This window comes from Lynx rufus, unplaced genomic scaffold, assembly GCF_022079265.1.
Source record: "Lynx rufus isolate CCGP_SWC_20201006 ecotype Redwood Valley unplaced genomic scaffold, mLynRuf1.p SCAF_9, whole genome shotgun sequence".
Classification (NCBI taxonomy): Eukaryota; Metazoa; Chordata; class Mammalia; order Carnivora; family Felidae; genus Lynx; species Lynx rufus.
In genome coordinates this window covers 16,484,202-16,619,205 of record NW_025814897.1, presented here as the reverse complement: position 1 = coordinate 16,619,205, position 135,004 = coordinate 16,484,202, and the positions used below count along the sequence as shown (strand labels likewise).

At 52.3% G+C, this 135,004-nt stretch overlaps 9 protein-coding genes, 2 long non-coding RNA genes and 1 other non-coding gene across 30 annotated transcripts in view; 7 read left to right on the top strand and 5 right to left on the bottom strand.

The window, feature by feature from the left end:
• Positions 1–1,982, top strand: part of HYOU1 (hypoxia up-regulated 1) — an 11,936-nt gene extending 9,954 nt beyond the window's left edge. For 2 of the 7 annotated variants that reach the window (XM_047071344.1, XM_047071343.1), the window contains exons 24-26: positions 1–36; positions 290–367; positions 491–1,982. The exon at positions 1–36 is cut by the window's left edge and continues 12 nt beyond it. In XM_047071344.1, the coding sequence (XP_046927300.1) occupies positions 1–36; positions 290–367; positions 491–555 (179 nt within the window). In that variant the 3' untranslated portion in view covers positions 556–1,982. The remainder of the gene's footprint in view (positions 37–289; positions 368–490) is intronic. The other 5 variants (XM_047071346.1, XM_047071349.1, XM_047071348.1 and 2 more) reach the window with 5 other exon arrangements.
• A 14,813-nt stretch (positions 1,983–16,795) lies between these two features.
• Positions 16,796–25,391, top strand: SLC37A4 (solute carrier family 37 member 4). 2 transcript variants are annotated; one of them, XM_047070682.1, is made up of 8 exons: positions 16,796–18,234; positions 19,102–19,334; positions 19,647–19,890; positions 20,404–20,562; positions 20,806–20,891; positions 21,416–21,529; positions 22,151–22,289; positions 25,306–25,391. In XM_047070682.1, exons 1-8 carry the CDS (start codon positions 18,087–18,089, stop codon positions 25,389–25,391), a joined length of 1,209 nt encoding a protein of 402 aa, XP_046926638.1. In that variant the 5' UTR covers positions 16,796–18,086. The 2 variants fall into 2 exon arrangements, with proteins under 2 accessions (XP_046926638.1, XP_046926637.1); XM_047070681.1 differs by lacking the exon at positions 25,306–25,391 and adding an exon at positions 22,412–23,139 and having other exon boundaries at positions 16,797–18,234.
• Positions 23,999–27,012, bottom strand: TRAPPC4 (trafficking protein particle complex subunit 4). The gene is made up of 5 exons (XM_047070687.1): positions 26,804–27,012; positions 26,466–26,640; positions 25,362–25,465; positions 24,624–24,750; positions 23,999–24,342 (listed from the first exon to the last, which is right to left on the bottom strand). The coding sequence occupies exons 1-5, from the start codon at positions 26,976–26,978 to the stop codon at positions 24,264–24,266; spliced, it is 660 nt and encodes a 219-aa protein (XP_046926643.1). The 5' UTR covers positions 26,979–27,012; the 3' UTR covers positions 23,999–24,263.
• A 368-nt stretch (positions 27,013–27,380) lies between these two features.
• Positions 27,381–29,590, top strand: RPS25 (ribosomal protein S25). The gene is made up of 5 exons (XM_047070689.1): positions 27,381–27,472; positions 27,706–27,801; positions 28,345–28,528; positions 29,358–29,456; positions 29,550–29,590. Exons 1-4 carry the CDS (start codon positions 27,470–27,472, stop codon positions 29,450–29,452), a joined length of 378 nt encoding a protein of 125 aa, XP_046926645.1. The 5' UTR covers positions 27,381–27,469; the 3' UTR covers positions 29,453–29,456; positions 29,550–29,590.
• On the bottom strand, positions 29,570–36,857 carry CENATAC (centrosomal AT-AC splicing factor). 4 transcript variants are annotated; one of them, XM_047070683.1, is made up of 12 exons: positions 36,692–36,857; positions 36,435–36,598; positions 35,927–36,025; positions 33,180–33,311; positions 32,987–33,053; positions 32,849–32,911; positions 32,445–32,509; positions 32,190–32,295; positions 31,214–31,244; positions 30,075–30,164; positions 29,868–30,000; positions 29,570–29,781 (listed from the first exon to the last, which is right to left on the bottom strand). In XM_047070683.1, exons 1-12 carry the CDS (start codon positions 36,809–36,811, stop codon positions 29,709–29,711), a joined length of 1,143 nt encoding a protein of 380 aa, XP_046926639.1. In that variant the 5' UTR covers positions 36,812–36,857; the 3' UTR covers positions 29,570–29,708. The 4 variants fall into 4 exon arrangements, with proteins under 4 accessions (XP_046926639.1, XP_046926640.1, XP_046926642.1 ...); XM_047070684.1 differs by lacking the exon at positions 33,180–33,311; XM_047070686.1 differs by lacking the exons at positions 29,570–29,781; positions 31,214–31,244 and having other exon boundaries at positions 29,906–30,000.
• A 5,423-nt stretch (positions 36,858–42,280) lies between these two features.
• On the bottom strand, positions 42,281–53,711 carry FOXR1 (forkhead box R1). Its single transcript, XM_047070350.1, has 6 exons — positions 53,582–53,711; positions 44,931–45,005; positions 44,574–44,830; positions 44,097–44,323; positions 42,756–42,994; positions 42,281–42,309 (listed from the first exon to the last, which is right to left on the bottom strand). Exons 1-6 carry the CDS (start codon positions 53,640–53,642, stop codon positions 42,281–42,283), a joined length of 888 nt encoding a protein of 295 aa, XP_046926306.1. The 5' UTR covers positions 53,643–53,711.
• A 6,624-nt stretch (positions 53,712–60,335) lies between these two features.
• UPK2 (uroplakin 2) lies at positions 60,336–72,589 on the bottom strand. Its single transcript, XM_047072370.1, has 7 exons — positions 72,539–72,589; positions 65,788–65,845; positions 62,454–63,268; positions 61,876–62,007; positions 61,549–61,687; positions 61,217–61,287; positions 60,336–60,847 (listed from the first exon to the last, which is right to left on the bottom strand). Exons 3-7 carry the CDS (start codon positions 62,527–62,529, stop codon positions 60,711–60,713), a joined length of 555 nt encoding a protein of 184 aa, XP_046928326.1. The 5' UTR covers positions 62,530–63,268; positions 65,788–65,845; positions 72,539–72,589; the 3' UTR covers positions 60,336–60,710.
• Positions 72,590–72,716: 127 nt separating this feature from the next.
• LOC124506385 (uncharacterized) lies at positions 72,717–75,109 on the top strand. 2 transcript variants are annotated; one of them, XR_006960744.1, is made up of 3 exons: positions 72,717–72,861; positions 74,773–74,902; positions 75,004–75,109. It is a non-coding gene; the product is annotated as an uncharacterized LOC124506385 (long non-coding RNA). The 2 variants fall into 2 exon arrangements; XR_006960745.1 differs by lacking the exon at positions 72,717–72,861 and adding an exon at positions 73,547–73,836.
• A 9,839-nt stretch (positions 75,110–84,948) lies between these two features.
• Positions 84,949–113,515, top strand: BCL9L (BCL9 like). Of its 5 annotated transcripts, XM_047072152.1 has the most exons (10): positions 84,949–85,771; positions 92,164–92,221; positions 100,776–100,877; positions 102,139–102,524; positions 103,231–103,350; positions 106,150–106,360; positions 106,523–106,607; positions 106,691–108,977; positions 109,435–109,716; positions 110,153–113,515. In XM_047072152.1, the coding sequence occupies exons 3-10, from the start codon at positions 100,852–100,854 to the stop codon at positions 111,244–111,246; spliced, it is 4,491 nt and encodes a 1,496-aa protein (XP_046928108.1). In that variant the 5' UTR covers positions 84,949–85,771; positions 92,164–92,221; positions 100,776–100,851; the 3' UTR covers positions 111,247–113,515. The 5 variants fall into 5 exon arrangements, with proteins under 5 accessions (XP_046928108.1, XP_046928109.1, XP_046928111.1 ...); XM_047072153.1 differs by lacking the exon at positions 92,164–92,221; XM_047072155.1 differs by lacking the exon at positions 100,776–100,877.
• Positions 113,388–124,897, bottom strand: CXCR5 (C-X-C motif chemokine receptor 5). Its single transcript, XM_047072158.1, has 2 exons — positions 124,487–124,897; positions 113,388–116,143 (listed from the first exon to the last, which is right to left on the bottom strand). The coding sequence occupies exons 1-2, from the start codon at positions 124,541–124,543 to the stop codon at positions 115,076–115,078; spliced, it is 1,125 nt and encodes a 374-aa protein (XP_046928114.1). The 5' UTR covers positions 124,544–124,897; the 3' UTR covers positions 113,388–115,075.
• Positions 115,995–130,632, top strand: LOC124506141 (uncharacterized). 4 transcript variants are annotated; one of them, XR_006960723.1, is made up of 5 exons: positions 115,995–116,086; positions 116,343–116,747; positions 126,484–126,886; positions 128,157–130,424; positions 130,595–130,632. It is a non-coding gene; the product is annotated as an uncharacterized LOC124506141 (long non-coding RNA). The 4 variants fall into 4 exon arrangements; XR_006960724.1 differs by having other exon boundaries at positions 130,591–130,616; XR_006960722.1 differs by lacking the exons at positions 128,157–130,424; positions 130,595–130,632 and having other exon boundaries at positions 126,484–127,714.
• Positions 130,633–131,072: 440 nt separating this feature from the next.
• Positions 131,073–131,157, top strand: TRNAR-UCG (transfer RNA arginine (anticodon UCG)). The gene has a single exon. It is a non-coding gene; the product is annotated as a tRNA-Arg (tRNA).
• The last annotated feature ends 3,847 nt before the right edge of the window (positions 131,158–135,004 follow it).

Below are 135,004 nucleotides of genomic sequence, written 5' to 3'. Positions count from 1 at the left end.
ATGCAAAGCCCATTTCAGAACCTGAGAAAGAGACTGGTGAGTTGAAGAAAGTGATTGGGAATATGGATATTGCTAAGCCTAGGGGTCGGCAGACTTGCAGGCACAGCCTGTTTCTAGAAGGTCCACAAGCTGTGAACAGCCCTTACGTTTTTAGGTTCTTACATATCCACACAAGCATGTTTGTGCAAAGAAGCCGGGTGTAGCCCACAACCCCCAAAACATTCACCATCTGTCTTTTTATAGAAAAAGTTTGCCAACCCTTTCATTAGTCCCTTCCTCCCTTCTGCAGAGGCTAACCTCTTCCTCCCAAAAGCAGGATCTGAACAGGCAGACACCGAACCTCTGGAGTTAGAAGGTCCTGGAGCAGGTGAGCATGGGGCTGGGGGCACCCGGGAAGCCTAGTAGGGCCCAGCGGGGAGGATCTGCCCAGAACGGGGCCAGTTACCTTCGTCTCACCTGCTGGCATTCCTTCGCTCTTCCCCACTCCCAGCAGAACCGGAACAGAAGGAGCAGCCGACAGGACAGAAGCGGACTTTGAAGAATGATGAATTATAACCAACCCCCCAGCTCCCCCTTTCACCCCTCCCCCTTCTCCTACCTCCTCTATTTATTAAACATCGAGGGTCGGGGGAGGGGTTGCTCCTGCCTTCAGAGGCTTCGGTTCCTTTTCTCTCACCTTGATTGGAGGTGTGGAGAAGGGGGAAGAAGGGACAGCTCACCAGTTCCTTCGGCAGTGGTTCTGTGGTAAAAACTGAAATTGTTCTATTTCCCAGTCCCACCCCTGGTTCCTTACCCATCCAGGCCCTCATTTGGGGAAAATCACTATTATGTCTTAATTCTTTGCCTGTGGGTAGGTGAGAGATTGGCTGTTGATGGGGTCGATGGACCTGGCAGGTGGGAGAGGGATGCCCTGGGCTATTAGAGAGTCTCCAGTCTTCTCTGTCCTCCTCCCTGCTTCCCTCTTCCACTACCAAGTCCGCCCCTACAGGGGCCAGTGTCTACAGAGCCTTGGTTACCAGGTCTGGTTTCTGAGTGCCTATCTATGCTCTTTCCTCCTCCAAGGTCTTGTCTTTCCCTAAAAGGCCCCATCCCCGGTGACAACTCTTCCCCTGGTTTCCTTGGCTTCCGGTTGTGAGTAAGGCAGCTGTCTGCCTCTTGCCCCAGCCTTTCCATCTGGACTGGCTGCAGTAAAGCTAGATCCATCCCCACCCGCGGTGGCCAGAGTAGGCAGCAAGAACGTGAAGAAGGGAAGCCAGCCGCCTCTGTGGGAGAGACGTCTGAAAACCCGGGAGCTCCCACTTACGGCCTCTCAGACACAGAAAAGCGTGTGGAGTGGCCAGCGTGGGATGCCAGCATCCTGCGAGCACTGTCAGAGTCTGCATCTTCCCTGTTCCTGTCCCTCCGTGTCCCTGTGACTCCTGGCCCTCTCTGCTCTCCTGTCTTCTGCCCTCCTAGATATGGCCTTTCCCTGGTCCCTTGGCCCCCTGGGCTGACCAAAATGTGCTTTCTACTGTGAGCCCCTATCCCAAGACCCTGGGAGAAGGAGAGACCATGGCGTGAATGTAAAAATGCCACCTCGCCCTCTTTGAGGCAGGCCGTGTGGGTGAAGGAAGAGGGTGTGGGCTGGCCTGCCTTTCTTGCATTGCTCTGCCAAGATGGAGGCTCTTTACCCATCAAGCCGATGTTGGGGAGCCTGTCCTCCAGTATTCGTCTGGAGCAGGAGCCACAGCGCCACCCAGCTCCCAGGGCAAGGGGGAACCTGGTTGTGTCTGTCCTTTGTCTTTTTTCCTTTTTTTTTTTTTTTTTTTTTTTTTTTTTTTTTTTTGCCACATTGGCAGATATGAGACTTAAGGGTCCCACCCCATACTGTATGTTTGAGTTCTTTCACTAGCGGTTGAGGCTGGTTGGACAGGTTTGAGTCAAATTGTACTTTGGTCCATTGTTAATTGAGAAACTGTTTCAATAAAATATTCTTTTCTACAGTTTTTGTGCTATGGTTTTTAAAATGTTTGTTCCCTGGGGCAGCGTGGTGGCTCAGTTGGTTAAGCATCCGACTCGATTTTGGCTCAAGTCATGATCCCAGGGTCAGGAGTTCGAGCCCCAGGTCGGGCTCCTTGCTGAGCATGGAGCCTGGTGCACTTGCTTGCTCTCTCTAAAAACAAACGTCTCCTGTGTATGAACAATACATGTTTATTATAGAAAACTTGGACGCTAGAAGTTTGAATCTTAAAATTACGTATCCTACTACCGCCAAAATACATTTTGGACTTAGTTGAGATTCGTGTATGTAAGTTGTTTTATCATGAGAACACAATTGTGGTTTTATTTTTCCCTTGACATTTGGACCCCTATGTCCCAGGCATTTTTAGGTGACTACCATTTTTTAAGATAACAACCCCATTTTGCAAGTAAGAAATTGACAGTTCACGGGAGACGCCCCAGCTGGCTCAGTCAGTGGAGCATGCGACTCTTAATCTCAGGGTTGTGAGTTCAAGCCCCACATTGGGTGTGGAGCCTACTTAGAAAATGAAATTGAGGGGCGCCTGGGTGGCGCAGTCGGTTAAGCGTCCGACTTCAGCCAGGTCACGATCTCGCGGTCCGTGAGTTCGAACCCCGCGTCGGGCTCTGGGCTGATGGCTCAGAGCCTGGAGCCTGTTTCCGATTCTGTGTCTCCCTCTCTCTCTGCCCCTCGCCCGTTCATGCTCTGTCTCTGTCCCAAAAATAAATAAAAACGTTGAAAAAAAAATTAAAAAAAAGAAAATGAAATTGACAGTTCAGAGGTCTCAGTAATGCATCCAGGGAATCAGAGGTGTTAAGTGCCTCGGCTAGGTTTGAATTTAAGGCTGACCCATTAGCACTCGCTGTTAACCGCTCTGATACGAGAATGTGTTACTAAAGTCACCACTCAGCACCGTTAATTTGGGTTATCAGTGGTGATGGAACCATATTTTGCCAAAGGAAGATCATTCTAGTCCTTAATCGCATGTCTAAGAAGCTGAATAAATAATGGGAAGATTCTGTTTTTCTCTAAAGTTTGAACAGGTCAGACATGTTTTAAAGCCTGAAGGTTTTTATTTTTTAAAATAGACTTTCTTAGAGCAGTTGTGGGTTCACAGCAAAAGTGAGCAAGAAGTACAGAGACTTCCCATATACTCTGGCTCCACGCATGCACAGCCTCCCCCACTATCAACAACCCCCCGCCAAAGTAATATAGTCACACTAACGTATGACCCGATGTTGATTATTGTCATCACCCGAAGTATAGTTTACATTAGGGTTCACTAATGTACTAATGTTGACATTGTACATTCTTTGTAATTTGGACAAATCTATAATGACATGTGCCCACCACTACATGTCATACAGAGTAGATTCACTGTCCAAAAAAATCTATGCTCTATTGGTCCATCCCTCCTGCCACTTGTAACTCCTGGCAACCACAGATCTTTTTGCTGTCTCCCTAGTTTTGCCTTTCCCAGAATGTCGTGTAGTTGGAGTCCTACAGTATGTAGCCTTTCAGCCTGGCCACTTTTGCTTAGCAACATGCGTTAACATTTCCTCCATGTCTAAGTTTATTTATTTATTTAGAGAGAGAGAGAGCAAGAGTGTGTGCAGGAGGGTCACAGAGAGAGAGGGAGAGAGAGAATCCCAAGCAGGTTCCACACTGTCAGTGCGTGGAGCCTGATGTGGGGCTCAAACTCACAAACCCCTGAGATCACGACCTGAGCTGAAATCAAGAGTCGGACGCTTAACAGACGGAGCCACCCAGGCGCCCCTGTAGCCATTATTTTTAAAGGATCAATTTTTGATTCTCTAGTTTCCATCATCATACGGGCATTGTGAACAACTCTGTAATACACTGGCTAGATATGCCATAGTTTTTTTAAATCTTTCATCCATATTGCACCCCTGGATGTTTCTGCTTCTCAGTATTACAACAGTGACTGCCTTTGGGCATAATATTGTTTTCTTGATCTCTTAGGTTACATTAGAAGGTAGGAATATTTAAGGCAGCGGTTCTCAACCGGGGAAATTTTACCAGGGGTCATTTGGCAATGTGTGGAGACATTTGGGGCTGTCAAAATTGGCAGGTAAGGGGCTGTGGAGGATAGGTGTTATTGGTATTTAGTGGATAGATGTCAAGGATGCCACTGAACATTCTCCCATGCACAGGACAGCCCTCCCCACTGCAACAAATTACCTTGCCCAAAACGTCCATGGCAGTGATACTGAGAAACCCTAATCTAAATTCTCAAGTGTTACCTTCTTTTAATTCTATTTAATTCTTAATGTGTATGGGAAGCAGCGCTGTTCATTGATTAAGGACATGAGTTTTGGAGTCCAACAAATTAGGAACTAGTCAGTAACCTACACCTGAGACAAATCATTTGGCTTTGATTTTTCTTATCTTTTTAAAGCAAGACGAGACCCAACCCTACATAGTTGCTGAAGCCAACACAGTATTTTTTTAACCAATACAGTATTAATACTGTAATTTTGCCAGACTGATAAATTAAAAAGTGGCTTCGATTTTATTTTATGATTGAGGTTGAACATCTTATTTAAGAGCCGCTTGTATTTTCTTTTGCCGTAAGCTATTGTTCCCTATCCGTTGCCCCTTTTCCTTATTAGGTGGTTGGTCTTAATGATCTTTAAGAATTCTCTCTTGGGGCGCCTGGGTGGCGCAGTCGGTTAAGCGTCCGACTTCAGCCAGGTCACGATCTCGCGGTCCGTGAGTTCGAGCCCCGCGTCGGGCTCTGGGCTGATGGCTCAGAGCCTGGAGCCTGTTTCCGATTCTGTGTCTCCCTCTCTCTCTGCCCCTCCCCCGTTCATGCTCTGTCTCTCTCTGTCCCAAAAATAAATAAACGTTGAAAAAAAAAATTAAAAAAAAAAAAAAAAAGAATTCTCTCTGCATTGGGGCGCCTGGGTGGTGCAGTCGGTTAAGCGTCCGACTTCAGCCGGGTCACGATCTCGCGGTCCGTGAGTTTGAGCCCCACGTCAGGCTCTGAGCTGATGGCTCGGAGCCTGGAGCCTGTTTCTGATTTTGTGTCTCCCTCTCTCTGCTCCTCCCCCGTTCATGCTCTGTCTCTCTCTGTCCCAAAAAAAACAAAAAACAAAAAAAAAAAACGTTGAAGAATTCTCTCTGCATTAAGGAAATCAGTCCTTAGTCCGTGACTTAAATCTGTCTTATCCAGTTTAGGCTTTGACTGAGTATGTGGTCTTCAGCATGAATTTATTTTAGGTAGAATTTATTATTTTGTATTATTTTGTATGGCATAAGTTTATTTTAGGTAGAACTTACTATTTTTGTACGGCTTTTAGGGATTTGTTGTACTGAGGCCTTCCCCAATCCAAGATTACGTTGCCATGCTTTTGTCTGGTATTTTTGGTTCTGCTTTTTTGTGTTTAGATCTTTTGATCCACCTACAGTTTATTTTATGGTAAGGTATGAAGCAGGATCCAATTAGCCAGTATTCCAATACCATTTATTGAAATCTGCTTTTTCTAGGCTGTTACAGAAAGCCACCTTTATTATATAACAAGTTTTCAGGTGGGTTTGAGCTTCTACTGGGATTTTTAATCCTGTCTCAATGATAGTTTATTTTATTTTAATTTTTTAAAGCTTTTCCCTTCTTGTTTACACGTTTTTTAATGTTTATGTTTGAGAGAGAGAGAGACAGAGCGTGAGTGGGGGAGGGGCAGAGAGACAGGGAGACACAGAATCTGAAACAGGCTGTCAGCACAGAGCCCTATGCGGGGCTCAAACTCAGGAACGGCAAGACCACGATCTAGGCTGAAGTTGGACTAAGTGCTTAACCAACTGAGCCACTCAGGAACCCCTCAATGATATATATATATTTTTAATAAGGCAGAGGTTTGGGGCACCTGGCTGGCTCAGTCAATAGAGCATGCAACTTTTGATAAATAAACTTAAAAAAAAAAAAAAAGCACAAGTTTAATTATTGTAGTTTTAAATTTTTTTCTTGGGTAATCTTGCTTATTTTTTTCCTAACAGCTTTAGAATTGGCTTATCTGAGAGGTAGCAGGGATGAGTGGGTTTAAATCCTGACTGCCACTTAATGGCCCTATGATTTGGGCAAATTTCTTAGCCCCTTGCCTCAGTTTTCCCATAAAAATCGTGCCACCCTCATACGGTTGTTGTGAGAATTAATGGAAATAACATAGGAAAGCTCTCAGGGCAGTGCCACGCACATAATGCGTACTGTCTAAATGTTTGCTGTTTTATTAACCAGAATCCTGAAACAGGGCACCTGGGTGGCTCAGTCGGTTAAGTGTTCAACTTTGGCTGAGGTCGTGATCTCACAGTTTGTGAGTTTGAGTCCTGCGTCAGGCTTTGTGCGGACAGCTCAGAGCCTGGAACCTACTTCAGATTCTGTGTCTCCCTCTGTCTCTGGCCCTCCCCAGCTCATGCTCTGTCTCTCTCTCTCTCTCTCTCTCTCTCTCTCAAAAATAAACAAACATTAAAAAATAATTTAAAAAAAAGAATCCTGAAACAAAATGATAAATGATGGCAACTGGAGATGGTAAGTAAAGGAATTTAGACTAAGGAATTTATCTTATTAAGGGGATGATATCAATTTTGGAAAGCTTAAGGAATAGAGAAAAAAATAAAGTCAAGTATGGATCTCAATAATTAAGGATACACTGCCTCCAAAACGCTCACTTTATTTTTTAACATATTTATTTATTTAAGTAATCTCTACACCCAATGTGGGGCTCGAACTCGTGACCCTGAGATCAAGAGTCACGTGCTCCTCCAACGGAGGCAGCCAGGTACCCCCCCCAGAAGACTCACTTTATTTTTTTTATTTCTTTTGCTTTTTATTATTCTTTATTTATTGGTCCTACCACGTGACCCATGTTCCTATGTGCACTGGCTACCAAAAGACTAACTTTAGGTCAAAAACAGTAATATGTTGAAAGTGAAAAAATGGGAAAATTATATTCCATGCAAATAGTAACTAAAAAAGTAGCTGGAGTAGTTCTACTAGTTTCAGACAAAATGGACCAGAAGTCAAAAGAGGCTTAAGAAAGACATTCTAGGGGTGCCTGGATGGCTCAGTCAGTTAAGCCTCTGACTCTTGCTTTCAGCTCAGGTCATAATCTCACACTCTGGTGAGTCTGAGCCCCGCATCGGGCTCCATGCTGAGAGTGCAGAGCCTGCTTGGGATTCTCTGTCTCCCTCTCTCTCTGCCCCTCCTACACTCACACTGTCTCTGTCTCTCTCAGGATAAATATATATATAATATATATATATATATATTATATATATATATAAAGACATTCTCTCTATATTTTTGTTACATACACATTTTTTCTTCATTATAAGAGACAAAGACATGATGTATTAATAAAAGAATCAATTAAGAGGCTATAACAATTATAAACATATGTACCAAACCAAAGAGGCCCCAAATATGTAAAGCATGCAATGACACTCAATGAAAAATTGAAGGAAGAAATAGAACTTCCACAGTAATAGTTGAGATTTCACTACCCTACTTTCAATGATGGATAGATCTTCTGGATGAAAGATCAGTAAGGAAACAGCGGGCTTAAAACTCACTATAAATCAACTAAACCTAACAGACTTCATCCAATAATAGGACACTCTGCTGAGCAACAGCAGAATACTCATTCTTCTCTATTGTACATAGAATATTCTTCAGCATGGACTATATTTTAGGTTCCCAAACAAGTCTCAATAAACTCCATAAGACTGAAATCATACAAAGTATCTTCACTGACACAATGAAATGAAACTAGACATCAGTCACAAAGAGAAAACTGGAAAATTCATAGATATGTGGAAAGTAAGTGATACCATATTTTTTTATTATTATTAAAAAAAATTTTTAACATTTATTTATTATTGAGAGACAGAGACAGACAGAGCATGAGCATGGGAGGGGCAGAGAGAGGGAAAGACACAGAATCTGAAGCAGAATCCAGGCTCCGAGCAATCAGCCCAGGGCCCGACCTGGGGCTCGAACTCACAAACCGTGAAATCATGACCCGAGCGGAAGTCAGACGTTTTACAGACTGAGCCACCCAGGCGCCCCGTGATGCAATCTTAAACAGCCAATGGATTAAAGAAGAAATCATGAGGGAAATCAGATACTACCACAAGATGAATGAAAATAACACTGGAGAAAGTAAAAAAGATAAGTGGTTTCTAGGGGTCAGTGGGAAGGGAGAGAGGAATAGGTGGAGGACAGAGGATTCTCAGGGCAGCGAAATTGTTCTGTACACTTTCATGGTGGCTACATGTCATTCCCAACCCAAAAAATGTACAACACCAAAAGTGAACCCTAATGTAAACTGTAGACTTTGGGTGATAATGATGTGTCAGTGCAGGTTTATGGATTGTACAAACCATACCACCTTGATGTGGGACGTTGATAGGGGAGAAGACTGTGGGGGTGGGGGTGGTGGCAGGGGGTATATGGGGCTTCTCTGTACTTTTCCACTCAATTTTGCTGTGAAGCTAAAAGTGTTGTAACAAATAAAGTCTATTGAAACACACACGCGCTTGTGTGTATACATATATATACACAACATATCAAAACCTGTGGGGATCACTGAAAGCAATGCACAGAGAGAAATTATAGCAGTAAATGCCTACACATAAAAAGAATAAACATCTTTAATGAACAATCTCACTCCACTGCCTAAGGAACTAGAAAAATAAAAGTCAACTAAACTCAGCGTATCTCGGTGGCTCATTCGGTTAAGCGTGGACTCTTGGTTTCAGCTCAGGTCATGGTCTCGCAGTTCATGGGTTTGAGCCCCGCGTCCAGTTCCACGATGATGGTGAGGAGCCGGCTTGGGATTCTTTCTTCTCCCTCTCTCTCTGCCCCTCCCCTCCTCGAAATAAATAAGTAAACTAAAAAAAAAAAAGTAAACTCAAATGTAACAGAAAATAATAAAAGTGAAGGCAGAGAAGAACAAAATAGAAAAAATAAAATAGGGAATCACCGAAACCAAAAGTTAATGCTTTGGAAAGATCAACAAAATGCATAAATCTATAGGTAAATTAACTAAAATAGAAGACAGAGAGGAATCAAATTACTAAAATCAGAAGTGAAAGAAGGGATATTACTCCTAACTGTACAAAACTAAAAAGGATTGTAAGAGAATGGTACGAATAACTATGTGTCAACAAAGTGGATAATCTAGATAAAATGGACAAATTCATAGACACACACAAACTACCAAAACTAAAAAAAACCCAGAAAGTCAGATTAGACCTATAACAAGTAAGGAGATTGAATCAATAATCCAAAATCTCTGGGGGTGCCTGGTTGGCTCAGTCGGTTAAGTGTCTGACCTCGGCTCAGGTCATGATCTCACAGCTGGTGAGTTCAAGCCCCACATCAGGCTCTGTGCTGACAGCTCGGAGCCTGGAGCCTGTTTCCGATTCTGTGTCTCCCTCTCTCTCTGCCCTCCCCCACTCACATTCTGTCTCTCTCTGTCTCTTAAAAATAAACACTAAACAAAGAAAGAATATTCATAAAATAGAAGAATAAAAAAAAAAGAATGGAGTTCTTGGTGGCTCAGTTGGTTAACCTTCCGACTCTTGATTTCGGTGCAGGTCATGATGACACGGTTGTGGGATAGAGCTCTGCATTGTGCTCCACGCTGAATGAGGACCCTGCTTGGGAGTCTCTCTCTCTCTGCCCCTCCCCCAGTTGTGCATGTGTGTACGCTCTCTCTCTCTCAACATAAATAAACATTAAAACAAATTTTTTTTAAGTTTTTAAAAAGTTTTAATATGTATTTATTTCTGAGACAGAGAGACAGAGCATGAGTGGGGGAGGGGCAGAGAGAGAGAGGGAGACACAGAATCCGAAGCAGGCTCCAGGCTCCCAGCTGTCAGCACAGAGCCCGATGCGGGGCTCGAGCTCACGAACCGCGAGATTATGACCTGAGCTGAAGTCAGACACTTAACTGACTGAGCCACCCAGGCACCCCTCATAAATTCTTAAAATATAATTATTTGTCATTTAAAAAGCTATTTACATTGATGTCCTATTTGGTTTATTAGCATTACTTTAAAATGTATTCATAAGTACTTTTTAAATCTCTCAATTTTTTCCGTTTATTTTTATTTTGAGAGAGGGATAGAGAGTGAGTGGGGGAGGGGCGGAGAGAGAGGGAGAGAGGGAGAATCCCAAGCAGCCTCCACACTGTTAATGCAGAGCCCAATGTGAGGCTCGAACTCAACAACTGTGAAATCATGACCTGAGTGGAAATCAAGAGTCAAAACCTTAACCGAGCCACCCAAGCACCCCCTAAATCTCTCAGTTTTAATGATGTGAAAAATATCCACAGAGATAACCCACATGGCTCTTTAGAGTCTTCAATAATACTTAAGAAGGTAAAATTATCCTGAGAATACCGGATTCAGATGATCTTCCTCTACCCTTAAAACTGTTTTCAGATAACATGACTTTATATATAGAAAACCCTAAAGACCACCAAAAAACTGTTAGAACTGATAAAGGCATTCAGTAGCCTTGCCAGATACAAAATGAAGGACCCCCAAATCACTTGTGGGTGTGGTTTTTCTAAAGCCATATTGTTTTCCTTTTTTTTTTTTTTTAATTTTTTTTTTCTTCAACATTTTTATTTTTGGGACAGAGAGAGACAGAGCATGAACGGGGGAGGGGCAGAGAGAGAGGGAGACACAGAATCAGAAACAGGCTCCAGGCTCGGAGCCATCAGCCCAGAGCCTGACGCGGGGCTCGAACTCACGGACCGCGAGATCGTGACCTGGCTGAAGTCGGACGCTTAACCGACTGCGCCACCCAGGCGCCCCTGTTTTCCTTTTTTTTAATGTTTGTTTGTTTGTTTGTTTAGAGGGAGGAGGAGCACAAGTGGGAGAGGGGCAGAGAGAGGGAGAGAGAGAATCCAAGCTGAGAGCGCAGAGTCCGATTCGGGGACGGATCTCATAAACCATGAGATCACGACCTGAGCGGAAATTAAAGACTCCAACGCTTAACTCACTGAGCCACCCAGGCGCCCCTCACTTGTGTTTTTTTATACACTAACCAGGAACTGTCCAATAAAGATTTTTTTTTTTTTCCGGCAAAAAGCATTATTGCTTCTATCTGGCCTAGGGCTTGGAGAGGGCTGCAGGGTGGTTAAAAAGCTGCCTAGGGGCTGCTGGTAGAGGCTCTGGCAAATCCCCCACTCCAGGAGGTGCAGAAGGGCCCCTCAAAAGCCGTGGGCTCCAGAGGCTGCTAGGGGGCAGGAGGGTGAGTCTCTGGAAGAGACGCTGCGCAGCCCGGCCCCCGGAGCTCAGGCAGGTGCACCCCATCTTCCTGACGAGGTTCACCTGCTCCTCTAGGATCCGGTTTTCCGGCAAGACCCAGAGTGTGTGTGGGCGGGGCTTGCAGATCCAGAAGGGCCTGCTTCGGGGTTTTCTCCTGGGCTGGGCGGCTTCCACTGAGTTCAGGGTCTTGCCCTGTCAGTCTTGGGAGGCTTCTGCTCGTCCTGGAAGAGGGCACAGCCGCGGTGCGGGGTTGGCATCGAGGGGCTCCCAGTGCCTTGGCGCTGGTCCTCTGCCCACTGGCGGAGGAAATGCCCCAGCCGTCCAGAACCACACCGTCGCGGCGGAAACAGAAGCTGGGAGGGAGGTAGGGTAGGAGGCCCCCAGATGCAGGTTGATTAGGCGGCAGGCCGCGTGGGTGGAATAATTCTGGCAAATCTGGGAGCTCAGTAGCTGGTCGACCACAAGGGGCTAATCTCAAAAGCAGGTGTTGGCTGGTCCCGGAGGCAGGGTGTGGTGTGAAGATGGTTCTGAAGGTTGCCTATGGACGTTGATCAGATGTTGGAAGAAATTGAAGCCTGGAGAGAGGTCAGGTAGGCCCACAGATGAAGGTTGATGAGGCAGTACCAAAGTATGGACCCACAGATTACTAATTACAAAGAGATACACTTGACAATAAAGAAATCAGGCGGACACCATTTTAACTAAATGATCAAACTTATCCGAAGCCTCCCGATGTGGTACACACATCATCATCTATACAGTACTTCTTCCAAAATTAATATAATCATCGCAAAAATAGTTGGACAAATATCGAGGGACATCCTGTAAAACAACTGACCTAGACTCCTGAAAAATATTAGCCATGAAAGATTTTTTTTCTCTTCTTTTTTAAAAATGGGAAACTGCTTTCTCTTTTTCTAGGCCTTAGGAAGAAAATTAACTTTGGTCACATATTCCCTTTTTAAAAAATCCAGTTTTACATATAGAAGACCAATTGATCAGAGAAGTAATTTTTTTTATGTCCAATCGGGCCAAGTTTCATGAAAAATATAATACACTATGTAGTTCATATTATGTAAAGATTGCTTGGGATCGTAACATTCCAAATGTATGACAGTTGCCATCCCATCCTAACAGATGTGAAAGTATTTCCTTTCGTGTTGCTTTGGTTCAAAGGCCAGTACCTAATCTTATGCCAACAATAATTTAGATTGCTATTGGCGGTAGAAATATCCATGATGAATAGTACTACTATTACAAAGAATAATACAAGAATATTTTTCATGAACATATCACAGTATCAGATAAGATTTTATAAGAGAAAAATATACAGGAACAAAAAAGGCGAAACAGTTACCACGAACTATAAAATGTCCTCCCTGTAACTGTAATTGAAAGGTTGTAAAAGGATGGGATTAGAAATTTGACGGTGCTGGGGTACCTGGGTGGCTCAGTGGGTTAAGCAGCAGGCTCTTGGTCTCATCTCAGGTCATGACCTCACGGTTTCGTGGGTTCGAGCCCCACATCAGGCTCTGCACTGATAGTCCGGAGCCAGCTTGGGATTCTCTCTGCTCCCCCTCCCTCCCCACCAACTCATGCTGTCTCTGTCTCTCTCAAAATAAATAAACTTAGACATTTTTTAATAACAAAGAAGTTTGATGGTGCCAATAAGAAAGAAAATTGAGTACTGTATTTATTTATTGTCTTCTACAACCCTTACTCTTTGTCAAAATGGTTATAGTCATACCCATACAAGTGTAACCCATAGTATCTGCAGGCACTCTTTTAAATAATTATAATGTCAAAGTCTGTGCTGTATAGTCCCCCACTGTCCATTATAATAAGGCTTTTATTTATATTCGTTTTGATTCCAGTATAGTTAACATACAGCGTTATATTAGTTTCAGGTGTACAATAGAGTGATTCAACCGTTCTGTATCTATACATTATTCAGTGCTCATCACGATAGGTATACCTTTTTTTGTAAGTTTATTTGAGAGAGAGAGAGGGAGAGCGCACATGCACGGGGGAGGGGCAGAGAGAGAGAGTGAGAGAGAGAGAATCCCAAGCAGGCTCTTCCCTGCCAGCACAGAGCCCAACACAGGGCTTGATCCCTCGAACCATGAGATCATGACCTGAGCCGAATTCAAGAGCTGGACACTTAACCCACTGAGCCACCCAGGCACCCCATCATAAGAACCTTCTTAATCCCTTTCATTTATTTTACTCATCCTTCACCCACCTCCCCTCTGGCAGCTGCCAATTTGTTCTCTATGGTTAACAGCCTGTTTTTGGGTTTGTCTCCTTTTTCTTTGTTCCTTTGTTTTGTTTCTTAAATTCCACATATGAATGAAATCATGTGGTATGTGTCTTTCTCTGATTTATATCACGTAGCATTATACTCTCTAGATCGATCCATGGTGTTGCAAATGGCAAGACTTTATTCTTTTTTATGGCTGAGTTACACACACACACACACACACACACACACACACACACCACATCTCTCTCTCTTTTTTTTAATGTTTATTATTTATTTTGAGAGAGACAGAGAGAAAGAGAATCCCAAGCAGCTCCAGCCATCAGTGTGGAGCCCGACACAGGGCTTGATCCCATGACCATGAGACTGTGACCTGAACAGAGATCAAGAGCCAGACGCTCAACCAACTGAGCCACCCAGATGACTCTATCACATCTTCTTTATCCATTCACGTATTGATGGACAATCGGGCTATTTCCATGATTTGACTGTTGTAAATAATGCTGCAATAAACATAGAGGTACATATTTCTTTTTGAATGTTTCCATGTTCTTTGGGTAAATATCCAATAGTGTAGATCATATGGTAATTCCATTTTTAATTTTTTGAAGAACCTCCATACTGTTTTCCACAGTGGCTGTACCAGTTTGCACTCCCACCAACAGTGCGTAAGTGTTTCTTTTTCTCCACATCCTCTCCAACACTTGTTTCTTGTCCTTTTGATTTTAGCCATTCTGCAGGTGTGATGTGATATCTCATTTTTTTAAGTTTATTTATTTAGAGAGAGAGAGAGAGTGCACGTGGGGGAGGGGCAGAGTGAGAGAGAGAGAATCCCAAGAAGGGACAATCTCTACACTGTCAGAGCAGAGCCCGACACGGGGCTGGAACTCTGTGAGGTCAAGACCTGAGCCGAGACCAAGAGTCAGATGCTTAACCGACTGAGCCACCCAGGCAGCCCATCTCATTGTGGTTTTGATTTGCATTTCCCTGATAATGAGTGATGTTGAGCATCTTTTCATGTGTCTGTGGGCCATCTGTATGTCTTTGGAAAAATGTCTATTCATGTCTTCTGCCTATTTTAAAAATTAATTATTTCTGAGTAATCTCTGTACCCAATGTGGGGCTTGAACTCACAACCTTGAGATCAAGAGTTGCATGCTCTACTGACTGAGCCAGCCAGGCATCCCTCTTCCAACCATTTTTAATTGGATTATTTGCTTTGTGGTGTTGAGTTTATATAAAGTATCTTTATATATTTTGGATACTAACACTTTATTGCATATGTCATTTGCAAATATCTTCTCCCATTGAGTAGGTTATCTTCTAGTTTTGTTGGGGATCCTTCACTTCATCCGGGTGCTCAGTTAGCTTGGAGTTCTTCAGCAGATTCTTCTTTCTCTGTGAACCACTTTCAGAGTCATTTGGACCTTCAGAATCAGGTGAATCATTATCATCATCGTCATCATCATCATCATCATCATCATCATCTCCAGCCATATTACCTTCTGCGCCATGATCCTCCTACCTCACTGAAGCCAAGTCTACAATGTCCTCAATATCTTTCTGATAGTTTACTATCCGTACTTTGCTGATATTAAGACTCCCAGTTCTTCATTACTTTTATCTTCTCCTAAATCGGCTGCCTCCCAATTGCTAGATCCAAGATTGTCATCTGGGAGGCTGAATGCTTCATCTTTCTGCTCATGGGAATCCCTGGCTGCATTCATTGTTCTGGGTACCCAGACCGGAAATGAGGGGAAATACCGAACCCACCCACGATTCTCATCAGAATCCAATCAAGGGGCACCTGGGCGGCTCAGTCGGTTGCGCATCTGACTTTGGCTCAGGTCATGATCTCACAGTTTGTGAGTTTGAGCCCTGTGTTGGGCTCTGTGCTGACAGCTCAGAGCCTGGAGCCTGCTTCAGATTCTGTGTCTCCCTCTATCTCTGCCCCTCCCTCACTTGTGCTCTCTCTGTCTCTCAAAAAATGAATACACGTTAACACAATAAAAATAAAATAAGGGGCGCCTGGGTGGCGCAGTCGGTTAAGCGTCCGACTTCAGCCAGGTCACGATCTCGCGGTCCGTGAGTTCGAGCCCCGCGTCAGGCTCTGGGCTGACGGCTCGGAGCCTGGAGCCTGTTTCCGATTCTGTGTCTCCCTCTCTCTCTGCCCCTCCCCCGTTCATGCTCTGTCTCTCTCTGTCCCAAAAATAAATAAACGTTGAAAAAAAAAATTTAAAAAAAAATAAAATAAAATAAGAGCTTTCATGAGGCATTCTGGAGTGGCACTGGTGGTGGCTGATTGCAGCCTTCTCCTCCCTTCCCTGATCACCTTCCTAATCTAAAAGATCTTTGCTGTCAACTTTGGAACACTTAGAATTCTTTCAGCAATTCTCCAGTAGTCTGTGAAAGCGATTACCTAAATTTTCTAAATTCTAATCTAAATCTTCTGTTGAGGGGCTCCTGGCTGGCTCAGCTGGTGGAGTATGTGACTCTTGATCTTGGAGTTGTGAGTTCGGGCCCCACTTAGAGAATATTTAGAAAAATAAAATCTTTAAAAAATAATAATAAATCTTCTAGTGAGTCCTCACATGAACCTATGAGGTTGGTAAGAAACTGGGGTTCATAGAAATTATTACCCAAGGTCGCATTGTTAAAATGTAGTGGGTCCAGGATTAGAATTTAAGGTTTATTCCTGGCCAGGCACTTTAAACACCCCGTGTATTTTGTCTTAACTTTGTCCCCAACAGTCTGATTACAAATCAAATGTTCATACTGTATTTATTGAAGACCGCTTTAATTTCTTACAGAAAAGACTGTGCTCTCTACAAGGCCTTTTCCAGACTGTTAACGCGGAACAGTGATTGGTAGTGGGAGGCGCTCACTAAAAACTGGTATGTTGAATGCCATCGGTTAAAGAAGGGACCTACGAGTCCAGCCCCTAAGGGGCGCTGTTCTCACCCAAGGACCAGTACTACGGGCAGCTTTGGACTACACCCTTGGAGGTGGACTTGGCTCTCAGCCAGCTAGGCGCAGGCGGAGGCCCCGCCCCCTAGCGGGCGCATGCGCATGCGCATGCGGTCCCGCCTCCGGGCTCTGTCCTATTCCGGCTCCCGCCTGCGTGCAGGTAGCGGGACAAATGCTGGGGAGGGGTGCCGCCTGAAGGCGGGGCTGGAGGGGGAGTCTCGGGTCTTGGGGCTCCTTTGTTAGAGCCCCAGTAAAGGTTGCCGTAACTTCCGATCCAAAGCGGAGGTGTTCTTGCAGCTGCCCCTTCTGGGATGAGGGGCAGTTCTTGAGTCTGGGGGCCTCTGAGGCGCTGCTCCGGACCAGCATGCACCTGCTTCTTTTTGTCGCACCAGTCCGGTGTCTCCGTACCTCTCCGGCTGCCGGGTCTGTGGCCTCGCAGTCCGAGTCAGGTGTCCTGGGTAGCTTGAGGACACGGGGCTGGGCAGGTGCCGAGAGCCTGCGCCTGGCCCCGTCCTGCTGGGCTGAGCCACTAGGCGCCTGGAGCGAGGAGCCTCCGGGAGACTATGAGCGGTCGCCTGCTCGGCTCTCGCCTACGCCTTCTGCTCCAATTGCTTTCCTAATCGAGCGGAAAAGCCGGGGGCGTGTTGCCGGGGCCCCAGAACGCTAGCGGGCTCGGCAGTGCAGCCTGAAGTCCGCGGGTGGACCTTCCCGCCCACGGGTCGTGCTGTCACTCGCCCTGCAGCCCCCAGCCAGCCAGAGGGCACCCCACACTGGCGTCATAGGGTAAAGGGACCAGAGGCAGCTGAGTGACCATGACCGCAGGCTTTACAGGGGCTTTCAGTGCAACAGGGGCTTGCGCTGGGAAGTTCCCCTCGCTTACAATTCTGCAACTATCCATAAACAGCTACATCCCGATGTGTGCTAGGCATTGGGAGTTACAGGGCTTGAGTCAGCAGCCCTAAGAAGGCTTGGAAGTGGGGGTATGTGTCTGAGTGTGTGTGTGTGTGTGTGTGTGTGTGTGTGTGTGTGTGTGTGTAGAAACTAACCGAGCACCTAGTGCAGTGTCTGGCAACCAGTAAACCTTGGCTGAATGAATGAGAAGGTAGGTGGCTGAGGGAGCAGGGCTAGAGAGGGCAGCTCTGTTTTATCCCACCCCTGCCTCCCCTGGGCTCAGGCAGACAAAAGTAATTAGGTTGAGCCTTTAATCACAGCTGGTTTCACAGGCAGGCGGACAAGGAAGAGCGGAGAAAGGCAGAAATTCTAGGGACACAGCGTGCTGGCTTATGGGCAGTGCCTCCCTCTGGGACCCCCTCCAGCCCCCACAGATTCTCCGACAGTAATCTCCTGTTTTCTTGTCTCCCTCAGGACACTGGGTTCCCTACGAGCTGCCCCAGGCTTAATGATTGTCCAGAAGGTGGCTATAAAGGGAGCCTGGGAGGCTGGGTGGAGGAGGGAACAGAGAAAGCCTAACTCAGCAGATCTGGTCACTGAGAGAGTCACAGGCAGGAGCTGTGGTCGGAGGCTTCGTGTCTTGGCCAGTGGGGCCTGCTCCCTTCCACCATGGCCGCCCAAGGCTACGGCTATTACCGCGCTGTGATCTTCTCAGCCATGTTTGGAGGCTACAGCCTGTACTACTTCAACCGCAAGACCTTCTCCTTTGTCATGCCGTCGTTGGTGGAGGAGATCCCTCTGGACAAGGACGACTTGGGTGAGCCACGGAAGGGCAGGGTGGTGGGCCCTGGGACCCAGGACCCGTAGGACAAGTTGGTGTTGGTGGCAGTGTCGTGCATAAAGGCACGTAGCGTGTGTGGAGCGTCTGCACAGTGGAGGGTAGGGAGAGTCGGCACACGCCGACCGGACTCTGAAAACCATACGCCTGGCTGTGGGCTAAGCACCAGGAGTGTCGTCGATACGCGTCTGAGGAGGGCTGCCTATGTGATGTGTCTTTGTGTGCCTGTGACCCACACGCGCCCCCACAGGTCTGGCTTATTCCGAGTATGTTTAGGGGGCTTCTGGGCATGGTTTCCACACCTCATGGGTGCGTGCTAAGACCACAGGGTGCACGCTGGCCACTGACGTCGTAAGCAATGGGAACTGGAGACTTGGCACAGAAACTTCACGTGGCCCCGCACGCTACATTTCAGGGGGAATAACGTCCTTGATTCCAATTCTAAGCTCTTTGCCCCATGCCCAGAGGTGGGGGTGACGGAACTGCTAGAAGCCCTGGGTCGGCATCCAGGGTGAGGAGGAAATGTAATCAGGCATGGGTAAATCCCAGGGTGGGGCTGCCCTGTTCTCCCCTTCTTGCCCCCTGACAGCTGCACCTGGAACTCTCCAGGTTGAAAAGTCAAGGGTCAGCCTGGGGCTAGCGCCGGCGGTGAGGAGGGGTAGCGGCGCCCCTGAAACGGTGCTGGGATTCCAACACAGGCTGCTTCTGGTCCCCTTGGAAGGAACCTATCTCACCCTGCCAGGCACCTCTACACACGTGACCCCATGCCTTCCTCCATCCCTCCTGTGCCCTTGCCCTGGCCCCTAACCCCCTAGGTGTGCTGCTTCCTGCTCCCCTCCCCTGCAGGGCTCATCACCAGCAGCCAGTCGGCAGCCTACGCCATCAGCAAGTTTGTGAGCGGGGTGCTGTCTGACCAGATGAGTGCCCGCTGGCTCTTCTCTTCTGGGCTGCTTCTGGTCGGCCTGGTCAACGTAGTCTTTTCCTGGAGCTCCATGGTACCTGTCTTTGCTGCTCTCTGGTTCCTCAATGGCCTGGCACAGGGGCTGGGCTGGCCTCCCTGTGGGAAGATCCTGCGGAAGGTGAGTGTCTGCTCCCCAGAAGCCAGCTGAGACTGGCCGAGGGGATACCTACAGGGCATGTGGGAGTACCAGCACTCCCATCCCCGAGCGGGTTCCTCGGGAGTTCCAGTCCAACTCCTGTTGCTCGTCGAGATATTTTAGGAGCTAAACATGGTGGGATCAGGTGGCAGATGAGGGAATTGGCCCTGCCAAGTAGAGGCGCCCTCTTCCTCGTCCCTGTAATGTGAGCTTCTAGGTCTGCCCCTGCCCCACCTGACCCTCACCTTCAACGTGTTTAACGTGGGCACCTACTCTGAACCCTCTGCCCCACAGTGGTTTGAGCCATCTCAGTTTGGCACCTGGTGGGCCATTCTGTCAACCAGCATGAACCTGGCTGGAGGGCTGGGCCCTATCCTGGCAACCATCCTCGCCCAGAGCTATAGCTGGCGCAGCACGCTGGCCCTGTCTGGGGCGCTCTGTGTAGTTGTCTCCTTCCTCTGTCTCCTGCTCATCCACAATGAACCCGCTGACGTTGGGCTCCGGAACCTGGACCCCGCCCCCTCCAAGGACAAGAAGGGTGAGCACGCACCCAAGCCGAATCACTGGGGCACCTTCATCCACCATTCATTTGGCAGACTTTCATTGAGGTCTGGCTGTATGCCTGGCCCTGTGCTAGCCGATGGAGGCAGGGGGAGGGATGGTGGTGGCAAGTTGGTGGGGAGTAAATAAAACTCCGTTCCAAGAGACACTTAAGTACCAGACAAGCGGCAGAGCCAACAAATGCTGTGTGACTCATGTTATATCCCGGTCCTTCCTCACAGCAGAGCCAGACTTCCCTGTCCTGTCCTGGACAGCATCCTAAGCTTAAGTGGCTTGGGTGCCTTCCTCCATGTGCCCTGGTCCCGGTTTCGTTTGCTGAGGCCTGTAGTGGAGGGGACAGGGTAGAACAGTGGGTGAAGGGGTGCCTTCCTGCTGGTCCCTGGCTGTGTGGATGGACTGTGGCCCTGTGGCTGGTTAATGAGTGGTGGGGGCTCAGTCGGGGCAGAGCAGCAAGAGTGGAGCCTCAGGCCTGGCCTCCTCCTGCCCCCAGGCTCCTCGAAGGAGGAGAGTACTCTACAGGAGCTGCTGCTGTCCCCCTACCTGTGGGTACTCTCCACAGGCTACCTCGTGGTATTTGGAGTAAAGACCTGCTGTACTGACTGGGGCCAGTTCTTCCTCATCCAGGAGAAAGGACAATCCGTCCTCGTGGGTAAGATGAGTTTGGAACGGGGATGGGCCTACGGAGCAGGAGTCAATGAAGGGGATGGGAAGTTCAGGCCCAGCTTCTCTTTATCCCTTCCTTCTTTCCCTGAGGCCAGGCACTACTCAGACAGCTGTGGTCGGTCACCCTTGGGGACCCTGTACCTCTCTGGGTTTAAGCCAGTCTGGGACAACCCCAGTGTGTAACACCCACCCTTCCTTTCCCTCTTCCCACCACAACTCCCTACTCCAGGTAGCTCCTACATGAGTGCCCTGGAGGTTGGGGGCCTTGTAGGCAGCATCGCAGCTGGCTACCTGTCAGACCGGGCCATGGCAAAGGTGAGTGGGCAGACGGGACAGGAAGGAGGAGGGTCCCTTTAAATCTTCCCAGCGTGACTGGGACAGGCACCAGAGAGGCGGGAGCCCTGGGGCACGGGCAGGCTGGCATAAGCCAGTTTAGGTTGGGGGAGGTTGGAATGATTCCAGGCTGCCGTTATTCGCTGGGGGTGTGAAGGTTAAGACTCCTGGGGAAAAGGCTTTAAATGATGTCAAGGAGAGCTGGAATGTCTCTCAGCCTGGCAGTGGGCTTCTCCACAGCCCTAGGAAAACTGGGGTTGAGGAGGAAGCAGGTGCAGCTTGCCAGCACATGTCCCGACCCTGCCCCGTGGTGGAGGAAGGGATGTTGTGGAGTTTGGCCTCTGAACACAACGAGCAGGTCCCGGGGCCTCCCAGAGCTGCCCGGGGCCAAGAGCTGTGGTGGGATTGCCAAAGACCTGTCAGCAGAGGCCCTGCTGTATCAGAGTCCAGGGGTGGAGGTTCTCTGCTGCTTTTAGGCCCTGACATTGCTGGGACTGTATCCACAGGCAGGCCTATCCATCTACGGGAACCCTCGCCATGGCCTGTTGCTGCTCATGATGGCTGGCATGACCGTGTCCATGTACCTCTTCCGGGTCACTGTGACCAGTGACTCCTCCAAGGTAAATAAGGAGGGCCTGGCCCACAGCAGGCACAAGGATGAGAAAGCAAGGGCCGCCGACTCTCAGGCCTCCTCTCCCTGGCTCCACCCTGGCCCAGGCCTTTCTTTGCCTCTCAGATCTCCCTTTCCAGGTCTGTCTTACCTTGTGTCCTCTTTGTACTTCGGTGCCCCTCCTGGACTCGGGACTTGGTTTCCTTTTCTTTCCTGTGCTCCTCTAGGATGTTGCTTTCTGGACTCCAGCTCTTCACCCTCTCGCTGAGCTCACAGGCTTTACGGAGCACGAGGTGCCTTATCTCTGGTTTTCTTCCTGGTTTGTCTTACCCTTGTCCTACTGTCTTCCTCGCCCCTAGCCAATCCAGCTAGCATGAGTTCTGAGAAGAGATAGCATCTAACTTGGAGGGACGGCTTCTGTACCTCCTTCACCTACCCACACAGGCCCTCGGGTTGGCTCGGTGTGGCACTCACTCCTCTAGCTCTGCCCTGTCCGTTATATCAGAAAGTGGGGTGAGGGAGGTCATTTCCTGTGTCCTTCACTACAGTTATTTGTTCTGTCCTCTGGCAGAGGCAGATAGGTAGGTAGGCTCTCTCAAACTCTGAATGCCACTCTGTGCTGCCCTTGCAGCTCTGGATCCTGGTGTTGGGAGCCCTGTTCGGTTTCTCCTCCTACGGTCCCATTGCCTTGTTCGGAGTTATAGCCAATGAGAGTGCTCCTCCCAACTTGTGCGGCACCTCCCATGCCATTGTGGGACTCATGGCCAACGGTAAGCGGAGTCTCCACCTCACCCCTACTTGTGCCTCGCACTTAAGCCAGCTATAGTCTGGGGCAGGCCCCGCCGGCCCTAGCCTCACAAATGACCCAGACTCTTCCCCTCCTCCTTGGCAGTGGGCGGCTTTCTGGCTGGGCTGCCCTTCAGCACCATTGCCAAGCACTATAGCTGGAGCACAGCCTTCTGGGTGGCCGAAGTGATCTGTGCAGTCAGCACAGTCGCCTTCTTTCTGCTACGAAACATCCGCACCAAGATGGGCCGGGTGCCCAAGAAGGCCGAGTGAAGACAGTACAGGCACCTGTGCAACCTCTCCCACCTGTGGACCTTCCCCTGCACAGGGCTGGGGAGGTGCGGGGGCGGGGAGAAAGAAAGTGGGGCTGCTCCGGCTACCGATGAACCTGGGATCGCCTTTTTTGCTCCTTTTCCCTTGCCCAGGTGGCGCTGGAAGTTATCAGTGGCTAATGAGGTCCCAGCTCCCCATCCTGTGCTCTATTTAAAAGACAACTTTTGTTCTTGGACTTCATTAGCTCCAATTTCCTGCCTTCAAACAGGAAACCCCTACAGTGAGGGAGTCTCCAATACCCTCTTCCTCTCCTGGACACTGCCCTACCCCCACCCCACCCCATCCCCACAAGAGGTGAGGCTCCTCCTGTAGCTGCAGGGCACCAATGGGCCATGATTTCTGCCCTAAGGCCTCTTAGCACACGGTGACTGTTCTTGCCAATACCTCAAGATTCCAGGCAGAGAGGAGGCCATCACTCTCACCAATACCCTGGGAACACCGGGGCCTGGGTGGGAGGGAGGAAGACTTGATAAAGAGATTAAAACTAGATTTGATACTAAACACAGTGAGCCATTCTTTCAAAAGGGGTATTACAGACCAGAGACAGTTTTCCTTGGAAAATATTCTCTTGCTACCTGCTCTTTCCACCCCAAACAGGACAGACTTCATTTCCTTGGAATGGGAGATCTGACGTATACTCCTTTTAGCTTATGTCTCCTTTGCCTTCAACTTTACACTGTATAATTCAATGATCATTTTAGAGATGAAGCTACTGGGTTTCAGACAAATTAAATACTTTGATGGAGGGAATCAGTAAACAGTGGCTTATAATTTTTTTTTTAATGTTTATTTATTTTTGAGAGAAGGAGATAGAGGGTGAGTAGGAGAGGGCCAGAAAGAGGGGGAAACAAGAATCGGAAGCAGGCTCCAGGCTGTCAGCACAGAGCCCGACACGGAGCTCGAACTCACAAACTGTGAGATCATGACCTGAATTGAAGTCGGCCACTCAACTGACTGAGCCACCTAGGCGCTCCGAACAGTGGCTTATGATAGCATAGTCAGAAAGCCTGGGTTCAAACTCACGCAGTTAGTAATTAGCTTTGAGACTCTGAGGCATAGAGTGTCTGTACCTTGCTAAATCTCTTGTCCATAGTAGAATGTACCCCCTGAGATTAGGGTGAGGTTTAAGTTTGATAAAGCAGTAAAGGCTGGCTGTAAACATTTGATAAATATTCCACCATCACCCTAGAAATCAGCAATTCTGGAACTAGACCAAGGTCCTGACTTAAAGCCCCAAGTTCATTCATTTAATGAACACTTATTTTTTTCTATTGGAACATATCTCATCTCAGAATTCTCTTCTCATTCCTGTCTACCCACCAGATCCTTTCCCCCCAAACCATCAATTAGGATAGCAAACACAGATGAAAGGAATGTTTATTTAGCATTTATGGACCTACTCCCTCCATAAATAAGTCTGTACAGAGTTGGGAAATAGGCCCACGATAGACACGGGAGGGCAGAGAGCAGTATTAAGGCTCAGGGATCAGTATGTGTCATCAGGCTCTGCACCCTCCCATTGTCAAGTGCACTAAGGAAGCTGTGAGGATCTCCATCGGAGTGGATACAGCAGACTTCCTGCTGCAGGATCTCTCAAAATTTGGGAGATCCACTGCAGGCTCAGCCTATGACCCAGGTCCAAAAGTTCCAGCCTTCTCTGCCACCTCCAGGGCTAACTTCAGGTTCTGGTCAAACAGCTCACACCTAGGCCAGACCCAAGTGGCACAGATGAGGACAAAGTGTAAAGTCTCAGACTCTTCCCCACTTTGGGTGCCGAGGTAGAGCCAGTGGAAACTCTTCCATGCAGAAGGATATGAACCCCATAGGAAAGTCTTTAGTCTCTCAAAATAGCAAGAAAAGGCTAGTCACTTTTGTTTTATTTGAAAAATAACTCTTCTTACACTTTTGAAAAATATCTTTGGGGAAGAGCACAAAGAGAAGGGCAAGGACGCTTTGACCAATATCTGGGGAGGGCGACTACCTACCTGATAGGCATTTCCAGGGAGTAGAATGGATTCTTGAGGGCAAAGTCTGAGTAAATCTCATAAATCTTTCGGAGAAGAGAATCTATTCCAGCTTGCCTGGGATCTGCCAGTACCACAAACTTGATCCCTGGAGAAGGGCCAGGAATGGTTACCAAAGAGTGGAGAAAAGCAAATAACATCATCCTGTGTGTGTGTAGCATTTTCATAAGCCCATTTTTACTTTTATCCTATTGCTCCGTAAAGCAGGAAAACCAAGACTGCGGATCTGTAAGACCAGAGCAGTAACATGACTGTATCACATCACCCAACTGATTGAGACCAAGCCTTGATTTCTAGCTCTGTCACTTAATTCCTAGTCATGTGGTCCCTCGGCAGCAAGTGCCAGGCAGGAAACAAATTCAGGAGGTTTTCAATTATCCCCATTAAGGGAGTGAGGCAATGATATGATCCAAAGGTCATTTCCATTTGGCATTCAAGTTTCATTTGGAAACACTTACCAAAACATGTGCAACATTAAGGTTTTATCTGCACACAAGATAACCATGGCCGAGCTGGGTGGTGTGGGCAAAACTGGCATCAGATTAAATATTGGTTTTGGAGTTGCAAAACAGACGTGTCTGTGCAATTGTCCCAGGAAAAGCTAACCACCACCCCCTTGCTTACCAAAGTTGTCTCTGGTCAGTCCCTTCCCCCAACCAGCCCCCAGTGCATCCCTTTGGCCTATCTGAAGACGCATACCTGTCAGTGTCTGGAAACAGTGCAGTTTGAACGTGTCGGTCTCCAGCATCTCAATGCCTGAGCTGCCCTGTTCTGGAGACAGCTGGGAACCGATTGCGAACAGCCTATTTGCAAAGGAGGTAAGGTTGGGAATGCACCCCACTGTTTTAAGGGAGGGGTGCTGCTCAAACTTTTCACTGAAGTAACCCTAGCTGCTGAGGAGTTTACATTACACTCTGAGAGGTCAGAAGAGGCAGTGTGATGGTTTGTGAGTTTGAGCCCCGCGTCAGGTTCTGTGCTGACAGCTCAGCCTGGAGCCTGCTTCAGATTGTGTCTCCCCTCTCTCTGCCCTCCCTCTCTTGCTTGGGAGCTCTCTCTCTCTCAAAAATAAACATTAAAAAAAAAAAAGAAAAAAAAAAAGGAAGAGGCAGCTTCCTCAATTGCCTAGCAGAAGCACCAAAATTTCTTTAAAATTCATTTGAACTTTGCATGTAGTTTACACTCCTCCTCTGCTGTAAAGCATTTTACCTTGAAAGCTTTGGGTGAAATTAACACTGGGAATATGCGCCAGGGTTACTTACCCCATGACTATAATTATCCAGCATATGTCATACTATAGTTGAGAGCAGGAAAAGGTCTTAAAGATCATTTAGTTCAGTTGCCTTAAAGACTTAAAACTAAAGCTGAGGGAAGTTGACTTACACAAGATCACACCATTGCCAGTATTATCTAAAGCCTAGTTATACTGGACTCGTTCTTTTTCTTTTCATAACACAAGAACTGATGACCTAAAAGGAGGCAAAGAGGGGCGCCTGGGTGGCTCAGCTGGTTGAGCGTCCGGCTCTTGGTTTCCGCTCAGGTCACAATTTCCTGGCTCCTGGGATCGAGCTCTGCATCGGCTCCCTGCTGACACTGCAGAGCCTGCTTGGAATTCACCCTTTCCCTCTCTTTCTGCCCCTCCCTTGCTTGCGCGTGCTCTCTCAAAATAAATAAGCTTAAAAAAAAGAAAAGGCAAAGAAAGGTAAGCACTGCTGCTCAGGAGACTTCCCGCAGAACCACACTAATCCAGCTAGCCTAAGGGCCAAGTGAAGGCCAAAAGGCACTAGACAGGGTTGGGGGACTTACGAGTGAAACATGGAGGCCAGCATGAGCTTCTCATTGGAGGTGAGGCGGGGTCGGCCGAACCGAATGGACACCGGGTAATTAGCAGGGTTGCCCAGGTACTCCAGCACCTCTTTCCCATCGGCCGTGTACTTGCCGTTCACGTCCACGCCATTGATGGCCAGCACTGCGTGGCCCACTGTAGAGGTGAAGCTAAGGGTCAACGAAGCCCCAGCGTGGGGACTCCGCTGATGGGACCAGCGACCCGGCCTCACCCCCTCTCCCCCCACCCTACTGCCCAGCAGAGACACCAGCCCACTCCGCAGCACCGGGCCCGCCCATCGGACGGAATCCTAGCCCACCCCGGATGCCGTCGCGCTGGCCGAAGGCAACCAGCACACGCTCGTCGTGCAGCTTGAGCAGCAGATCAAGAGGGTAACTGAAAGTTTTCTCAGCCTCTGCCCGTGGCGCGTAGCTGTCCAACTGGTAGATGAGGCCGCCAGCTTTGTTCACCACGTACACGCTAAAAATCGCCATTGCGGCCGCTGCCCCTCAGAGGCGGGGATTCTGCTTCTTCCAGACGGCCCCGCCCCGGAACCGCAGTCGCGGGACCCGCCCCTCGCCCCCGCCCCCTCCTCCCATCCTCGCAAAGCCGGCGCCTGCGCACTTGTAGCACCACACTTAGCGGGATCGTGGGGGTAGTTACGGAGGCTGGCAGATTGTTTTCTCTCTTTATTAGTTTCCAGGACCAGGGGATAGCGACGTGTGACTACCTCACAACTAGCGGCAAAGTCCAAAAGGCCGCGGACAGTGTTCGGGGTGCGCGGCTGGGGAACGACAACCACCCTCCCTGTTGCCCGCTGGACGAGGGGGCTGGACCTACGACCGTCCGCCGCTGGCTCCGCCCCTTGCCCCGGAAACGCTTGCTGAGGGTGGAGGTTTCTGGGCCCGTGCGTGAGCGCCGCTTCCTTTTTTGTCCGACATCTTAGCGAGGCTGCGGTGTTGGCTGTTGCTCTCTGAGCTTCGCTATGGTGAGCTCTTCCGAGTGGGAAACTGGTGCGGCTGTGAGAGCCGGGAAGCGCTGGGACGGGGTGGAGGCGGCACCAGACGTAGGACCCCAGACTTGCCGGGCTGCTTCGGGCGGGCGGGGGGATTGCTTCACCCATGTGCTCAGGTAGTGGGGTTTGGGCGGGGTGGGGGCGCCGTTGCAGAGGGAGCGTGGGGCTGCCGTGTGATTTGGCTGCGTTCTCCCTTTTCCGCACAGCCGCCCAAGGACGACAAGAAGAAGAAAGATGCCGGGAAATCGGCCAAAAAAGACAAAGACCCAGTGAACAAATCTGGGGGCAAGGCCAAAAAGAAGGTAGGCGTGGAGTCCTCCAAGAGTGGGAGACACTGGGGACGCCGGGCCCGTGTGGCTGTAGTAATAAATGACGTGTATAGCAAATGGCTTTTAAGGTTGTGGCGTCTCGAGTCCGAGGACTAGAATTGTGCTCTCAAACCGTTTTGTTTGGAAGAATGGGGTGGTACACACTAAGTGTAAATGTAGTCTGATGGTCACGTGGTGTTCTTTTAATTGGTTTAGTGGGGCTTAGCCTACACCCAAAACTCTTGCAGATGTGTTCGGGGGTGGTTGTTTTTCTTTCTTTTTAATCTAACTTACCTTGGGTAACATAAATGGCAATGGGGTCTTTTTTTTGTATCTTGGTTTCAGAATACTTGAATCTTAGTTTGCAGAGTTGCTGTAAATTCTAAATTTCGTAGATTTCTGCAGGGCAAGAACAGACAACTTTGCAGTATATTCCTATGGCCATGGAAAAAAAGTTGCGGTGACACAGATGGTTTGGTGAGGGAAAGAGTAATTTCTTCCAGGGAACGCTGACTGTCCTTTTTCTTTTGGGAGCAGAAGTGGTCCAAAGGCAAAGTTCGGGACAAGCTCAATAACCTGGTCTTGTTTGATAAAGCAACGTACGACAAACTCTGTAAGGAAGTTCCCAATTATAAGCTTATAACTCCAGCTGTCGTTTCTGAGAGACTGAAGATTCGAGGTTCCCTGGCCAGGGCAGCCCTTCAGGAGCTCCTTAGTAAAGGTGAGAGGGATAAATCGTACTGGTGTGCTTTTGCATGTAAAACTGGCCTGACCATGTTAGCCATCTTAAATGTGTTTTTTACTGGAATTTATTAAAACGGGCACAGGCTAACCAGTGATTGTAATATTCTAACATGCTATCTCTAGGGTAGACCTCAAAGCGGGGTTCTTGGCCAGTTTTGTGTCATGTACCTCTTTGTCATTTTGGTGATGCACAGGGATTTCTTGTGTTCCCAAGTGAATAAATCCACTTTAAGAGTTACAGAATAGGGGCATCAGTTGGTTAAGCATCCAACTCCTAATTTCGGGTCAGGTTGTGATCTCCTAGTTCATGGGAGGCTTTGGGCTTATGCTAACAGTGCAGAGCCTGCTCGAGATTCTCTCCCTCTCCTTTCTCTGTTCACACTCTCTTGGTCTCTCTCAAAATACAGAGTTACAGAAGTAACCCAAATGTAGTGAAATACAGTTACTAAAATATTAAAAGCTTTGATAGTAAATCATTTTTTATTTCTGTGTTTTAAAAATCGAGTGGTGGGTCTACTCATAATCTCACTTTAATAGGAGTATATATATTTTAAGCCCCTGGAGTGTCTAGTATGGAAATATAGTGACTTTTAAGTTTTATTAAAGTGCAATAAGGGTAACCATCCCAAGAGCAGATAGTGGGTCCCTCATTTAGAAAGGATAAATCAAATTAGAGTATCACCAAGAAACATAGGCATGCTTGCCTTTGTTATTAAACTCTCATGCTCAAATTCACTATTTCTCATGTCTGTGAAGTATTTATTTCATAGGATTATGTGAAAACCTTATCCTTATTTTCTCCCCAGGACTTATTAAACTCGTCTCAAAGCACAGAGCTCAAGTAATTTACACCAGAAACACCAAGGGTGGAGATGCCCCAGCTGCTGGTGAAGATGCATGAACAGGTAGGCAAGAACCTACAGGCTCATGGTGTAGAAAGTCTACATCCCCCTGCTACATAAGGCTTTATAATTGTGATTTTTCTTTTTCTTTTGCAGATTCCACCACCAGCTGTACATTTTGGAAAATAAAACTTTATTAAATCAAATAAGTGGGTATGTGTCTTTTCCTAAGAAAAGCAGTTACAAAGGATAAGAGAGAAGAGCAGGTATGGGTTTGTTGGCTTGGCTTTGTGCCTCATGGTGGTTGGAAAAGTATCAGGAAACATTTGGCTTTTTTTCTTTATGTGACTGTTTGCTCCTTGCCGCAGCTTCCGTTTTAAATTGATGTCTGAAAGAAAGTGAAGGGTTAACAGGATGAAGGCTGAGATCTCTCCAAAGGGGTAGTGGGTTGGGGTCCCGGCACTGGGCCCATACCTAGATTGCCAGCGGCGTCCATTATTCCAGACGCGGCCGAAAGAGGGCAGCCAGCCTACACTGGTGCTGGTGTTGTGATCAAAGTTGGCCCCAACTCTGTCTGGGGGGAGTTTCTTCAATTTCTGTTTCTCTTCTACAAAGAAGTAAACAGTTTTATTTGAGTAGGGAAACTTAACCCATTCCCACTCTGGAATTTTTTTTACTTACTTTCTTTAAGAAATTCTTCATAGGAGGGCCCTATTTGTTGGTTTCCAGAGCTGTATTCCTCATCTTGGACCATCCAGGGAGGTGTAGCTCCTGGAAAAGACCCATTCAGCAGAAATTAAGGCACTCTAAGTTTTAGGCTACTGTGAAACTGCCCTAGGTAAAAGCTCTTAACTGATTGATAACTAGAAATGTTCAAAAACAAGACTCAGGACCTTGGGAAGTTGAGGGCCCTGGACTAATTTAAAGCAACACACCTTACATGTGATATGATGTGCTGATACTTAATACCTTTGTTGAGGCATAATTGACATACAGCTGCACACATTGAAAGTGTACAATCTGAAAAGAAAAACCCTTAGAAATATTTCCTGTACCTCCCCATATCCCTGTTCACAGCCCCAGGGAACCATGGGTTTGCTTCTGTTACTCTAGTTTGCATTTTCTAGGACGTACCTGGTTTGGGTCTGGCTTCTAACAGTTTTGAGATTTATCTATGCTGCACTTAACAATAGTTCCTTCCTTGTTGGGCACTACTCTGTCGTTGCTTTGTTGAGGGGCGTATGGGTCGTTTTCAGCTTGGAGGTACTGCAGATAAAGCTGTGACCATGTGTGTTGCAAGCCTGTGTGCAGGTAAGCTTTCTTTTATCTTGTAATGTCTGTATCCTATAACAGTGGGTATGTGTTTAACTTTTTAAACTCCTGAGCCATTTTCCAATTGGTTCTGCTATTTTACATTCCTGATAGCAGTATATGAGCGTTAACACAGTCCATCTTTAATTTTAGCCACTCTGATGAGCATCTTTTTACATGACTTCTGAGTTTTGAGAGTTCATGTATTCAAGATACAACTCTATCTTGTTATCCACAAGATAGTACTCCCTACTGTACTTTAAAATTTTTTCTAAATTTATTTTGAGATAATGCGTGTAAGGGAAGGGCAGAAAGGGGGAGAGAAAGAAACCCAAGTAAGTTTTGCACTGTCAGTGCAGAGCCCAACATGGGGCTCAAACTCACAAAATGAGATCATGACCTGAGCTTAACTGACTGAGCCACCCAGGGGCCCCCGGTAGTACTTAATCAGTTTTATTCTTTAAAATAATTGTTTCTTACCATCTGAGAAACACTGCCTTAGGCCTTACCTGAGTGGATATTACCAATTCCTGGCGTGTCCTGTAGTTAGAAATGGAGGGGAAAAATCCCAGATGAGAAGCCAGGACAGGGTGGATACTCCTAGCTAGAGAAATGACAAACCACAGGAGGGGGGGAGGGGTAGTGGAAGCACTACAAGTGCTAGTTCTGTGCCCTGGTTTGATGTTAAATCCTAAGAGCGCAGATAACTGAGAAACAGTCTTGTCCTCAAGAGACTTCTGGGCCTCCGTAATGAAGATGTCCAAAAATAGAATGCCTGCTAGATGCCGGTAAGCAAAACCCTTTACTCACAGGGCATATGTATCATAGGGGAAGAGAATTAAGCATAAATCACACATTATATTTGCAGCTTTTTACATGGTACTGAGTACATTTATAACAGGCAACCTGTTCAGATAATCTTTCCACGAAAAGGTGACATTTGAACTAGGCTGAAGGAAGGTAAACATTATTTAAGGCAATGATAACTACATGTGCAAAAACAGGAAGCACAATATGGCTGGCGTATACGACATAAGAATAGGTGAAGCAGTGACTTTCTGTGTTTGGGACAGGAGTGCAGGAGGAATAGAAACTTGCGGGAAAGTGTATGTATCTGGAGGCCATCTTCTAGTCAGGTAATAAAACAGACCTTGTTGACAGGAGGTAGGAGATGGAAGAGGAAATAACTCATCCACAGTTAACAGAATAATAGAATGGTAGAGGTTAGCTTCAAGTGCTTATGGGATATTTATAGATATCCTACATTGAGTGGGACTTGGGGGTTCTGCAAAGGATGAGATCTAGGCATTGGGGCAAAGGTGTGATGAGATCACTGGAGGGTGAGGAAATGTGTCTGAGAACATACTATGGAACAACACAGAAAAGAAGGTAGGAAGGGTTAGGATAGGTACAAAACCCAGGAGAGATGGATGTCCTGGGAACTAAGGGGGCATTGGCCCTTCCTGGCTGGCTTATCCATTGTACCTGATGGCCAATGAATGTCAAAGGTTGTCCTGTTTCCATCCAGTCAAGCTCCGGGGCTGGTGGCAGGTCCAAGTAGGAAGGCTGCTGCGAGGCAGAGGCCACTTGACTGAAAAAGACAGACAGGAGCCAGGCTGGCAGATGAGGTCCTTGAGCCATGAGGATGGCACAGATGAACTTTGTTCCCATTTCCCAGCCAGAAAGTTACAGAAGGCTCTAACATGTCAGACTCTCAACAAGAGTCCTTAACAAGTTTACCTGTTGGTCCCTTTCCAGCTTCCAAGCGCTGAAGAGCCTTCTTCTGGGTCTGGCACTGCCTGAGGCTGAGTTTGATTCAGGAAAAATAAATGTGTCTAGGACCCTTAACAGTCTGTCTTGGCCATGCTCCCACCCTTCAGAAGGAAACTAGCACATGGAGGGTACTGTCCTCGCAAACTTCCCTCCGTCCCTCCCTCCTTCCCTCCCCCCTTGCCTGCCTTGCCCACATTGCCACTGACAAGGCCTGCCCCCCTGGCAGACAGTTAAGGGAATTCAAGCTGAGCAGATGAAGCATGGAGTCCATGAGTTCTCTTAGAAGAGCTGGTAGGTGAAATGCTGGACCTGGGAGAACCAGGGATCAAATGGATTTGGATACTGCTCTGGCTCCTCCGAGGGAAACCAACCTCTAAGACAGACCGAACCAGCTCCTGCCGGCTGTGCTCCACCTCACGGATCTGAGCTGCCATCTGTGGGAGAGAGGCTGCTTAGCTAGGTACAAGGTCGTAAGGTTGGGTCGTCCAGAGGCCTTTCTTTTAACTCACCTCTTTGATTACTTCATCCTCTTTTTCCTCATAGGAATCCAAACCTTTCACCATGGATTTCTTGAATCTAAAGAAAAGGGGCAAGTCAGCCAAGAACTCCAATCCCTGCCAGTTATGAAAAGACCTTCAGATCACTTTTTCTTTAAATTTTGGTAATTTCAAAATCAAAATAGAACAAAGGACACCAATGTACCTTTCAACCAGATTCACTGTTAACATTTTGCCATACTGGCTCCACTTCTCTTCTATGCAAACATTTCCTTTTTCCAAATCAAAAATGGGCTTTAGAACATCATGAGACTTAACTGAAAACTTCGGCATGCACCTAAGAACAGGAAGAGCCTAAGATACCATGAAACCATTACCATACGTAAGAAAATCAATGATCAGAGCACCTGGGTGCTCAGGTAAAGGTCCGACTCTTGATTTCAGCTCAGGTCATGATCTCGTGGTTTTGAGATCGAGCCCTGCACTGGGCTCTGTGCTAAGCATGGAGCCTGCTTGGGATTCTCTCCCTCTCCCCAACCCCCAACGTGCACATGTGTACTCAAAACATTTTTATTTTTTATTTATTTATTTTTTTTAATTTTTTTTTTAACGTTTATTTATTTTTGAGACAGAGAGAGACAGAGCATGAACAGGGGAGGGTCAGAGAGAGGGAGACACAGAATCCGAAGCATACTCCAGGCTCTGAGCTGTCAGCACAGAGCCCGACGCGGGGCTTGAACCCACGGACCGCGAGATCATGACCCGAGCTGAAGTCGGCCGCTCAACCGACTGAGCCACTCAGGCGCCCCTCAAAACATTTTTAAAAAAAAAATCAATTATCTTTTTTGATCAATTATCCTTTTGAATTGGTCCATATTTGGAACACCACCAATATACTTGCAGTTGTTTTTATCTTACATACACATGTAAAGGTATCAGAATAATACCAATACTACTGATACCACTATCACAAAAAAACTAAGCAAGCCTCAATTTCTTTGCAGTGTTTTAGTCCTTAGAAAATAGCCTTCTTGAGGGTATACGGTCAGAATTTTGTGTTCAAGTTACTTAAATTCTTACTGTTTTGTGATACCAATTTATATACAGCTACGATAACTTGTCACTGTTTGCAGTTAATTTTAGGATTTGCTTTCTGGCCTGATTTGAGTACGTAAAACGCTGAGGGAATGGCTCTACCATGGTGCCCTGGCAGCCTTGTGCCTATCCATACGGGCAAAGCCTAGAACTGTAGCATCAGAGTCTTAGCCGAACGCTTGTGTGATGCCCCTGGAATACAAGAGGATGGGAGAGCTGAAAAGCTGCTGTGGGGCCATCTGCCACTCACCTCCCGATCTCCCCCAACACGCCCAGGCTGTCATGAGAGTCTGTCATCACCTCCGGGCTCTGATGACAGTATGCAGCTTTCTGCCCACTCAGATTAAAGCTGTAGGCCAGACTGGGCTCCCCAGCAGCAGGGTGTCCCATGCTCACACTGCACTTAGCTAGCTCTTTTTGTTTCAGAGTGGTTCTTTCTGGTGGGTGGGGCAAGGACCTGGGAAGTGGGCACTTGAGGTGTATTCTTTTTGCTGTGTATGTAATGAACAGTCTAAAGAGGGCTCATGGTATCTTTACTGGTCAAATTAGGCTTGGTTTTGCCTTGTGCGTGTGACCTTGAAATTTATAAGATTCAGAAGTCAAGACTAATAAAAAGTTCAGGGGCGTCTGGGTGGCTCAGTCGGTTAAGCGTCCAACTTCAGCTCAGGTCATGATCTCACGGTTCGTGGGTTCGAGCCCCGCATCGGGCTCTGTGCTGACAGCTCAGAGCCTGGAGCCTGTTTCAGATTCTGTGTCTCCCTCTCTCTCTCTGCCCCTCCCCCACTTGCACTCTCTCTCTCTGTCCCAAAAATAAATAAACATTAAAAAAAAAAAATCAAAGTGTCCATCCTCGCAATTCTCAATTATAACCTTTTCTGCTCAGCTATCCTTTATTCACCCACCAAAACCATCTGGAGCTCGGTCAGGATGTAAGGAGTGAGTGCTTTTTGGCCTCAGTTTCCCATCTCCTGCCTGTATGAACCACAGATCTGAAGGCAAGGTAGTAAGTTTTAGGCATTTCTTATCATCCCCTCATCATTCTCCACACTGAGAAGAACAGACATGAGTTTTTTTTGTAACTTTGGCTCTGGGATCCCCTTGGGCTCCGTACCCCATAATCTCAATATAGTCCCAATAGACGTAGTGTGAGGCTGCCTGTGTCCTCTTCCTGAAGCAGTCAGCACTCACCCCCACTCCGTGCTGACCAGCTTCCTGCACTCCAGTTTCTCCGGGTCCTTCAGAGGCCAGTTAAAATAGTCTAAAACTATTGACACTGGGGGAGTACCAGTTTCTTGCACACTATAAAAATCCTGTTCTATTTCTAAAGGGCTTTATCTTCTCTGTACCACGCATTTAAAAAAAATTTTTTTTCAACGTTTATTTATTTTTGGGACAGAGAGAGACAGAGCATGAACGGGCGAGGGGCAGAGAGAGAGGGAGACACAGAATCGGAAACAGGCTCCAGGCTCTGAGCCACCAGCCCAGAGCCCGACGCGGGGCTCGAACTCACGGACCGCGAGATTGTGACCTGGCTGAAGTCGGACGCTTAACCGACTGCGCCACCCAGGCGCGCCTGTACCACGCATTTAAATAGTTGGTTAGTCAATTTTTGTTATATACTATTCTCCATTTGCTAACAGCATTGTAAATCCCACTCCCCCAAGTAGATATAAACCTTTCAAGGACTGTCATACTTTTGTGTCCAGTATAGTGCCTGGCACCATGAGTGCTATGAAAACGATAGATACTTATGAAGTCCCTGCTGAATTTTCCAATTAGTAGAGGAAGCTCTAGAACCTGACACAGACCCAGAGAAGCCCTATTCTGTTAGTTCACCTTTCATTACCAATGACTTACCGTGCATAGTCTTGGGAGGAGATCAGAAACTTCTCTTTCATCTGGAACTCTGCCTTGTTCTCCCACCAGAATCTGTTGGTTGCTTTCTTGTGCTCCGGGCTGAGAAGGAAGGAATAATCTCAATGATCTATTACAAAATATTACTCAGCTATGCAGACATCAGATACGTAGTGCACACTGACATCGGGGTTTCTGCCTCTGGGCAAGGCTGACGATACTGTTATCAGTCTCTTCCAGATGTCCAGTCTCCCTCTTCCAAGAAAAATAGGGGCATCTGATAGACGATGGGAGGTAATGCCGAGCCAGCTACCCAGCTGGCTTTCCCACCACTACCACTGGGGCCATGCAAGCCATAAACCCTTCTACCGCTAAAGAATGCAATGCCTAAAGGTGACTCCATCTACCCTCATCAAACCATCAAAGCGTTCTTCCTCTCCCCCGCTCCTAAACCCTCCCTCCCACACAAGTAGGCGAGTGGGCTGGATGAGGCTCCCAGGCCGCTTCTCACCTGGCCAGATGCTCCAGCAGCCCCCCGTGCAGCACGGTCAGGTTTCCGTGGCTCAGGTGTTTCCGCACCTCACGGCCGCAGCACAGGCACCAGCAGCACCGGTCGTGCTCCGGCACGTAACGCTCCACCTGAGCGGCGCGGATGGCTTTGCGGGCGGCCTCCACCTGCGGCGGGGAGAGGCCGTGTAGGACCCCAGGGGTCCCCCCGCACCCCACACCCTCGCGCTCTCACCGCAATGCCCGCATCCCCGCCCCCACCTGGGGAAGGAGCCGCTCCAAAGCCTCCTTCAGCTGCCGCTGGTGCTTGCGACTATACACGTGTCCGCGACCACAGAAGAAGGTCTGGCGGCACAGAGGACAACGCTGCGCGGGCGCCATGGGCCCAAGACTGGGTACCCGCGACGACCTGCCGATCTCCGGCCATTCGGTGACCCCTGACCCCTCGGGGGCGGGGCGAACCCAGCGGCCCCTGCGGCCCCCAGCGGCCGGCAGGCGCCACTGCAGGCCCTTCTGCGGCTGCGCGAGTCCTTTCCGGGGCTCCCCGTAGACGCGCAGACCCAGCCATCCTCAAGATCCCCAGATGCCGTCTACCTAGAAAAAGTGGCAGCACCACTGTACAGATGCACGGAAAGGACACACGCAACAGGTGACACCGCAGGACCACAAATCGCACGCATGTCGGGGCATCGTCAAGGACCCGCATCAGACACTGCAACAAATCATAACTGGTATTATTAGGGTGCTCACTAATGTCCAGAGCTTTACATTACCTGCCTAACCAGATCCAAACAATGTGACGCACTACTATTACCGGCATTTTACAGATGGGAAAACAGGCACGGACAGAAAGGAACTTTGTGGAAGGTTGCACAGGTGTTAAGCGTCAAAGGCAGCACCTTGGGTTTCAGTGTTCATCAGTACCAGCTGGCAGTAAGGAATACATGCTGGAGGTGGCCTTAATTTAAGACCTAATCACAGCTGTACCCTTGCGGGGTATTCTGAGCAGCTGTTCCTGTAAAGGGGAAGCTATAAAGGGTACAGAATCATGGCTGAGGGTTAACAGACATTTTTATTCTGTAAACATCCTCATCTGGTGGAATTTTCATTCTTTACAAGCTGCTTTTCCCAGAAAGAACAGCCTTCCTGCCTGTCCTGCTCCCCTAAGCCTGAGGGTCTAAGGTGAATTGCTCCCTTACATGGCTGGAATCCCCAGGCTGTGATCTCCACCTTAGAGCACCGCCCCAAAAAACCTGAGGCCCAGCGCAGACCTTACTTACATAATGTGTAATGTGCCTGGGTGGCTCTGTCCGTTAAGGGTCCAACTTCAGCTCAGGTCATGATTTAGCTGTGAGTTCGAGCCCCACGTGGGGTTCTCTGCTGTCAGCACAAGGCCCGCTTCCGATCCTCCATTCCCCACGCTCTCTGCCCCTCCCCACCCCCTCTGCCCCTCCCCCACTGGCACGCATGCACATGCGTGCTCTCTCTCAAAAATAAACATTAAAATAAAAAAAAAAAATTTAGAATGTGCCAGACAGGGGCACCTGGGTGGCTCAGTCATTTAAGTGACTGACTCTTGATTTTGGCTCAGGTCATGATCGCAGAGTTTGTGAGTCCAAGCCCTGTGTCTGGCTCTGCACTGGTAGCATGGAGCCTACTTGAGATTCTCTCTCTCTTTCTCTCTCTCTCTCCCTCTCCCCCCCCCTCCTTATGCACCCCTCCCCCACTTGCTCTCTCTCAAAATAAATACACTTTAAAAAAAGATAAGAAAAAGAATGTGCCACACAAAACTAGCACAGAGTCCCAAATTTCCCTTACATTTGTTACCAGCACTGGTGCATTAACCTGGATGGGCCACCATGTCTGTAGGTGGATATTCAGTTAGCTATACATAATTCAGGCCCAGAAAGTAGCCAGACTCCCCTTCAGATCTTGACTTCCTCTTTGAGCTCCCCTTTAGATTCAGGCCTCTGACAGATGTGACTCATTTTGAAGACCCCACAACACTCGATTCCTTGACCTCCCATCATTTCCCTGGGAGGGTCCATCCTGAATCTTGTCTGCCCAAAATTGCTCCTTCTCTGAATTCAAATTCGGCAGTTATACTCCGACCACCGTCTTCCATTCTTGAAGATGAGCACTCTAATCAATTCACTCAGAAAACTATTCAGTATCTACCAGCGACTTTGGTCTAGGTTTTCAAAGTGTGGCCTCCGGGTCAGCAGCAGTAGAGTCTGTAAGCTCGTTAGAAATGAAAATTCTTGGGCCCATCACAGATGTACTGAATCAGAAACTCTGGAGTGCGGCCCAGCAAGCTTCAGTTGAATGAGTCCTTCAGGTGATTCTGATGATCAAGCAAGTTTGAAAATTACTGGTCTAGGTCTTAGGTCCTTGGCTTTGCTCTACCCACTGGATCCCAGGACTATTTCTACCATACTTTTATGGCAACCTGTTACTTCACTTGACCTTCCAAAACTTCATTTCATCAAACCCCAAATGCAGATCAACCCAGTCATCTGCTTTCCTCATTTGTTCCAAAGCTAGTCTACATTGCTTCGACTTCTACCTTCTTAGCCCTCTGCAATTTTGCTTTCGAAGCCGTCTCCCTAAAGTTCTTCACTACCGAGTGTTCATTCAGTTGCCCACTGAACTTGACTTGTGTGAAATGGAACTCAACATCTTCCACTTCAGAACATCCCCTATTATCATGCTTCCACTGAATACAGCCAAGCTAAAGCCTGGAGTTTGGGGGAGGGTTATCTTGACACTTGCTTTTAGTCAGTCCCCATATCCACCCCACCCAAGTTGTCTTCTTGGATTTCTGAGATTTCTTTTTATTTTTTGTTATTATTTTTTTAATGTTTGAGAGAGAGAGAGAAAGAGAGGAGGGGAAGTAAGAGAGGGAGACACAGAATCTGAAGCAGGCTCCAGGCTGTCAGCACAGAGCCTAAGACAGGGTTTGAACCCACAAACCGTGAGATCATGACCTGAGCCGAGGTCGGATGCTTAACTGCCTGAGCCACCCAGGCACCCCTCTGAGATTTCTTGTATTTATTTATTTTGAGAGAGAGAGAGAGAGAGAGAGAGAGAGAGAGAGAGAGAGAATGAATCCCAAGCAGGGTCCATGCTAATAGCCCCAATGCTGGGCTCCATCTTATGAACTGTGAGATCATGACCTAAGCCAAAATCAAGTCATGTTGCTTAACCGACTGAGCCAGCCAGGTGCCCCTGGATTTCTAAGATGTTTAAAGCCTGTTCTCTATTTTTTTTTTTTTTTTTTTTTTTACTCCTAGAGCATACCTTGTTTCAATTCCCTTGCTTTCTTACTTGGATTCATATAAAATCTCTCTAACTGGTTTCCAAGTGTCTGGTCTATTTCAGCTCCATTTATCCTCTAGACTCTGGTTTTAAGAAAGTCTCTAAAATGACTTTCTGGATAGGGGCACCTGGGTGGCTCAGTGAGTTAAGTGTCAGACCCTTGATTTTGGCTCAGGTCGTGATGTCACAGTTCATGGGTTCAAGACCCCATCGGGCTCTGCACGGACAGTGCACCTGCATGTGTCTGTCCTGTCTTTTCCTTGGAACAGGTCACTTTTCCTTCCCACCCCATCGCTGCTCCTCTGTACCTCCCAGCCTCCACCTCTGCCTCAGAGGGGCAGAAGCAGCTACCCGCAGAGCATGGCTGGCTTTGGGTGCTTCTGGACAAGTGCCAGCTATTGTTTTGTAGACCTGGGGAAAGACCCAGGGCTGACTCCTCCTGTGAGAATTCTTCCCTAGCTCTAGACAGAGCTCATTGCTGTTATGTGTGCTTCCAGAGAATATGGAAGCTGCCTGTTAGAGAAGTCACTAGTGGCAAATCATGCATTTTTTTTAATGTTTATTTTTGAGAGAGAGAGAGAGAGAGACAGGGTGCGAATGGGGGAGGGGCAGAGAAAGAAGGAGACACAGAATCCAAAGCAGGCTCCAGGCTCTGAGCTGTCAGCACAGAGCCTGATGCAGGGCTCGAACTCATGAACCGTGAGGTCATGACCTGAGCCAAAGCTGGCCACGTGACCAACTGAACCACCCAGGCACCTCACAAATAATGCATTCTTGCTGCCTAACAGGCCCCACGCTAGGCTTTGGGGGGGTGGACATAAACATGATTTATTCCATTGTCCTCACTGGTTACCAGTGTCACTGTGGGTGAGCACCTCTGGGCAGGGACTCTATTTTATATGTTGCTTGGTTCAGTGGTTCTCTATCCCATCAGCCCTAACACCCGAGGAACAGAGCATTCTGTAGACTGTCTTTACCACCTTGGAATGAATCTTACTAATAAAATAACTGACCTACACATGCGATTTTGAAAAGATCAATATAACACTTTAACTGCAATAGAACAGAAAAATAAAGGGAAATTGTATTTCAATGGATAAACTGTATTTGAAAAGGAGATAGTCGGAAATTTGTACATACTTACAGTGAAGAGCTCAGATTTAAGAGCTGACAGTCATACGACTATTGACAATACTTTGTCTTTATATCGGCTGCCTGGATGTAATAAAGATTTGTTTATACATGCAGAATCCCCGTGAGTGCAGCAGACACAAACACAATCTGATACAGGCATGTGGTATTGGTGACTTAAATACCAGAGCAGCTTTGCTGTCAGTGAAGTGATTTTCTGAAATGGCAAACAACTCTTGGTCAACTTCCAAACCAAAAAAAGCACAATCATCCTTCATTTTACATAACAGTTGCATTCCTGGAAAGTTCAGTGTATCTTAAAATGGTGCCACAAATACTTTCTGCTTAGGTATAACCCCAGGTCAGGTTCTTGGCTGATCTCACGGCCAGTGGCCTGGGGTAGAAGGGTCAGTTCTTCAAGGTCAAAGACTGCCTCCTGCACTGAGGATAGCTGAAGCCCTGGGTTCTGAGGGTGGAGCCCTGTTTCTGTGCAGATCTCCTGCGGGGAGAGGGGAGAGCAGGAGAGGGAATGAGAAAGGTCATTGCAGCCCTGTGGGAAATTCAGTATTGCCTTCAAGCACTGTCTGAATGTCTGGGGTATCCCGATGTGGCTTTAAACCTCATTCCTCTCTCACTCACTCGGGCATCTCCGTACTCCCCTGGGACCCAAGGCTGGCACCTGGCCCTGCCCTGGACACCGCCCCTGCCGCCAGGAAATCCACAGCGCCCAGCTGGGATCCGAAGTCTCTAAGGACTCCTAATCCAACCCGTGCTGTGGCCTCTGCTGAGCCATGGTGGAGACAAACAGCACGGGGAGGTACCCCATCTGGCCTCCAACTTCCCACCCCCCACTGCCACCCCTCCCACGCTCAAAACGATTAAATGCGGGTGGGGGAGGAGGCTTGAGCCTGACCATCCTTTTCCAAAAGTCTTTCCTCTCGCCCTTCTCACTGCTCCTTCTTGGCCTCCTAGGAGGGTTTGCCTTTCCTTCAACAGCCCTACAAGTGATGCGCTTCCTTCTGCTTCTCTCCACTGTCCCCAGTTGATTACATCCCCTCTGTGCGCGGGTCGTGCTGCTTTGGGCCTTTGGCAGGGCTGGCCGCTACGAGCTAGCATCTCCCGGGACTATCCTCGTAATCCAGAAAAATGGGATTTGCTCCAGGCTCCTGAACGGGGCCGAGTGTTTTCTTCCTTTGAGGAAAGAAGTGTGTGGGCTCCCCCGGTGGCGCGCCAGGCACCTGCCCTATTGCCTCTGGAGCATCAGCTCCAACGGCATCCCATTTCCAGCCCGAGAGCTGACCTCCACCTCCACCCCGTCCCCACCCTCAGAGACCACACACACACCACCAGGCTGCTGCAGGTAACTTTAATAAGGGATGGGCTGACTCCTGCTTCTTGGATTTAAAGGTCAAAGAGGAAGGGCATCACATCTGTAAGAAAAGAAGAGAGTCAACAGAATCTACCTGCCCTTTGCGGCTGCCGTTCCCTCAGCCTGGCCCACCTCGCGGCAGATGACCTATTTTTCCCTTCAAGGCCCAAATGCCACCCGGTCTCCGGAAAAAGAAAAGAAACCTCCTCTGCACGTCGCCGCTCATACCGTGCGTCTCTCGCTGCGCCGCCACCCTTTCCCTAGGCTGCCGGGCCGTGAGGCCAACTGCACCTCAGCTGTTCCTCCGTCAACTCCCTGGACCTCAAGTACATGCCTGGGTGGCTCGGGTCCCGCCCGGGGCAGGCCCAGGGTCTCGGACCACCGCTATCCCCTCCCCTGCCTACAGAAGGTGTCCCCCGCCCCCACGGTGGGGCCCGGTCTCCTTCCCCTCGCGTCAGGATGGTGGGGGGGGTGCCCCTCGGCCCCACGCGTGCCAGGGCCTCACACCTGGCTGGCTCATGCACCGCTGGATGCTCTCCAGCCGACTGGAGGCCAAGGCGCGGGCCTCCTCTGCAAAGCGGCGGCGGCCCTCCTCAGTTAACTTCCAGAGGCAGGAGCGGGGCCGCGTGCCGGCGCCCCCCTGCACGCTGGCCGGCACTTTCTCAAAGCTGTCTCGGAAACAGAGATTGTGACGGACGGTATTCTTCCAGCCTTCCGGGGCCGTCCGGAAAAAGGGGAAATGCTGTCTGCGGACAGGGGGGGAACGGTGAGGAAAGATATGCTGTCGTCGGGAGACGCCCCATCTCGAGACGGTTGTCCCCCAGGCGCCAGGAGCCTCGGCCCCTCTGTCAAGGTGGACGGTGGCGGGCTGGCCTGGAACAGCTCTCTGCTGACGGAGCACGCGGCAAAGCCTGACCTGGTGTGTTGCTTGTGCCAACCCTCATTTTTTTTTTTTTTTTTTAATTCTAGAGAGAGCGAGAGAGCGAGCAGGGGACAGGGGCAGAGGGAGAGAGAGAATCCCGAGCAGGTTCCATGCTGAGCATGGAGCCCAACGTGAGGCTTGACCCCAAGCCCCTGGGATCACGACCTGAGCCGAAATCAAGAGCCAGGCACTCAACTGACTGAGCCACCCGAGGCACCCCGCAAACCCTCGTCTTTTAAACCCAGTTCACTGCTCCCGTTCCGAGACTCATTTTGTCCTGCTTCCCTCTGAGGGCTCATGACTGTGACTTGTGACATGAACGGACCAGAATCAGGCCAACCCATGCCTGTGAGAGGAATCCTGGTCAAGGAAGGATGCCGCTTGTGGATTAATATTCTGAGACTCTCCTGCTAGAGGGAAAGGGTCTGAGAAACCCCTCACGCTCACGTGTAGGCGACTGTCGAAGCTAAATGCACATCCCTTCTCAGCCGGGTGCCCCCCTGCTCCCCTGGGCGTGCGGGGACCTGTGCCAGGCAGTCTAGCCAAAGGGAAAGCATGTGAGAAACTGCTGGCGAAACCAGATTTTCTACTGGATAATCTTGACAGGGAGGATGGGAGAATTTCTGACCCAGGCGAATTTACGTTTTAAGGGACTAAGACGTAAAACGGTTAGGGTTTTCTAGACGTGAAAGGGGGTGGAGGTGGATGTCTTCCCTAACACAGGGTACGTGGACACCCACCTGGGGACAGCGCAGTACCAGTGTCTGGGGAAGGAGGCCTGGGAACACACTTATCCTTTCAGACCCAGATGGGGGAACTGAGGCAGCAGCCCAGGGCCAGGGGCGGCTTGGAAGGTGTCAGTCCGAGGGCCCTGACCCCCTCCCGTCCCGTCCTTACAGGGCCCCCCCCTGCCCCGGGGCACGTACCGAGTGAAACTGTAGATCTGTTGCACGTTGAGGCCACAGGGGGCACTGTTTCTTAATGCCAGTGCAATGAGGTGGAAGTAATTGAGAGGGGGCCGGGACCAGAGCCTCCCCTCTTGGCTGCTGGCTTGCCGAAACCTCCGACTTTGGAGGGGGGCCCTTTTGTGAGGGGACGGGAGAGCCACAGAGGAGCTGTCATCCTGGTCCTCAGCCTCCTCCTCTTCTGTGAGCTAGAGGAGCACAGAGTAGGAACTGGTCCTAACTCCACCGCCTCTACTCCAGGGGTGCAGTGGCAGGGAGGGGGAGTGGTAGGGGGCCCTCATCGGGGCTTCTCCCCAACCCAAGGGCACAGCCTATTTCTGAACCCGTTAACCCTCGGTGGTCCCTAAGGACCCCTCTCTGATCGCATCATCCCTGCACCCTCCCTGCCTACAGCCCAAGTCCAGCCCGAGTCCAGCCCAGGACCCCAGAAACTCCTACCTCCCAGTTGCTGGGGGAAGAGGCAAACCGCTTCTGAGGGGGAGACTGCTCGCTGGAGGGCGAGGATGGTGGCAGTGACTCCACCGCCGTGGCCTCTGAGCAGCTGGCAAAGTCTTCCTCTTTGGGGGCTGGCTGAGGGGAGGGGAGTGTGCCTGGGAGATCCTCTCCCTTATGAGGTTCTGGGACCTCCAGCTTTCCGGGGGGATACACGATGTTGGGGTTTACCCACATCCACAGGTTGGGCTCAAGAGCTGGGCCTGTGCAGAGAAAAAGGAGATTGTGCGCCATAGCTCACTGGCTTTGGGGTCCGGCCCAGGCCGCATGACCATGCCAGAGAACCCACTACCCCCCACTCACCATCTTTATCAGAGTTGGGCGTTTTTCCCACAGGTACTTTTGGTGGTTCAACTATTCGAAGTCTATACCTGGCAACTGGCAAAAAGAAAGACAGAAGAGGGTCAAAATGTCCTAGTATTTCCACTGTGGCCCCAGGGTCCTGGACCACGTGGCTGTGGGCCCTCCCTGGGGCGTTATGACACCATATTCGACTTCTCTGACCTCGTTCCACATACACTGTCGCTGAGCCAATTCATGAATGCCTGTGGCCTCAGCCACTATCTATCAACGTAGGGCTTCCAAATCCGTACCTCCGGCCCAGACTCCTCTGCTTGCCCGTAAGTACCACTGGGCCTTGGAGATCTTTCCTAGCATAACCCGCAGGTACTTCAGACTCCACATTCCTGCAACTAAACTCCACCTTCCTGCTCCCCCTCCTGTATTCGTCTCCGCAAGTGGCACCACCATCTAACCGAAGTGGCTTGGGTCAGGAACGCGGAAGTGTTCTTGCCTTCTCTTTCCCATCCAGCCACACCCAGTCAATCCCCAAGTCCAGCCATAACCCAAATGGTCTGTTTACCTGCTTTTCTCCAACTTAGTCCCCCTGTAGCTGGAGCATCTTCCTAAAATATTAATGCAATCCTGTCACCTTTCTGCTTAAACACTTTTGATGGCTTTCTATGACCCTTGGGCCAAACTGAAGTTTCTTGGGACAGTCTGCAAGGCCCTGGCTCCTCATCAGTGTTGGGTCATTCCTCCCAGGCTCTCCAGGTCTCCAACAGACCACACTCTAGATCCCGGGCCTCCCCACAAACTATTGTGTCTTTGCCAGATACACTCTTCTCTCTTCCCGCTGCCCTAGTTAATTGCTAGTCACTCATCATGTCTCTGTTGAAACATCTTTCTAAAGCAGGCCTTCTCTGCCTGTCCAAACACTTCCCTAACACACATTTTATCTTAATTACTTTGCTTAGAGCCAATCACCAGGACTGTCTTTTTCACTGCCTGGCACATGGGAGGAGCTCAGCTTAACCTGGAAGAGTTCAGCTTAACTGGATGAATGAATACGTGGTGGGCTAAGAGTAAATCATACGTTTTCACTCATATGTAGATCTTGAGAAACTTAATGGAAGACCATGGGGGAGGGGAGGGGAAAAAATAGTTATAAACAGAGGGAGGGAGGCAAACCACAAGCGACTCTTAAATACAGAGAACAATCTGAGGGTTGATGGGGGGCTGGGGGAGACGGGAAAATGGGTGATGGGCATTGAGGGCGCTTGTTGGGATGAGCACTGTGTGTTGTATGTAAGTGAAAAACCAGGGGAATCTACCCCAAAAACCAAGAGCACACTTTACACACTGTATGTTCACCAATTTGAGACTAAATTATATTTAAAAAATTATAAAATCATTTGTGAAAATTAAAAAAATATCTGTATGATAATGTTCAGAGCAGCTTTAATCGTATTAGCCAAAAACCAGAAGTGACCCAGATGTCCTCCAGTGGGTGAACTGTAAACAAACTGTGGTCCCTCTGTACCATGAAATACTAAAAAATAAAAAGGAACAGTAAAAGAAAAAAGAAAAAGAGTAAATCGAGTGTATACTAGAGCTATCTGCTTGGCCCTATGCTGGCTCCTTGGGGGTTAGTGGCAACTATTTCCACCTCACCCCCCCCTCCAAAAGGACCCATTGGGTGTCATCATATTGCAGTTGAATCTAGGTTTTTGTCTGGAAAATGATGATATACTTATTAGAGAGCTCAGTAATTAGAAAGAATGCCCATTTCATTAATAATAATGTCCAACATAGTATTGAAAAGAGGAAAAAGTAGAAAGAGATATAAAGTCAGAAAGAAACAGATATAAAGTCAGAAAGAAAAAGGCAAAACTAGCATTATTTATAGAAAAAAATGTTAAGACAGAAACCATACAAAATCGATAGACAAATTATCAGAACTGACAAGAGCCTAGAAAGTTTGCTGGATATAAGAACAAATACTAATCACTGTTCCTCCATAGCAGCATGAAGAAACTGGAAAATATAAAAAAATTTTTTTTAATTTAATTTATTTATTTTTAAATTTACATCCAAATTAGTTAGCATATAGTGCAACAATGATTTCAGGAGCAGATTCCTTAGTGCCCCTTACCCATTTAGCCCATCCCCCCTCCCACAACCCCTCCAGCAACCCTGTGTTTGTTCTCCGTATTTAAGAATCTCTTATGGGGGCGCCTGGGTGGCGCAGTCGGTTAAGCGTCCGACTTCAGCCAGGTCACGATCTCGCGGTCCGTGAGTTCGAGCCCCGCGTCAGGCTCTGGGCTGATGGCTCAGAGCCTGGAGCCTGTTTCAGATTCTGTGTCTCCCTCTCTCTCTGTCCCTCCCCCGTTCATGCTCTGTCTCTCTCTGTCCCAAAAATAAATAAACGTTGAAAAAAAAATTAAAAAAAAAAAAAAGAATCTCTTATGTTTTGTCCCCCTCCCTGTTTTTATATTATTTTTGCTTCCTTTCCCTTAGGTTCATCTGTTTTGTCTCTTAAAGTCCTCATATGAGTAAAGCCATATGATATTTGTCTTTCCCTGACTGACTAATTTCACTTAGCATAATACCCTCCAGTTCCATCTAGGTAGTTGCAAATGGCAAGATTTCATTCTTTTTGATTGCTGAGTAATACTCCATTGTGTGTGTGTGTGTGTGTGTGTGTGTGTGTGTATATATATATACACACACCACATCTTCTTTATCCATTCATCTATCGATGGGCATTTGGCTGTTTCCATACTTTGGCTATTGTTGATAGTGCTGCTATAAACATTGGGGTGCATGTGTCCCTTTGAAACAGCACACCTGTATCCCTTGGATAAATACTTAGTAGTGCCATTGCTGGGTCGTAGAGTAGTTCTATTTTTAGTTTTTTGAGGAACCTCCATACTGTTTTCCAGAGTGGCTGCACCAGCTTGCATTCCCATATAAAAAAAAATTTTTTTTAAAGAAGGTACTGTTTGTACACTGAAAACTATAGAAAGCTTATGAAAGAAATGGAAGAAGACACACACACACACACGCACACACACACACACAAAGAAAAAATATCCCATACTCCTGGATAGGAAGAACAAATATTGTTAAAATGTCAATACTACCTACAGCAATCTATGTATTGAATGCAATACCTATCAAAATAACACCAGCATTCTTCACAGAACTAGAGCAAACAATCCTAAAATTTGTATGGGACCAGAAAAGACCCCAAATAGTCAAAGCAATCTTGAAAAAGAAAACCAAAGCAGGAAGCATCACAATCCCGGACTTCAAGCTGTATTACAAAGCTGTAATCATCAAGACAGTATGGTACTAGCACAAAAACAGACACTCAGGTCAATGGAATAGAGAACCCAGAAATGGACCCACAAACGTATGGCCAACTAATCTTTGACAAAGCAGGAAAGAATATCCAATGGAATAAAGACAGTCTCTTCAGCAAGTGGTGCTGGGAAAACTGGACAGCGACATGCAGAAGAATGAACCTGGACCACTTTCTTACACCATACACAAAAATAAACTGAAAATGGATGAAAGACCTAAATGTAAGACAGGAAGCCATCAAAATCCTCGACGAGAAAGCAGGCAAAAACCTCTTTGGCCTTGGCCACAGCAGCTTCTTGCTCAACCCATCTCCAGAAGCAAGGGAAACAAAAACAAAAATGAATATTGGGACCTCATCAAAATAAAAAGCTTCTGCACAGCTAAGGAAACCATCAGCAAAACTAAAAGGTAACTGGTAGAATGGGAGAAGGTATTTGCAAACGACATATCAGATAAAGGGTTAGTATCCTAAATCTGTAAAGAACTTATCAAACTCAACACCTAAAAAACAAATCATCCAGTGAAGAAATGGGCAAAAGACATGAATAGACACTTCTCCAAAGAAGACATCCAGATGGCCAATCGACACGTGAAAAAAATGCTCAACATCACTCATCATCAGGGAAATACAAATCAAAACCACAATGAGATACCACCTCACACCTGTCAGAATGGCTAATATTAACAACTCAGGCAACAACAGATGTTGGCAAGGACGTGGAGAAAGAGGATCTCTTTTGCACTGCTGGTGGGAATGCAAACTGGTGCAGCCACTCTGGAAAGCAATATGGAGGTTCCTCAAAAAATTAAGAATAGAACTACCCTACAACCCAGCAATTGCACCACTAGGTATTTATCCAAGGGATACAGGTGTGCTGTTTCGAAGGGACACATGCATCCCAATGTTTATAGCAACACCATCAACAATAGCCAAAGTATGGCGTATTACTCAGCAATCAAAAAGAATGAAATCTTGCCATTTGCAACTACCTGGATGGAACTGGAGGGTATTATGCTAAGTGAAATTAGTCAGTCAGAGAAAGACAAATATCATATGGCTTTACTCATATGAGGACTTTAAGAGACAAAACAGATGAACATAAGGAAAGGGAAGCAAAAATAATATAAAAACAGGGAGGGGGACAAAACATAAGAGATTCTTAAATATGGAGAACAGAGGGTTACTGGAGGTGTTGTGGGAGGGGAGATGGGCTAAATGGGTAGGGGCACTAAGGAATCTACTCCTGAAATCATCGTTGCACTACATGCTAACTAACTTGGATGTAAATTTAAAAAATAAATTAAGTTTTTTAAAAAAGGTACTGTTTGCAGTAGCAACCAAAAGTATAAAGTATTCAGGAGTCAACCCATCAAAGAACGAACTAGACCTTCATGGGAAAAAGATGCAGTCACTATTTAAGGACATGAAAGCCTTGAATAAATGAAGACATAATACATATTAAAAGATACCAATTACCCTCAAATTAATCTATACATTTTATGTAAATATAATACATAAAAATTAAAATGTTCTGCAGAGTAAAACCACGAACAACAAAAAAATCAATAGACAACAAAAAAAGCCAGAAAAGAAAATTTCAACTCCTAAAGTTCTCAGCTCTCTACCAGACAATCTTTCACTTACTGACTTGCAGAAGCTAACACAAACCTATAAGTGGGCAAGAGATATGAATCAGTATTCATAAGGAAGGGATACCTGAATTAGTAACAAGATGTTCTTGGCCTTACTAGTTACAAGAACACAATAAAGTAATGAGATAACACTTTACATCATACTGACAAATATGAAAACAGATAATCCCAAGTGTTGGCAAAGATGCAGGGAACTAGAAAAGAATCCTTTCTCATACTGCAGATCTGAACAGCAGCTGGTGCTATCACAGTGAAGGGCTGATTCAAGACATCAAGGTCTACTCCTGGGTGTGTCTATTCAAGTCAGTAGGGGAACTTATATGCTAATCTTCTGTGGTATGATCAGTTGGGTGTAGACATTGATTAACTGATTTAACAAACAAATTAAAAATCTTAAGTTTATTTATTTTGAGAGAGAGAGAGAGAGCAAGTGGGGTAGGGGTAGAGAGAGAGATGAGAATGAGAGAATCCCAAGCAAGCTCTGCACTGTCAGCACCGAGCTCATGCAGGGCTCGGACTCACAAACTATGAGATCATGACCTGAGCCAAAATAAAAAATCGGACGCTTAACAGACTGAGCCACCCAGGTGCCCCAATTTAATAAACAAATTAAAAAAACATACTTCACCTACCTTTCCAGCTAATTCTCTCCCCACTCCAACTATCCTTGGATACCATATCACCAATCCGTTGGTCTATGGCTTTGGAGTACTCTTTGGTAGAGTTGGATTTAATCGGGGTGGTGGTTTGGCCAAGCAAGTGCTCCAAAGCCAGAGAGGGTCAAAGGAATTGATGGAGAGCATGTTTGACCACGGGATTACAGGTTGGTTAAAGAAGGAAAAACACCCAGGGCTCAAGAGCAGGAAAAAAAAAGGGTGACATCAACAGGTTGGTGATCTCAGGGAGATGAGAGCATAGTGTCTCTGTTTCCCTCCCTCCCTCCCTGGCACAGATGCTCTTGAGCCTTCTCAGGGATAATGTTCCAACCAACCACTCCTCTATTTCCTGTTATTTGTGTGTGTGTGTATTTACTACTGGATCATTCTTATTAGCATTCAAATATGATGTTAATTCTCTCATCTTATTGAAAAGACCTTTTGCCCTGGTTTTCTGTGCCAGGCCACTGCCCTATGTTTTTGCTTTCTTTTGAGGCAGAACTCCTCAAAAGAACTACCTATTCTTTCGGACCCCACTTCCCCTCCTTCCACCCTTAAGCCCTTGCCAATCAGGCTTTCGTCTCCACCACCCCACCATCATCATGGTCACCAATGATGTCTGCTTTGCTAAACCAAATTGTCCGTGTACCTCCCACCTGACCTCACAGGGGTAGTCCTCTCATCTGACCAGTCCTTCCATGACACACTTTTTTCACTTGTTTCCAGGAAACCACGGTTTCTTGGTTTTGATTCTCAATGGTCATTTCCTTAGTTTGGGCTGGTTATCTTTCTTCTCTCCAGTATCTTTACAATAGAATGTCCCCAGGGCTCATGTTTGGTCCTTCTCTGTCTTCTCTCTTCTCATCCTTTAAACGCCACCCACATACCAAAGACTCTCAAAATAAACCTCTCTCCAGTACTCCAGACTTACACGGCTACCTGCTCACTCAACATTTTTGCTTGGAAATCTAAAAAGTATCCTCAAACTCAGCAGGTCCCGAACAGAAATCCTGATCTTTCTCTCTGTCCGACCAGAAGCTTCCCCCATCTCAGTACTCCATCCTTTCACTGGATCAGCCAAAAACTTTGGAGGAGTCATCTTCTCTCTTTCATACACTCCACATCCGATCCATCAGCCAACCCAGCAGGTTCTGCCTTCTCTGCCACCACCCTAAGGGTCCAGCCTACCACCATCTCTGGTCTGGATTACAGTAGTAGCCTTCTAGTCTGCTGGCTTTTTCTACGTTTACAATGTAGCCTCAACACAGCAGCCGAAGTGATCTTTTCAAAGTATAGACCATGCAGGATTGGGTTACCTAATTTGCAGAGCCCAGTGCAAAGTGAAAATGAGGGGTTCCTTGTTCTAAAATTAAAATGATCTCAAGTTAGAAATTATCCTCCTATATATCCTGTAATAGATAGAAACTATTCCTCCAGCAGAGGAAGCAACTACATGGGTCACACACTTGGGAAGCCTGAATCATGGCACTCCACTGCTCAAAACCTTTCAACCTCAAAGTCAACCCCAAAGTCCTTAGAGTGGAAGATGGGCTTGTCCTGATCTCTGCTCCACATGCTCTGAACTTCCCTCTGTATTTACTTTCATCCAGCTTCACTGGCCTCTTTCCTGCGCCTCCAACACTCCAGACATATTCCTTCCTTAGGACTTTTGCCCTGGCTATTTCTTCTGCCTGGGAAATTTTTCCTCTAAATACCCTTCAACTCTCTGCTCCAAGGTTATGTTCCCAAGGAAGCCCAACCTGATGACCCTATTTAAAACCGTGGCTGTCGCCACCTCCCCACATTCCTGAGCCCTCTTACTGTATCCTTTCTCCCCCATCTCAGTTATCACCTTATACCATAGATATATTTTTATGTGGATTGTCTGCTCCCAGTGGAACGTAGGCTCCATATAGATTGTTCTGTTCATTATGTACCACGAGTGTCAAGAACACTGCCTAGCAAATTACAAGTGCTCAATAAATATTTGTTAATCAACGAAGATACAGGAATTCCTTAGCATTACTTATGGTGGCAGAGAGCTGGAGGCGATCCAGGTCTCCATCAGCGAGGTACATGCAAAAGGTAGTATATGCAAATAACAGAATACCACCCAGCCATCAGAAATAATGAACCAGACCTTCGTGTAGCAACCTGAGTAGCTCTCAAAAACAATGCGAGTAGGCACAAAAAAGCAATGAGCATTAAGTAAATGAAGGTCGTCTATAAACATAAAATAACGTTAAATCGTTTTCAAAGATAAACCTATCTAAAGACATGAAATCACTTAGGGTAGATACAAGGGAGTGTGCGAGGTGATGGAAGGCAGGGTGGGGGTGGAGGTGGGTGCACTGAAGTGGGGGTAAGGGGTTAATCCAAGGACCTTGCCTGACCAGATGGCAATAATATACCACGAACGTAGGAGGGGATCGTCTTTGCCTCTGCCTTTGAGGTCCAAAGAAAAAAATCATTTTTTTAAAAGACCATAACGGTCAGCCATCCGTTCGGCAAATATCGAGCACCTCTAGGTGTCAGCCAATGTACTAACGGGGGTGGGGGTGCGGGTACAGCCTCGAACAAAACCGATAACATTTTAAAAACAGAACGAGTAAAATGTTCGTGGCGCGCCAAATGGCGGTAGGCACCATGGGAAAAGGGCCGAGGTGAGGCCTAGAAGGTTCTGGGACGCAGCGGACGGTGGGGGTGGAGGTGGCAGGCGGTGTGCCGTGGCGGGACCCACTTCCTGGGGGCTCTGGGTCGAGGCCAGCGTCGCCATGGCCCGGGTTGGGGTGGGGGTGGAGCGCCGAGGGGCTCCCGCTCGGCCGCTGTGGGGGGAGGGGGGGGGCGCGGATCCCGAAACCGCACTCGGGCGCCCAGCTAGTCCGCGGGGCCGAAGGTGGGGGGGCTGGGGGCCGAGGGGCCGGGAGCCCCGCGAACACCCCACCCGGGCGCCCACCACGCCCCTCCCCCACGCCTCCCCGCCCCCCACGCACTCACGGTTCTGCTCGGCCAGGGGCAGGTGCGCCGTGGTGAAGGCCAGGAACGACTCGTTGCCCATGTCCCAGTCCAGCAAGCCCGGAACCTGGCCATGGAGGCTGGCCCAGAGGTCGAGGTGCTGGAGTTTCAGGTCCACCTTCAGGGAGAGGAGAGGTCGCCCGGCAGGGGGTGGGAGAGTCCGGGGCTGAAGGCCTCGCACCACTTCCTCACTTCCACGGGCTCGATCTGGTTAGTTGGCGCCAGCTCAGGTGTGGAGAGTCCCCAATTTGACGCCTTTAATCGCCTCTGGCCTCCACCCGGTACTCATGCGACGTCTCTCCTCAACCCCCTACGCTTTCATTTGGGGGCTTGGGGACCCTGGGGGTCCAGAAGGGAGGGATCCCAGGCTCTCTTCCCGCTATGCATTTGCACAAAGCTCTTCCTGTGTTTAGTAAGTTTCTCTACCACTTAAGAAGGATCCCGTGATAGTATTAATAGCTACTTTCTGATAGATTTTATGGCTTATCGAAGATCTCATCCGTAGCACTTATGGCGATAGGATTGGAGGGTGGTTTGTTTTGTTTTGTTTTTTAATTTGGTTTTTAATCATTTCGAATTTACAGAAAAATGCCAAGAATAGTATAAAAAATTCCTGTATGCCTAAATCCTATAATCCACCAATGACACTAATTATCAACATTTTATCACATTAAAATTTTTCTTTCCATATAGAAGACATCGTTGTTGTTGTTGTTGTTGTTGTTGTTTCTGAACTATTTAAGAGTAATTTACAGACAATGCCCCTTTCCTCATAAATACTAAAGCGTGTGTTTCCTAAAAACAGGGATACTGGCCTATATCACCAGAAATGAGAACATAATCAAAACCAGAAAATTGAACAGTGATTCAGTACTTTATTTAACATACAGATTCCATTCAAATTTCACTAATCATCCCAATGATGTCCTTTATATAAATTTTTTCTCTGGTCTAGGATCGAGTTCAGCATCACGCAGGGCATTTCTTCTTCATTGTCTCTTTAGTCCTCTTTTCACGTGAAACAGTTTCTCAGCCTTTTTAGTCATTCATAACATGGACATTTTGGGAAGAGTGTTGGCCATTTGTTTTGTAGAATGTCCCTCAGTTTAGGTTTGTCTGATGTTTCCTCATAATTCGACTTAACACATTTTTGGCAAGAACACCACACGAGTGCTGTCGAGTGCTGTTTCTTTCTCAGTACCTCACATCAAGAGCCACACCGTGTCAGTTTATCTCATTATTATTGACGTTAACTTCAATCACTTGGTTTAGTGGTCTCCACCAGGTTTCCCTACGGTAGTTATTTTCTATTTTGTAATTTAAGTAATCTGTGGGGAGGTACTTTGATCTAAAATCCTGTTCCTCAAAAAAAAAAAAAAATTAAATACTAAAAATAAATAAAATTAACTAAAGTCCTGTTCCTCATCAAGTTTGGGCCTTTTAATTCCTATCTATTTATGATCCTTGCCCGAATCAATCATTACTATGATGGTATAAAATGATTTTTTTTAATGTTGCTTTATTTATTTTGAGGGGGGAGGGGCAGAGAGGGAGAGAATCCCAAGCAGGCCTCACACTGGCAGCACAGAGCCCAACTCAGGACTCGAACGCATGAACTGTGAGATCATGACCTGAGCCTAAATCAAGAGTCAGACACTTAACTGACTGAGCCACCCAGGTGCCTCTAAAATGATTTTTCTAAATCTATCACTCCTTTCCCATTTATTTAGTTGACATTCTATTGTAAGGAAGAGCTTTTCCATATCTCATATATTTTTTAAAATATTTTATTTTATTTTTATTGATTTTTTTTAACTCTAAGAGGTAAAGATTTTATTTTTTTTAATTAATTTTTTTTTTAAAGAGAGAGAGAGCATGAGCGGGGAGAGAAACAGAGGGGGGGAGAGAGAGAGACTATTAAGCAGGACTTCCATGCTCATCAACAAGCCCAATGAGGGGTGTGATCCCACAACCCCTGGGGTCATGACCTGGGCTGAAATCAAGAGTCAGATACTCAACTGACTGAGCCACCCGGGTGGCCCTAAAGATTTTATTTTTTAAGTAATCTCTACACCCAACATGGGGCTGGAACTTACAACCCCAAGATCGAGTCACATGCTCTACCAACTGAGCCAGCCAGGTGCCCCCTTATTTCATATTTGTTTGTTTATTGTCAGTATGGACCCAAAGGATTCTTAGAGTGGATTATTTGTAATTATTGATTATAGCAATTTATTATAGTTATAAAATTCTGTAATTCTATATAGTGAAGTATAACTCATTAATAGCATGTATTTTAATCCTCAAATTGTGCCAGATTTTGCCAGTGGGAGCCTCCTTGGGTTCCTCCTTTTCCCTACTGTGCTGCCTGTGGCTTGTCTAATAGACCAGAAACTTTGAGAGCACCTGGCATGTAGGAGACCCTCAATAAATGTTGTGGTTTTTTTTTGTTGTTGTTTTGTTTTGTTTTTTCAACGTTTATTTATTTTTGGGACAGAGAGAGACAGAGCATGAACGGGGGAGGGGCAGAGAGAGAGGGAGACATAGAATCGGAAGCAGGCTCCAGGCTCTGAGCTGTCAGCACAGAGCCCGACGCGGGGCTCGGACTCACGGACCGCAAGATCATGAACTGAGCTGAAATCAAGAGTTGGACACTTAACTGACTGAGCCACCCAGGTGCCCCTGGAGATTACTTAAAAAAATAAAAATAAAGGTCAGGTCACGATCTTGGAGTTTGCGAGTTCGAGCCTCACATTGGGCTCTCTGCTGTCAGTACAGAGCCCGCTTCAGATCCTCTGTCTCCCTGTCTTTGCCCCTCCCCTGCTCTCTCTCTCTCTCAAATAAAATAAACATTAAAAATAAATAAATAATTTTAAAATAATAAAAATAAATAAATAATACACATTCGATGCAGAAAACTTGGAAGTATAGAAAACACAAAGGGGAAAACAATAGAGCAAAAATCATTCTTTGTATCAATCAGATAATAGATCACATTTTGATGTATATACTTCCAAAAATTTTCCATATGGGTATTTCATTTTTGTGTTGTTAAAAAAAAAAACTTACTGTAATGCATCTACACTTTTTTTTTTTAATTTTTTTTTTCAACGTTTATGTATTTTTGGGACAGAGAGAGACAGAGCATGAACGGGGGAGGGGCAGAGAGAGAAGGAGACACAGAATCGGAAACAGGCTCCAGGCTCTGAGCCATCAGCCCAGAGCCCGACGCGGGGCTCGAACTCACGGACCGCGAGATCGTGACCTGGCTGAAGTCGAATGCTCAACCGACTGCGCCACCCAGGCGCCCCAGTGCATCTACACTTTTATAACCCTTTTCAAATTATTCTACCATTTAAGAATGTTTATATCATACAAATCATATATCTGATAAGGAATTAATATCCAGAATATATAAAGAACCACAGCTCACACACACACACACACACACACACACAAAATGGTCAAAGAAGTTGCATAGACATTTCTCTAAAGAAGATAGACAAATTTCCAATAGCCACGTGAGAAGATTCTCGACGTCACTAATCGTTACGGAAATGCAAATTAAAAACAGAATGAAATACTACTTCACATCCATTGGGAAGGCTTTTTTAAAAACAAATAAAACGAGAAAATAATACGTGTGGATGAGGATGTGGAGAAATTAGAACACCTGTGCATTGCTGGTGAGAAGGTACAATGGTACAGTCCCCAGGGAAAAAGAGTATAGCGGTTCCCCAAAAAATTAAACAAAGAATCACCATACGATCCAGCCATCCCACTTCTGGGTATCTCTCCAAAAGAATTGAAAGCAAAGACTTGAACAGATATTTGTGCACCTCTGTACCAGCATTGTTCGAAAGAACGAAAAGGTGGAAACAACCCAAATGTCCATCAGCAGGTGAATGGATAAACAAAATGTGGTCTATACATACAATGGAATATTATTTAGCCTTAAAAATGAATAAAACTCTGACACAGGCTGCAACATGCGTGAACCTTGAAAACATGATGCGAAGTGAAATAAACCAGACACAAAAGGACAAATCGTGCGTGGTTCCACTTTTATGAGATACCTACAACAGCCAATTTCACAGACAGAAGGTAGAATGGTGGTTGATAAGGGTGGGGGAGGAGGCAATGGGGATATTGTTCAGTGGATACAGAATTTCTCTTTGGGGTAAGGACAAAGTTCTGGAGCCCATAGTGTTGGTAGTTGCACAACATTGTGAATGTATTTAATGCTGCCAAACTGAACACTTAGAAATGGTTAAAATAGGGGTGCCCAGGGGCGCCTGGGTGGCGCAGTCGGTTAAGCGTCCGACTTCAGCCAGGTCACGATCTCGCGGTCCGTGAGTTCGAGCCCCGCGTCAGGCTCTGGGCTGATGGCTCGGAGCCTGGAGCCTGTTTCCGATTCTGTGTCTCCCTCTCTCTCTGCCCCTCCCCCGTTCATGCTCTGTCTCTCTCTGTCCCAAAAATAAATAAACGTTGAAAAAAAAAATTAAAAAAAAAAAATAGGGGTGCCTGGGTGGTTCAGTTGGTTGAACATCTGAATCTTGCTTTTGGCTTAGGTCATGACCTCACAGTTCGTGGGATGGAGCCCTATATTGGACTCTGCGCTGACAGCTCGGAGCCTGCTTAAGATTCTCTTCCTCTCTACCCCTCTCTGACTTGCACTCTCTTTCCCTCAAAATAAACATTAAAAAAAAATGGTTAAGATAGTTAATTTCATGTTATGTATATTTCATCACAATTTCAAAAATGTTTATATCTGTACGTTTCAACCTTTACTGCATATTCCAAACTTTCAAGATCTCCTGAGGATCTTGAAAAAATACTGATGCCCGGCTCCTACCCCAGTCATTCTGATTCTGGTATGGGGTATGGCCTAGGCGTTGAGGTTTTTAAAACCCCCTAGATGATTCCAGTGGGCAGTTTGACTCCCAGTCTGATGGTCTTCCCCCAGCATGGGAAGGTTGGGCTCCCAAACCCCCCCTTGGCTGGTGCAGTGAAGTTAGGGAAACAGCCCAAACCATTCTCTCTGCTGGGCACGTCCTCTCTGCCTGTGTCTCCTGACTTTAAGCCTCAGCTCTGTTAGGCCCACCCAAAGTTCCAGTGTTTGTTTCCTCTCTCATTTCTCACAGCACTTACCACATTGTTGTTGGTTTTGTTTGTTTGTTTGTTTGTTTGTTTGTTTTTGAGAGAGAGAGAGAGAGAGGGAGAGAGCTCATGGCCTGTGCAGGAGCTGGGGAGAGGGAGAAAGAATCTTAAGCAAGCTCCACGGTCAGTGTGGAGCCCAACACAGGGCTCGATCCCATGACCCTGGGATCATGACCTGAGCCGAAATCAAGAGTCAGACACTCAACTGACTGAACCACCCAGGCGCCCCAGCACGTATCTCATTTTTAATTTATTTACTTGTTCACATTTTTGAGAATCTGTCTCTTGCATTAAGTTCCATAAACTCCAGGAGGGAGGAACAATGTCCTTCCACATTTTATTCTTAGCACTTCTAGCAGCACCTGGCACATAATAAATGCTCAATTAATGTTTGTGGGATGAATAAACATTGTTGCTCTTCTCTTCCATTGCCTCCCTCTCTGAGGCTCTCATGTTACTCTATGAAGGGGTCATTAACACCATTGTTCCAGCATCTTCTAGCTCTGTGTTGTTTTTTATTGTTTTCACAGAATTTTTGGCACTTGCCCAGTCCCCGCCTTCTCTTCAGGGGCTTATTCATTCCTTCATCTGTTCACTGATTCAACAAGTATTTACTGAGTACCTACTATGCCCCAGGCATTGTGGAGGAAAGGTACTTTGGGAAGAAAATGACTGCTCTCATGGAACACACAGTCTGGTTGGGGAGACAACTGAATAATCACATACACATATAATTATAAACCACGGTATTGCTATGAAAGACAGGAAAGGGGAACCCAACCCAATGTCGGGGGGTAGAAGTCAGGGGCTTCCCTGGAGAAGGTGGGTTACCTGTGCAAATAAGAATGGAGTGGGGATGGGGGGAGTCATAAAGGCAAGTCAGGCATGTGGAATAGTCGGTGCAAAGGCCCTGAGGCAAGAGGGAACAGAGGATATTGGAGGGAACACGGTGAGAACTGAGGGGCAGTTAGGGGAGAGACCAGGGCTGGTCTTGAAGGTCGCCTTAAAGATTCTGGTATTTCCCCTAAGATCAATGCAAAGATCACTGATCCTTATAAGAGTTGTGTATTGGAAAGGAGAACACTCCTACTCTTTTCCCTCAGTTCCCAGTTACTTTTCCCTCAGGTTACCAGACTGTACCACTGTTGTCCTCCTGTACCCAGGCTTCTTCCATTTCTCTGCCCTCCTCCTAGGTCCCCTCTAGAAAATTCTCCATTTCTCCCTCCGCCCAGCACCCTGTCTGGGGTCTCAACCTGGTAGCCCTCTCTGGCTCTCCCCAGTCAGAGCCTGCACTCCTTTCCCCAACACCACACACCCTCAGCCTCTAGACTCACCCACACAGTGCACCACGCCCTGGTTGGGTGGCCTGCTGTGGAGGGGGCAAAACCCACAGCCCACGTGGGCTCTGAGGACTCTTGACTCCTGGCATCTAATCCCGCCCCCCCCCCCTTCCTGCCTCCTGAGAGGAGCAACTAGGCTGTTCTAGGGGGGGCAGGGAGGGCGGACTGGGAGCCTAACGGGGATTCGGGGATTCGGTTCCACACAGGTGGAGCACATGAAAGGGAAACACACAGCAGAGGCGGCATCAGACTTTATTCTGGAGACTTCCATCACTGCGGGAGGGGTGAATTGTTGAGGGAGGGGGAGATTAAAGAGGTGAAGTGGAAGGAGCGCCAATTCTGACAAGAGTGGGGGTGAGGGGATGACAGGAAGTGTGGGGAGAAGGTGAGGCACTGGGGACAAGGGGAGGGGCAGAGGGAGGAAAGGGCTCCAGTGAGAGGGGGCAGGGAGGGGAGGTGAAGGCACTGGAAAGGCCAAAGCCTCCAGGTTGAGGTCTGGGAGCAGGCAGCGTTTTCAGGAAAGGAGGCAGGCACAGAGCGCAAAGCCGGGGGCTGGGGACATGGATAGCGTCGCGGACCCTCTGGAGGCCTGCTGCCTGGTGAGGGCCTCCTCACTTTCGGGCGCCCAGTGCCAGGGCGATAATGAAGCCCACGACCAGAAGGAACATGGCGACAGAGAGCAGCACCGTGATGACTACCATGCCCCCCGTCCGGGCCATCCCCAGCCCAATGGATTCCATCTTCCTCCCTGTCAGAAGACAGAGCGGGGAGGCCTTCGTGGGCAGGAAGAGCCCCTATCCTGACCCCACGCTCTCCGTCTCATCCAGCCATCCTTCGTCCACTTATTCATCCAACCAGCCAACTGATCCACACATCCATCACGCAAACATTTACGAAGCAGCTCCTATGTTGGTCACTGAGGGTACAGAAATTAATCGGGCACCATCCCGACACGCATAGAACCTTTAGTTTATGAGACGAGCCAACAGGCACTTAAAATGCCAAGGGCTTAGTACGAGGACACAGGTACAAAGAAGCTAAGGGGGCACAGGGAGGGGCAGCCGGGGGATGGGGTGGGAGGGCCAGGGGAGGTTTGGGGGACCCTGATGTTACTTACGAGGCAGCGTGGACATCGGGATCTCTCTACTGGACTCAGTGGACGCCCCCTTCGTCACTAGGTAGGAAATGCTTTTGTAGTGGGGTTTGAGAGAGAGAGTGGAGACTCCTCAGTGATTATCTGGGACTTGGAAGAAGACGGAGCCCAGGCACCCTCCTTCGTAGCCGTGCCCTCCTCCAAGAGAGGCCCCTTCTAGACGCCGTCAGCTGCACCCTCACTTTCTCCGCCAGGCTGACCATATCACCTCCCACCAAATGTTAGGACTCAGCTTCTCTTCCTATCAACCCCCCGCCTCCGCCAACAGGTGCCCCAGGCCTGGATCTGGTACCTACTAGTATTTGGTTCCTGGCGCGAGGTTTGTCACCTGGTATGCACTGAGCCGGGTGACGGTGAAGCCAGCCCCACTGTCCACCACGCTCACCAGCTCCCGGCGCCCACGGCACGGAGGCACCATGAAGCTGGATTTCACCACTGGACAGGAAATCGGGGGTGAGGTCAGGGTCATGTTTCTGGAGGCCCCAAAGAGAAGGGGCAGCAGAGTATGGATGGCTCAAGAGAAAGGTCTACAGGAAGGCAGGAGTGGGAGAAAGGGTGCTGGTGGTGGCCTGGGTAGGGGTCTCTGGGGATTAGGGGGCCACTTTGGGAGGGGGGCAGCAAACCTTTGCTGTCATTGGCTCTCCGGACCATGAGCGTGGCATTGCCCCCTGTGAGGTGACAGGGGGGCAAAGCAACTAGCAGGCTCTCCGTCAGCGCCGGGGACAGCAGACCAGAAACGCTTGAGATGTTGAAGTCTGCTGGGGAGCCAAGAGGGAGTTCGGGGTGGGGGCACGCAATCCCCTTTCCTGGCCCTGACCCCTGGGGGCCATTTCTAAGGATTCAGAGTCCTCCCCTGCCGTGCTGCAGTCCGCCGGCAGAACACAGGCCTTTGCTTGTGTGACCACCAGGTGGCAGGCTTGGGACGCAAAAGCCGGGTCCTCCGCCAAGCGGCCAGATCCTGGGTGTCAGTAGGGGGCAGAGGTCAACCTTACCCCAATCCTTAGCCCTGGGCCCTTCGGCACATCTCTCTGCCTCCTGGGTTTGGAAGAGGACCAGGAGTGTCCCCTGGGCTCAGTGACTGATGCCTGGTCACTGCCATCATCAGCTCCCCACCCCCAACCAGCCAGGCCAGCTCTGCTTTGGGAGCCCTGGAAGGCCCAGTGCCTCCCCTCCCCACACCCCCGCCAGGGAAGGCAGAGACCTGCAGCCCCCAGGGCCAGGACAGTCAGCAGAATCAGGTTCAAGGGCAAGGTCCGGAAGGGCAGCGGGGATGCCATAGCTGGGCTGGGAGCTGGGACAGGTGCTGGCAGGCTGAGGCTTCCTGAGGCAAGTGAGGCCTGGCCCCTGGGGTGGCTGATTTTGTCTTGGGGTGGGAGTGGCTGGAGGGGAATCCTGTCCAACCTGCCCTTTGGGTCCTACAGCCTCAGGGCAGGCCCCCAGACAGGTTTTTCAGGAGGGGGAGCTGGCTCTCAGGTCAGAAGTGGGGATGCCCTGGCTGGATCTTGCTGGCTTAGTCAACTGCAGAGGGGCAGAGTAACTAAAGTGGGAGGCGGAAATCACCCCTTCTTCTGGGACTCCCGCGTGTTAGGGCCTGAGTATTCTTGCCTGTGCGTGCATCTGGGGCATGGCCTGTGGAGGACTGGCCCCCTCAGGTATGGGAGTCTTCCCAGGAGTGCAGCGAGTTATGAGATTGCCGTGGCATGCAAGAAAAGGAAAGCAACGCTGAGGGGCTTCTGCCAGGGCCTTGGCCGGGCGAGGATGGGAGGGAAACTGAGGCTGGTAGGAGGGGACGGGGGCAGCAGACCCAGGGGCTCCTCTTCATGGTGTCCACCGAGGCCCAGGTACTGCTGCTCTGGGAGAGGCCGAGGGGTGTGGGTGCCAGGGAGTATGCGAGCCTCCGGGTTCCTCCGGAGAGCTGGGCAGAGGGACGCCAGGGAAGACTTCCAGAGAGACCGGAGGGGTGGCCATCAACCCCATCCAGCAGCGGTGGGCACAGTCAGCCTGGCTCAGCAACCACTGTTGAAACGATTGAGAATAAAGAGGAGAAACAGACCTGGTAAGAGAAAATGAAAAAGAGACACAACTCCTCTGACCGCATCCCCCAGCCCTGTGCTGGATTAGACTGAAGTGAAAGGGGAATTATAAGCAGAAAGCAAGGAGAGACGAGGAGAAAGTGCCCACTGTGGACATGAGCCAACATACTTATCCCTACAGCCAAGGGGCTGCAGATGTCACAGGCTCCTTTTTGCAGATGTGGAAACAGACTCAGAGAGGAAGTCACCTGTGGGAAGCGGGATACTCCACAGGGAAAGGCCAAGAGCTGTACAGAGAGCGCTGATGTAGGTCTCTGTGCCATGAACTATTCTGTCTTCCCCAGACCCAGAGAAGGGCCAGGGTCCTGTAAGGAAGCAAAGGGTTGGTGGGGCTGTGTCCTTACTCCGATGGTGGGAAGAAGGGTAGGTTCAAAGCCTGGAGTGTGAGCCCGGGGTGGGGGGGTGGGGGTGAGGGTAAGGATAGAACTCACAGACCCAAGCAGAGGGTCAGAGGGTCTCAGACCAGCGCTTCTCCACATTGAATGTGCCTATGAATCACCAGGGATGAGATGCAGTTTCTGATTCAGTGGGTCCGAGGTGAAGCCTGAAAGTCCACATTTCTAACAAGTTTCCAGGTAACATCGATTGATGCTAGTCTGAGAGGCCCACACTTTGAATTGCCAGATGTTCCGTATTGCACCCCGTACACACACACACACACACACACACACACACACACTGGTGGAGATCAGGGCAGGTGTGTTTCCCCAGTCTCCCAGAACAGGCTGCCTTGGGGTGAAGAACTGAATTCTGTTTTTCCGGCACCTTGGCTTTTGTTCCCTTTTCCATCAGATCCTACCATCATTCTACAAACTGAAAGAGGACTGTTTGCACGTTGAGGAGAACTTCGAACTTCGGAGAGAGGGAAGAAGTAGGTGGTGGCATTCTAGGAGCGAGGGGATCTTCCTGATGCTCGCTCTTCAAATCCCATCACTAACCCGGAAGGCTGTTTATGCTCAGGCTTGGGAGGTATGTCTTCCCATTTCACTCATAAACCAAGAAGCAGAAAGAAGAGGTCGGGGTTCTTGCAGGGTGCGTTGTGTTGGGTCCACATCTAAGCCCCCATCCCATCTGAAATTATGAGTGGGGCAGAGTGGGGTAGGGCAGGGCAGAGCCCTGGCCAGATTTTAAAGGGAGAAGAGGGCCCTGTGCCTTTAAGCCCTCCCTTCTCCCTCCAGCCCCCCTTCCCCACCCGGCCCTCCCCAGGTTTCTGGAGGAACTGAGAGTTGCGTCTTCTCCCTGCCCTGCCGAGCTGCTCACTGGCTGCTCTGGAGGCTGTGCTTTGCGGTCTCCATGGAAACCATTAGTTGCTAAGCAACTGGAGCATCATCTGTGCTGAGCTCTCGCATCTAATTATCCCATCACAGCGGCCGAGAAGGGTTTGGGGAGCTGCGAGGAGGGGGAGGCCAAGCGCAGGAGCAAGAGGATAACTCTTTTAGCAGAGCAGATTCATTGACACACGGAAGTCATTTAAAGCCACAGCACCCTGTGCCCCTGGAGGATGTCCTCACGATTTGGAGTAAAGGAGCCAGGGCCACAAATGTCTGGAGTTTCTCTCTTGGACCCACACCTCCTAGGCTGTCTCCCCCTCAGATTCTTGATTCTAAACTCATGCAAGTTTTGTCTTCTGCCTCCTTCCTGCCAAGCTCCGTACTCAAGTCAACAAACATTTTATTAAGTACCAGAACTGTGCTAGGCACCAGGTACGCAAAGGCAAAATAAGTTTCTGCCTTCAGGGAGTTCTTAACCTCTCTCTTCTGCCTGGACTAAAAGGTTAGCTCTTAAAGCAGACCTACTCTTTCTGAATTATGGTACTTTTTATCTTTTCTAGAATGTAGTAGTTTTGCAGCCACGGGATCTCAGATGGGAACCCAGCTCTATCTGGTATACCGATGGTTCTTGCTCCGGATGCCACTCTTCTGCTTGCCAGTCAGTTAAAAACACGTCCACTTGGGGCGCCTGGGTGGCTCAATCAGTTAAGCGTCCCACTTCAGCTCAGGTCAGGATCTCACGGTTCTTGGGTTTGAGCCCCGCATCGGGCTCTGTGCTGACAGCTCGGAGCCTGGAGCCTGCTTGGGATTCTGTGTCTCCCTCTGTCTCTGCCCCTCCCCTGCTCACGCTCTGTCTCTGTCTCAAAAATAAATAAACATTAAAAAATAAAAATAAAAAAAAACCCATGTCCACTTGACTCCATGGGCATGTGAGCCTCTGATGGGGACTATTGTCCTCCTGATGATAGGTGATATCATTTTGAACCTCATTTTTCTCACCTATAAAATGGGAAGACTCATTCCTTCTCAATCATCTAGCAAGATATGACAGGTGTAAAAATGCTTTAAAATAAAGGTGCAGGAGGAATATTGGCCATCACTGTCACAGTCGGTGGGAGCAGACTGGGGGAGTCCCGGGGACTTGGATCGAGAAGTAATATGCAGGGCTTACCAAATGTTGGTCTGATGGGAAACGGCAGGGCCTCAATCCTTGAGATCTGAGGAAAAGGCTGGAAGGAAAGGAAAATCTGTGTGTCATTCAGGGTTGAAAGAGACCTAGATGCTCCTTTATTTTATGTAATGCTCCCTATGATACAACCACTTACCCCAAATCTTCTTCCAGCTTTGTGACCATGTTACCTACCTGAGTACTCTGTTGCAGTTTCCTCCTCTGCAGAAAGGGCCTAAAATCTGTCTCACTGAACTAATATGACCATCACTCAAGCTAATTTATTTAAGAGTGCCTAGCATGATATCTGGTTCAATAAATATTAATTTAAGTAATTCATCTTATCTTCTCCTTTAACCCTTACTGCAGATGAAGTCTAGAGGCTCAGAGGCAATAAATGAGTTTCCTGAGGTCACAGAGCTAGTAGGGAATGAGGTGGGATAGAATTTGATCAGTAGAGCTGCTCAGAATTTGATCAGTAGAGCATGCGACTCTTGATCTCAGAGTCATGAGTTCAAGCCCCACGTTGGGTATGGAACCTACTTAAAATGAATTAATTAAAAGGAAGAAATAGGAATTTGTTTTCCCAATTCTGGCATCGATGCAGGGGGAAATGGTTGGGCAGGAAAGGTAGTGTGAACGGGAAAGTGACGGAGATGTGAGCCAGCTGTTCCTTGTATGCTAAGCATGCCACCGGGGTCCCAGGCACACAGGAACTGCCTGCTCACTCGTGTATTCATTCAGTAAACATCTGTCAAACAACTGCTCAGTGGTAGTTGCCATGATAGGTGAGACACAGAGAGGACAAGAAGCCATTCCTGCTCTCAAGTTGCTGAGTTTTGGAGAATGAACTGGAGGTAGCCTGGCTAAAATAAGTGTAAGAAGATGGGGCGCCTGGGTGGCTCAGTCGGTGAAGCATCCAACTCTTGGTTTTGGCTCAGGTCATGATCTCACAGTTCATGGGTTTCAGCCCCACATCAGGCTCCGTGCTGATAGCATGGAGCCTGCTTGGGATTCTCTCTCTCTCTCTCTCTCTCTCTGCCTCTCCCCACTTGAGCTATGTCAAAAATAAATAATAAACTTAAAAAAAAAACACTTTTAATAAAAAAAAAGAGAAATCAGTGGAAGAGGATATTCCAAAAAGGGAACAGCATATGAAAAGGCTCAGGGAAGTGAATTATCCTGACACTTTCTGGGAACCGTGAACAAATACACCTTGGCTAGAAAGAGGTCTTCAAAGATGAGTGGGACAATACCTCTCGCCAGCAGCTGGGTCACCGGTGGCATTGGATCCTATACTAAGGAGCTTGGTTTTTACCCTAAAGGAAACAGAGAGCCTCTGAGGAGTTCTAATTGTGGAAAGAGCGTTTTGGAAACAGTGTGGGAAGGGATTGGCAGGAGGTAATGGATTGGCATATTGTAGCAGGGTTAGTCTGTGTGACCAATAGAATTCAGCAGGGGCAATGGTCACTTCTGAGGCTAGATCATAAAAGGACTCGCACCTTCCTCTTGCTCTCTCTTGGACTGTTCACTCCGGAAGGCATAGGAGCACCCCTACGGGGAGGTCCCTACGGCAAAGGATTGAGGCCTCCTGCCAACATCCAGCATGGAACCGAAGCCTCTAGACAAGAGCCATGAGAATAAGCAAGCTTGGAAACAGATCCTCTAGCCCCAGTCAAGCCTTCGGATGACTGTGGTCCAGGTCAACATCTTCACTGCACCTTCATAAGATACTCAGCCAGAACTTCCTGATTCCTGACTCTCAGAATAATACTTGTTCTCACAGGCTGCTAAGTTCGGGGGTACGTTGTTATGTAGTAATAGACAACTAATACAAAGGGGAGGACGGAGAAATGTCCACTGGGCTTGGCATCTTGAAGGACACACATCGTTCAGAGCAGCTTCCTGTAGGTGAGGAAGACAGAAGCCAGACTGCAAGAGTCTAGGGATGACCGAGAGGGGAGAAGCAGAGGTAAAACAAAGGAAGGCAAGGAGACAAGGAAGGAGAGGGGAGTTTGGGATTCAGAAAAGGCTCACCTGCTGTGTTTTTAAAGGTAAAGGGGCACCTGGGTGGCTCAGTGGGTAAGCCTCCAACTTCGATTCAGGCCACGATCTTGTGGTTTGTGGGGTCAAGCCCCACATGGGGCACTGTCCTGACAGTGCAGAGCCTGCTGGGGATCCTCTGTCTTCCTTTCTCTCTGCCCCTCCCCTGCTCGTTCTCTCTCTTTCTCTCTCTCAAAAATAAATCAAGAAGCATCAAGAAGGAAAAAAAAAGGTAAAGACGTAGGAGAGAGAGGGGTGTGACTGGAGGAGGGAGAAAATGGGGTTCAGATCAGAGGTGGAGTCATTAGCCTTTGGCCATAGGAGTGACACTCTCAAAGCAGAGAGAAACTAATGGGGCAACAAGGGAGAGAAATGCGATACTTTTGTGGAGAGAGGGTGGGGGGAGAACCACAGGAGGAGTCAAGAAGCAAATTAAGGGAGCTTGTCCTGATGGCTCCACTTTCTCTGGGAAGTAGGAAACTCAGTGGGGAGAAGGGCTTGGGGCCTGAAGAGGGGTGAGAGTTTGAGTAGCTATTTGTGGGAAGAGGAGGACACAGCTACCAGGGGCCTTGAGGAAGGCTGTTTGGTGGCTGTGGCCCAGCTGAGCTTGGGGACCACTGGTCTTCAGGGGCACTGGCTGCATTAGTCAGGGTTCTCTGGAGAAACAGAGCCGACAGGATGTGTATATATAGAGAGAGGTTTATTTTAAGGAATTGGCTCATGTGATCGTGGAGGCTTGGCAAATCCACAGTCTAAAGGGGGAGGCAGGCAGGCTGGAGACCCAGGAAAGAGTTGCAGTTGGAGTCCAAAGGTGATCTACCAACAGAAATCCTTCTTTGTGGGGCAGGCGAGAGGGGAAGTCAGTCTTTGTTTGTTCAGGGCCTTCAACTGATTGGATGAGGCCCACCACACCATGGGATAATCTGCCTTCCCTCAAAATGCACTGATTTGAATGTTAATCTTGCCCCAAAAAACATCTTCACAGAGCCATCCAGAATAACATTTCACAAAACATCTGAGCACCGTGGCACTGTCAAGTTGACACATAAAACTAACCATCACACTAACTTTGACATTTGGGGAGTTTTTCAAATTACACAACAGCTTGAGTGCAGAAATGATACAACTGTCAGGTTGTCCAGACTCAAGGCACGGAAAGTTGAGGGTATTGGCGAGCCCGAAGGGTTGGAGAACAAGATGGGGCTAGTTACAGAAAGGAGTGACTGGATGTGCCAGGAAGTGGGGCGCTGAGGGGTGAGGTCAAGGTCGAATGAAGCATGGGCGTGTGGACGGGGACAGGAGGGAGAGTGGCGGCCATCCAGGTGGCTGCTGGGGAAAGAAAGCCGAGGCCCTCACTGCAGCTGGATGGATCACAACATTGTGAGGTCGGACAGGGGCTGTGGACCCCTGGGCCCAGGCAGGTAACCAAATCAGTAAAACAAGGTGAGTGAAACTGAACAACATACATCTTTGAGGCCAACTTTGCCACTGGGTGCCCCAGATGGTGTCATCTGGGACAGGGTGTCGGAAGGGGAGTGGTGTTTTGCCAGTGAGCAAGGAGGAAGCATATTTGAGGCTGAAGGGATAGAGGCTGCAGGGTTGTCAAAGCAGAGGGGTTCCCTGTAGCCAGTGGGGCAGAGCCTGGCAAGGAGGGATGGCAGTGGAAGGGGAGGGACGGGAGGAGCAGATCTAAAGAAGCAGATCTTCTGGGCAACCGCCCTGCAAAGGCCTGGCCCACCATGTTTTTCAGACTGCCAGGAGCCCTGACAGGGTTTAAGCAGGGAAGTGGCAAAATTCAGTATTGTAGGAAAGGCGGAGGCTTGACTGCGGGGTAATTAAGCCTCTCCTTAGGCCTGAAGGAGAGCTAATCGACCCAAGAAATAATAGTGGCCCGAATGAATATGAATTAATTTATTCAATAAATGTTTCTTACGTGCCTTTGTACCAGTCACTGTGCTAAGTACCGGGCATTCAGAGGTGAGTACGATTGCTCTCCCGGAAAATTATGGTATAATGGGAGATACTGAAGAGTCCACTATTTCACTGCAGCAGGATTTCAGTAGAAAAAGTAACGCTAACAGCTATTATTTATCGAGTGTTTACCACATGTCAGGCACTGCACTAAGTCCTTCCTATATTTTCTTGCTTAATCCTCAGAGCAAACTCTGTGGGTGGCTACTGTTATTGTCCTCATTGTATTAATGAGGAAACTAAGGTCAGAGACGCTAAATGACTTGCCAGAGAGACTCCTCACTGAAAGGGTAACTTACATGGGCTTGGGCAGTCCTGGAGGGCTTCCTGGAGGAAGTATAAATAAGTGAAGATCTAAAAGTTGAGTAGGCATTAGCAGGGCGAAGGTGGAGGGAGGAAGGAGTGAGAGGGGAGATTGTTCTAGGCTGAAAGAGCTGCAAATGCTCATTAAGTGACTGGAGGTTTAAAGTGGAATTTGATGGAGGGCACCTGGGTGGCTCAGTCAGTTAAGTCTGACTCTTGATCTCAGCTCAGGTCTTGATCTCAGGGTTGTGAGTTCAAACCCCACGCTCAGCACCACGCTGGGCATGAAGCCTACTTAAAAAAAAAAAAAAAAAAAAGAGGGGCACCTGGGTGACTCAGTCAGTTAAGCGTCCGACTTCGGCTCAGGTCACAATCTCACGGTCTGTGAGTTCTCCATGAGTTCGAGCCCTGCGTTGGGCTCTGTGCTGACAGCTCAGAGCCTGGAGCCTGCTTCAGATTCTGTGTCTCCCTCTCTCTGACCCTCCCCCGCTCGTGCTCTTTCTCTGTCTCAAAAATAAAAATAAACATTAAAAAAAAAATTAAAAAAAAAAAAGAGTGGAATTTGGGGAAGTCACTGGAGAAGCAGCCAGGACCAGATGAAGAGCTTTGTAAGCCGGTTTAAAGAATTTTAATTTGGGGCGCCTGGGTGGCGCAGTCAGTTAAGCGTCCGACTTCAGCCAGGTCACGATCTCGCGGTCCGGGAGTTCGAGCCCCGCGTCAGCCTCTGGGCTGATGGCTCAGAGCCTGGAGCCTGTTTCCGATTCTGTGTCTCCCTCTCTCTCTGCCCCTCCCCAGTTCATGCTCTGTCTCTCTCTGTCCCAAAATAAATAAACGTTGAAAAAAAAATTTAAGAATTTTAATTTTTCTCCTAAGGATACAAAGAAGCCCTTGAAGGATTAAAACTGGAGAGTGTCATGATCAAATTTGTATCTTATAAAGATGATTTTCGTTGTACTGTAGAGATTGTGTTGGATGAGTGGTTGGGAGATATTTGAGATGTCTCTTGACACACTGTTGAGATACAATTCTGGGCAAGAAATGACCGAAGAGAAAATTCTAAGGTGATGGTTTGGCTGGGAGGGCTATGGGGCGGGGTGGGGAGCAGGGTGAAGGATGCCTCCCAGGCTGTGGCTTGGGCAGCTGGGTGGATGGCGGCACCCTCACCAGCTGGGGTGCAGGTGGTGGTGGGAGGAGGTTTCTCTGGGAGGGGCTGGAGATCTGCGATTCCCGATTCCCGGTCTGGACCTCAGGAGGGCTGTGGGCCCTGGTGTGACAGCTGCAGCCTGGGGGAGGAGCGCGGCCCAGTGAGAGGACAAGAGCAAGGACAGAGCCTGGGGAACACCACTAGGGTCAAAGGCAAAGAGGAGCCTGCCAAAGAGACTGAGAAGCTTCCCTAGAAGAAAAAAGAAAAGAGCCAGGAGGGAGTGGTGTCCCAGGTCCCCAAAGAATGCTTCCAGGACCCGTGGCCCACAGCAAACTGGTTCATAGGGCACCAGAGAGATTCGAAGTGTGCTTCTTGGCTTTGGCAAGTAGAAGTCATGGAGATTGCTTCAGTCTGGGAGCGAGGGTGTGTGGATGAGGACAACGGGGCTGGACAAGAGGGTGTTGAAGGACTGGCTGTCTGGGTGGAGCTGGGTCTGGGGTTCAGGGAAGGGCCAAGGCACCAGAGGGCCTCGGGAGGGCAGGTGTGAAAGAGGAGGGTAGGAGTTGTGGGGGGGGGGGACTCCCTTCCACCCGTTCTTTTACCTCAGGCCGGGTCCCCTTCTAGTTGTCTGTAGAAACCTAACATGGGCAGGGGAAGGAGGTCAGGAGGGCTTCCCGGGATAAATAGGTGGAGAGTGGAGAGTGAAGGGGTGAGCCGGTCTGGGTCAGTCTTCCCTGGGTCACGTCTGCAGAGGAAGGCGTTCTATCCCCTCACCCCCCTCTACAGGGGTGAGGGGCAGAGACCTGGGAACTCAAACCCAGCGAACCGGTGGGGGGGGGGGCAACAGAATTGTGACCTTTAGCCCCTCTTGGGGTCCAGCTAATTTCTGCCCCACCCCCCACCCCCAGCAACTTCCGGGTTAGGCTGTGGCTCCAGCCAATCCCCAGAGAGAACAGGGAGGTGTTTCAAGGTGGCCACTAGAAGGAAAAGCAAGGCGGTGGGAAGGGGTCAGAATCCTCTGGAACCCCACTCCACCCTCGGGCAGGGAGGGGTAGTCTTGGCACGGCTACCCAAGGTCACAGCCCTGAACCCTGCCTTCTCCCATCTCCTCAGGCCCTGTTTGATATGCACATCAGATCCGGTGCCCTTTACAAAACTGTTATTTGTACAGCCGCCCGAGGGAGGGGGAGGGAGACAGCCCCCCCTCCCCCCCCCCCCCCCCCCGCCGCCACCACATAGCCACTTCCACTTGCAGGGACCTGCAATCAAACACCAGCCCCCAGTCACACTCACCAGCTCAGACGCTGCAAGCCTGAGTGCTCCCCACTGGGCCTTGCTGGAAGTTTCTCCTCAGCTCTGCCGGAAACGCCTGCCTCAGAGCTTCCCCTCAGCCCCACAGTCCTCTCCCCCTCAGCCCTTCCTCCCCACTCCCCTAGCCCTGAGCTCTGAGCTCCCCTGCGCCTCCCACTTAGCCTGGAGGCCGTGCTGGCTGTGGCACATTTGCCTCAAGTGTCCCCAATTCTCTGTCTCTAGGAATGGAGCTCGAGCCTTGAACGGGGCCTCCCCCCAGCACCTCCCATCCTGGCCTGAGGGGGCGGAAAGCGGGGCCGCGAAGGGTAGGCAGGGGGCTCGGAGGACAGAAAATGGCTTTGGAGCAGATGGGCCAGCTAGGCGGCGGCCACTTTCCAGCTTGGGGCCTTGGTCTGGGTTTCCTGTCTGCCGGTGGGGGGGGGCGCACCTAGCCCACGGGGCTGCGGTGAGGCCCCGGATGAAACAAGGCGCGAGGTGCCCAACACCGTGCGGGGCACACAGTACGTTCTTAACACAAGTCCCCTCCCCCAGCTTCACTTGGGGGCTGCGAGGAGGAAGACGTGGGGAGGACGGAAAGTAGGGTGGGTGGAGCAGGTTGTCCCAGAGCCAGTGAGGCACGCTGAGGTGGGGGGGAGGGGGGGGTACAGATCTGTGCCAGCCCAGGCTGGAGAGGAGGGGAGAAAGTGCCAGAGCCCTGGGCCCCTCCCATGCTTGTGTCCCCACGGTCCTCCCTGGGCTGGCCTCTGGGAGGCCTCTCAGGAAGGCGGTCCTCACGCTGCGGGAGGGCTGCTGGGGCCGGCCAGCGGGGGTGGGGGGCACTGCCTCTGGGTCTTGAGCGACCCCCTCCCCGTTCCCCCAACTCATAATCCGATTGATATTCCTACTCCCTCCTCTGGACCCGTCACCATGGCAACAGTTTTCTCAGTTGCACTTCATCAGTTTCTCCGCAAATCTTTTTTTCTGCCCCCTCCTTCGGTCTCTCTTTTTCTCCTCCATCAGCCCGCATTTCTACCTACTCATGGTGCCCACCTTGCCCTGCCTGTCCCAGCTTCTGTGTTTCTCACTCGCTCTCCATTTGTCCCCACCCGCTTCCGTCCAAATCTCTCTCTACAGGTCCCCTCCCGTCTCTCCCTTTTCCAGCCCATGATTGTAGCAACAAGCTAGAGTCCGTTGACCAGATAAGAACTCCTGTCCTTCTGATATCAGGGCCGAGAAGCAGAGAGGCCTGGAGGGACAGGGTTCGGGTCCCAGCGGGCCCTGGACTGAGGCATGATGCAAAGGTGAATGTGAGGTCGAGTTTTTCCGGTTCAGCTCTGACAGGTGGGGGGTGGGGGGGTGGGGAGGGAAATCAGCGTGGCTCTGGGGTGTCCTGTAGGCTAGTGTTGTCGGTTCGATTCCCACCTTCCCACCTCACCCTCAGAGACCTGACCCAATGGCTACAGCTACCAGGGTGCTTCCGAAACACCTAACCTTCCCTCTGACTTCTTCTGCACACAGTTCCCCTTAAATCTCTCCACCCGCTCGTTGGTGATACCCCCTGGGATGTCCTACTATCCTGCCAACTTCCACCACTCTAAACACGAACCCTTCTATTTTTTTTTTTAATTTTTAATGTTTATTTTTGAGAGACAGACGGAGCATGAGCGGGGGAGGGGCAGAGACAGAGGGAGACGCAGAATCCGAAGCAGGCTCCAGGCTCCCAGCTGTCAGCACAGAGCCCGAAGCGGGGCTCGAACTCACGGACCGTGAGTTCATGACCTGAGCCAAAGTTGGACACTTGGAGCCACCCAGACGCCCCTGAACCCTTCTTCCCTAATCCATTTCTTCTCTTTGTGCTCCCGTGTCTCCTCTCTGTCATTCTCCACACACGTAGCCAGAATCCAAGGTGAATCACTTCTCCTTTTGAAATGTCACCCAGATCCACTTCCAGCGCTCCGCCATTTCGTATATATTGCCCTAGACCAAGCATCCAGTCAATCTGGGCCTCACCAGAGGCTCATTTTACACTTGGATTTCTTACTTGGGCCTATCATAAATTTGCCACCCCTACCCGCCCCCCGCCCGCCTCCCCCCCCCCCCCCCCCGCCGAAACTAGGCCTGTTCTAAACACGACTTTCTTCTCTCCTCCTTTCTTCTCCTGCTTTTTCTTCTTAGTTTATTGAGAGCCTTTTATGTATGAGGCTTTTCATATATATCATCTCACTTAATCTCCACAGTCGAGGAGGCGTTATCCCATACTACAAGAGAAGAAATTGATGTTCTGAGTGGTTAAAGTAATTTGCTCAAAGTTCTACAGCGAGAAAGCGATCGAGCTGAGATTCAGCTTCAGATGTGCAGAGTTCCAAAGTTGGTGTTTTATTTTTTGCTACATCAACCTGTTGCCATAAGACTCTTGTGCGCAAAAACCTTCTGAATCTATTTTCTTATTCTTTCTTTACATGTTGGAGGCTCACTACCATCTGACTCCATCCCACCTACAAAACCATGTATCATCGTCTCAGTGTGACACAGACCGGTATCAACCAGGAGGACAACTGTGTCATTTAGAGTTTTGTCTTCATCTCTGTCCCGTTAAATATTTTTTATCATTATCTGATATGAAAACGTAGTAGCACATTTCACACATATAGCCCTGGAAGGATAGTAAACACTTTGAAGGACAAGATAAGGATCCCCCAATCGTCTCCATGCATAGAATGTCAGGCCAACTTAACAAGATGAAATGATCAAAGGTCCGTGTAAGACCTCAGCATTGTACAATGGTGAGGCTTAGAAGCAGTTCACGTGAAAAAAAAAAAAAAAGAAAGAAAAAAGAAAAAGAAAAGAAAAAAGAAAAAGCAGTTCGGGTGAAACAGAATCACAGAAATGAGGGGTTTAGTAAGTTCAGTCTGAGTCATCAGCATGATATGGTTGCCAAAAGTAAATTCAATTTTAGGTCGTATTAATAGAGATACGGTATTTGGAATAAAGGAGAGGATTGACAGCCTTGCTTGACTCTAAATTGGCCAGGTGTTATCATGGGAGTGAGGGTTTATTGAACTGGGAATATTTAGGTTGGGTAGGAGGAGAAGAGTCAGGAGTCATTGAAGCTCAAATAAGTGAAGGGTTATCATGAGGAGGAAGAACTAGTCTTACATTTTGTGACCCGAGGAGGTAGCGCGTGCGGACTAATAAGTAAAGACCACTGGGAGAGAGTTCAGCTTAAAGGAAGGAAAAACAAATGCTCATTCATAGGGCTGCCTGGCTGGCTCAGTCAGTAGAGCATATGACTCTTGATCTCAGGGTTGTAAGTTCAAGCCCCATGTTGGGCCTAGACTTACTTTAAATACATGAGATAACTTTAATTAAAACCAAAAGCCAGGGTCACCTCGGTGGCTCAGTCGGTTAAGTGAATGTCTGACTCATCATTTCGGCTCAGGTCATGATCTCATGGTTCATGAGATCAAGCCCCACATGGGGCTCTGTGCTGACAGCATGAAGGCTGCTTGGGATTCTCTCTTTCTCCCTGCCCCTCCCCCATTGGTGCACAAGCTCCCTCTCTCTCTCTCTCTCTCTCTCTCTCTCAAAATAAAGAAATAAACTTAAAAAGAAAACCCACAAATGTTCATAAATGGAACTGGCTTCCTTGGGAGACAGTAAGTTTCCCACGGCTGGAGGTGTTCAAGAAGATGGTGATTGATCCCCTGCTTGCCAGGGCTGTTAGCTGAGCATCAGAAAGAACCTGAACTAGGTAGTTGTTCTTTGTTGAGGCCCCTTCCCACCCAGATCTGTGATTCCATTGCTTTTCTTCTTTCTGTGCCCCTTACTAAGCCCTTGCCCTCCCCTGGACCTGAGGTCAATCTCCTCTTTCTCCACAGGTCTCCCCGAGGATGCCGCGCTGATCACATCAGGTCCACATCTTTTAATTATTTAGCAACGTTTATTGCGTTTTAACTGTCTCCACCTCATAAGCTCCTTGAGGGCAGGTGCCTGTTAGAGGATCAAAACTTATCCATCATTGACTGTTCTCAGCCTCCCTCTGCCTCCCCTCTCCCTGCCCCCACCCCAAGATAATTTTATCCCTCACCTGTTGTTGGAAATCTTGTCTAGGCCCACTCAGTTCCAGGGCTTTTGTGATACAGAGAACTGGAGGAATAGCTGGGGAGAAACAGGAGGCAGGAACCAAGCAGCTTGTGTGTTAGAATCTGGGTAACGGGTGAAAGAAAGGGAAAATAATGAAGCCTGACAGGCTAAGCCAGTCCATACGCTAAGGAGAAGAGAGCGGGCAAAGAGAGGCAGAAAAGCTGTGTTGACTCCAGAGGACAGAGAGAGAGGCAGAGAGACAGGTAGCTGCTGCAAGGTGTAGCAGAAAAGGGGGAAGGGAATTTTAACAAGCGGCCTTGTAGGTCATGAACTGGAGCAGCCCAAAGAGATACAAGTGAAAATTGGGATTCCTTGTTGAAATTATTTTTGGTTGTGGGAAATTAGTTGGCGGGATCGCAGAATAGATTCAGGTTTCGTTTCCTGCGACTTCCGCGGGGTCCAGCACAGTGCGAGGGTGTGGGCACCCCGTGAGGCGGTACCCTAGTCCCAGCAGACGGGGTCCCGAGGCTGCGGGATTCTGCGAAACAGACTGGATCGTGAAGCTTCTTCCCTTACCTCAGAGTTACGTCTTGTAAAAACATTTCCTCATCTGGGACTTCAAGTTGCAAGTACCCTAGCAATTAGAAGGGGTTATGGGTCTTGACAGATGGAGAAGATAAGGCCCCCGGAAGTCCATCACAGAGCGGTTTCTGGAAGTCACAGAGCAGGCCTGCTGGGACTGAGGATATGCCTCGTTCAGGGGGTTGTCCACAATCCAGGGGTGCCATTTTTCCCTTGGGCCAGAGAGTTCCGTGCCTGTAAAGAGACTCATGATGAGACAGAAAAGGGGGGATGGGGGTGCCTGGGGCATCTGGGCACCCCTCCCTGTGTTCAGAGCTCTGCACCAGGCTCTGGGGGATGTCCAGATAAGAAGGCCAAGCCTGCCTTCCCAGATCTCGTGGCCTCCCAGGGAAATGAGCCAGACACAGGAAGAAGTCCAATGGAAAGTTGGAAGCAAATGCTACAGTGGTGTGGTGGAAAGGGTCTGGACTGGGAATCAGGAGGCCTGGGCATCGTTTCTAGCCGTTGCTCACCAGCCACGTGGTGTGGGGCAAGTCCTTTCACCACTCTGGGCCTCAGTTTCCTTACTTGGGAACATTCTATCTCCTAAAAACAAAAGCTCTGGAGTGCTACACTTGAGAGCAAATTAATGCGGCAACTAAATGTATCCTATGTGTGCTCCCTGCCCCCATGCTCGCTCCTCCCAGCACCGTCTTAGAAAGGCTCATGCCTTCAGTTGATGGCAGAAATTAAATGTTCCCAGCACTCAGAACTGCCAGGCGATGGGGCTCCTGGGTGACTCAGTCGTTTAAGTGGCCAGCTCTTGTTTTCGGCTCAGGTCATGATCTCACAGGTTTGTGAGTTCAAGCCCCATGTCAGACTCTGTGCTGATAGCGTGGAGCGTGCTTGGGATTCTCTCTCCTCTCTCTCTCTCAAAAATAAAACAAATAGGGTGTGTCTGGGTGGCTCAGTCGATTAAATGTCCGATTTCAGCTCAGGTCACAATCTCACAGTTTGTGAGTTCGAGCCCCACGTCCGGCTCTGTGCTGACAGCTCAGAGCCTGGAGCCTGCTTCCGATTCTGTGTCTCCCTCTCTCTCTGCCCCTCCCCCGTCGCGGTCTGTCTCTCAAAAATGAATGAACGTTGTTATAAAAAAAATTAAAATAAACATTGAAGGAAAAAAAAAACCTGCCAGTCAACGTGTACGGTGAGGGGTAGGAGGTGGCTTTCTCTGGGCCCCTGCTTGTGGTAGCCTCTCCTGGGCTTCTGAATGCTGCTATCCCTCCCCAAGCCCACCAGAGCTAAGTGAGTATTTCTCTCTTAACTAACCAAGCCTTCTATTTAATTGCTATCTTCCTGATAAAGAGCCTGAAGATAAACCCCAACCCTCTTGATTTCCATTTGAAAAAACTAAGGCCCAGAGACTGGGTGTGACTAGGCCAAGGTCACATACTCTAGATTCTCAGGTCAGTCCTCTTTCTTTTGGGACTTGGAAAATTTATTAGAAATAGGTTGTTTGGGGGAGAGCTGGCTGGCTCGGTCGGTAGAACGTGCGACTCTTGATCTTGGGGTTGTGGGCTCTTAAAAGATAAAAATCTCAAAAAAAGTCAAAAATAAAAAATAAAATCTTAAAAAAAAATTTTTTTTAATGTTTTATTTATTTTTGAGACAGAGAGAGACAGAGCATGAGTGGGGGAGGGTTAGAGAGAGAGGGAGACACAGAATCCGAAGCAGGCTCCAGGCTCTGAGCTGTGGGCATAGAGCCCGACGCGGGGCTCGAACTCACAGACGGTGAGATCGTGACCTGAGCCGAAGTCGGAAGCTCAACTGACTGAGCCACCCAGGTGCCCCCAAAAATAAAATCTTAAAAAAGAAATGGGTTGTTTGGGAGTGCAGCCTTAGAGATCACCCCCCCCCCTCCCCGCCATAACATCTGGTGAGGTCCCTTGTTGGAATCCTGTTCTATCTTTAGGCCTCCAGTGAGATGTACTGTTCACCTGGGCGGAACCACACCTTAGGCTAAAGTAAGTCTCAGCTCAGATGTTGCTCCCAAGCCGGAAACTTTCCAGACTCCCAAGTCCAGGATAGGTGTCTCTCCGAGATGCTCCCCAAGGCTTCATGACAATGAACTGAGATCACTTGTTCACTTATCCATCCCCACCTAGACTGCAGGCTCTGAGGGTGACACATCTGTCTTGTTCCCCAACACATACTCATCGTCTCATCCAGTGCCCAGTGCATAGTAGGTCCTGAAAAATGGTTTTTGAATGAATAAGTCCATGGGTTGGTCAGAGAAGGATTCCAGGAGGAAAAGGGAAATGTTGAGTCAGTCAGGGTCCCTGTGTGCATGAAGTGCCCATAGAAAAAGGAATTCTTGGGGCGCCTGGGTGGCGCAGTCGGTTAAGCGTCCGACTTCAGCCAGGTCACGATCTTGCGGTCCGGGAGTTCGAGCCCCGCGTCAGGCTCTGGGCTGATGGCTCAGAGCCTGGAGCCTGTTTCCGATTCTGTGTCTCCCTCTCTCTCTGCCCCTCCCCCATTCATGCTCTGTCTCTCTCTGTCCCAAAAATAAATAAACGTTGAAAAAAAAAAATTTAGAAAAAGGAATTCTTGGGGCGCCCAGGTGGCTCAGTCGGCCTGACTCTTCATTTCGGCTCAGGTCACGAGTTGGGCTCTGGCAGTGAGCTCGGAGCCTGCTTGGGATTCTCTCTTTCTCTCTCTGCCCCTCCTGCCCCTTCCATGCATGCACTTTCTGTCTCTCTCTCTCCAAAACAAATAAACATGAAAAAGAAAGAGAAAAAGAAAGAAAGAAAGAAAGAAAGAAAGAAAGAAAGAAAGAAAGAAAGAAAGAAAGAAAGTCTTAGAGGATAATGGGAAATGGGGAGAGGGAGGGAAGTGAGCCAATTGAAAGGAACAGCAAAAAAGAAGGAAGGAAGCCGGCAAGAACAAGGCCTTCAATAACCTGGAAGGGCTTGGGGTGGAGGGGAGGAAGGGTCTCAAGCCCTGAGGGGGATAAGGGGAAGCAGTTGTGAGCACCTAGAATCCCTCAAGAGGGATTCTTTTATGAGGAGAAACCCAGAGGGCCACTTGGCTGGAGGGGAGGGAAGCTAAGGTGTGCCAGGGTAGCTGGTAGGAGCTCCGAAGGCTGACTACAGGTTTGAATATGATGCTGGGGTCCAGAGGGAATGGGAGTTCTGGGAAGGCTGGGGGCACAAGAAGAAAAAGAAGGTGAGGAGCAGCGCCCCACGATTGACCTCCTCTATTAGGTTGAGACAGAGCCCATGTCTTCACTCCCCCCTCCCTTTTCCAGGTCCCTGGGCACCCGAGACCCGCGAGTGGAGTCCCCGAGGGCAAAGATCTGGAAGTGGCTGAGGCAGCCCGCTGAGTGAGGGGGACATGGCAGGGCCTGTGGGAGTTCCCTGCTTCCACGAGCTCTCCCAGAGGATTCTCTTTCCCTCCGGAAGTGTTCTTCGCGCAGGAGGAGTCCTCTAACTGTCTGCAAAGTCTTTCCACCCATCCCCACCGGCGCGGCGCGCAGCTTCCGCCTGCAACTGCTAGGCCAGATCTAGCCACCAGGGGGCAAAAAAGCGGCCCCTAGGTCGGTGTCCCTCCACGTCCCCACCCACACACACCTGAGGGCCAAGATGGGCGGTGCCTCACCTGGCTCTCACACGGAGTCGGCTAGCTCCGTTAACCCCTTCCTGCCTGGCCTGGTTTACTTTGCTCGGGCAGAGCCATTCAGAGCCGAACGGGAAGGCAAATCTGATGGCGCAGGGGGTGTTGCCCGAGAAAGGGGCTAGGGTGGAGGTGAAGTCAGGGTTTCCAGTGACTCAGGCCCCTGTTCCAGCCGGGGCTGGCGGAGGCTACCATTCCCTGCCTCAGTTGGGCAGCTACCTCCGCAGAAAGGTGAAGGAGCCCCCTGGAGGCAAAAGAGGCACGGGTTGTGGTCACCCGCGCTGGGCCTCACAGAGGATACAGAGAATGCTGGGGCAGCCACAGAACCCAGACTTCCGGGTTCTCACGAGCCTTCTGTCGGCCGGGGACCTTTGTAACGACTGGTGGGTCGGGTAGTGGGGGGAGGGCAGCCGAAGAGTGGAGGGAGAGACACAGAGGACTGGGGTGGCGGGAGTGTAGACGGTTAAGATTTGGCAGCAGAATGGGCCAGATCACGCAGCTCTCGGGTGCCGGGTTTTGTGTATCTCTCCTCGAGTACCAGGCAACCTTCCAGGGCTCTGACCAGCCCAGATCCCGAGACTGCGTTCCGGGCCACAAGGTGTTAAACAGTGGTGGGAGTGGGGTCCGGAGTCTCCTCCCTCCTCCCTCCCAGCGTCACCACCTCGGAGTCCACCAGGCTGGCACTCAAGGAGTTAAGTCTGCCCGCAATCTGCAAGACTGGAGCCGGGGAGGGGGAGGAGGGGGGGCGAGGAGAGGGGGAGTGGAGGAGAAGGGGGAAACAGACTGCAGGGAGACAGCGCCAGGAACCCCCTCCCCAGGGACCTGGCCCCTGGGCCCCCAGCCCCAAAAGAGGCCCTGCCCTCCCCGGGGTCGTGCTCTCTTCCCCCGCCCTGCCTCCGCCCTCCAGCTTTGTGTCCCCAGGAGGGTGGGCTGCAGGATTTCCAGCCAAGCCTTGGCTGCCTGCTCAGTTTTTCCAAACCCTCCAGTCGGGGAAGGCGGGAGCCCTGTCAGGATAAGAGTCCCTCCCCCACTGCCCCTGCCGGCCCCCTCACCCAGGCTCCTTTTTCCTGCCCCCGCACCTTTCCCAAACTTCTTTCCCTTTCCACCCTGGCCCCTGCGCCCCCTATCCCCACCTCTTTTGGCTCCCAAGTTCCAAGTTCAGGTTCGAGGGGCCAGGTGGGTCCCACAATCCCGGCGAGGCGCTGGTAAAGCCAAACTCTGCAGGCCGACACTGAGACCTGCTGGGCGCCCGCCCGACTCCCAGCCTGGCGCCCGCCCCATCCCAAGACGTGGCCCCAGGTCCACCGGGGAAGGTGGCCCAGGGGTCTCCCGCCCGGGGGTGGAGGTGGTGCTGGGGGAGCCGGCAGAGCTGGGCAGCGGGCTCTGGTGCGGCTGGTGCCAGACCTTGGGGCACGCTTCGAGGAGGGGGCAAAGTGTTCCGAGCGCTGGCACGGTTCTGTCCAGCAGGTCTATTATATAATAATCACCATCAATCAGGAAGCCAGGCAGCTGGAGTGAGTGGGGAAGCCAGGATGCCCGGATCTGCTCTTCCTCCAGGCCCAGGAAGGTGTCTCCACCAAGATAGGGGTGTGGGCGCAGCCCAGAAGTAAAATGATGTGGGGGTCTAGGGGCAAGCGAGGGGCCCTGGGCAGTCCGCAGGCGGCCCGGGAACCCCGCCCCAGAACTCTGATTGACAGTGCTCTGAGCCAATGATTGAAGCCACTGTAGGGCTCAAAGTTAACCCTTTCTTGGATCGTCAGTTCCTTTAGGGGATAGAGTGCCTTCCCAAGAACTGTTCTTCAGTCCTGAATTCCTCCCATCGGTATGGGGTTGGTGAGGAGTCTCGGTTGGAACCGACTTTCGTCCTAATCACTTCACGAGGTAATCTCAGATAATATGCAGCCCTAGAGCCGCCCTCCTCACTCCCCCTCCGCCTCCAGCCCCAAAGTAAATTGTATTCCATGATACGGTTGTGTGTGTACATTCTGTGGTTGCAGAGACAGGCCCGCATGGCACTGTCGCACCCACACTGCTCCATGAGTAGGCACCTTCACTCACCTCTACCCGTGCTGGCACTTCCACCGATACTCGCTGACACACCTGTGACACTCCTCGTGACACGGTGACACACAGATACACGGAAACCCCTGGTGATTCCCCGAGTTCGCCAGTAGAGGGAGCCGCTCGATTCCGGCAGTGGGCCGCCGGCCCCTCTCTCCTCGCTCGCTCCAGGGTTCCACCCAGAACTCGTGGCTGCTCGGAGCTCAGCTCCGCATCCCGACCTGGAACCTACGCTGGGGCAATGAGTCACAGCCCCACCCAGGGGAGCGCTCTACATGGCTGCTCTACAGGACATGCCGAATACGCTTGAACTTACTGTGTACCACATTTAACAGACCTCTTACAACACAGCTCTCACTCCTGCGAACAGTTTTCTGGACCTCCTGTGAACCGGGCATTGTGCCAAACGGATCATAACAAGCCCATGTGGTTTGTCATGTATGTAAGGGGAGACTGATCCACACAAATGGGGTGGGCCCTTCCTTCTAACCAGCACGCTGTTTGAGAAATGGCCCTTTTGCCTTGGTGGCTCACGTATATCCACAGGACCCTGGAGAGAGGAGAGGAAATAGCCTACTGCCTAGGCTCTAGGATCTTTCAAACCTGAGCCCAGTTTCTCTGGGCTTCAGTCTTCTTTTCCTTTAAGTGGGAATACCTACCTCATGAGGTTGTGATGATTCAACTCCTGACCCAGCTTGGTGTTTGGCACAGCAGTTAGTAGGCACTTGGGGAAGTTTTGTTGATTGGATCAAAACATGATCTAGAGATAATGTGCATGAAAATGATTTGTAAACCGATGTGAGGCTCACACAGGGGTTATCTGTTTTTGAGGGTTTGTCCCTCATCTCCACCTGTGCCTCCTCAGACCTTGCCCAGGCCCCAGCTGCTGGCACTATCAACCCACCAAATAAGTGTTTACGAAAGCCCTGCTATGAGCCCAGCATTTGAGTGCTGTGGGGAATGTAGAGGCATAGAAAGCACGGTCTGGGCCCTCAATCTTTTGGGGCAACCAAACATATATACAGGAGAAACAAAACGTTAAGTAAGCACTCAGTTGAGTGGCATAGATGTAAGGAGAGGTAGTCAGGAGAGAGGGCGGTCTGTAAGGACTAGAGCTATCTGGGGACCATCTATCCGAAGGGGACGAGAGAGGGCAGTGGAACTGAATATCAGGAGCAAACAGGTTTGCTGGTCTTCTTTCTGAAGCAGCCCATGCTTGTTACTTGTTGGTATTAATTTTAGGTGGGAGCAGTGGGATACAGGGAAAGTGTCCTGGGATAAGGAGACCTGAATTCCACTTCTGGGCTTCCCACGTTCTAGCCGTATAAACCTGAGGAGGTCCTTAACAAATGCAAGTCTCAGTTTCCTCACCGATATAATGGGGCCATAACATCTTTCTCACGGGCTTGTGGTGAACACCGAAATCACATTGGTGAAATGCTTTTTAAAAGGGCTTTACAATTTCTTTTTCATTGCATCTATCCTCCTATAGGGTCTTGTGTGTGTGTGTGTGTGTGTGTGTGTGTGTGTGTGCGTGCACGCGCGCCCACGCGTGGAGCACTTTGAGATTCGGAGAGAGTTCTTTTGCGAAGACAAAGATTTTGCTTCCACAAACATTTTCTTAGCATTCACTTTGGGCTGAGGACTGAGATGAAAAAACTCAGTCTATGTCCTCAAGGACCTCAAGATCTACTAGGAAAGAAAGATGAATAAAGAGATGCTCAGTGCATAATGAATGTGGGTGGGTACAGTGAAAAGGGGACCCAGTATTTGTGTGTGTGTGTGTGTGTGTGTGTGTGTGTGTGTGTGTGTGTGTGTGTTGGGGGTTGCGGGAAGTCCAGGCAACTCCCACTCCTTCCAATCAGTGTAGATTGGAGGGTAGGTTTGTCAAATCTCTCTGTTGCCTGGGATGTTGTTGGGGCGTCTCGTGCCCAGTCCTCAGGAATGGGGAGGAGAGAAGGGTAGAAGCCCCCTCCCCGCCCCCGGGCCAACCTGCCTCCCGCTAGCCAGCCGGCCGGGCGCCTTACCGAGTCAGACCACTGGGAGGCTGGGGGAGCCGGGTTGGGCGAGGAGGCGAGCGAGATGGGGGAGCTCTTATTTTGACAGGGGCCTCTCCGGGCTCTGGTATGAAGGCAGAAGGAGGCAGCCAGAGAGCCCCGATGCTTATTCAGGCTGGGGAGAGGAGCCGAGTGGAGGGGCGAGCGAGGCTCCGGCAGCGCAGGGGAGCCCGGGGAGGCGGCGGCGCGCGGCGGAGCCAGTGGCCGGACATGCCCCGGACCCGGGGCCGCTGCACCACCGCCGCCGCCCGGAGCCAGCCGGACGGACGCCCGCACGCCTGGGTCCCCCGGCGCCGCGCCGCCCGGGGGCTGCGACCCGGACCCTCGGCGTCCGACCAACAATAAGCGCCCAGACAGCCCCCTCCCCGCCCCGCGCCCGCCGTCCCCGCGGGCCTCGGGGAAAGTGAAAGGAGGAGGCGAAGGAAGGGAGGAAGGAAGCAAGGAAGGAAGGAAGGAAGGAAGGGAGGAGGAGCAGGAGCCGGAGCCCTGAGGTTCGGGGCCGAGACCCCAGCCCCGAGCCCCGGGCCGGGCGGGTGTGCACGCTCTCCCGCCGGTGTCCGGCGCCCAAGACCATGCTCGGCGGTTGGGAGGCAGGAACCCAGGCGCCCAGAGACCCCCGGATACCCTCTCCCGGCCCGGGCTGGTATTGAGATCAAGGCATCCAGCATCAAAAGATCACCGCCTGCCCGCCCCCCTCCGCACCTCCAACTGGCAACCCGGAGGACCCCAATCCAGTCACCGACCCTGACCTGGTCATGGTGTCCAGCTCCGGCCTGGCGTGAGGACCCCCGACCGGCGCGAGGTGAGGGGTGGGCTGGGGCCGAGGGCGAAAGTCATGCCAGGCAGGCAGAGGCGCGAGGAGGGAGATCCAGTTCGAACTGGGAAGGGGGAACACAGTCTGATTGTTGCCCTCTGGCACGCACCCCTAGGCTGTTTAAGGGGTGGGGGACGCCCTCAGGGTTTGTGGTGGCTACTCTTGGGCCCCCAATCAGGTTGGCAGCCCCAGAGCTCAGGGGGGAGGGCTTAGGGGCAATCAGGGGACCCTGCCACCCTAGCGCAGAGAACAAGGCCGGCCTTGGGCCAGCTGGAGCAGCAACCCTGCCCTGGGGGCTTCTGGGAGATGTAGTCCCCCTCCCAGGCTCACCAACCCCTTGGGTCTCAGCACCCCAGCACTCCTCCCCTGGCTAATGGGAGCCTCCAGAAAGAGGTACATTGGGATTGGGGATTGCTGGGGTTACCCTCTGCCCCCAAGCAGTGCCTAGGTGCAGCAGGGGCTGTGACTGGAGGAGTCTCCCCGCCAAGGATTCTCAGTGGTGTGGGCTTGGCTGGGGGGTGGGGCAGTCGCACAGTTCCTTGGAGGTGTCCCTGCTCTGCTAAGGGGAGGCTCCCTCTGCCTTGGTCCCCCCCGGAGACCGTGGGGGAGGAATATGGGGAAGAGAAGTGAGGCTTAGGGCTTCTCACTTGTCTGGGGGTATGTCCTATCCCAGAGCTACTGGAATTTGGTTTCAGGAGACACTAAGTCTACTCTCCCCTTCTCCCTCTTGGGAGCAGAGAAAGAGAGTGTCCCTCACAGTCTGGGAGTCTGGAGGGTGTCTCTCTGGAGCAGTGAAGCCAGGATCTGCTTCTGTCTGTCTGTCCAGCCTCCTTCCTTCCGGGTTTTTCTGACACCCCTCCTCCCTCCTCCTTCAGTCTGTCTGCTGCTTGGGGTGTGTGTCTGTGTCTGGGTGTGGGGGGGGGGGGTTGCTCTGCTGCAGAGAGAAAAAGTGTTGCTTGGGAAAGGTGAGCTGGGCATGTGACTGAGCCATGGGATAGGGGGCTTGAGGCCCACTTGATCTTTGGCCTTGGTTTCCTGTTTTACCTAGGAAAGCTGTCTGCACACTGTATCAGCTGGAATCCTACTGATGCCTCTGGGCAGCTCTCTGAGTGAGACCTCCAGGGTGGGTGGGCTTCCACTGCCCCGGTTCTCCCTGCTCCTCAGCCTCTCCAGCAAGCAGCCACTTCTGTTGGGCCTGGCTTTTCTGCTGCCCCCCACAACCCCCAGCACCATCTCGCCTTCTCTGGGTCAAGACCATGCTTTCGTGGCCTCAGGGGAAGAGCGTGATTAGGCCCTGTCTTTCTGGTGTCATCTGTGAATGGTCTGCTGATAGAAGCCTCAGGACCCAGTGAGAATGGGCAGTGAGAATGGGCAAGGAAGGTGAGGGGCCGAGGAAGTCTGGTAAGGGAGGAAGGTGCTCACTCCCCTAAGAGATCAGGCTCCTTGGCCTTGGAGAACCAGGTCTGGTTCTCGCCGCCTCCCTCCAGAGGTTCTCTTCTTACCTGTGTTGTTCTTGATTAGGGGAAGGGGAGCTTAATGTTTGCGAAGGTGCTGGTCAGGGATAGAATGGCATAATCTTAGATCCAGAGTAACTCTTATGCTTGGGATAGCAGGGGCCCTATGGCTGGAGATGGGTTGTGGAGGTCCATGTGGAGGTTCAAAAGGAGTCTTTAACTACTGGGGTTGAGGGTCAAGGCGGGAAGAGATTACAGAGTCCTGGAGAGGGATTGGTGGTCCACAGAAATCTGGGGCTAGCACAGCAGTGGTAACGTGGGGTCCAGTGAACTTGCTTATTGAACCTGTGCTGGGCGCCCGTGCCTGTCTGGGGAGTTCCCGCCCCCCGCCCCCACCCCAGTGTCTGGGTACCTGGGTTAAGCGGGAGCCCTGGGCTGGGGACTCGACTTCCATGAATGAGCAGGGCAGTAGCCTTCTGGGCAGAGGCCTAGTGGGTGGCAATGTCGACTCAGCCAGGGCTGGAATGCCTGGCACCTGCTTTAGATTAAAGGAGATGCCTGCAAAGGGGGGATGCCTGCCTGTGGGGGAGTGGCTCCGACGGAGCTCCGTGGAGCCCAGGAGTGGGGTGGAAGGAAGGGACCAGCGCTGCAGGTAGCAGAAGCTCTGGCAGGAGCGGAAGGGGCCAGCGGTCACCCAGCTCTGCAGCCCCTCCTCCAGGGAGTCTGAGACAGGAGCTGGGGGCACCCCCACACTGCCTTTGGCGCCACAGGCTGAACTTGTGCCCCAGCGCCCAGGGGACGGGGCAGCTGCAGGGAGCCAGGGTGTCTGAGTGTCCTGTCTCCCCAGGACCGGGAAAAGCCTGCAAGGAGGTGGGGGGCACTTTGGAGTTCTTGTTGTCCTGATGCCATGCTTGCTCTTCTGGGGCTCCTTGGTTGCTGGTAGTGAGGCACCCCAAGAGCCTGGCATCCAGGGGTGACGGGGAAATGGCATCCCTTCCTTGCGCCAGGAGCCCTGGGCGCTGCCCGGGTGCTGACCCGGGGGGGAGGGGGCAGAGGGGGATGGCACCGTGGGAAAGTGGGCAGCCGTGGGAGCCAAGCGGGTACAGGCTGGGTGCCGCGGGCAGGGAGCCTCTGCCAGGCCCGCTCTCCCTGGGGTGGGGCTGGCTGTTCCAGGGACTGGCTCAACCTGTTGAGCGCCCGGCTGCTGTAGTTTGGCATCTGTGCCCCTGCCTGCCAGCCCTGGCAGCTGCCCACCCTTAGCCACACTGTAGGGGCTGCCCCCCGGGGATCTGGGAAAAGGAGGCTCTGAGTGGCCAAGGGGCCAGGATGGGGCTGGTGGAGGCTCGCCCCGAGAGTCCTAAGTTTCCCCAGGTCCTGTCCTTTATCTACTAGAGCTGGGGCTAGAGCCCATTGGAGGGCTAGGTAGCCAGAGGCTGGGAGCTGAGGGTCTCAGTGGAGGACGCCCCCGTACTAGCACTCTTGAGGTGCTGCATGTCACTTGGACGGGCGGCCCTAAAGGCAGCCTGGAGTTACAGCCTGGAATTTCCTCTGCCGGGTGCCAGGGCCAGGCCTCCAGAGCCCCACCCCCAGCCTGGCCTGACCTCCCCTCCCTGGGAGAGAACTGCCGACTTTCCCCAGAGGTTGGGGGAGGGGCATGGAGGGCATTCTGCTGCCCTGGGAGGAAAGGGGTGACTTCCTGGGTGCGGGGGTGTGTTGTACTCCCTCAGTCTCCCCAAAGCCTCCTCCCCCCCCATGAAGAAGAGGGAAGCTCCTGGTTCCCAGGCAGCTGTCCCCCACCCTGCTCTGAGTATGGGGAGGCTCGGGTCCCAGGAAAGATCTCTGAGCCCTGCAGGGCCTAGCTATCCCCCACCTTCTCGGACCCCTTAGCTTTGGGCCCACCTTGGGGCTCTGCTAGCTGGTGGAGAAGGGCAGCCAGGGGGCTACTCTGTAGGGGAGAAGGTGTTTACCACTGCCCATAATTGGGGGAAGTGGGCACAGGCAGCTTCCCTCTTCCTCTCACTCCTCAGGGGAGGGGTGGCCTCCCTGTCTTCTTACTTTTTCAGTCAGTGGCCAAAGGGGAGCCCTCTCCTTTTTTGCCTCCTTTCCACCCAGGCCCTTCCTGCTTGGTCCTGGACCACCTGCCCCTCCTAACCTTGGCGTCTCTTCTAGGCCCCCTTCTCCCAGAGGAGGCTGGGATTCCCTCTGTCCAACCCCCTCCTCCAAAGGGCTGGTGGCCCTGCACCGGCCTGTCTTCCCCTCCCCCTTACTCCCCACCACCCCCCCCCCCCCCAGCCTCAACTGGGAATGGCCCTGAATCCAGCATTTCCAGCATTTCGAAACCAAGATTGTTTTGAAATCCCTGAGCACTTCTCCACCCCCCTCTGCCTCCCCTCCTCCCCACTAGCCCAGAACTTAGTCCTCTAATCTGACCTCATGCTGTGCATTGCCAGGGTATGTGTGTGTGAGTTTGAGTGCTAACACTCAGCCACGTGCATACTACTCTGTGCGTGCGCGTGCACGCCAGTGTATGTGTGTATCCCACTGTGGGTGTATCTTCTGTCAGCAGTTCTGTGTGACTGGCCCATGTGTTTTGTGATTCTTGAGATCTCCTCATTCTCTATGAGGATGGCAGCCTCTGTGGGTTTTGAGCCATTCTTAGGGAGTTTGGGGTTACTTTTTAGGAGGTATCTCGGATGTGTATCTTTGGGAATTGTGTCCGTGTCTCAGTTGCACCTACGGGGAGTATCTGTAAGGAGTGGGTATGCCTGGGGTTGTGTCTCTTTGATGAGTGTACGTGTGTGGATGTGTGTGCGTTTGTGCACGTGTGTGCTCTGCTTCTGTTCTCACTTCTCTCCTCCTCCCTTTGAACATGTCTGGGGTGTGTCGTCACAGGTCTCCCTGCAGCGACCTGGGACATGGAGTCCTCTGTCCCTTGATAGGGAGGTTTCCTGGAGTGGGGCCAAGGCTTCTGGTCCTTGGAGAGAAAGTGGTGGAGTGGGGAGACTTTGGGATAAACTATCCCCAGGGCTGGCCTCTCTTCCTCTGCCCCTCGCAGATGCCCAGCATCTAGAGCGATCCCCAAACTATCAGTGCACCGTCTTCTTGACCTGATGGTACAGTGGCGGCTGTCACAGGGAGGCCCGGTGCCCGAAAGGACTGGGAAAGGGGATTACTCCTCTACCCCAGTCACTTCCTTCCCGCAGGGATGAGGAACATCCAGCCATATCAGACCTGGGAGCTTGGTGGTGGCTAATTTAAGATTCAGGAAAGTTGACTTCTCTGGCCAGGGGCAGACAGTAAAATGACACAAGACGTTAGTGTTTCCCACCTTCACAGAAGACAGAAGGGGCTGGAATCCTAGGGGTGTGATGTTTCACCCCAGAAATATGAGGCATTTGGGGTGGGGCCAGCTGCCATTGTAGCTTGGATCCTGGGAAGTCCTTCCTGATGTTGAATCTTATCCGTCCCTTCTGCAGTTAGACTGTGCTCTGCAGTGGGGCGGGGAGGGGGGGGTGGTGCCAGAGGGGCTGTTTTTTGTTTTTTGGGGTTTTTTTTTTTTGGCTAAAGCAAGGGTGGTGATAGCAGAGTTATGTTGTTATGTCAGCCTGGGATGCAGGCACTGGAAACCCTGATGTCTCGCTATGACTCAGTTTCCCATCCTGGGATCTCTGGCTACAGTTGGATGCTTCCCTTCAGTAGCACTTGGGTCAAATCAGTGAGGAAGAAGAGGGCCACGGCAGGGGCTGTTTGTAGGAGTCAAGGGCCTGTGGAGACAGCAGCAGGAGGTAGGCAGAAGGATAAGCTGTCCTTTCCCCCCACCCCCATGGCCTCTGGTCCCAGGACACAGTGGGAGGAAGGGAGGGGTAGAGGCACAGGTTGGTACAGTGCTCAGTGACCCAGCAAGGGGAGGGCTTTGGCAAGGAATTTTCAGTTTGTTTCTCAATCTGTCTCTGAGACACGCACACACACGTCACCGCAGACACCTTCAGGAGATGAGCCTAGAGAAGTCACCCAGGTGGCGGTAGGGCAGGGTGCTACCAGATGGGGCTATGTGGAACCAGCTTCATTCTGGCAGAAACTCTGCACTTGCCCCCCTTGAACTGGAAGTTGAGCTCAACTGGAAGTCTCCTACCCAACTCCCCCATCCTGGGCCTGGGAACAACACAGTCCGGACAGGGTTAAGTCTGGTTGGCAGGGACACCCCCCTGCCCCCAGTGCAGAGAGAGAGAGGGAGGGGTGGTTAGCAGCTTGCTCTAGTTGGCGTCTCTCCCAGAATTCTTCGGAAAAGAACTCCCCTTTGACCCCCAGTACAAACTGAGCCCAGCCACCAGCCTCCCTCCCGCCTGCCTGTGGGAGCTTCACCCAGCCCCCCTCCTACTGAACGGCTAAGCCTGATTCTCTCACCCCAGGTCCTCCCACCGAGGCCGGTGGGGATTTTGCGTCTTCAGGGGATAAGGGGTGTAGCCAAAGAGACCACACAGGGGCTCAGGAGAGGCACCCTTCTTTTCTCTGACATAGGATAGCCCTGGGGGCGGCGGGCACTGAAAGCCAGGGTCCTCAGGTCTCCCCATCCATCCTTTCCCCCAGAACCTCAGGCCAGGTCATGGGAGTCATCGGCCCCTCCTCTCTCTCTCTCTCAAAGGCATCTTCCAGTGCCTTCTCCTTTCCTGCTTCCAGGATAGGGAGGAGGAGCGGTGTGGTGCAGCAGCTGGGTCAGGCCTGGCTCCCAGCCAATCCACAGAAGTTCTGGAGTTGGGGGGGGGGTGGGGGTGTCCGAGTTGCTCAGAGACTTCCTGGAGCTGCAGGCTGTGTGTTTGTGTGTACACGTTTATGTGGTGTGCATGTTGGGGGAGGGGCTGGGGTTATGGGAGGAGCAGGGGCAGAGATTGCTGGCTTGGGCTTCTAGCTCTGACCGTCTCTCCACAGGGAGCCCCCTTCCCAGACCACACCCTTGAGCCTGAGCCCGTCACACTTTGCTCCTGAGGTGAGAGCTCCGTGTGCTTGTGTGTGCCCTCCGCAGCCTCCTCGCTGCTCTCTTGTCTGCCAGAGTCTCCCGCTTGGCTTTTTGTCTTGGGCGCCCTCCTCCTGGCTTTCTGCCCCCACTTCTCCTTTCGCTCTCTTACACCCATTGGAGGGGAGCTGCGGAGCCTTGGGGCGGGGCGGGGCGGGAAGGGTTAAAGCGCCACTCCAGTGAAAGTCCCAATCCTTTTCTTAGCTGGATCCCATCCCAGTGGGAGGTGGGGAGCTCCTGGCCAATCACCCCTGGAGGGCAAGGTACAGTTTCCTGGTCATCCCAAGTACTTGCCCCGCTCTGTCCCGGCTTTGGCCTCAGCTGGCTGAGTCAAAGCCAGGGTGGCCACCAGCCACCGTAATGTGGTTTCTGCCCTGGCCTCTAGACACACACACACACACACACACACACACACACACACACACACACAGAGGCTCTCTCCCTACTACCACCCCCCTCCTTCCCTCCCTCCCCTCCCTCCCCTCCTTCCTTACTTAGCAACAACTCTCTGAATTCACAACAAACACGCCTGTAGGCTCCTGGACGGACTAGGGAAAGCTGGAGAAGGCTGAGGACCAGCAGGAGGCCCTTCTCTCAGACTGTCCTCAGGAGGGAGGGGCTTCTAATCCCCCCACCCTCCTTCCCTGCTGGAGGCCACTACCCCTCAGGGACTGGCAGGAAGTGGTCCTGTTTCCAACTGGAGCCCTGAAAAAAGAGGGGAGCAGTGACAGGTGTGGCTGAGCAGGTGTGGGGGCAGGGTTTAGACTCCACCCTCACTAGTGAGTCCCACTTGACCTTTGACCCCCACCTGGTGAGTGAGAGGGGCGGCAGACTCACCGCCAGCCTAGGGGCCTCTCTCAGCTGGGGCCCTGTGCTGTTGTCATGGTAACTTGCTTGGCTCCCTTCCCACTATTAGGGACCAGGATGGGTGAGGACTTAGCAGATTGGGGGTGGGTAGGACTGGGGGCCCTAGAGAACTTTGCTCTCAGGGCACCTGTGCTGAGGGGGTGGGGACTGGTGCCCTCTCTTTGATCTCTTCCCTGGGCAGGAACTGGGGGCCTCTAGCCAGGACCTGGAGCACATCAGGCGTGGAGGGAGTGTGTGCGGAATGAGTGAGGGGCACCCGTTCTCTCGTTCTCTCGTCAAAGCCGATCCAGGGTGAATCTGTATTGCAAAATGGTTACGAACCCAATTGCTGGCGGGTCTGGGTTCAAATCCTGATTCTTCCAATTCTGGACTGTGTACCTTCGGCAAGTTACTTAGCTTCCCTGTGCCTTAAAGGTGGGGATCAGGAAAGTACTTTTTTGTGGCGTTATGGGGAGGATTAAATCAGATCATGCATGTGAAGCATTAGGGGCAGTCTGATGTTACAGAGCAAGTGCTCAATAAACGCTAGAGTTGCTTCTCTTCATTATTAGTCACGGCTTTCTGCAGGAACCCCCGACCCTTCCCCTCCCGACCCTCCCAGTGGTGCTCTAGCAGGGAAGAACTGATGGCGGGTGGGAGGAGTGGGGGGGGGCAACCTTTCCAGCACTTCAGATTCCTGGATTCTAATACCCTTCCAGATTCACTTTCTTGCTGCCTCAGTTTCCCCACTGTTGGAGCCCACCAACATCTGGGTTGCAAGTTTGCCAAATAGCCAGAGGCCCAGAGAGGAGCCTGGGGGACTTAGGACATGTCCCTCCCGGTCTGCCAGCACTTCTCAGGCTGAGCTTTCCCTCCCCCGGGCTGCTTGGCTCAGATCAACTTTAGCACCCCTCCCACCATCCCATCCCTGCTGCTCTGTTCTTCACCAGGCTGAAACGCTACATTCTGTCCTTAAATGGCTTAACTGGTTGCCTCCTCTCCTTCCTGGCCTAAGAGGTCAGGGACCTTCCCTGGGGAGAGCCATGGCAGTGTGGAGCTGTGACTTGGATGGCAGCTGTGAGGCCTGCCCCAGGGTCCAGGGTCCCCTAGATTCCCTGTACCCTGCCTGGACATTTTCCCCAAGTGTGGCAGAGCAGTGCCCAGGCCCGGGATATGTATAGAAGCCCAGATGGGCCTGCCTGGCACCTGCTGTACACAAGCCGGCAGGGAGGAGGCATCCTGAACCCCCGGGGGTGGGGTGGGGTCATATTGGCATCCACCGTGGCCAGAGGACTCTTTTCCTGGGCTGCTTGAGTGTGGGCAGTGCTGGAAAGAGTTCTGCTTCAGCCCTGTGTGCCGTGGGGCAGGGGGGATGCTGAGTGACCCTGGGTGAGCAGGGTCCTGTAGGCCCTGGGGTAGGAGTGAGATAGTGGAGGGGCTGAGGCTTGGGAACTTCTGGATGAGGAGCCCAGGAGTAGGCAGCAGGCATGGGGTACCCACAACAAGGGGAGCTCTGCAGACGGGTGGTTTGGATCTTCTGGGGAGCGAGTATTCAGATCTCAGGACAAAGAGGATTAAGATGTGGCAGAGCTAGGATCCCAGGGCTCCTGGGTCTGAGACCTGGGCTTGGCTGGTCGGTACCAAGATGAGGACCTGGTACTCTGGCCTGGTACCAAGATGAGTGGGCTGGAGACCCTGGCTCTGCTCATCACCTCCTTCTGGGACCAGAGAGGACACCTCCCTTCTATGGGCCTGAAAGTGAGGGCTCAGAGTTGGCCTGGGCCATGCCTCACTGCCGGGCTGGCCATGCTGCCTATGCCCAGCCCCTGGGGCCTGTTCCTTGGGCAGGCTGGGGCTATTTTTGGGATCGGGCTGGGGCTCTGGGGCTGGTTTCAGATGTTCCAATGTGAACAGGAGAAAATGGGAACAGATGGCTGGAGGGTTCCAATCAGCGGGTCCTGCTGGGAGCAGGTTATTTTTAGGGCCTTGTTAACCCTTTGGGGGCTCGGGGAGCCACCCTGAGAGGGACAGCCCTCTCTAGTTGAGAAGAGGACAGGTCTTCTCCCTGGACCCATGCTTTCCAGAACTGCCTGTGCCAGTTGCTTTTCTTGCTCTCTTGGACCCTTCACCCTTTAAAGATGCGCATGGCAAGAAAGGAGGCCCCAGCTTCCTCCAGCCCAAACCCTGCAGGATACTACCAAGGGGTCAGACGGGGAGAGAGATGCTTGGCTGGAGGATGCAGGCCACTACTGAAGGAAAACCCCTCCCACTTGCCTCCTGAGGCTTTGAGACACACACCTGAAGCTAAGAGAGCGGAGAACGTTATCACTTTGGGGGTTTACACTCTGGGTTCAAGTGTATGTCAGTACATCTACTGATACCCAGGGGAGTGCTAGCTGAGGGAGCTGGCCTCTTCCAGAAGGGCAGAGGAAGAGCCAAGCGTTTGTACTTGGTACCATTGATATGATGTCCACAGGCCCCATTCCCTTGGATACTCCGAGGGCAAATGCCCACCTTTACCAAATGCCCACATATCTGGGTGCTATGCAGGGGGCAAAGAAGGGGATATCAGGGCCAAAGGTGGTTTCCTGAGGGCTGAGTATGTCATACGTGTTCTGTTAGCTGTTTCACTACTAGTATCTCACCCTGTAAATGTATCCTCATTTTGCAGATGAGGAAACGGGCTCAGAGGGACAAGTCCCATAGCTCAGAAAGGGCGGGATGTCACTGGCACCTTGTCTGTCTGACTGCAAACCCAGTTCTCACTGCCCTGCATCACTCGCACTGCCTGCCAGTGTCCCGACCCCAGAAGGTGAGGCTGCTGGGGCAGGATCTCCTCAGGGAGCAGGTTTATGGAATGAGTGTGGGAAAGGAGGCCTGGGGGCAGGGGACCCTGCCGGTCACTGGTCTCACAATCCCCTAAGCCCTTCTGGCCTGAGGGTGCCAGGACTGACACCAGAAACCCCGTTTGGCCTTCCTGTCTTCCCTGCAGGAGGATCACAGGCACACATCCTGTCTCGTCAGTCCCCACCCCCACCCGGCCCTGGCCCACATGCCCCTGCTTCCTGTAGGGTCAGAGCAGTCTGGATGTCAACGTGGGCAGAGCTTGAGGGCCCTCCAGGTGCTGCTGGTGCCAGGGGTCTGGGCCAGGCGGGCGAGGGGAGGGGGTTGGGAGGACGTCTGGGCCGCTGGCAGTACCTGGGGGAGAGAGCAGTGCGGCAGGCAGGCCGGCTTTGGGTGAGGTCCCGCCTGGCTGGCTGTGCCAGCAAGTCTGCCCGCACTCCGGTCCTCCCACAATGGCCCCATTGTTCCCAGCCGCCAGGCAGTTTGGAGGAGGTTCCTAGGCCACCCCTACCCCCCCCCCCCAACAGGGGCCAGATTAACCCCTTGGAGGACAGGCCAGGTGAGGGCCCTCAGGGAGCTACCCTGCCCATTCCTCCCTTCTGGGAAGGCTTTGGGAGGTCACCTCCCACCCACGTGTACCCAGCAACAGGACAACTCCAGAGACCAGGGTCTCCCACTGGGTAGGGAGTAGCACCTAGACCCTCTCCCACCCCCACCGTGGTGCAGGTGCCAGGGGGCAGGAAGTGCCAGTGGGGTGGCAGGCGGAGACCAGATATATTTGGGCCGGTGGGGCTAATTCCAGACACCACCGCCTGCCCTACTGGCTCCTGAGCTCCTTTCCTTCCTGTGAAACCAGAGCTGGGTTGGGCCTAGCTCAGGATTTCGGTGGATTTAAAGAGGCAGCACCGTGCCTTGCCAGCCTGGCTTCCTCTCCCCCTCCCCAGGTAGGGTCTGGGGCAGAGAGAAGGCTGAAGAACTGCTTGCTCCCGCCTTGCCCCCGGCTAACCCCAGGCCCTTGCCCCAGTCGGGGTACCAGCCTCTTGGCAACTCCTCTCTCCCAGAGCTTTGGGCGGGTGGGGTGGGCGGGGGTGGGCTGTGGTTTCCTGTGTTGGCTGTTTGTGCCTGGCCCAGAGTGCCCGCCGCCTGCCTGGGCTTCCTGCCCTGTCTTGTTTCCTTGTGCCCCCCACCCTCCCTTCCCCCTCCCCCCCCGAGGGTGGGAGCAGCCAGGGATTGGGCAGCAGCCTTTGGGGGCACCCCACTGCCAGGGCATGACTGTGTCCCAAGGCCTGGCCACATTGGCACTGGCTGAAGGAGCCAAGTGAGGTGACTTCAAGCTTGTCTAGGCAATGCCACTTGTTCTGCGGCCTCCAGAAGGGACAGTGGGCACCAGAATGGGCAGCATCCCCCCCCCCCCAGAAGCACCCTGTTCAGAGCCCCCAGACTACAGTAGTCTGGGGCCAGAAGTTGCCATGTCCCTGGAGAATTGAGGTTGCCTGGCGTCACCCTGGGGCTGTAGGTGGGGTGAGGTGGTTTGTCAACCAGACAAAAATTGTTGATTTGCATGGTCTCCTTTGGCAGGAGGTGGGGGGAAAGGGGGAGAGCTGCTAGGAACTAGGGCAAGGGGAAGGCCTCTGAGTCTACGAGTCCCCATAGAGGGTCCCAGAGCAATACCTTGGTCCTTGAGCAGATTTCCTGCTGGGGTATGAATCCTTGACCTCCCCTGTTGGCTGAGTCACCACCTCAGGAAGAGGAAGTGACCTGGGTGGTAGGGGAGAGCTTCTAGGGACCAAGGTATCCTGACACCCAGGAGGAAGGGGCACGCGGACCTTGTTGTCTTGGGAGCTGCGTCTCCCTGAGCCAGGGGACAATAATCCTACCCCTATTGCTCTAGCAGGGCCCTGACCTTTCGGCCATCACAGAGGGCCCAGGCAGCCCGTTTCCTCTCTAGAGGTGTCTGCCCACTGTATGGGGGGAGCATGGAGCCTCCAAGCCATTTTCTCACTGCGTCTCTTGGATGGTTTTGAGCTAGGCAATGAGACCGGTGGGCTGGCTGGCGAACCAAGCAGGGGCTTCCAGTGTGGGGGCAGCTGGAAATAAGCAGGTTGCCAACCGGTGTGTGAATGCCTGTTGTTACCTGTGGCGGTTCTGTGTTGAGCATCCGTGGAAGCCTCCTGGTCTTCTCCCCCAGCTGGGGTCAGGTCCGCTGGCTCCCCCCCCCACCCAGCCCCCACCTCCCCCAAGGAAGACAACCAGCAAAGCAGCCGATCTGAGGTTCTTTGTCTCAACTGCCTCCTGGGCTCTGTTCTCAGGGTGTGCTCCTGGCCATTCACTCGGGTGACTGAAGCCTGTTTGTGAGCACAGGTCACCACTCCCCACCCTACCCTCTAAGAGGGAGCCACAGCGCTGTTCCCAGAGCCCGGTGGTGCCTTTCCTTTCACTCATCCCAGGGGCTTCTGCTCTAGTGCTGGGAAGTCCCCTTTACTCGGTGGTGAAAAACTGCACCCTCCAGGAATTAGCCCTTCTACCCCCATCCCCAGGCCTTCCAGGTCTCTTCTGGGCCTGTGAATGTGTGAGGATGAGGGGTGGTTGGGAGCTGGGGCAGACTCCTGAGGGGTAGACGGGGGGAGGTGTGAGAGATGGGAAAGTCCTGACTCATCTGTGCTTGACTCAGCTCGCCCTGCGGCGGGGTGGGAGCGAGGGGGTGGAGTCCGAGAGGGAGTCGGGAGGGTCACTCCGAGATTCTTCTGAGGAGGGGCCCCGGCCTGACTGGGGACACAGGAGAGGACTAGTTTTCTAACAGCCCCTTCCCAAATTATTACAGGTCCCAACATTTGAAGTAAACACAGGAGGTAGTGGGTGGCCCTCGCCCTGCCCCTCTGCCCCACAGGGGGCGGGCCCAGTAGGTGGCCTGTGAGAAGCCCACCGATATGGTGCAGGCTCTGATGCGTCGTCATGACACCAAAGGGGGGGGGGGGCGAGACGCTGCAGTGCGGAGAAACACCCCAGGAATGGGGTCTGGGCGCTCCCACATACTGGTCACATGACCCAGACTCTTTTCCCGAATCTCCCTTTCCACGGTGTGAAATGGGGATACTGTCCCCGTTGGGTGGTAGGTAGTTTTGAGGATCAGCGCGGTGGTGAAAGGGAGCGCTGCAGACTTGTCAGCCACGGGCCTGTCCCTAAGCCCAGGTGCCTTCTCCAGCCCCACTCTTTAACTGTTCCTGCTCTGACCTGTTGCAGGAGATGCGGGCTGGCAGTGGGCGGCTTCCCAGCCAGGCCCTGGACTTTGGAACCTTCCCCTGAGCAGCCTCTCTTCCCGGAGACAGAGCTAGAGCAGGGAAGGCCAATATGCCTGGGGTTAAGTTAGGGTTAGACTTCCACAGGATCACGGGGGCGGGGGATGGGAGGGAGCCTCGCCTCGCCTCGCCTCCAGCTCCAGCCCAGCCTCCAGCAGCCTTCCAGGGAGCAGCGAGAATGTGTACCGGTGTCTGGCTGGGCCTATCACGAGGGCAAAGCTAGGCCCAAGACTCCTCCCCTCCCCCACTCGGTCGGTGGGGCGCGGGAGGGCAGGGTAGGGGGCGGTTGGGTGGGGCGTCGGTGCTTGTGTAAGTCTGTTTGTTGGTGTATCTGTGGCCCCGTGTGCGTGTGTGTGTGTGTGTGTGTGTGTGTGCGTGCGCGCACGCGCGTGGTTCTTTGTCATTATCAGGCTCAACTTTCCATGGTTCCCTTGTGGCCGGGCCTCAGTCTTTTCATCTGTTCAATGAGTCGGCACGCTCCCTCTCTGCTGTCGGGCAGCCTGGGCGTCCGCGGGTGCCCCAGGCTGATTCCGTGCTCTTGCTTGGGCCAGCGCCTCCCTCGCCCTCCAGCACACCTCCTCGGGGTCGGCGTGGGCGCGCCTTTAGTTTCCTGGGCTCCGTGCGTGTCTTTGTCTTCCCGTCCACGTGTGTGCTGTGAGTGTGTGTGAGTCAGTTTGGGTGCTTGTGAGTCTCTGAGCCCCTGCCAGGCGGCGCCCAGCGCTAGGTTGAACCTCGGCCCGCCGCCGCACGCGCCCCGCCCATCGCCGCACTTGGCCGTGTGTCTGTCCGTGCGGCGCGTGCGGGGCCTGGCGAGGCACGCTGCAGTCCTGTCCGTCTCCCGCTCCCTCGCTCGCTCGCTGGCTCCCTCGCTCGCTCTGCCTCTCCGCTCGGGCTCTGCCGAAGGGGGCGGGGTGGGGTGCAGGGGCGGGGGGGGGGGGAGGGGAGGCTCCTGCATTCTTGCGGTCGGGGAGGAATCTGAGCCAGCGTTACTGGTCTCCAGAAGAGCCCAGCTGCAGCCCCGGGGCCCCGCCAGGCCTCTAGCTGCCCGCCCGGGCCTGCTGGAATGGGCACGGGCTAGGCCTCGAGCTGGGGGCGGGGCGGGGCATTGCCCCCACCCCGGCCCCCTCCACGCCCCGGGCGCCCTGGGGGCGGGGCGTGAGGAGGTCCCCACCCCGGGTGAGGGGCGTGCCTGGGAGCGGGCGTCCCCCAGGGGGCTAGAGCAGACCTCCTGGCAGCCCCACGCGGGCACCTTTGCAACCTATCCTTTTAGTGATTTCTGCCTCAGCGGCCCGGGGTGGGGCGGGGGGTGTGGGGTGTGTGCTTGCTAGAGACTGCAAGCTCCCTGAGGGTAAGGTGCGGGAGGGATGGGGATAGGACCGGCCTCCAGGATAGAGACCCCACCTAGTAGTCCTCCCTTTCCATTCCCACCTTACCCTCTCTAGTTCCCTAGTCCCAGGGCTGTTGGGTCCTCCCGTCACCCCTCCCCTTCTCACACCCCCTCCCCAAGTCACAAGTTTTCTCTTTGGGGCTTGTTGCTGCAGTCCGTGCTCCAGTACCGAGTACCTGGCTGGGCCCTGGGCACGCACAGGGGCCGTAGCCCCACTGTGTGTGGGAGCCATGAGGATCCTGGCTAACAAGACAAGGTGTGTGGGTGTCGTGGAGGGCGGGAAGTGTGTGTGCGGAGTGCGGGGAAGGGAAGGGCCCAGTGGTCACGGGGCTGAGCGGTGCTGGCTTGGAAAGTGAGCCCTGTGGGCACTTGGCTTCCAGGCCACCGGTGGGCTAAAGGGGGGTCAGAATGGGAAGGCCTGCCCTGAGGCAGGAGCCCACGGCCTTAGTGCCTGGGCCCAGGGGACGGAGGGGAATGGCAGTCAGCTAGGATTGCTGCTCCAGTCCCTTCCAGCCCTTGCCTCCTAAAAAAAACGGTTTGAGCAGACCCCCGCCCACCTCACTGTCGGGTCCAATGGCGCCCTCTGGCCTCAGTCTAGCCGGGGGTGGGAGCTGGAGGGAGGGGCGGTGCCTGCCTCCCTCCCCTTCCCCAGGAGAAGCCGGCAGACAGGGCCAGGCGGCAGCAGCAGGACAGCAGAGCTGAAATAAATCTGAGCTGGTGTGGAATGAGGGGGGATAAATATCCTCTCCCGTGATGTGATCTTTCCAGCGGCTATTAATAGGTCTCCGGGGAGGGGGAGGCGGTGGGGGGAGCGGGCTGGAGCTTAAAGGGCCCGCAGCCTAGGCTGCAGGAATCCTTGGCTTCCAGCTTCACTCCATTCTGCTTAACACGCCACTCCCCTCCCCCTTTCCTCCTGCTCCTGCCTGCCTGCCTGCCAGGCCTGCCGGTGGACCCCCTTCAGGCTCCCCCCCTCCCTGCTCTGGGGAGCTGTCTGGATCAGTGGGCACTACTCTCCAGTGTGCTTTTCCCCACTTCCCCTGAGGAAGGGGCTGGGGCATGAACAATGACCCTCAGGTCCCATTTCCCTTACCTGCTGGTGTAGGGGCACATGAAAGTTGAGGTGTAGGAACTTGGAAGGAGTCTGAAAACAGCAAACCCTAAAAGAGGTTGTTTAAGTGTTGGTCAGGTGCTAGAGGAGGGGAGTTGCCATGGAGGCTTGCAGTGTGATGGATGTTGGGGGTGGGGGCGGATTCTGCCAACCAAGGCCCTGGTGTCCACTTGAATCGTGGGGTCTGAGATGTGGAGGGGGTTGCCCTATCTTCACTCCCCAATGTGGAGAAAGACCTCAGCCCTTGTCTGAGAAACCATGGAGGGAGATAGGGAATAGCTGGTGGTCTTAAGGTGCTACTCAGCCCCCACCTCCACTACCACCAGGTGAGGCAGGATGGGGCATTAAAATCAGGTGCGCTAGGCCCCTAGCAAGATTAACTTTTCATGTCTCTCCCACCTTCTCCCAGGTTACCCCACCCCAGGAGGAGAGAAGCTCCAGGGAGCCCGCCGCTCTCCCCACGCGGCCACTGCCCCCCAGCCCCAGCCAAGCCAATGCACCCAGAAAATAAGTTGACCAATCATGGCAAGACAGGGAATGGCGGGGCCCAATCCCAGCACCAGAATGTGAACCAAGGACCCACCTGCAACCTGGGCTCGAAGGGCGTGGGGGCGGGGAACCATGGGGCCAAGGCCAACCAGATCTCACCTAGCAACTCAAGTCTGAAGAACCCCCAGGCAGGGGTGCCCCCTTTCAGCTCGCTCAAGGGCAAGGTGAAGAGGGAGAGGAGCGTGTCTGTGGACTCTGGAGAGCAGCGAGAGGCTGGGACCCCATCCCTGGATTCAGAGGCCAAAGGTATCCCTTTTCCTGGTCCCCAAGACCCCAGCATGTTCCATAGTCCAAGGCCCAAGCTTGCTGCCCTCTTTGCCTGATTCCTGTCACTTGCTTCTCTCCAGCATTTATGCAGGGTCGCCTTTCTCTTACCCCCATTATACCCACCAACTTGGCCATTCTCTCAGGAGTGGGGTTGGCCAGGGTGGAGATTTCTCATCCTTAGGTGCCACCCATGGAGGGGCCACCCAGCGTGATGGGGCTTCCGGTCAGCCTCATTGCTTTTCTGTTTTCCCACCAGAGCCTCCAGAGGGGGAGAGGGAGGTGCTCTGGGGTGAGGAGCAGACCCACACACCTCCTAGGAACCTCCTAGTATCCCAGCTGGTGGGAGCTCTTGAGCAGGCTCTGGGGCCTGGAAGAGTAGCAGCGCCTTCCCCCTCCCTCACCATCCCCCCCCCAGCCCTAATTAGAACCAGTTGTGGTTGGGGATTATGCTGTGCTTGGTGCTGGGTGGGGGAAGGGAGACAGGCAGCGGGGCTGGAGAGAGAAATCAGAAACAAATGGCGGTGTGGTGGGGGCCAAGGGCTGGCAAAGTGCCCACCATGTCCTGGGCATTGCCCTCTTGGGGTGGGGCATCTGGGAGAATGGGCCTGTGGAGACCCTGGGTGTAGGAGGACAGGGCCTCTGGGCATTCCTTCTGACCCCTGCCTGCTCTGTCCTGCCCGGGCAGAGGTGGCACCCCGGAGTAAGCGGCGTTGTGTGCTGGAGCGGAAGCAGCCGTACAGTGGGGACGAATGGTGTTCAGGACCCGACAGCGAGGAGGACGACAAGCCCATTGGGGCCACCCACAGTGAGTGCCCATTGATCCCAGGATGCTGTGGCCCATTGTGCCCCTGGGGGATGGCTGCCCTGAGGGAGCCTCCCTCTCCTCACCTAGGGCTTTAGACGGCTGAGTCTGGGCAAGGAGCAGGGGTCAGGAGCCCAGGCTACTTGTTTCCCATCCTACCCGTCACTCTGTCCCTCCCGCGATGTGACAGCTTAGCCCCTGCCTTCCAGGTGCTCAGTGGCCCCCTCTTCCTTGGGACAGAGGTAGGGTGGAGTGGCCCCTCTTGGCCACACCACCTAGACCTCCTCCCGTGAATTCCTGGCCTCTGCTGCCACCTACTGGTCAGTGGAGGGAGGGTGGCGAGGGTCCTGCATCCCTGGGAGCCAGACATTGGCTCTGCTCGCGAAGTCTCGCTAAGCCTGGGTGTGAGCTGACAGTGGCTGTGTCTCTGGCACCCTTCCCCAACCTCTAATTGACTCCTGGCAAATGCCTAGAGTGCGTCACCAGGACGAGGAGTGGGTGTGGGTGGATGCCCCTTCCTCTCATTATTGTATTGATCAGTGTGTATTTGGGCCTTTGCTCACGTAATGGGAACCAGCCCATACGCGTTTATTTGGTCGGCCCCCTCAAAGATTACACCTGTTTGAGGGGTGAAACAACTTAATGCAGAAGAAGCCAGCCAGAGAAATGTTAAACTGTGAACTTCTCAAGGGCTGGGACCCTACAAAGAAGGAAGAAAAAGAATGTGCTGGCTACTTTGCTACTTTGTCTTAGTTAATCCCTACAAGAGCCCTATGAAGTAGGTGTTCTTAGGATGCCTATTGCAGAGGAGGAAACAGACTCAGCAGATGTTTGTGGAATGAGTGGACCGTGTCGGTGGATGGGATTAAATACAGAAGCCTCTGCAGCTGTCTGGGAGTTTAAAGGTCATCTGGTCCCAAGTCTCCCACCCACCCCCGCCCAGGTGGTCCATGAGCCCCACTGAACCCATCAGGGATAGATGGGGCTGGTCACTGCCTCCCAGGACCCTCAGCGCCCCCACCACCCTCGTTCACTTTTATAACATTAGACTGCCAGGATGTAGAAACATTGAAAGAAACAGGGAAATACAAAGGAGAAATTGATAGCTTCCAATACCCCAAATTAAGGCAACCACTGTTGCTGTTTCAGTTCTGTCATTAGATTCCCAAATTCTTAGGTTGGGGGCAGTCTGATGTAGAGGTGAGTAGCACAGAGTGCAGTCAGACCGCTTTGGTTCATACTCCGGGTCTCCCATTTATTATTTGTGTACATTTGGGAAAGAGCCTCGGTTGTCCCATCTGTAAACGTATTTACCTCATAGGGTTGGTATGAAGAGAAAATGAATAGTTATGTGTAACACTTAGAACAGTTAGCTTTTGCTGTTGTTCTTACTGTACTAGAAAATTCCTCATTGGAATAAAGCCTGCCTCCCTCCCCTAACTTGTACCTGGGAGTCCTAATTCTGTATACCAAATATGCACTTTCCTCTTCCCCAGGGCAACCCTGCACATTGAGGTCAGCTCTCAAGCCCTCCCTGGGCCCCCAAGCTTTTGGCTCTGTCATTCTATGTAAAATTTGTTTTTCTTTCTTTTTTTCATGTCTGTTTATTTATTTTGAGAGAGAGCGTGAAGGAGCGGGGTAGGAGCAGAGAGAGAGAGAGAGAGGGAAAGAGAAAATCCCAAGCAGGCTCCACTGTCAGCACGGAGCCTGACGCAGGGCTTGATCCCTCGAACCATGAGATCATGACCTGAGCTGAAATCAAGAGTCGGACGCTTAACTGACTGAGCCACCCGGGCGCCCCTAACTTTTCTTTTTCTTGGCGTGGGAATGGGTCTGCTGACTTACCTAGTCCCATTAATGACCACGTGTAGATCTTTTTTTTAGGCTAGGACTCAGAATCAACTTTGTGACCATGGAACAAACTTCAGTCCATACTCAGGGCGGTCCGTCTACCCTGGGAGTGCATCCACTATGCCAGCCTTTCATAACTCTGTTTTTGGAGTGATTTTTTTTTTAGTTTGTGACACAGTTCTGAAGTTACCGTAAAAACAGATTTCTTTGGCCTGCCTCCTGTGCAGAGTGGGAGTTAGTATTTCCATTGTGTAGACGAAACAACTGAGGCTTAAGGGGACGGACTATCATATTCATAAGGTCATAACATCCGTTAATGGTGGATTCGCTTGCAAAACCATTCATCGTTTGAATCATCGATCTGTACAGCCTCTTGGCCTCCTCCTACCGTCACCCCCACCGTTGGAGCGCGCGCGCGCACACACACACACACACACACACACACACACACACACACGCTATAGTGCGTGGCTCAGAGAAGGGCTTTGCAGTCCCTGCCTGGGTTCAAACTTTAGCTCTGCACTGATGGGCTGTGTCACCTTGGGTGAGTAATGTCATCCTTCCAAAGTCGTTTCCTCCTCCGTAAAGTAGGGTGTGTGACACCTCCCTCCCAGGGACCTTGTGGTTAGATGGAATCACATCTGTAAGTATCCTGCAGAATGCCAGGCACACAGGAGCCTCTTTGCGGGGGTCACACTTTCCCTCCCCCTCGGCTCTGTATGCTCCCCACAATTTATCCGTCGGGGTCAAGGACTGGTATCGGGCAAGTAAGTGTAGAAGCCAGACACACACCGCCAGAGTGTGACAACAAACGGCCCCTGCCGGCACGAGCTGCAGAACAGTGAGCCCGTCTGTCCCTGGGCATCTCTGGGATGGGGTGGTGGGGAGTGCCAGCTGGCTCTCCTTTCTAAATCTGGGCTGCTTACCCTGTTTCTCTCCTCTCTCACGCAGACTGTAATGTAGCAGACCCAGCCATGGCGGCCCCACAGCTGGGTCCCGGCCAAGCCGCCCAACTGCCCCTCAGCGAGAGCAGCGCCCCAGGCGCCCCCCACGGGCCTCCGCCAGGCCTCCGGCCTGATGCCCCTGGGGGCGGGGGTGGGGGCGTCCCCGGAAAGCCTCCCTCGCAGTACGTGTACGTCTTCACCACCCACCTGGCCAACACGTAAGTGCTTCGGGGCAGGCCGAGCCGGCTCCCTTTCCCCAGTGCCCCTCAGCCTGAGTGTGTGGCTGCGGGGAGCCAGGCTTAGGTTGGGCTGGGTGAGGGCAGGGGCTCCCTCCCGCCCCCTCTCTGAGCTCTCTGTGCCCGACCCTCCCTCCCGTGCAGGGCTGCTGAGGCGGTGCTTCAGGGCCGGGCCGACTCCATCCTCACCTACCACCAGCAGAACGTGCCCCGGGCCAAGCTGGACCAGGTGGGTGCGGCGCCTCTGTGAACAGGAGGATTGGCCGGCGCATCCCCTTAGCTGTCTCACACTCTGCCTCTGTCGTCCTGCAGGCCCCGAAAGTGCCACCTACCCCAGAACCGCTACCCCTAAGCACGCCATCAGCAGGCACGCCGCAGCCCCCGCCACTGCCGCCGCCCCCGCCGCCCCCCGCCCCTGGCAGCGCACCGCCCGCCCTGCCTTCAGAGGGTCCTCCCGAAGACACCGGTCAGGACCTGACACCCAACTCCGTGGGAGCCGCCAGCACGGGCGGTGGCGCCGGGGGCACCCACCCCAACACCCCTACAGCCGCCACCGCCAATAACCCGCTGCCTCCTGGAGGAGACCCCGGCAGCGCCCCGGGCCCTGCCCTGCTGGGGGAGGCCGCCCCCACCGGGAACGGGCAGCGGAGCCTGGTGGGCTCGGAAGGCCTGTCCAAGGAGCAGCTGGAGCATCGGGAGCGCTCCCTCCAGACGCTTCGAGACATTGAGCGGCTGTTGCTCCGCAGCGGGGAGACCGAGCCCTTCCTCAAGGGGCCCCCAGGAGGAGCCGTGGAGGGGGGCCCACCAGCGCAAGCCCCTCCCGCCCCCCAGCAGCCCCCTGCGGCCCCTCCCAGCGGGCTGAAGAAGTACGAGGAGCCCTTGCAGTCCATGATTTCACAGACGCAGAGCCTAGGGGGCCCCCCGCTGGAGCATGAAGCGCCTGGGCACCCCCCGGGCGGCGACATGGGGCAACAGATGAACATGATGATGCAGAGGCTGGGTCAGGACAGCCTGACGCCGGAGCAGGTGGCCTGGCGCAAGCTGCAGGAAGAATACTACGAGGAGAAGCGGCGGAAGGAGGAGCAGATTGGGCTGCACGGGGGCCGCCCTTTGCAGGACATGATGGGCATGGGGGGCATGATGGTGAGGGGGCCGCCGCCTCCCTACCACAGCAAGCCTGGGGATCAGTGGCCACCAGGGATGGGTGCCCAGCTGCGGGGACCCATGGACGTCCAAGATCCCATGCAGCTCCGGGGCGGACCTCCCTTTCCCGGCCCCCGTTTCCCCGGCAACCAGATGCAACGGGTGCCTGGGTTTGGGGGCATGCAGGGTATGCCCATGGAGGTGCCCATGAACGCCATGCAGAGGCCTGTGAGGCCGGGTATGGGCTGGACCGAAGACTTGCCCCCCATGGGGGGCCCCGGCAATTTTGCCCAGAATGCTGTGCCCTACCCAGGGGGGCAGGGCGAAGCAGAGCGATTCATGACCCCTCGGGTCCGGGAGGAGCTACTGCGGCACCAGCTGCTGGAGAAGCGGTCGATGGGCATGCAACGCCCCCTGGGCATGGCAGGCAGCGCCATGGGGCAGGGCATGGAGATGGAGCGGATGATGCAGGCGCATCGGCAGATGGATCCGGCCATATTCCCCGGGCAGATGGCTGGTGGCGAGGGCCTGGCGGGCACCCCCATGGGCATGGAGTTTGGTGGAGGCCGGGGCCTCCTGAGTCCCCCCATGGGGCAGTCTGGGCTGAGAGAGGTGGACCCTCCCATGGGGCCAGGCAACCTCAACATGAACATGAATGTGAACATGAACATGAACATGAACCTGAACGTCCAGATGACCCCACAGCAGCAGATGCTGATGTCGCAGAAGATGCGGGGCCCGGGGGACATGATGGGGCCGCAGGGCCTCAGCCCTGAGGAGATGGCCCGGGTGCGGGCCCAGAACAGCGGTGGCATGATGGGTGGCCCGCAGAAGATGCTTATGCCCTCACAGTTTCCCAACCAGGGCCAGCAGGGATTCTCTGGGGGCCAGGGACCCTACCAAGCCATGCCCCAGGACATGGGCAATACTCAAGACATGTTCAGTCCTGACCAGAGCTCGATGCCCATGGGCAATGTGGGCACCACCCGGCTCAGCCACATGCCTCTGCCCCCCGCGTCCAATCCTCCCGGGTCCGTGCATTCGGCCCCCAGTCGGGGGCTGGGCAGACGGCCTTCAGACCTCACCATCAGTATTAATCAGATGGGCTCACCAGGCATGGGGCACCTGAAGTCGCCCACCCTTAGCCAGGTGCACTCACCCCTGGTCACATCGCCCTCTGCCAACCTCAAATCACCCCAGACTCCCTCACAGATGGTGCCCTTGCCTTCGGCCAACCCACCGGGACCTCTCAAGTCACCCCAGGTCCTCAGCTCCTCTCTCAGTGTCCGTTCGCCCACTGGCTCGCCCAGCAGGCTCAAGTCTCCTTCCATGGCGGTGCCTTCTCCGGGCTGGGTCGCCTCACCCAAGACAGCCATGCCCAGCCCTGGGGTCCCCCAGAACAAGCAGCCGCCTCTCAACATGAACTCTTCCACCACCCTGGGCAACATGGAACAGGGTAAGTCCGCCAGGCCAGGCAGGGGGGCACTGGACTCTGGCACTGGGAACCTCCGGGGGTCGGGGGACGTGTTCGGGCTGGGGCAGGCAAGTGAGTGAAGGCGTCTGTATCCGGGCGCAGAGGTGGATGGCTCTGCTTAAGGGGCACATGTCACCAGCTGGGCGTGAGCTTCCGCAGGGAGCGCCGTGGTGATCTCCCAGGCGTTTTGAGGGGTTCATACTTGGGGTCTCCCCGCTGTCTGGGCCCCTGAGGCTGCAGGAGTTGCTTGAAGACGGGTGGGCTGTAGTGATAGCGGGGGTCCACGTTGAGGGTGCTGAGCAGAACACTGGAACGGAGGTGTGCTTGGAGGAGTCGGGAGATTCGGGAGCTGGCCCTTCCCTCACCCACAACGTGAGCAGCCAAATTCGTCTTCCCCTCCCCAGTCACTCCCGCTCTTTCTGTCTCCCCGCTTCTGTAGGTGCCCTCCCGCCTAGCGGCCCCCGGAGCAGCTCCTCAGCGCCTCCCGCCAACCCTCCCAGCGGCCTCATGAACCCCAGCCTGCCATTCACTTCCTCCCCAGACCCCACGCCTTCCCAGAACCCCCTGTCACTGATGATGTCCCAGATGTCCAAGTACGCCATGCCCAGCTCTACCCCGCTCTACCACAATGCCATCAAGACTATCGCCACCTCTGACGACGAGCTGCTGCCCGACCGGCCCCTGCTCCCCCCTCCGCCACCGCCGCAGGGCTCTGGGCCAGGTGCGAGGCAGGAAGGGGGCCGCAAGGAGAAGAGCTGGTGTGGGCACCGGGCACGGGAAGAGATGCCATGGCCAGCAGTCACCCCTGTGGTTATGCTGGCTTTCGTGTGCTTCCAGTGGGCCCTGGGAATGGGGGTGTGACGTCCCGGGTCAAGTTCCCGCTTGTCGTCAATTTAGCGAAACGAAGCCCAGAGTACTCCAGGGGTCTTTCCAACATCCAATGATGACCCCATGGCAAACTGGGCCAGAACTTGGGTCTCTTGGCTTCTGACTTGAATGCCTCAAGTCCATGCCCTTGCAGCCAGGACAGGCCCACGGTGGAGGCCCCTTACCCCTCCTGGCATGAGCCTGGCTGGGGAGTGGGGAAGGACTGAGTTCTGCACCCTCTCACAGCTGGGTGCACACAGCTTCTGACCCTCTTTTCTCTCTCCCCACAGGGATCAGCACTAACCAGCCCAACCAGATGCACCTGAACTCGGCTGCTGCCCAGAGCCCCATGGGCATGAACCTGCCAGGCCAGCAGCCCCTGTCCCACGAACCCCCGCCTACCATGTTGCCCTCCCCTACCCCTCTGGGGTCCAACATTCCATTGCACCCCAATGCGCAGGGGACAGGAGGGCCCCCTCAAAACTCGATGATGCTGCCTCCAGGGGGCCCAGACTCCCTGAATGCCCCCTGCGGCCCTGTGCCCAGCTCCTCCCAGATGATGCCCTTCCCTCCTCGGCTGCAGCAGCCCCACGGTGCCATGGCCCCCAGTGGGGGTGGGGGCGGGGGGCCTGGCCTGCAGCAGCATTACCCTTCAGGCATGCCCCTGCCCCCAGAGGACCTGCCTAGCCAGCCGCCCGGCCCCATGCCCCCTCAGCAGCACCTGATGGGCAAAGGCATGGCTGGGCGCATGGGCGACGCCTACCCGCCGGGCGTGCTCCCCGGGGTGGCATCAGTGCTGAACGACCCCGAGCTGAGCGAGGTGATCCGGCCCACCCCGACGGGGATCCCTGAGTTCGACTTGTCGAGGATCATCCCCTCTGAGAAGCCAAGCAGCACCCTCCAGTACTTCCCCAAGAGCGAGAACCAGCCCCCCAAGGCCCAGCCCCCCAATCTGCATCTCATGAACCTGCAGAACATGATGGCGGAGCAGACCCCCTCACGGCCCCCCAACCTCCCGGGCCAGCAGGGCGTCCAGCGGGGGCTCAACATGTCCATGTGCCACCCCGGACAGATGTCCTTGCTGGGCAGGACAGGTGTGCCCCCACAGCAGGGCATGGTGCCCCACGGCCTGCACCAGGGGGTCATGTCGCCTCCGCAAGGCCTCATGACCCAGCAGAATTTCATGCTGATGAAGCAACGGGGCGTGGGGGGCGAGGTCTACAGCCAGCCCCCCCACATGCTGTCCCCACAGGGCTCCCTCATGGGCCCCCCGCCCCAGCAGAACCTCATGGTGTCCCATCCCCTGCGGCAGCGCAGCGTGTCTCTGGACAGCCAGATGGGCTACCTCCCGGCGCCGGGCAGCATGGCCAACCTGCCCTTCTAGCAGTCCCCGTGCGGGGCCGGAGCTGGGGCGATACTGCAAATATGATAACCTTAAGAAAGTTCCTTCCCCTCCAGTGTTGGGATGGCCTGGGTCAAGGGGTGGGGTGGAGGGGGTGGGAGGGGCTTGTGTGGGGCGTGGCATTTTGTGGAAACCAGATGTGCTGGCAGCTTAAGGGGAAGTGACAGAGCGGGGTGGGGGGTTTTGGATTGGGGTTCCATTTTGGCCACCACCGGGACTGCCCCTCGCCCGTTCCTCCCCAGTCCTATGGAGCCTCTCCCTTCCCTCTTTCTCTGCACCCACCCTCTGCAGCTGTGCTTTCGGAGTCCTGTGTCGAGTCCGTGGGGGGAGAGGGGGAGGAGGAGGTCTCCCCACTCTGTCCCTTTCCTTTCTGCCGCGAGCTTCTCTCTCCTCTTGGTTTCTCTGCTCCCACCTGTTTTTCCTTCTGTCTCTTCCTGCCTCATTTCCTCTCCCTGCTGATGTGGCTGACCCCCTCTCCCACCCCTCCCTGCAGGCGGCTGGCCAGGTGGGCAGGTGCCAGCCGCAGCTGTAAATAGAGCGCTGCGCTTTTGTGCCGGTTTGTGTGTGTGCTGTATTTCTGTGTTTTGATAGAAGTCACAAAAAAGAAAAAAGGATAAAAGAAAACCCTTCCCTCCCTCTTCAAATTCTTGCCCCTTCCATTCTCCTGGACTCAGGACCATGCAGTCTGACACAGGTACCCAGTGTTTGCATTGTCTCTGGGTCTGTAAGGATACCATTCCGGTCCCTTCCCGAAACGGTGAAATGAAAGATAGCCCGCACCTAAACTGAGGTCAGACCACCGAGGCTTCCTCCTGGAGAGCTCCATCCGGGCTGAGGCCTCCCAGAGCGGCAGTCTGTCTGTTGCTGAATGATTCAGGAGAATGTGTGCACGGGCGTGTGTGTTCGCCCCGCACAGGCGACACGGGGCCCTGGCTTCCCAGCTATGGATGGCTGGTGTCCCCTGCTGCTACACCTTGGCCAGAACTTGAAGTCCTCCCTCCCCAGTGTGGGATGAAGGGAAGGAGGGAGAGGTGGAGGCTGTGTGGCCCCCTTGAGTGGAGCCATGGGGTGGTGGCACGGTGGTCCACGTGGTCCTGTGCCTGCTGCGGTAGCCCTGGGCCAGGTGACCCCCAGGCCCTGTCTCTTCCAGGAACTGCCACCTACTTCTTATCACCAAAGGCGGAAGGAAAAGGGTTTGGCTGAGTAGATCTGTCTCTCTCCAGCCTCCATCCTTTGAGCATGGATTAGAGAAAGTGTTGGAAAAGCAGGGGGCCTCCTGTCGCCTCCTCTCTGCCTGCCTTCTCACCGGCAAGGTCCCCCTGCCCCGGGCTCAGGGCTCTGTGCCCGCCCAGGCGCAGCCACTGCCTCCCCCTCAGTCCCCTGCTCTTTCCCAAAACTCCCCACCTGCCTCTGGTCAGAGCTGAAGCCATACAGACTCAGTGTTTTGCCCCCTTGGCCCCAGGAGTAAAACACTTCTCCTTTTCTCACTTCCTTTCCTGCCTTGTGAGGTGGCAGGGCAGTTCCCTGGCCTTCTGTGCCCCGCCTCCGGGGCCGAGGGCCATTTCTAGACAAGGGGTCTTCTGCCGTGGCCCCATCCCCAGCCTTCCTGATCTGCAGGGTCTGGTCTAGCATTGGCAGCTGTGATACAAAGGGAATTCGCCCCACTTTTCCCAGTCTGGTGCTGTCCTCAGTCCACCGTCAGCCAGGTCAAGCGCTTCCTCTGGGGCCGGCTGGCTGCAGGCCCCTGCCTCCCCCAGCACCTTCCCAGGGGCCCAGGGCCAGGGCCCCGACATCTGTGTCTGGGGGCCACCTAGCTTCCATCCTGCCAGGCGCTTTGCCCACCCTGCCTCAACCTGGGCCTTGTACCCATGAACCACCCCCCCCCCCGACCCAAGACTCCCCAAACTGACTCTAAGTGTTTCCTGCCCAGAGGAGAGAGGGGTCAGACCGCAAAGGGCCTAATGCCCTCCCCATTCTCTTCTCCCATCTCCGCCACCAGACTAGCTTTCCAAGGTGAACTCCACAGGCCAGCCTACTTCCCTCCATCCATGGCCATACCCCCAGCCATTTTGTACCATTATATAAATATATATATATAAATATAAATATATAAATACAATATGTGAAGACATCTTCTCGGTTTTTATTTTGAAACAATTTTTAGGCTTGTTCCGGGGGTCTCTGTGCTGCCTGTACTGTATTGACCTGTTTTATAGGTGCCTTTTTATTAAAAAGAGAAAATTAAAATCCATCCTCTTGCCTTTTCGCTTCTGTGTCTGGCTACTCGACGGCCCAGCTTACTGTTGGATGCTGGGAGAGAAAAAGCGGGGCTCCGGGGGCTTTCCCAGGGTCCTACGGTGAAGATACAGCCCTCCCTCCTGGGGTCACAAGCTCTGACTTCCACCATGGGGGCCTCCCAGGGAGCTTGGCCAGCTGCCTTGAGCGGGACTGGGCAACCCAGAGGTGCCCTCAGCAAGTGCTGGGGTCCCGGACATCCCGCCCTGGCGAGCCCAGAGGCTGCGGAGGAGGGAGGGAGAGCCCTCTCTGGGCAGGCAGGCACGGAGCAGCATCTTCTGGTTCCATCTGAGTAGTATCCTCTCGGGGGCAGGGCTTGGCTTCCTGAGGCTCGGGGACTTCCCTGCCCAGGCCTGCTTTTCACCCTGCCTAGACGAAGGGGATGCCTCGTGGCTCTTGCTGAGGCCCAGAGAGACAGGCAAGCTCTGGGTTTGGCCTGCAGGCAGGGCGCTGGATGTGATGACCCCCAGAAGCCCCTTTCAGTCTGTCGTCCTTCTCTGGGGGGCGGGTCTCCATCTCCGTTCTGACTCTCGGCGAAGTGCTCCCTCCGTGCGATTGCGACCCCTTTGCTGTGTAGCTTGCAGAGAGGGGGGCGGGAAGGAACGGACTGCCTCCTTCCTTATCAGTGTCCAGACCCGCCAGGACCCCGGACCCTACTGCCCCTGGCCCTCTTTACACTGGGCAGAGAAGACAGCAGGCCTTGGTTTTTACTTGTGCCTCCTTGGGGCTAAGGAAGGAGAATCTTCCCTGTCAGTGGCTTCTCTCTGCTGGCTGGGCCTTCTGGACAGGACACTGGCTGGCTGGTCTCTGAGGGCGCCTGGAGTCTGCCCTCAGTCTGCAGACCTCCCAGGGCCCAGTGACGCGGGGCTGGCCCGGGGCCATTTTGGTCAGGGCCAGGAGCAGCTTCCGGGATTGGGTCAGTCTGAGTTTCCTGCCTGGTCAAGATGCTGCAGGGCTGGTGGCCCGGCAGAACGTCTGTGTTTGTTAGTGGCTGAGACATTAAGGCCGCGTTCTTTTGCCAGCTGGCCTTTCCTCGGCCTTGACCTCCATCCATCCCCTGGTGCTCAGCCTCTAGCTTCTTTCGGCAGGTGGGGCGAGAGGAGAGGTGGGTAGTGGTGCACGTGGGTGGTCCCTGAGCTGACGGAGTGCATTCTGGGAGGGGACTCACTTCCGCAATGGGCAAGGGCAGAAGTAAAAGTTGTTTCTTGAGCTTCCAACGGTTAAGATGAAACAAGGTGTGTGTGTGGGGGGGGGGGGGGGTCATCTCAGCCCCGGGGGATACAGCCGGGCACAGGTATCCTCTGCTTTTGCCTTTGGGCTGCCTCCCCTCCCCGGCCTGCAGCCCAGCCCTGGGGCTGGAAGAAGCGATGTCCTGGAGAGAGGGGTTGGTTCATCCAGCTGCCCCATGTGAGGACACAGCCAGGCCACGGCGAGCTCTTAGGATCCCAGGTCCCGTGGAAGGGGCTCCAGTAACACCGCATCCCCCAAGGAAAGCAGAAACGAAGGGGGCCGGGACCTAGAAGGTGGTGAGGGAGGTGGCATTCTCTGACTCAGAGAGACTGCTCTTGCGCCAGGTAGGGAAGAACTGGCAGAGGGAGGCGGGGCCGGCACAGCCCAGCTTGGTCAGGAGGCGCGACAGGTCACTACGGAACTTGACGCCCGCGAACGTGTAGAGCATGGGATTGAGACAGCAGTGGGCCACGCCCAGGAACTCGCTCATGGTGATGGCCACGGAGAGGTAGCCGTTCAGCTCACAGCTGTTGCTCACGGTCTTCAGCCTCGCCAGGGTGTCCAGGAAGATGACGACGTGGTAGGGCGACCAACAGAGAAAGAAGACACTCGTCACCAGGATGGCCACCCTGACCGCCTTCTGCCTCTGCGGGCGCCGCTGGGCCTGGCACAGCCGGTGCACCACTCCTACGTAGCACCAGGCCATCACCAGCATGGGCAGTAGGAAGCCCCCGAGGTGGTAGAGGAAGCGGGAGGTGAACCAGGCGTTGGTTTCGGCTCGGTTCTCCTGAGAGAAGGTACAGCGCGGCAGAGAGTCGTTGCGATGGAGGCGGCTCACTTTGGCGAAGAGGATTTCCGGCAAGGCGAAGAAGATGCCCGCCAGCCAGATGGTGGCACAGGTGATGTGGATGGAGAGGAGGCGGCGGTGGCGGTAGGCGTGGACGGCGTGGACGATGGCCAGGTAGCGGTCCACGGCGATGCAGGCCAGGAGCAGGCTGCTGCAGTAGAAGTTGATCTTGTGCAGGGCGATCACAGTTTTGCAGAGGAAAGTGCCCAGGAGCCAGCCCACGGAGCCCTCGATCACGGCAAAAGGCAGGATGAAGACCAGGAGGAGGTCGGCCACGGCCAGGTGGAACAGGAAGGTCTCGGTGGAGCTGCGGGTTTGCCGGTGGCGTTCCAGGATCACCAGCACCAGGATGTTGCCCATCATCCCCAGGAGGAAGATGAGGCCGTAGGCCACGGGCATGAACACGGCCTTGAAGGAGGACAGGAGGGGCCCCTCCGCTGTGGAGCAGAGGTGATTTTCCACCGCGGGGCTCTCCGTGCTGTCGCTGTAGTTGCCTAGTTCCTTGTACTGCAAGGGCAAGGAGACAGCAGGGCGGGGAACTGAGGACCCATCTTCCCCCTCACAGGGGGACCCCGAGTCCCCTGTAGATTTCTCCTGTCCTCCCCACCCCCACGCTGCCTTTGTCCCTGGGCTCCCGATACATCCCACCGACCAAATCCCGACCTCCCCTTGTGCGTCCACGAACAAATCGCTTTGCCCTTTCCAGCTGCAGGTTTCGACTGTAAACGGGACTGATTCCTCGCGGGGTGGTGACGAAGATGGAAGGAGATACGTGGTGCGTTTGGTAGGGAGAGGCTTCACGGACTCTAAAGGGCTGTGCACCTGTTAGGTGCTTTGAGTTTACGTGTCCTCGGGTAGGGAAGGCCGCCGGCTCACGGCATGGAATGGGAACTTCAGTTTTGGAAATGGGTCTGGTTGGGGCAAGGGGCCGTCTGCTCCAATTCCCAACAGAGCAGCGGGCGCTAAAACCTAAGATCCTGCTTGAGGGGGCAGCTGCTGGTGTGGCCTACGGGCTTCCTCTTGATGCGTCTCCCTGTTCCTGAATGTCTTCACTGTAGCTGAAATTGTAGCGCTAGCCTCCTGCTTTGTTCACTCCGCATAACAAGCTCAGGTATGTGCTATTCCTGTCTTTTTTTTTTTTTTACTGTTTGTTTATTTTTGAGAGAGAGAGAGAGAGAGACAGAAGGAGAGCGAGCAGGGGAGGGGCAGAGAGAGAGGGAGACAGAATCGGAAGCAGGCTCCAGGCTCCTGAGCTGTCAGCACAGAGCCTGACACGGGGCTCGAACTCGCTGTGAGATCATGACCTGAGCCGAAGTCAGACGCCTAACCGACTGAGCCACCCAGGCGCCCCTGTGATTTTCCTATCTTACAAAGGTCAGGTGTGTTTGAACCCACGTTGATCTCCCTCCAGAGCCGATTTTTCCACCACTACGCAGCCCTGCCTGGGCTTTCCTCCCTGCTCCTGCCCATCACTCGGGAGCTCCCTCCTCTGCTTCCTTCTCGGCTTCAGAAGAGAGGAAGGGGTGTTGCTGTTCCAAGAGAGGGTGATGCGCCCACTTTGTCTCTGGAAGCTCCTCCTCCTCCCCTTCCTCCTCCCCTCACCTCCTCCTCCTTCTCCTCCCCCCTTACCCCACCCCAGCAGCGCTCAGGTTGTTTACCCAGCTAACCGCAAAGGAAGACACGGTGTCTGTTTTCATACCTTTCACTCGCAGCTGTCCCCCTGCACCTGCTCCTCCTCACTTCCCAGCCCTGTTCTCCACCCCTCCCACCGGCCCCCTCCCCATGGTTTCAAACCAATTATAACCAACTTATGTGGGTTGAAAAAGACACTTCTTTAAATGATGAGCCCCGGGGAGGCAGAGGATGGGACAGGATACTCTGCACAGAAGCTCTAGATGGTCTCACACTGCCCTTCTTCCAGGAGAGTGAGGGTCTTGCACAAAGCAGGAGATGGTTACGCTGCCACCCAGGGGCCCCAGTTGTGGGTCACATTATTCACTCTCAGTGGGCAGACCCAGGTCCCCAACCTGTGTCTTTCCTTCTGGTCCCCGGGGCAAGTGGGTCTGGGGGAAGGGGGTGGGGGATACATCGGTGCGATGGCAGAGCCCTCTGCCTCCCCCCACCCCAGCATCCCTCTGCCACAGCCTCAGTCCAGCCCTCCTTCACCCTACCGCCTCCATGGCCCCATGCCAGCAACTTCTCCACCCTTGTCCATCCGCCAAACACAGGAGGAATTTTCCAACCCGCAGATCCCATCAGTGTCCTGCTTAAAGTCCTTCGTTGGTCCCCGGTTACCTGTAAGCAGTGGTTTGCTTTTCACCTTTACCCCCCTCGCCCAGTTTCACATTTAATAGCAAAGCCAATTATAAGAAGTCATGTTTGTGATGCAATTACTCAACAGGAGATTGGCGTAAGCCAGTCTCCGTGCATTCACACAACAGAATACGATGTAGTTCTCAAAAAGAAATGAGATTAACTGCATGTTTTAGGCGCCCTGTCCTCCAGGTTCATCATTCCCGTCTCCAAGACTTTGTTCCAACTCTGCCTTTTACAGAACAATTCTTTCTCCCCACGACTGCCTGTCTCATTAATGCCTACGGTTCCTCCAAGGTCCCACTCAGCCCCACCTTCCTACCTCCCTCCTTCCTAGCTTGGAACTAGATTCTCTTCTTACATTCTCTGCGTCTTTTTAACCAAGTTTTTTCATCTTTATTTACTTTGAGAGAGAGAGCAGGGGGAGGAACAGAGAGAGAGAGAGAGAGAGAGAGAATCCCAAGCAGGCTCTGCACTGTCAGCACAGAGCCTGACCTAGGGCTCCATCCCACGATCCCACGATCCCGCTAACTGTGAGATCGTGACCTGAGCGAAATCAAGAGTCGGACGCTTAGCTGACTGAGTCACCCAGGCGCCCCTCTCTGTGTCGTTACTACCGCCGAGAGCAGTTTCTCAGAGAGGGCTGGGGGCCCTTGTATTCCAAAGTTTGAGGCAAGTCCCTCTCTGTGCCTCTGCAGAGACTCAAACACTTCTTTTCACCCTTCCTCCATTCCTGCCTCCCCCCAATCTTGAGCCCATCTTGGGTTCTGTCCCCATACCGGGAGCTATTTCCAGTATGCTCGTTGACTCCTATTGGAATTGACCAGGAGGTACACGGGGGAAACAGTGAGGTGAGTGGTGAGCAAAGCAATTCAGACCAGGGGCGAAGAGATACGGGGCCTGGGGCAGTCAGTGGGGCTGGACTCCGCCTAACTTTGGGGGGGAGCCTGGCGGCCCACTGCCCCTTGGGCAACGTCTGGCCGGTGTAGGTACAGCCCGCCTACCTGACCCCGGAGGCCCTTTATGAGAACCACTCAAATCCTTACCCTCGAAAGCATCCAGGCTGATTGGTTTATTGCCCATTTAACATCCGCGCGGCGGGAGGTGCCCCCAGGACCCTAGAACTCCCATCTCCTGAGAAGCTGGGTTTCAAAGAGGGTTGAGGGGAGCTATCTTTTCCTTCTTGCCAAGAGGTATTTGTTTGGAAAAGTGCTCGGGCAGGGAGGGCAACAACATGGGAGGAAGCCGGTTTGAGGGGTGCTGGGAGTTGTTAGTACATCTCAGCAGGAGGTGTCAAACAGACATTTTGGGGGCTCAGAAGTGGCACATGTGAAAGCCACTTCCCATACCTAGGGGACCAGTCACCCCACCCCTCCCCGAACCATGGAGAGAGGTAGGGAGGCAAGGTTGACTCTGGCCCGGTGGGAAGATGAGGAACCTAATCCTAAATACGTCGAATCCTAAATACGTTGGGGAGTGGGGTGCAGAAGGGAACCCTCCACGGCTCACACCCTGAGGGAGCTCAGTGCAGGCAATCTGGCCTAGCGCTTACTCATTCTTTGACATCAAAAGCTGCAGGAACCCGGGGCCCTCAGGCACACACATACTCTGACAGCAGCACGCACCGTGTAGAGACACAGCCACGTGCCCAGGCCAGGCCACGAGGGCATGTGGCCTAGGCAGGTACCCAGCAGAGAGCCTGCACAGAGGCCGGGGGCTCATGCCCCAGAGAAGGCAAGGAGACCTGAGGAGCAGGATAAAGCTGAGCAGTGAGCCAGGAATCCAGGTAGAAATTGCTCTGAGCACCGGGGACGGGGCGAGAGGAGTTAGAACATTCTGTGTTCTGGTGTTGAGGAGAAGAGAGGATGGGCAGGGGGGGAGGAGGGGAGCAGGTGCATCGGGGCGCTGCACTGGCCAGCGTGAGGATTAGCAAACATTTGCTGATTAGACTGTGTGAGCTGGTGGGGCAGGGGCTAACCGGGGCATTCCTCCGGAGTCTGTCCCGGACCCTCACCCCTTTGACACTCTCCACCCTGTCTCAGCTGACACGGCTGGGGGACCCTTCCAGGCAATGCAGCGTCCTCCACAGCCTGGAACCAGAGGCCCAAGCTGACCAGATGGCATTGACAGGGGAAAATATAGAGACCTAGACTCGGGTTTAAGATTTCAACCGTCGGGGGACAAGTTAGGGAAGACCTGGCTTACCGACAGTTGATGAAGAAAAAGGCCCGAGAGTCTGCTGGTTGCTAGCTTAAGATGAGTCAACAGGGTGACGCGGCTGCCAGAAAGGCTCCCATCACCTTACTTAGGTGAACAGAAACCTGTAGGTGGGCAGCTGACACCATCGCAGTTTGTTTGGTCTGGACAAGGGTGACCGGTTTGCTGAGGGGTCTGGAAATCCCCACCCTGGGAGGAAGTTTTCTGGTACCGGGGTGCAGAGTCTTGGGAGAAGAAGACCCGAGCCCAGGACAGATGCCTTCTTCAAGGACTGGAAGAACCACCATAGGCAAGAGGGCGGGACGGGCTCACTGTTTGAGGCTCTCGAGGGCAGATGGGGAGGGATGGGCAGAGGCTGGGGGTTGGGTGTTTCAGTTAAAGGAGAAAGGAGCTTCTCACAGGCAGAACTCCCCCACGGTGGGTTGGGGTCCCCTGGGAGGAGGAAGAATGAGCTCAAGTATTCGGGAAGGGATTCCAGCCCTGGACGGGAGACTGGGCTCTGCCCTCGAGTGCCCCTCACTCACAGCTCCCAGATGCTCGGATTCTCGGGCTGTCATGCTCTGCCCAAGGATGAGCACGATCTTCAGGTAGCTCGGCACCTGTGGGGGAGCTTCGCTTCTCTAGCTGTCTGTCCTGTGGCCAGACTGACCTTGGCGTTCAGCCCCCCAGAGAGCACCGGCCTGCTGGGTGCTGTGGCTCATCCGGGCAGAACCCCGGGAGCCCAGGGGCCTGAGTCATACTGGCCGCAGGACGCGTCTGCACACAGACGCAGGTCATTGCTCTGGCCTTAGGCAGCACCCACAGGTTCTGTCTCCTTTTGTGCCCTTGTCTGGATATTCCCAACCAAGAGGCAAGAGCTGTGAATGGGGTCAGCCGGGCATCTGTCCTTCCAGCCTTCAGTGGCTTGAGGATTGACATCGGGCTAAGGGTGCGAATGGGGGTCTGTGTCCCTGATCCCATTCTTCCTTTTGAGGGTCCACACTCCCAAAAGACCATCTGGGACTCTGGCTTGCCACTTGAAGGAAGAAGAGATGTGGGGCCTGGTTTGCCCCCCTCCCCCCTCCCCCCTCCCCCCCTTCAGAAGTGAAGCCGCCAGGCTCCTCTTTCCTCTGTACCCAGGGTTTTGACCATTAGGAACATGGTACTGCCCCGGATGTGGTTCTGGGGGGAGACTTTAAGCTACTTCTACGTTTTTGTTTTTTTTTTAATGTTTATTGATTGATTGAGAGAGAGAGAGAGAGAGAGAGCACGAGTGGGGACAGAGAGGGAGAGGGGCAGGGAGAGACAGAGAGAAAGAGGGAGAGAGTACCAAGCAGGCTCCCAGCTGTCAGTGCAGAGCCCGACACGGGGCTCGAACCCACGAACCACGAGATCATGGCCTAAGCTGAAACCAAGAGTCAGACGCTTAAGCAACTGAGCCATGCAGGTGCTCCAAGGCTACTTCTATCTTTGCGCTGAACCTTTAGGTTTTGGGGGAGGGTCCCCACGTGGCACCCCAAAGTCAATTTGCACTTTGGGGACAGTCACCCAGTCTGGGGGACAGGTAGATGTGTACCCTAGGTTTTGTACAGTCAGCACCCACTTGAAACATTTTGTCCGGTCACTCCCGAAAGACTATTCATTCTTGTCTCCTGATTCTCAGGGCCTAATCCGTGGCCACTTTTATCCCGTTCTGCCAGAGAGGTGGGGTCTGTGTCCTTAAGGAAGGCAAGAGTTCCCGGTGGAGACTGCGGTCTGTATGTCTGAGCCCAGATTCGCCCCAACACTGAACCCTCCTCAGGCTGGACCTGGGTCTCTCCCTCACCTCCGATTCCTCAGATCACCTCCAGTTGGGGCCCTCTCCACTGGGATTCTTCTGGGACTTTTGACCTATTTGGGGTGGGGGATCCTCCCCTCTCCCAACGCATGGCCCGAGACAGCCTGGGCTGGTTTTGGTTCCTCTTCCTTACACCTTGATGAAAGGAGGTGATACACGTGGACAGGCTTTGTAGCCTGTGATGCTCTGCCCACAGTGAAATGTTTTGGGGGGACCATCACTGACGAGAGGATAGGGGAGTCCAGGTCCTGGGGTTGGACCAGATTCGTCCTGCTTTTTAGCAGCTTCCCCTCCTGGCTGGTGTGGTGGGGCTGGAGGTGAGGTTTACCCCCAGCCCCTGTAGGTCCCCCAGCCCAGGCCCCGGGGCTGTCAAGATCAAGGTTCCTGCACTCTCAGATCAAGGTTCCTGTGGACAGAGACTTTTCTGGGTCTGCCTAGGTCTGCCTTCCTAGCAGGATCGGTCCCTGGTACACCCACCCCAGGGACCCGGCTCCTTGTGCTTAGTCAGCCATCTAGAGTTTTTGTGTAGGTCCGCCACTCGTGGGGATTGGCTGCTCCTCTTTTAAAAATGGACATTTCAAGTGGCTGGAGTTGATCTCAGAATTCAAGAGGCGGAAGGGAAGACAGGATGACCAACACCTGGCTGTGGCCAAGGGCCCTCAGTTCGTAACAAGTAGTCGGGTCTCTCTCCCTGGGCTGCTGGTGGTCTTTAATATATGGGACACGCCCTGTTGTCCCCTGCCCTCTGCCACCACCTGTCTCTAGTAGGTCACGCAGTGGAGTGGCGCATGCAGTTAGGGGAAACTCTTGCGGTTTCTCAGAAGCCAGGAGTGGCCAGATCTTGGGTTGGTTACTATGCGTCCAACTGGGTCAGGGTTCGTGGTCAGCTCAAAGCTGTAGGCAGAGGGAAACATCCACTAACCTACTCGGGTGAGGCCAGGGGCCAAGACTGGGGGCCAGGGTGGGAGGTTGGCACCTTGTCAGGGCGGTGGGGTTTTAGCCTGGTTGAGGGTACTGCCCAGAGTCTGTCATTTCTCTCGGGGCCAACTTTATGGACATGTGGCCTGTGCAGTCACGCCGGGCCCTGTACTTAGAAGAGCTCCACGCTCGGTTTAGTGCTCTGCGATCGCTATCTTGAAATTCTTAATAATTTTTGAACAAGGGGCCCTGCGTTTTCATTTTGTATTGGGTCCCACAGGCTAGGCGGCAGGTCGGATTAGACTGATGGTTCTGGCTCTGCTTTTATCTGATTGGGTCTGAGGGACCTGACTTGGGGTAATTAGCTCTTCCCCTCACATTCTCGGCGGCTTCCTAGCTCTGGGATCTGCGCAAGCGGGCGGGCTTTTCCAAGCACATCTGGGAACCCGGCTGGTAGAGTTCCAGCATGGATTCCAGCCGGTGGAACCGAAGGGTGTTGGAGAACATTTCAGGGTGAGTTTAGGGTCAGGAAAGCAAGTGGGCGTTGGGAGAAAGGATTTGGATCTTTTCTGATCCAGCCCAGAGTGTAGCGCAAAGAGAAGTCCTTTCCCTAGAAGTGCCATTGGCCATGGGAGGAAAGGAGGAAAGAAGTTCCCCAAAGATCCTCATAAAGAGCCCTCTCCTGCCGACACACAGGAGCTCGAGTCTCTGCTTTAGCTCTTCCCTACACACCTCCTTTGCGAGCCCAGTGACAGCCAAGCCAGCTGAACCTCTGCTTCACAGGAGGGACTTGGGTTCGAAGCAGAGTGTGATTCTGGGAATCATTTTCTTAGCCCATCCGAGAACACCTCAATTCTAGAGATTCCAGTGTTCTGACGGGGACCACAACATGCTTTAAAACATTTCTAGGATTAACACAGTTTCTCCCACCAATCTGGCATCCCTGTGCCCCCCCCCCGACTCTGACCCCATGTGGTCCCCTCCCTTGCTGGCCACCTGGTCTCACAGTTCCTTGGTTTAGCACCCAATTACTGTCTAAGAGTTTCCAGTGAGTGGGGGTTTTGTCTTCATGGGTAGACCGTGAGCTATCTGAGGGCCAGGACCAAATCCTCGGCTTCTCCATTCAACACAGAATGTAGTGCCCTGATGATACAATCATATAGCAAGTGATGAATAAATATCCCTGAACAGCACCAGGTTCCTGACAGTAAGAACACTTCCAAAGTACTTTCCCATCTAGACCCTTATTCCAGCCCTAAAAGATAAGAGGAGGACCTTCTTCTGAAGAATGGAGAGGCAAAGTGACTTGTTCCAGGTCACATAGCAAGCCCGGGAGGATGCATGACTGGAACCCAAAATTCTGATCCCCTCTAAAGGATGTCTATTTAAAGCAACAACTCTACTTATCTGCTTCCTCCTTGGAATGGGGAAATAGAGTCTTAAAAGGCAGGTGCCATTGGGCCTGTCTAGATTCTGCTGATCCACAGCGGGAGGGGACTCCACAGCTGTCCCCTCTTCCCTGAGCCCTGGGCACAGGAAATTGAGAATTCCAAGTGGGGTCTGGGTGACCATCTGTCTCTACTCACCATGTCCTCCAGGTTGTAGTTGATCAGGTCCATGTCCAGGGTTAAGGGGTAGTTCATGCTTGTAGCCGTATGTCACCAGACTGGTCACTGTCTGATGTTGAGAGGCTCTCTGCCTGGTGCCTATAGAGAGGTGGCAGCCGTCAGCTGCAAATTTAAGCAAATGAGTTGCGCACTGTCTCCTGGGGCCGCGTAGGACCCGCTGTCTGCCTCACAACTCATCGCTTTTTTTTTTTTTTTTCCACTGGGTCTTTTTTTTTTTTTGAAGAAAAAGGGAAAATCCCCATAGCATCAGTGCTAGTCAAGCATTTCGGCTTCTTTCCTGGCAATAGTTGTCTCAATGGGGCTTGTGACAGATATGAAGGCTGCCCCTCACCTCTCCTCCTTGTACCTCCCAATAAGGGAGTTGTACCTTATAATGAAAACCACCACACCAGTCAGTGGGGCAATGAGGGGAAACTCCACATAGAAAGGGAACAGGAGGAGAGCCCTTCCAGGACCTCCTCTCCAAGTCACCTCCCAGCCTTCACCTCTCTCGCCACTAGGGTGACCAATCATCCGGTTTGCCACCAACCGAAAGTCCCTTGTCCTGGGAAACCCCTCACTCCCAGGCCAATGGGGACGCTTGGTCATCCGACTTGCTGCTATCCTTTTGCCTGGTCAAGGGCAAAACCTCTTCCCTTTCCAGCTCAAGTCCTGGAGAGAAACGCTAGAAACTTTCAAAGGGAACATCATTAAAACATTACTGGAAGACAAAAATAAAGTCACCCGAATTACCAGCACAAAAACATAAACAGGCACCGAGTCGTCTTCTGACTCAAAAGAATGATGTTCCGGCTACACATTAACTTGGTTGGCACCTAATTATTAACAGCAGCCACTACCCAGCTGGAGCAGAGTTTTACACAGGAGGATCCTGAGGCTCAGAATGGGAGAGGAACATCCCCAGGACCCACAACTAACCAGTGGCAGAGCAGGGACCCGAACCCAGGTGTCCTCACGGCACATTCAGAGTTTTCTGTATACACCAGGCTGCCACTCTCACAGGCTCATGTGACCGTCTCGTTTCCCTCAACTCTGTCCTATCTGAGGACCCCTTCCTTTAAGAAGCCCCTTTGTAGGCACAGATCAATTTCCTCTCCACACCTCATCTCTGGGCCCTTTCTTCCAGGAGCGGGGCATTTCCTCTCTTGGGCCACAATGTCGTGAAAACAGTGACTGTGCACACAGGGGTACCCACACATGACATGCCACTTCTTTGCTCTTGTCATCAGCTTCCTTTCCAGCCAGATTACCATTTGCTGGGACTCCGCCCTTTCTAGTGCCTTCCTTCACCTTTTCCTCCATATTCATCCCCCCTCTTTCTCTCCTATTCGCCTCGTTTATAACCCCCGCTGCACCCCCAACAGACACAGCTTTCTTGGATTTCAACAACTTGAGGAACCCAGGCTTCTGTTTGCGCTGTTGGGGCCTGTCTTTCCCTCTTCATTCGCTCACCGCCTTCGGCAACTGCTTTCAAGGAGGAAGAACCCGAGGACAAGGGGTGGGATTTCCTCTTCTGTATTTCCAGTCCTGAAATGCTCAGAAGGAAGCTGCCCCAATGTTTCCTGTGTCCCGTGCTTGCTAAGCGCTCCCCGTTCTTCCAGCCCCACGCCCCAACATCTCTGCCCCTCCAAACCATTGATAACATTTAACTTAGTTTTTGCTACTTCTAAGGACATTGATCAGAAGGGAATACAGCATACAGAATCATATGGGAACCAGAAGGAAATTTGGAAGATAAGCCAGTCCCTTCTCATTCCCCCTCCCCTGCCCCCAGCAAATGCAAGATTCTTGTCACTACATCTTTATCACACGGTCACCCGGTATTGGACAAACATCACTAAGGGTGAGAAACTTGTTCCTCTCAAGAGATTGGTGTTTTAAGGCAGGATGACTTAATCATCGCAAGCATGTTCCTCATGCTGAGTCAAAGTGTATCTCCCTGTAACTCATCCCAGAGGTCCTGGCACTGCCTTCGTCCTGATTGTCTAATAAGCACCTTCTGAAGATGGATCCCACATCCGCATTAGTCTTCTCCTCTTCAAAATACACATTCTGCGTGTCTCCAGTCATTCTTCAGAGAACGTGATTTCTGAGTCTCTCATCAGCCTCTGGGTGATTTCTGGTTGTCGGTCCACACATTATCTGTCTAGGACAAAACATGCAAAGGTAAGAGTTTCTTTGTTCGAGACTCCGTACGTATATAACCATGATTAAAATGGGCTTTCCTCTAGGCTCCCGCTCCCCTTGACAACGTGCCTAACAAACTTCATTTTGGTGGTTCTCCTGCATCATCTCAGCCTGTGAAGGGCAACTTTTCAAATCCTGATTCTGTCATCTGATGATGTGTTAACGACATAGGTAAGCATGCCATTCTTCGGTCTCTCCGAGTCCCGATGGAAAATATGGGCAGGACAACGTCAAACACGGAGCTCTGCTTCCTGCATTAGAGGCCCATTGTTCTCTAAGGCCAGGGAAGGCTTCGTGGAAGAAGTGGGACATGAGCCGGACATTGGAAGTTTGGATAAAGACCTGATGTGACTAGAGGGGAGGGTGCACGGCTAGGGGGCATGGGAGATAATGAGGACTGCATGAAAAAATACGTGGGGGTGTGGTCATGGTAGTGATGATGATGATGAAGGACAGCAGGAGGAGGCACGAGGTCAGAGTGTGCCTGGGGAACGATAGGAATTGCTCTTGGGGCCTTCTGCTCTCCTATTCTTATAGTTGCCCATTTCCCATGATGCACTGCAGGCCCAGAAGAGGAGTTTGTGAGGAGGCTCAGGACTACTTCTTAAGTGCAGCAGCAAGCTATGGTAGTAGTTCCAGCCATGATGGTGTGGGGCAGAGAGGTATCTACTAGCTTCTCAATGGCTGACCTGGGTTTCATGGACAGAGGGAACCGTGACTGTCCCCCAAACTCCCTTCTAGTCCTTTGACTTCCTGATGCTTCTTGCACCATGGACCCATTCAGATGTTCCTTCCTGTCTCTCCAGATGCTGGGACATACTGCAGGTCCCCAGAGCCCACTTGTCCCGGCCATTGGCCTTTGATGGTCAACTCGGTTTGCCCTAAATGGATACATACCTCTTGACCATGAATTCTAACATTGCCTTAGAAGGTTCAGAGAGTAACTGCCTCTGGTCGAAAAGATGATCTTATGACCTTCCAACCCATCAAGTCAGACTAGCACCCCACCCCCCACCCCCCAAAATAGAGAAGGCAATGCCTAGGCTGTGATCCCTTGACTTTATTTTTTTTAATTTTTTTTTTAACATTTATTTATTTTTGAGACAGAGAGAGACAGAGCATGAACGGGGGGGGCGGGGGGCAGAGAGAGAGGGAGACACAGAATCGGAAGCAGGCTCCAGGCTCCGAGCGATCAGCCCAGAGTCCGACGTGAGTCTCAGACTCACGGACCGCGAGATCGTGACCTGAGCCGAAGTCGGACGCTCAACACACTGAGCCACCCGGGCGCCCCAGTGATCTCTTGACTTTAAAGATGGGACAGCATGGTTTCCACCAGTGTGTAATAATCAGATGGCTGGGTGGGGGTAGGAGGGAAAGCTTCCAGATCATGCAGCCCAAATTTTATTTCAACGTGCAACGTGCTTGTATTTCTATTATGTAGTCTCCCAAGCCCCACACCCTGGGCAGCCTACCCAAGGCTGAATTATTTTCCAGGCTTCTCATCAAAATGACCGCTGTGGTTAGCTCAGGTGAGTCTTTCTCCGCTATTTGACTTCACAGTTCGTGGATTAGGTTACATTTCTGTTTATTTCAGACACCAGATACAATCACTTGTCTTAGAGTTCATTTCCCACATTCCACAGAAAAATTAAGCTGTTCTGCAGAGGGTGGGGTGCAGGGAATGGGTTGGGGTTTTTTCCTGAGATGCTGTCTTCTCTGATCTGGACAGAGGTCTTGTTGTCTTCTTTCTACGAGTTTTTCCCAGCTGTTCAGAACAGAGCTCCCCAGGTCTCCCCCCTCTCATCCCCCACCCCCGACCAGTGAGTGGACCTTGGGGGAGCACTGGGCATCTCTCTAGGCACCAAAAGAGAACAACAATGACATTTGCCTAGCATTTACCGTTGTACAAAGCTCTGCAATTTTGACATTTCATTTCGCTTCATATTTAACTTCATTTCGCATTTAATCCTATTTAATCCTCAAAACACCTTGTGTGGGAGGTATTGGCATCATCCCTGACCATATTTTGGGACAGGGGTGGGGGGCGAAGAAACAGAGGCTCGGGTCCTCGCTCATGAATGATTACAGGGAGAGTAATTGGCGGAGTGAGGGTCGGAAGCAACCCTGCGGACCCCAGACCTGAGGATCTCTCCCCAGGCCACACAACCTTCTCTCAGAGATTGTTTTGCAAAGGATGGGTAGGCACTCATCTGGCTCTCCGAGGAGAAAACTCTGCCTACACCCTTTATGGGCTGTTCGTCAGGTACTTTCTATGTGCCACGAGCTGTGCTAAATTCACACACATTATTTCCTTCCATCCTCTGAAGACTCATAAGGTGTTAAGGTATTTTTGTCACATTATCACACACGTGGAAATTGAACTTCAAGCACTAGTAGGAAGTAGTTGTGAGTGTTAACAGCTCACTCAGGCACCAGGGACCCAAAAGCACAATACAAATCAACACAGGAAGTGGGGTGGTAAAGATTCTCAGTGGCGGCACCCACGCATAGCTCCTCTCTCATTAGGTAACAGGTAGGTGTCCTGCGGGGAGGAAATGGGTTGCAGGTGCTGGTAGGCACATCAAGGTTATCTCAAGGTTACAGGGGCCATGAGTGTGCTTGGGAACCTCGGCCTACGGGTGGGCTGTGTGGCCAGGGTTAGAGAGGGAGTCAGGTGCTTGGTCAGGTGTTTGTGTACTATGAGCTGAACCCCTACCAGAGGGGAAATGTGAAGATCAAGGGTGGCGGGATTCAGCCTCTGCCCTGGGAGGACTTTGTCGGACGGAGAAGGCAGAACAGATACACCTATGCAAGTTTGCACTCTCACATACACGTGCAACTTGAGAACATTTGCAGAGCCGTAAATATGAATGTACCGTATCCACGAACCCGGTGCGGGCCGAGGCTAGCAGTGCGGAAGGCGACCGAGTAAGAAGGGTAAACCCACCGTTCCCACCCACCTAAGTGCAGCACGGGAATGTGCCACAGAAACTGTGGAAACAACACTGGGTTTTCTATCACAAGACCCAGATTGGAGGCCCAGCACTTCTGGTTTCCGACAAGGCTGCTTTCGGACCAGACCCTGCATCGCTGTTCTCAGACGCAGCAGAGAATGCCAAACGGCACCCCCGGGGAAAAGAGTTCTCGAATGTTATGCCTCAGAATCACCTGGAGGGTTCGTTAAACGCAGATTGCTGCCCGCCCCCTGCCCCCCCGCCAGAGTTCTACTTCTAGAGGTCAGGGGTGGGACCTGAGAAGTCTCAGTTCTAACAAGTGTCCGGGTGAGGCTGGGTCACCAACCCGGGAACACGCTTTGAGAACCGCTTCCTAGTCTACACAGGATGGGCACACGGGATGGCTTGCCCCGACACAGCCGGTGTCCCAGCCTGGGGCTCCCGACCCACCCCTCCACCGCTCTCAGCCTCTTCACACAGATGCTGCCACAGCTGAGGCCTCTCTAGAACAACGGCTAACACCTCACGCCCTCACATAGCTGGTACCACAACCCACAGCTGGCTTCCCCTGGAGCCCCCGACCTCCCCGGGGCCCAAAATGGCACTACTGAGATTTAGATCACGCTGCCCGCCTGGCCCCCACCTCTGGCGCCTCTCTGCTTGGTCTCAGCCTCTGCTCCAACTGGTGGTGCTTACGCTCTGCTAGGTAACCTGCAGCGTGCCGTGTGACCCAGTCACTTTGACCATGGCCCCCGGTAAGAAATACGTTTTACCTCACAACCTGGCTGGCATAAGTACCTACACACACACGTTTCACAAGTAATACTTATTCCTAGTAGGTGTATGTAGCATCCTCGTTTCTTTTTCTGTTTGTTTCTTTTTTTTTTTAATTTTTAACGTTTTTTTTAATTTATTTTTGAGACAGAGACAGAGCATGAACGGCGGGGGGTGCAGAGAGAGAGGGAGACACAGAATTGGAAGCAGGCTCCAGGCTCTGAGCCATCAGCCCAGAGCCCAACGCGGGGATCGAACTCACGGACTGCAAGATCGTGACCTGAGCTGAAGTCGGACGCTTAACCGACTGAGCCACCCAGGTGCCCCTGTTTGTTTCTTTCTTTAAACCAAATTGCTTTCACGGATCCACAAATCAGTCACAATCCTAGGTATACAAATTACCGATAAAACTTCTCTGAGCCTTAGTTTCCTAATCTCTACACTCGTGACACGCCTGCACTGCTTATCTTGCTACTGGATGCAAAAGTAATATCATGTTTTTTCCGAATAGAAATCCTCCATAGGTACAAAGTGCTATCACACACACACACACACACACACTTTTTATTTTATTTTGTAATTATGATTATTTTTGTTATCTTTTTAAAAATATGATTTATTGGAGGGGCGCCTGGGTGGCTCAGTCGGTTGAGCGTCCAACTTCGGCTCGGGTCGTGATCTCACGGTCCGTGGGTTCGAGCCCCGCGTCAGGCTCTGTACTGACAGCTCGGAGCCTGGAGCCTGCTTTGGATTCTGTGTCTCTCCCTCTCTTTCTGCCCCTCCCCTGCTCATGCTCTGTCTCTCTCTCTCTCTCTCTCTCAAAAACAAACATTAAAAAAATAATTTATTGTCAAGTTAGCTAACATACAGTGTTCTCTTGGCTTCAGAAGTAGATTCCCCTCACTTCCATACAACACCTAGTGCTCGTCCCAACAGGTGCCCTCCTCAACAACCATCACCCATTTTCCCCTCTCCCCCACCCCCCCCATCAACCCTCAGTTTGTTCTCTGTATTTAAGAGTCTCTTATGGTTTGCCTCATTCCCTCTCTGTAACTACCCCCCCCCTCGGTCTTCTGTTAAGTTTCTCAAATTCCACATATGCACACACACCACTTTTTTCAAGGGGCTTGGAAAGGAAGGACCTTTAGGCAGAACTCTGACGGAAGGGATAAGGGAAGGCCTCGGGCCCAGCAGAGGCCTGCAGGAGGTCTGAGCATGTGCTGGGGAGAGGACGGTGGGCACTTTGTCTGGACTGGAGCAGAGGGGGACATGGGAAAAGGACAAGAGGCAAGGACAGCGGGTGCTGAGAGGCATAGAGAGCCTGTCTGGGCATTTAGATTGTAGCAGAGCATCTGGGAAACAGAGTCTTTAGCAACAGAACTTCACAACGAAGCGGGAATTTATTTGTTCATTTCGAACTTCCAAAAAAACACCTATTTACTGCTTACTGTGTGCCCAGGTTTAGCAGCAAACAAGATAGTCTAGCCTAGTAGATGTTTCTAGTGAGGATGGGTGGGTGGAGAGGTCCTCACGTAACTTATCCGCAAATCATTCCTTCAGCCTCCGTTGCATTCCAAGCACTGAACTGGATGCTGGGAAAGCAACAAGAAACAAAACCAAACGTGACTCGTGCCCTATTGTAGTTTGCACCCTGGAGGGGAGGCAGGCATTAAACAAGCTTATGTGTTTAATAATAATATCTCCCAATTATAAAAATCTGAAAGTGCCATTTAGAGAAAGAACGGGGACGGGCACTTGGGTGGCTCAGTCGGTTAAGCCTCTGACTTCAGCTCAGGTCACCATCTCACGGTTTGTGAGTTCGAGCCCCGCGTCGGGCTCTGTGCTGACAGCTCAGAGCCTGGAGCCTGCTTCGGATTCTGTGTCTCCCTCTCTCTGCCCCTTCCCCACTTGCACTCTGTCTCTCTCTCTCAAAAATAAATAAACACTTAAAACAATTAAAATATAGGGGCGCCTGAGTGGCTCAGTCGGTTGAGCCTCCAACTCTGGTTCGGGCCATGATCTTGCAGTTCGTGAGTTCGAGCCCCACGTCGGGCTCTGTGCTGACAGCTCAGAGCCTGGAGCCTGCTTCAGATTCTGTGTCTCTCTCTCTCTCTGCCCCTCCCAGGCTCATGCTCTGTCTCTCTCTCTCTCAAAAACAAATAAACATTAAAAATTTTTTAAAAAGAATGTGAACTCAGTCTTCACAACCTAATAACCAGCATCATCACACTCCCGGATTCATTTACAGTTTATGAAGTCCTTTCTCATTCTTTGTGTCAGGAGAACCTCATCTCAAGCCCGTGGAGAAAGGCAACCAGGATTTCTCAGTTCTTTTATTTATAAGGAAACCAGGCCTCGGCCCGTGTCATGAGCTGCTTAAGTATATCCACTTAGAAAGGAAGTTGAGCCAGTTCTTCTGACTCCAGACCCGGTGCTCTGTCCTCCGAGGACACGAGATGAACAGGCCCCCAGCGGGCCGCTTAGCCTGCGTGTTGTAGACGAGAGGTCAGACAAAACGGCGAAAAGTTCATCTTGCCCAAGTCCACGTCCTCACAGCCCCATAGAGGGAAGAGGGAGGGAGGAGGGGGTAGGTCGGACGCCTGGTATCGGATGGCCCAGGGTGGGGTCCACAGGACGGAGCAGCCTTGACAGGCAAAGGCAGGAAACGGCTGAAGCAGGATCGTGAAATGACATTTGTCAAAGGCATCCACACCCATCTGCGGCAGTGAAAGTGTACCAGGCCCAAGGCGGAGGTGATGGGCCAACGAAACTCACCACCGCATTCACCTCTGCGATTGGGGACACGGTGAGGCCGGCCCACCTGCCGTATCAGCACCTTGATCACGGAGCTCATCTGAGAGAGGTTTCCAAATGACTCGCCGGGCCCCGCTGCCCCAGGAAGGAAGCTTTCTGGGCTGCAGTGTGGGGGCTGCTGGGCGTGGGCCAGGCACTTGAAAGAGAGTAAATGATGACACAGCAGTGGGAGACAGGGCTGCTGACAGTGTGGGGCCGGCTCTGGAGAGGCAGGGATGTAGCGCCTGCCAAAGGGGGGGGGGGGGCGCATTGGAAAATCACGTGGGCATCTCCCTGTTAGCGAGGAAACAAGGGCCAGGTGCTGTAGCTTGGCATTTCAGGCCCCTGTAACACGGCCCAGATGTGCTGTTGTTTGTTTTTCAGGCAATAAATATTTATAGAATGTTCACCGTGAGTTTCCAAAGTTAACTTCCTGCTGGTTCCTTTTCAGGTGAGCTTTCCTCCAACCTTGAGAATTAATTCCTCTGGAGTGCCCCACTCCCCCCACACCTTTCCTTAGGCTTTTCCCGCCCCCCCCCCCGCCCCCCCATATTGCGCAGACCCAAACCTAAACATCCTCGAGGCCCGAGGCCGCCTCGGTGCCCCTTCCTCCTCAAGATTCCCCTGACTCCAAACAATCATTTCCTCCCTTGAACCGAATCTAACACTTTACCTGTATTTCTTACTTTTACCTTGCATTGTAGTTCTTTATGTACTATGTTCTATTGGGCGGAGAGCTTCCTGAGACAGTCATTTATAATTCATTCCTTCCCCAAGAGCTTTGCAGCTAGGAGGGGCTCAGTAATTGTCTTTGACTGACTGATGAGGGAATGAAGGTGTGGGTCAGAGGAGAAGTGGTGGGAAGTCTGGGTAGGGCCCAGGGGAGTCTGACTCTCCCTGGTGGCTTGCTGGGGCTTGGGTATGCTGTACTTACCCTGGGACTGCCCGCAAGGTCAGGAGAAAGAACACAGGCTTTGAATCTCAGCTTTGGCTCTCAGTAGCTGCGTGACCTTGGGCAAGTCTGTCCTCTTCCTCATGTACACATTAGGAAACACCTACCTCAGAACATTGTGCGCATCGATATGCGATCAGTACATGAAAACACCCAATGCCTAGTGAGTGCTCAACCGTTTGTTTGCTAGCTATTCAAGTAAGAGTAATTTTTTAGCCTTTTTTTGTTTTCTTAGGTGGGGGTGGGATCGGGTGGGCATTCGCCTTACCCTTTGTAGTAGAGACAACTGTGTACGTGTAGATGCCTTTCTACTAGATTATGACCTCGCACAGTGTCAGGCACAGGGGGCAGGGACAGCAGTCCACAGAGGTTTGGTGACTGGGTGGATGAACACGTGAATGACAGGAGAGTCAATAGTCTCTGGAGTTTAGAATCCTACTTCCAAGTAAGCAAGGTGTTCTGGAAACGAAATGAGCATCAGCTGTCACCGTTACTAATGTTCTACCTCTGGCAGAGGAAATTCTAGTCCTCTGGACAGGTGATCCAGTCCCATGATGCTCCAGGGCCCCCAGCTGGGTGCTGAAGGCATGCCACTGAGCAAGAGTTCAGAGAGAGGCCATCACCGTTTACTTGCTGGCTGACCCAGAAACAAAGTGGGCCCCTTTGCCCTTGCAGGCCTGGGGTAGGGTGGAGAAAGCCACAATACTCTGAGCCTGACAAACCAGCCCAGTGGGTGGAAATTGGACACTGGCCCAGGCCTTGTGGCCGTGGAACTCACTGTCCTGGAGATCGGTCTGGGGGGCTGAGCCCCGGTCG

What these genes read in the sequence shown, in the direction of transcription:
- SLC37A4 (XM_047070681.1), top strand. Translation starts at nt 18,087, where the DNA reads ATGGCCGCCCAAGGCTACGGCTATTACCGCGCTGTGATCTTCTCAGCC. An exon ending in TGACCAGTGACTCCTCCAAG is followed by an intron (nt 21,530 to 22,150) that starts GTAAATAAGGAG and finishes CTGCCCTTGCAG; the next exon opens with CTCTGGATCCTGGTGTTGGG. An exon ending in TGTGGGACTCATGGCCAACG is followed by an intron (nt 22,290 to 22,411) that starts GTAAGCGGAGTC and finishes CCTCCTTGGCAG; the next exon opens with TGGGCGGCTTTCTGGCTGGG.
- TRAPPC4 (XM_047070687.1), bottom strand. Translation starts at nt 26,978, where the DNA reads ATGGCGATTTTTAGCGTGTACGTGGTGAACAAAGCTGGCGGCCTCATC. An exon ending in CTGGCCTCCATGTTTCACTC is followed by an intron (nt 25,466 to 26,465) that starts GTAAGTCCCCCA and finishes CTTTGCAAATAG; the next exon opens with GCTGTTCGCAATCGGTTCCC. An exon ending in CTGTTTCCAGACACTGACAG is followed by an intron (nt 24,751 to 25,361) that starts GTATGCGTCTTC and finishes GCCCTTCTCCAG; the next exon opens with GGATCAAGTTTGTGGTACTG.
- RPS25 (XM_047070689.1), top strand. An exon ending in GGGGCAAGGCCAAAAAGAAG is followed by an intron (nt 27,802 to 28,344) that starts GTAGGCGTGGAG and finishes TTTTGGGAGCAG; the next exon opens with AAGTGGTCCAAAGGCAAAGT. An exon ending in TCAGGAGCTCCTTAGTAAAG is followed by an intron (nt 28,529 to 29,357) that starts GTGAGAGGGATA and finishes TTTTCTCCCCAG; the next exon opens with GACTTATTAAACTCGTCTCA.
- CENATAC (XM_047070683.1), bottom strand. Translation starts at nt 36,811, where the DNA reads ATGGCGCCCGCGCAGCGTTGTCCTCTGTGCCGCCAGACCTTCTTCTGT. An exon ending in CTGCTGGAGCATCTGGCCAG is followed by an intron (nt 36,026 to 36,434) that starts GTGAGAAGCGGC and finishes CTTCCTTCTCAG; the next exon opens with CCCGGAGCACAAGAAAGCAA. An exon ending in GGACGCCGCTGGCAATCTAG is followed by an intron (nt 29,782 to 29,867) that starts GTATGGGCCCAG and finishes ACTTTCTTTCAG; the next exon opens with ACATCAATTTAAAACGGAAG.
- FOXR1 (XM_047070350.1), bottom strand. Translation starts at nt 53,642, where the DNA reads ATGGGCAACGAGTCGTTCCTGGCCTTCACCACGGCGCACCTGCCCCTG. An exon ending in CTTCCCCCAGCAACTGGGAG is followed by an intron (nt 44,324 to 44,573) that starts GTAGGAGTTTCT and finishes GTGCTCCTCTAG; the next exon opens with CTCACAGAAGAGGAGGAGGC. An exon ending in GCGGTGCATGAGCCAGCCAG is followed by an intron (nt 42,310 to 42,755) that starts GTGTGAGGCCCT and finishes CTTTTCTTACAG; the next exon opens with ATGTGATGCCCTTCCTCTTT.
- UPK2 (XM_047072370.1), bottom strand. Translation starts at nt 62,529, where the DNA reads ATGGCATCCCCGCTGCCCTTCCGGACCTTGCCCTTGAACCTGATTCTG. An exon ending in CCTGGCCCTGGGGGCTGCAG is followed by an intron (nt 62,008 to 62,453) that starts GTCTCTGCCTTC and finishes GCTCCCCAGCAG; the next exon opens with ACTTCAACATCTCAAGCGTT. An exon ending in GCGCCAGGAACCAAATACTA is followed by an intron (nt 61,288 to 61,548) that starts GTAGGTACCAGA and finishes CCACTACAAAAG; the next exon opens with CATTTCCTACCTAGTGACGA.
- BCL9L (XM_047072153.1), top strand. Translation starts at nt 100,852, where the DNA reads ATGAGGATCCTGGCTAACAAGACAAG. An exon ending in CCTGGATTCAGAGGCCAAAG is followed by an intron (nt 102,525 to 103,230) that starts GTATCCCTTTTC and finishes CTGCCCGGGCAG; the next exon opens with AGGTGGCACCCCGGAGTAAG. An exon ending in GCCCATTGGGGCCACCCACA is followed by an intron (nt 103,351 to 106,149) that starts GTGAGTGCCCAT and finishes TCTCTCACGCAG; the next exon opens with ACTGTAATGTAGCAGACCCA.
- CXCR5 (XM_047072158.1), bottom strand. Translation starts at nt 124,543, where the DNA reads ATGAACTACCCCTTAACCCTGGACATGGACCTGATCAACTACAACCTG. An exon ending in ACTACAACCTGGAGGACATG is followed by an intron (nt 116,144 to 124,486) that starts GTGAGTAGAGAC and finishes TTGCCCTTGCAG; the next exon opens with TACAAGGAACTAGGCAACTA.